Source organism: Azolla caroliniana, unplaced genomic scaffold (genome assembly GCF_043228905.1).
Source record: "Azolla caroliniana isolate FFs.n. ecotype wild unplaced genomic scaffold, voAzoCaro1.0.p SCAF_14, whole genome shotgun sequence".
Taxonomy (NCBI): Eukaryota; Viridiplantae; Streptophyta; class Polypodiopsida; order Salviniales; family Salviniaceae; genus Azolla; species Azolla caroliniana.
The window spans coordinates 15,847,376-15,990,161 of NW_028230449.1; the positions used below are offsets into that span (position 1 = coordinate 15,847,376).

The following is a 142,786-nucleotide window of genomic DNA, read 5'->3' on the forward strand; positions in this document are numbered from 1 at the left end:
GCTACTAAGATATGAACACTCAATTTACTAAATTAAGAAATAAAATGCCTATAAAAAGATTGAAGAAATCTTAATTAAAGGTAATGTATACACCTATAAACACAAAAACCATTGAATTGTTATGATGCCTTTGTGTGTGGCAAAAGTATCTTGAAATATCTATTAAGATAAAATTACTGAAGCTAGTTAAACAAGTGAGCAAGAGGGAAAACTAGTTTTAGGTTACAAATATCTTTAAGATAAAATTACCGAAGCTACCGAAGCTAGTTAAAGAAGTTATAGGTTACATGGCAATCCAAATTTAGGCCATAACACATAACATGGTTGGAATTTGGTCATCTAATCATTTTTAAGCACTTTCTAATTGTAACTTATTTCATTTTACAAACCCACCATCATGCCTTGTGGGAAGGCATGATGTATAGTAGAATCATGTAGTTTTGTTAAGTGTTGTTACACATATGGTGGTACTTTCATTCGGCAACTACTCTTATTTCATCCCACACGAACAATTAGGTCTAATGCACAACAATAACTCATTTTTTGGAGCTTCTCATAAACAAGTGCAAATCTCCACGTTTGGATGGTATACATTCATTGCTGGCCTCCACACAATGCATTGGTTGGAAAAACAACTGTTTTTTGTCAATTTCCCCCGTAGCTTGAACTAATTTAAGAATATACTTAAAAACTATTCGCCTTCCGAATTTTCGTAACATGGCATGCTCTCCACATATCGAGTTCACCGTATGTAAGGAAGTTGCGTTCTCTTAACAAACACACTAAATAACCGCCTGTTTCTGAATTCATATGTCAAAAAGAAAGAAAGAAAAATCTCACATAACAATGTAATACAATATCAGGGAAAGAGAGAAGTAAGAGAGAGATAGAATGAATTCAATTGCATGACAATCTTTCCCTTTTAATTAATAAGATCCATCCACAAACTTGTAGAACACTATTATGGCATTGGTTTCAGTCCCGAGGACAAATAGGTATGGTCGTACAAGGCGGCAAATCTTTATCCTCGTTATCGTCTTCCCGGCTGAAAGGTGGCAATGAGAATACATTATAAGTAGAGCTTCCCTTCCTGAGTTCTTTAATGGTCCTCAATGCCGCCAAGGTACTCCTATAGATGCTATCCACATCCTCCCCTTCGCGATTAGTTTGTTCTGCGGGTAGAGCAAGTTCTTCACCATTCAATGAAGGTGCATTCCCGGCTTCTTTCTGCGATCCATCCTCGTTATTAGCTGACACCGATGGCTCTAACTCGCCTTTGCTGTTATTAGTAGTCTTTTCGACACTTTCTTTCGGTGATCCGTCATTAGTAGCCGCTGCAGGCAATGGCTCTTCCTGGTTTGCTCGTGAAGCCGAGAACGCGGATGGAGATGGAAAAAGGGACTGCAAATTCATCTCACATTCTCTTACAAGCTTCGACAAAAGCTCTGTCGTGAAAAATGGCTGTTGAAGCACATTCCTAATGAAAGGCATACGAAGAAGTGCCCCTGTTCTCTTATCATGCTTCTTCAATATTTTCACCAAACCTACACACGCAATTCATGTGATAGATGTCAGTAATAATACCCCCATAGATTTCTTCGCTTTATTTATTCCGTCCAGGTCATTCAGACAACAAATACCTGTGTAGTTTAATGAGCTGTAATTTTCTAGCAGAACCATTTCCCCATGAAAATTGACTATCTCCTTCCTTATGATGATCATTTCCTCCGAGTCTGGTGACATTCCTGTATGCCTTTTGTCTTTCATCCGTTCACATCGTTCCTTCAACTCCTATCATCACAAACAAAGCATTGAAAACCAGCACATCAAAGAGAAAACTAAATCCCTCGCCATTGTGACTAGATCCATTTAATGCTTTTAAACCAGGCTGATTTTCCTGAATGTCTTAGAGTACTAAAAGTGAAAGATTATCAGGTTACCAAGTGGCACCAATGGGCCAACTCAACGATTCTAATGATGAAAGGTTTTGATCCAAGGGGGAGGTACAGTCTTCCTTTTGTCACAAGGATAAGTGATTCCCAAGGTGAGAAATGGAATATAGTTTCTCGATAGCTATGGGCTTCAACAGTGATTTATACACTTAACACCGACTTTGCCGAGATATAGCCCCTACTAAGGCTATGTGGTCAGATGAGATGGTGAAGCTCAAATATTCAAATGTAGAGCTCTGCAGTTTTCCTGAAATCATCATACTCAACAAACTTTGAGGGAAGGCAAGGTGGAAATTAGCAAACTCCTATTCATGCAGGGCAGAGAACCATTAGGATTAGTATATTAAATCCAGATGATTCATTTTCACAAGCAAAAGAAAGAAAGAATGTTCTGATATACAGCCTTCCTGAAGGCAAATCTTCCTGGCAAAAAACTAAAAGCTTTTCTCGGATAAGGATGCAATAGTTTGGAAAATTCAGCCCTGTCCTTGTCCTAAAGCTTCACGTTAAGTTCAATCAATGCACAGGATAACAGTCCCATGATACCAAGTCTTCCAGAGTCAATTCTTTTAAGGAAAAAAAGCAGAGCTTCTCTAGCATGAGGATGCATTGATAATAATGTGTTTGTTAATTTCCTGGGGGGCATGAGGTGAAGAAGCCATGTCCCATTTGAGCAACAGATTGAAAGCAAAAAGGATAGAGAAGAGAGGGAGAGCTATACCTGTAGGCGAATCACATATTCCTCCTCCTTTTCCATGAAGAAAGTGTTGAATTTCTCGAGCTCAGCATTGAGGAGATGGATGAAATCGGCCTCTTCTGCAGTTAGGAGGCCTTGGTGGCAGTCATCAGGGACGCTCCCAGAGCTACTCTTCGATCCCGTGAGAGCAGATCCGCCATCAGGAGAGTCAAGGGAGGAATTAGGGCCCTGGTAAGGAGGAGGAAGGGCAGGGTTCTCTTCTTCAGAGGCGGGAGCATTTCCATGGGGTAGGGCATTCCGATTCATGGCAGGAGGAGGAGGGAGATCGTGCTCAGGGCTAGAGAAAGCTGCGTCTGTGAAGCAATCAGGGGCGGAGATGGATTTGAGCCTCTTCTTGAGCTGCTTGTAGGAGAGATACTTGTCTCTCCACTCGGGCAGCGTTTCATCGATCTGGCTCTGAAGCCGTTTCCCAAACTTCATGGCGCAGAGGAGACAGTAGGGATCGAAGCTTTTGTGGGAGAGAGAGAGAGAGAGAGAGAGGAGGAGGAGGATGAAGAGGGAGAAGGAAGAGCTTCTGTATCTGTATCTGTATCTGTGTCTGTGTCTGGACTCTGAGCCTGTTCTGTTCTGCGCCTGCGTCAGAGAGAAGAAGAAGAAGAAGAAGAAGAAGAAGGGGAGGGTGGGGGTGTGAAGGAGGCATATTCTGGGAGGAATCCAAGAAGATTCTTAAGGCACATGCACAGAGCATATTCCTCAAAAGGCCTACTCTCTCTCTCTCTCTCTCTCTCTCTCTCTTAATCTGCTTCTCTCTTGCTATGCTTCTTCTCTCTCTCTCTCTCTCTTGCTATGCTTCTCTCTCTCTCTCTCTCTCTCTTACTGTCTCTCTCTCTCTCTTACTTTCTCTCTCTTCTCTCTCACTCTGCTTCTCTCTTGCTCTGCTTCTCTCTCTTCTCTCTTGCTCTGTTTCTCTCTCTCTTTACTCTGCTCCTCTCTTCTCTCTCTCTCTCTCTGCTTCTCTCTCTTTCTCTCTCTCTCTCAGAAGCCGTTAATACATATATGATATATATATATATATCTGTCTTTCTCTCTCTTACTCTGTTCTCTCTTTTTCTCTCTCTTACTCTGTTCTCTCTTTTTCTCTTCTCTCTTACTCTGTCCCTCTCTCTCTCTCTCTCTCTTACTCTGTTCCTCTCTCTCTCTCTCTTTCTCTCTCTCTTACTCTGTTCCTCTCTCTCTCTCTCTCTCTCTCTCTCTCTTACTCTGTTCCTCTCTCTCTCTCTCTTTCTCTCTCTCTTACTCTGTTCCTCTCTCTCTCTCTCTCTCTCTATCTCTTACTCTGTCCTCTCTTTTTCTCTCTTTCTCTCTCTCTTACTCTGTTCCTCTCTCTCTCTCTCTCTCTCTATCTCTTACTCTGTCCTCTCTTTTTCTCTCTTTCTCTCTCTCTCTTACTCTGTTCCTCTCTCTCTCTCTCTCTCTTACTCTGTCCTCTCTTTTTTCTCTCTTTCTCTCTCTCTCTTACTCTGTTTCTCTCTCATTTTACTTTATATTCTTCTCGGAGTGACTTCATGCACTTCTCTAAGTTATGTTTTATTATACGACCAAAATATCTAGATGCATTCTTACCAAATGCACTAATGGTTGTTGCCATTAGACAACTTAGAATATCATCTCACCAACTTGGGATTGAGAATGGCCGTACTAATGGAGTCCCTAGAGAGGAAAGGATATGTAGATTATGTCACATAGATATAGAGGATGAGTACCACTTTATATGCAAGTGTCCAACTTACGCCGAGATAAGGGCAAAATACCGAGACATACTCGGTTCCTCTCCCACCCTCCCCAAACTATTAGATACTCTAGATATAAAGAAATTAGGCAAATATATCCTAGAGCTAAAACAACACAGAGAGATATAAGCTGCAAAATGTTGACAATAATGTTTCTAATATTCACCAACATGTAACAAATGAAGTTTTTCAGGGACAGGGGGAGACAACGAATGTCGACACACCTGCACCACTCGGCCTCTTCCTTGATGAAGCAGAAAACCAAAGAAGAACCAAACGCCCTCGGATGTTGGGTTTCAAAGCAACTGGACGTGGTGTAGAAGCAATTAAGAAAATAAGGGAACATGAGCTACACCGCCTAGAAGCCATGGCTAACACAGGGACCACAGGTCACACCCACACCGAAACCCTTTGACCTCCCACTTCTTTTCGAGAGGCTTGGGTGGAAATGAAAATAGACTTACTGCAAAGTCATTTCCTTTATCGAATATGTTACACCATACCATGTTTTGTACAATACTAGAACTCTTTTAGCTTAAGTTTTTTTTTTTTTTTTGATGATTGGATAAATACCCCGTTTTGTTGTACACCAATAGTCTCATGGGCCAATTTTTGGCCTTCGAACACGTTAATATTTCTTTCTTTCTCACACAAGAAGGACACTATGGAAATGAGATGGACACAATATATGGCTTGTAGTGTAACAACTTACCAATAGGGTAAGCTAATTATGAAAAGAGAGAGAGAGAGAGAGAGAGGGAGAGAGAGAGAGAGAGAGAGAGAGTGTGTGTGTGTGTGTGTCACTCTGCCCTAGTACGTGTTGATATGTCATGTGGTGTCCATCTCATACATGTCAGTAAGGAGAGAGAGAGAGAGAGAGAGAGAGAGAGAGAGAGAGATAAAGAATGTATGTGTCTTAGTCTCTAACCTGCCACGCATTGATATGCCATGTGGTGTCCATCTCATACATCTTGAAAAACTCATTGCCAATAATGGATATGAGCCTCCCAGTGAGCCTTGCTATAAGAATCCAAATTAATATGAAGCAAATTTAAAGGATATAATATGGAAGAAAGGGTGTTGGACCACCCCTTAGCAAAGGTGAGAGATGGATTTGAGTTCCCCGTCGGCATCTGACATCGTGAAGTTCAGACATGGATTGTACCTTGGGCTTGAAGAAGGATGAACATGTGTACAATGCTAGAACTTTGTTGCATTGCCATGGTCTCTATCACAAACAATAAAGACAAACTCATTAATGATGGTAGCTAACCTTGTTACATTGGATCAAACATTAGCCCTTGGTTTGTTTCACACTTCACTGCATATTGTACGCAATCAAGTGTTGAAACTCACGAAAGTTATCGTCCATTGTAGAATTGAGAATAATCCAATATTCACCCTTCATTCCTTACGAGTTAGCCCACACCTAACCCTAAGGTTAGAGACTACAATTATGGTTATCCTCATAGCACTCACTTCTTCGAGTAAGCATATGTTTGTTTTCTTCTATCTGGATCTCCACGCTCAACTCTATTTGTAATCATTGGCTACACATGTTTTTTCTCTATATTTCTTCATCGAGCAAGAGGCGTCATTCTTACATGGCTTGAAAAAACTCTTTGCCAATGGGAATCAAGTCCCTTATCGAGCCTCGCTTCCCAAGTGAATAAATGTTTGTTTCTTCTACGCGGAGCTCAAGTTGCAACTCTTCACACTCATTTCTATTTGTAATCGTTGGCAACACATTGTGTTTTTTTTTCTAATCTAGTAAGTGGTCTCAATCTTATATGAATAGAAAAAACTCATTGCGAATGGATATAAGTCTTTTATCGAGCCTCACTTTTTCGAGTGAACATGCTCATTTCTACGTGGAGCTCAAGTTGTTGGTTTCCATTATCTTGTAATTATGGTTCCATATAGTCTTTTTCATTTTTGCCATGCTATTGATGTGGGACATGATGGGAAGCCGCCTTCAATAAAGGCCTTTTTGTTTTTGTTTAGAGTATTAATTTGGAACAACATGGGACTTTCACATGTGGAAGCCACTAACATCCTATCATTACTAAATTGAGCATATGAAGGAAAATATTTCCCTACGTGTTAGCATTTGCACGTTGTACCATCCATTTTCTAGCTCGTCATAATTATTGATAAACTTGATTAATTTAGTCACATGTTTTGTTGCATTTGAGATATGATCAGAAAATCTTCAAGTCACTCTCACAAGAAAAGTGCTCACATTTGGACGTTTTTACTGTTCGTAGAGTACAAATTATCCTCCATTCACCCATCGATATGTAAATTGAGGCATGCCATTGTTCATAAAATGGAACATAAACCTTAGAAACCTTTTGTTGTGTGAAAAAGGCAATTGTCAATAGAAATTAGATGCCTGTCTAATTTAGATGTCATTAGATTGCTTGTATATTTTTACACTTCTAAAGACACATTATTCCTTATAATTTCAACATTGATTATGTCATCCCTATGTCCAATCCATTTAGAGTAACAAATCTCATTGAGGCATCATAAGGGGGAAAGCTCCGCTAATTAAGCTCTCACTTGTAAAGATCACACAGAGGCTTAGTATGCATTCAAAGTATCATCATATTACAAGGGTGAAGTGGTCACCATAGAGTTTAGGACCCATCGATGTCTATTGGACCATTAGCTAGATCAAATCATAATGGAGACGAGAGTTCTGTTGTCAATGCATTTCCAATTATAAGTGAGCTCGTACAAACATTCAAGAGATATGTCAAGATCCATGAACCCAAAAAATTGGAGATATGTTGCACAGCCGAGGAAACTTTTGTTAGTCTTCGCCGAGTGAGCTTTTTGTCTTTTGTGGTTTTCTTTATGAGCATTGTTTTCAAAGAGGCCAATTTTGGGGCAAATAGGTTAAAATGTCCTTTTAGAGTATATGGGAGAATATATCATACCACCAAAAGGGCCAAGAAAAGTAAAAGAAACTTTTAAATTTTTACATTCAATGTGCACCTAGAAGGGATAAAAGTGCTCAGAGTTCTCCTTATCAGTCAAAGTTTCATCGGCGGAGCGATTATTTTACTTCATCGATGTTGCACAAAAAGTACATTAAGCTCCTGGGAACATGTAAAACTCAGTAATTCTCATAAGAGGTAAAACTATTTCAAAACAAAACCATAAAAACTAATCTTCCTATGTAATTTATACAATAGCATGAATGGTGTCTTAATATTAGCCATACAAGGATGTATATGTCTTGTGAATATTGCCTTACATTTTCCTTTCAAGCTCATTAAAGGAAGCATATAGGTGGATGTGTGTGTTGCAAGGTTAAGTCACAACAAGAATTAAGATATCTTCAACTCAAGGTCAAATTTAGGGGGTCCCACAAACAAAGGTGACACGGTGCCAATTCAATTCTTTGAGATAATTGATACTTATTCATACCTCTAAAAAAGTGAGAAGCATCACAAATTTGGTGAGAAGTTCCATTCCATTTTTCAAAACTTCTACATAGAAAAATTTCCACATATTGAGGACACGAGTTCCACAATTTTAAAAGAAACGAATATTTAAATCTACACATCAAGCACTTTCCAATGATGTGTTAGATGAGGGCTTTTGACAAAGTCGTCATAAGGTTCATTCAGGTTTGGAAGGATCAACGAGGAAAGAAGACCCTGTTGAGCTTGACTCTAGTTCGACTCTGTGAAATGACTTGAGAGTGTAGAATAAGTGGGAGCCTTTGACACAAGTGAAATATCACTACTTTTAATGTTATTTTACTTACTCCATAGGTGGAGGCGGGGCTCAACCTTTGCTTCTGGTCTTAAGGCGCGCTTCCTATTTTTCTTGCAAAGAGTTTGTCATATCACGACACTATGTAAGCCATGCCATACTCCAATTTGAAACGTATCTATTATGTGCAAGAAAAGGACGAAAAACAATAATTAGGAAGAGGAAAGAGGAAGTACGGAATTATATCATTTTATCATTTGCTCCATATTTAGTAATATATGTCGGCATCGTACCAACATGTGGATTGAAGAGAAGGCTCTTGTAAAAAAGAGACGTTGACATTGGGAGAAAGATGCATTGTTCTAATGGAGCATGATGAGCAAGTTTTCAAATGGCATCGTAGGTCTTATGATGAATCTCACAAGTATATTACACAATGATGTAATCTTTTGATTTAACCCTAGAAGGAATGCATGCTTTATTGCTAAACTTTTCGTTATTGTTCCAATAGCAATTAGGCCATTAGCCCTTTGCTAGGGCATATGTTTCCTATTACCATAATCTTCTTTAATCTCTCACATTTGAAAAATGCATATAATGCTATAGAAGTGGAATGAGCAGCCTTATTTTACATGAGAATGAAAGTATTTGTGCCACATAATAATTGCTTTGCCTCGATACTATATCAATAACATGGTTAGTCATTGGTTTTACCATCGGCTAGAGTATATGTCCACATTTTGCGAACATGAAAAAACATGCACTCTCTTAATTAGGACATCCATGGAGAAACAACAAAACTTGACAACACATTCCTATGCAAAATTATGACATATTGGAACTATCATTTTGTGTATATATAATTTTTATCATGTGCAAAGTGCAGAGCATACTTGTTATGCCTACATATTTTAATAATACAACATAGTTTCTTTTCCTCACATTTTGAGCTCCATTAACACTGCTTATGCTCATATTACTTATGCACCTTTACAGCATCAGAATTTACTCAATCATAAGAAGCAAGACCTGTCATCACCTGATGTTTTCCGAAGCACTCTTTGCCAATTCATTGTTATGTATCCATCTAGGAATCAAGGTCATATATGACTTCATGTTTTCTATAAGCTATAAATTGCCTTTCTTATTAAATGCGTTATTTTACGCCAATCTTCTATTGATAACTTGATTTCTTGGCAAGTCACAATACCAAGAAGACATCTGACTTGTTTTCTGCTGTTACTTTCATTCCCAGATTCTTTGAAAAACAAATTTAATACTGATTTCTTGCAGGAGACTTTCAAGATGCCATTGAAACTTTGCATTACTGAAAACAATCTTTGTCCTTTAACTTATAATAAGGGTTGAATAACACTCGGTGCTAAGCTTGACCTTGACACACATCTTTTTTGAGTGTGGTGTCCTACGATGTGAAAGTTCCCAAATAAGTTGTTTTGGCCCATTTGCAGACACTTGTTCTTACCCATGAATATCATAGGCGACTCCCAAATTACAATGAGAAGAGTCCAAATAAGTTTCTGTAGATTTTTTTGGCCCATTTGCAGTCACTTGCTCTGGCCCAAATTACAATTGAAGAAGTATTAGCTTCTCCAAATTTTGGGGACTTCCCATCTCAGTTTTGTTTAGAAAACATGCGTCAACTTCCAAACGATTTTATTGACCCATTTCCCGCTACGTCACTAGTAGATCAAGCTTGTATTACTTTTGTTATTCGTGAGCTTCTTGTCAGCACCGTCTTTCTTTACATACTCATCCATGAGTGTATTGTAGAGCAAATTACACACCACCAATTCTCCCTCAATCTATCCAAAATATGCAATGTACATTTGGATGACACACCATTCCTACAATGGAACATGCTTGGGTGCCACATGTGACATCATAGAACCTTGAAAGTTTCCATCTGAATAAACAGAACAATCCTGACTAGTTGATAATCACACAGTATCTTGAACATTTGCAAGGAGGTTCGACATTAAAACAAACGTTCCAGCACCTTTCACATCTGACTTAACTAAACAATCAAAGGCAGATCTACCAATTTCTATACTGCCCCATCTCCTACAAGCACCCAGTAAGGTATTCCATGTGACATCATCAGGTTCAACTTGCATAGTATTCAGCATTTCTGATATTGCTTCCAGTTGTCCTGCTCGTCCAAGGAGATCAACCATGCAATTATAGTGTTCAAGAATGGGAATGATTCCATGCTCTCTAGTCATTGAATCAAAATATTTCCTACCCTTATCCACAAGGCCATCATGACTACAAGCACTAAGCACATGAAGATATGTGATTGCATCTGGCTGTACACCTGCTTCTTTCATTCTTTTGAAAGTCAGGAAAACAGATTCACTCTCTCCTTGTTGAGCATATGCAGTAATTAAGGCAGTCCACATTATATGGTCACCAGCCTGAATGGTATCAAAGACGATCTCTGCATTATGCACACTTCCACATCTGCCATACATATCAATGATAGCAGTTGCTAATACCATGTCACTTGCCAGAAATCCACCTGTTCTATGATTTTGAGCATGGACTCTTTTACCTATTTCTAGATCTGTTGTGTTGCTGCATGCTCTAAGCATACTGACAAAAGTTACTGCGTCAGGCAGCAGAGCTTGCTCTTGCATCCTTGCATAAGATCTAAGAGCTTCCTCACTCTCTTGCAGCATTGCAAATCCGGATAACAGAGTATTCCATACAACATGGTCTCCAGAATGTAATTTACTAAAAACACTTTGTGCTTCTAGAACACTGCCACATCTGAAATACATGTCTAATAAACTGCTACAGACAAAACAATCATTGTCCAACCCCGCTTTAATAATTTGTGAATGTAGCTCTTGACCCTTATCTAAAGCTTCAAAACCATTGCAAGCTTTCAAGCTGTAGATATAAGTGATAGGAACTGGCGAAAACCCATCACATTGCATCTGCTTGAGACAATCCAGTGCTTTCTCACCGAAATTGTGATCCACATACCCTACAAGGAGTGCATTCCAGGAGACAGTATCCTTTATTTGCAATGTTTCAAACACTTCTTCTGCTTCTAGAAGGGCATCACAATTGCAGTAGAAATCTACTAAGGTATTTCCAATGAGGTAATCAGTTTCCAATCCCCTTTTAACTATCTCCGCATGTAATGCATCACCCCGGACCCGGCTCCCTAGGCTACTGCACGCTTGCAAACCACGAACATACGTTACTGGATCTGGAGAGAAATTTTCCCTCGTCATTTCAGTCAAACAACTTAAGGCCTCCTCCTCATGGCCGTGTTCAACATATCCTCCAATCAGTGCACTCCATGACACAACATCTTGGACTGGCATCTTGTCGAACACCTCTTGGGCTTCAATGAGTAAACCATAATTAGAATACATGTCAATCAAGCTGTTGCTAGTATAAGTATCAATTTCAAAACCTCGTTTCATAATCTCTATGTGCACCTTTTGACCAAGTGTAACAGGGCCTGCACCACACCCTTTTAAAATGCACATCAGCGTCACAACATCAGGAGAGATGCCTTCTATGGTCATCTTCTCAAGACAATCTAATGCCTCCTCAATATGTCCATATTCACAACAACCAGCAATAAGTGAGGTCCACATAACCACATCTTGACTAGAAAATTGTTCAAGGATTCTGTGAGCTTCAGGAAAGGAGGCACACTTAGCATACATATCCACAAGGGCACTGCAAACAAAGGAATCATTTCCATAACCTCTCCTCACAATGTCACTATGCAAGTCCCTTCCTTTCCTCAAACGTAGTGTATTGCCACATAGCTTGAGGCCACTAACATAAGTGATAATGTCAGGAGTAATGGCTTGCGATTGCATCTCTTCCAAGAAATTGAGAGCCTCTTCATAAAGGCTTTGTTCAGAGAAGCCTGTGATGAGAGCATTCCAAGAGATAGAGTCACGACACTCAAGGTTATCAAACACATCGAATGCTTCTAAAAGCATACCAGATTTTGAATACATATCAATCAACGTATTTCCGAGGAAAAGATCAGTTTCGTAGCCTTCTTCAACAATCATAGCATGGATTTGTAAGCCTTTATGCAATGCATGCTTCAATCTTGCACAAGCTTTGGCTATCGCAAGAAAAGTGAATCTGCTCGGATCCACACGTGAGTCTTCTCGTTGCATCATGTGAAACAAGGTAATGGCGTGTTGAGATTCTCCACATTCTACATAGCCTTGGATCATTGAAGTCCAAGAGAACTCATTCGGAGAGACTAACCTGGAGAAGACTTGAAGAGCATCGGGGATGTTACCACATTCAACAAACATAGGAACAAGATAGTTGCCGAAATGGTTTTCGAGGCCGATGCCATGGATACGGAGATTGACCCGTTGAGCAGCAGAGAGGTCTTTGTTGTCTCTGCACGATTGGAGATTCAAGATGATATCCATCATAGGCGGCAGCTCTACAGAAGTCACAGAGTGGCCTACTGTACAGGATATGGGCACAGGCACAGCCATGTCTTTATCTTGCTTGCTCTGTGGTAACAGGCTGATATATACATACATATATCACATCTCTACATGTTTGATCTTCAGAATTGAGTTATCCAGTAACACGACGATGAGGTGTGCTGCTGATCAAACATAGCACATTGATCATCAGACTCCTCCTGGATAATCCATGGCAGGGAACAGAGCATTTGGACCTCCAAATTGTTGTGTGTATCATAGGTGTTTCTCGAAATCCAATGGGCATTCTTGAAGGATGGATTGGATTGGATTGGATTGGATCGGATCGGATCAGGTCAATCCAACGGAGGGAACAGGGCATGGACCTCGAAACCCCGACTTGCTTCTCGAAAGACAAGACAAATGTGCACCATTCTTTGAAGGACCGATCCACCGATCGGACGGGCGATCCACAAACCCATTTGGGCAACCGCAAGTAACCGACATAACTACCTTCTCCAGTGGTTTTCATGCATAGTCGCCTACCATGCCATTTATTTGGGAAATGGTCCGGCCGCAAATTTGTACGAAGTTCAATATCGCCGATCATTACCTTTGTTGTGAGAATTCTAACGTGTTCCCTCAACCGGAAACTCTCTCCAATCAAGACCCAAATATGTAATTGTGTAGGTATGCTCTAATGGATTTCGAGGCCTTTATGAGAAATTAGATTGAATAAATATTGATAGTATATGGACACCTTGTAAAGGCCAAATAGCTATATGATATGTTGTGATTAGTTTTGGGCATCAATTAAAAAAGAATGATTATTGTTCTTATGTGAACGAAATTGAACATGAAAGTATGGTTGCTAATATTTCACTGTTATGAGTAATGCAATACCAGAAATCATTTGAAGCATCTGAGAAATATTTCTACATTAATGTGAAGATGAATGTTTCACATTGTCATCAAACAAACTCCTACTTACCTTATAAGTGTTACCAGTATATCTATCAATCAATCAACATTTAGTGTTGCATTAGTCTTTTGTAATTTCATGTTGTGAAGTTTCAATTCATCCCAACATACATAGCAAACTAGAATTCTATTTTTTCCAATCTCAAGAGATAATATTTTTTCATGAAACTCATAACAAAGTTATCAATTATTGCATTTGGTTATATTTGTTTATGCCACTTATACAACGCATGAACTATTCCAAGTGTTGAACATCAAACCCATGTTGGCTTGTTACTAAAATACAGTCCAAATAAGGTGAACATGTGAAGCCCACACTAAGAATTAAAACTAAATGATGATCAATATATATTAATATCCATGGATTGCCACCATGACACATGTCATTCCTCTTTAACCTTACCATTTCCAATTTCGAGACGCCCTATGAAACCATAAGCTATCAATCTGAAAACAATAGAACCCTATCCTTCACCTATCTTCAAGCAGTTCAAGGGTTTCATCAGATTATGCTATTCATACTAGTATTCTCTTTTCTTGCATTTTCTTGGAGTGTTTCAAGGTTACCTCTTTGAATCGATATTTGTTTGCAATGCATTTGCAAACACACCTGCCTGTAAACATTGTGAATGGAAAGATAAAAACACGTAAAATAAGCACTTCGATAAAAATCTAGGGGATGAAAGGAAAGAAACCAATTTCAACTTTGCCCATCTACTATTGTTGATTCAAGAGTAATATAAAATATAAGAAGGATATATCACTTCAAGAAAATTTCCAAAAGGACCTCAGGTAATTGAGAAAAAATGAATTGGCATCACATTGTCTAAAGAGCATTTCGAGTTCTAATAAAGTCGAAACAAGGATGAGCATTGAATGAATCCATTTGACAACACATGCAACAAAAATCTATTACCTTTAAGCATTAAGACAGGTTGACATAATTAGTGTCAAGATTGCTGACTGTAATTGTTCATTTCATGTAGGCTAATTTTCCACTGAGCAACAATACATGCTTGCCATGAGATAATAATCACCACATGCAATGAGATGAAATAGAGCAATTTTTCATCTCTTTCAATTAAAATCTCAAGTATACAAAATCTTTTATAATATTTGTATATGGCATGATTAATCTAACATGACCGCTTGTAAACTAATTGCCCTAAACCTCAAAACAAGGATTGAGGTGGAAAATTAGTATCCCAATTTATGAAGAAAACCCATCAGAACTGCACTGAAAGAGGTTAATAATGGGAGCAGTAGACCAACAATCCACCTGCTTTCAGTAATATCTAGGACCTTGAAGGTCATAAGTAGAATCCATGTGACCACCATGATAAGATGGATACATAGATGTATCCCTCTGCAAAAACATCAGATCAATAAATCCACCTTAGCAAGCACATAATCATTACACGTAAATTATAAAACAAAACCTCAGGGACATAGGTTGCTGTATCTAGAAGCATTGTGTTATAATCGTCATAAGCTGATGTAGTCCCAACCTTCCCAACTCCACCTGAATTCTCAATCAGTTCCATTTTTACTATATGTATGAGAGAGATATGTAAGAAACACATATAACACACTTACTTCCACCACCATAGTAAGGTTCTGCTAAGCCTGTCCTCCCTTGCCTAACACTGGGCCCACTCGGAGACCTAAGACAATACAAAAGAAAACAAAATGACTAGATTTAAATTGGCGTCCAAAACTTAGGAATATGCTCTTCGAGAAAGCAAATGAACAACATATCACACCTTACAAAGCCTGAATATTGGAAAAGTGTCTCTGGCAAGGGACCAGAAGCTGCATAGTCAACTCTAGCCCTAGGATATGCTCTTCGGTTAGAACTGTAATAGCTAGAATCCTCATCCTAGAGAGGGAAACACAAAAATGATTCAAATATGACCAGTTTAGACTTTTAAAATGATTCAGAAGGAGCAATATATACTTGAAAGACATGAAATATTATCATTGTCAAATGCCCCTACATACCCAAACTGAAGCTGGTCTCCTCATTCCAAGGGCTGACTCACCATAATCGTGGACATTACCAGCACCTTCTCGTCCATATATGTGAGGCCCCGCATCATCATATGGAGAAACATAATGGTCTATGCGAACAGATCTACTGCTAGGAGATGGATCTCGCTGATGAAAATGCTGAGATTTGTAATCATCCCTGGCAGCACCGGGCCCTGGCATCCTTCCTCTCAATGCACCACTATCAGAAAAATGGTTACTGTGCACGCGAGTAACATCTTGTTCCCTATGTCTGAAGGGTTTAGCACTGCCACTTCGTCTATCATTATATGATTTACTCTCCCTGTTCCTAGAGTGAGCACCTCTTGTAGGGCCTTTCCCATATTGAGACCCTATATGCATCAACTATAATGGTTAGATGTCTAAAATCTGGCAGCACCCCTCACTAGTTAGTGGCAGTATGAATAATATTATCACCTCTGCCTCTTGCATTTGAAGCCCAAGAGCCTTGTTCTTCCCTCAAAGTTCTGACTAGCATGAGAACGTCTTCCTCATCATCTAAACGTTTCCCTCCGTATCCTGGTCTACCATTATTCCAATCAAACCCTCTACCACCTCTTTTTGAGCCAAAACGTGGGGCCCTCGACCAACCTTATAAAGGGTTAGAGACACATCTTAGCATAAATCATTTATTCATTTATTACTTATTACTTTTTGGTCAACGGCCAACCTTCAACCCTGGTCAACTGTCCTCTACTCTGACCAGCATAATCTCTATGTGTACTCCATTGTTCACCTCTATTTTTATGCATGCGCCTTGTGAAAGACACTTTTACCTTTACCTGAAACAAAAATTGGAAATACATCCCAAGTCGCACTGGTAGTCTTTAGAAACTATGTTCATTTCAAATTACCTTCCTATCTTCATCCAGAAGCTCTAATTCTTGGCAGGCTTCAACACACGCCGATGCACTCTCTGGATTCACAAAATTAACAAAGGCAAAGTCTTTCCTTTTGGCAGATGCAATATCACGCGCGAAAATAGTGCGCTCAATTTCACCAAATCTGCCAAAGTTTTGCTTTACATTATCATCTGTCCAATTTGATGGGATACCATCCACAAAGACAGATTTCACCTTCACAAAAAGCAGAAAGGCAAAGAGATTTTACACTTGCTTCCTGAGAAGTTTTCCGGAAAATAGTTTATAATAGAGCAAATTAGACCTCTGAGTTGACAGAGATAGGCTCATTTAAGGGCTGGGCCCATGATATCCTAGAAGGCCTGTCATGGCCAAACTGAACGCCTGGCTTTTGCAAGCGTTGAAAGGCATTTACAGCATCATAGTGTGTAGCCAACTCCAAAAATGCATACCCTCGGTTCAATGCTTCATTATGAGGATCAGCTATTAAAGTTAAGTCTTCGATACCATCAATTCCATACTCCTGGAGTTTTTGAAACACCTGAAATCAAAGAGATGACAATGATTCTTTTAGGGAAATCAACAATCATCATTGTTCACCATCAAGAAGACGTGAGTTTTTTTAACCTCTGAAGATTTCCAATCTCTTGATATGTTACCGATAAACAAGGTGTCATTATCTTGATTCGGAAGCACACCACATTCTTTACCACGTATCTGAACACATGAGAAGGGACATGATGAAAAGTTTAAGCATAAGTTGACTTTACCAAGGAATGTACAAATTTGAGAAGGCTGGAGCTGGACAAAAATCTTTAATGTAACTGTGCATGTATTCATCTAAAATAAGAAAAAAATCAATGTACAAGCCACGTTTAAGGTTGAGCATTCATCTACCTTTGTCACAGCAAATTCAGTCAAGGCTCTAGCAGCCTGATCAGCACTACCGAACCGAACAAATGCATATCCTTTGTTTTTCCCAGTTACTGGATTTATCATCAATCGCACTTCAACAACATCCCCCAATGATTTGAATGCATGCCTCACATCAGCTTCTGTTGCATCTTTGTCAAGTCCACCAACAAAAACCTCTAACCTTTTTCTCTTCTGCCTTTCTGCAATAGGCCTTGTTTGGGCAGTGTATTCTTCTCTACCCCGCCCATCCTCTTCCTGCTCCTCTTCTTCTTCATCGTTTTCATCCGGATCAAACTCATCAACTTCACATTGGAATCCCTCAGCAGCAACATCTATCATTAGTGCCTCTTCAGACTCACCTTCAACAAACTTTTCCTCTTGCTTCTTATGATCAATTTCATGATGTGGCTTTTCATGCTCAGCCTCTATACCCTTACTTGTAAGGATACTACTTCCCGCTCTTCCGTCTGAATTCGGCTCGTTCCTTTGTATAGAGGATTTGCCGTCTTCGATGCCACCTCTATCCTTGGCAGGTGATTTATTTTTTTTGCTTTCTTGAGGTGAGCTAATCAACGTGGTAGTTCCCTTATCAAGAGTTTTCTCAGTGGTTGAATCCAAAGCAACAGCTTCCTTTGAGACATTATTCTCAGTGATGGAATCAGTGCGAGTTGATTGCTTTGTAGCATTCTCGATGATCACATCAGACTGATTTTCAACACTGGAAATCCCAACAGATGCAGAAAGGGCAACAGCTTTAGCTTTTTTCCGAACAACTATTGTTTTCTTTACTATTATAATTTTCTTCTTCCGCTTGGGCGCATCTGCTTGTATACTATCAAAATTGCTTCTTTCATCTTCATTCTTCCAATCCATGTTTAAGGTTTCCGGGTGCTTCAACAGACAAGTTTGAGCATGTATAACATCTTTTGCAGGTGCTATTGCAGTCGATAAGGTTTTGGATGGAGAATTTGTTTTAGCAACAGATTCTTTCTTAACTATTTTCTTCACAGCTGGGGCCTTCATAATCTGTGAATAAAAAGGGGTTCCTACATCAGTGTTTTCATTCTACACCAATGGGTATGTTCTGATCTCATAACTCCATAGGTATTCCGGAATCCTTTCAAGTCAAGGTAAGATGTTATCCCTGTGATGGAGATGCAAACAACCCTGACAGAGTCTAAACAGCCTGAGGATGCAACACACACACACACACACACATACCCTTTATTATATCCACCAAGGAGAAGATGAGAGCTTGGCTGCCTCCTTCCAACAGCATCAGAAAGAGAAGTTATTTTCAAAGAATTAGGGCTCTTTCCATCTCCTCCTCTGTACCTCTAGGCTCTGAAAGAAAAAAACAGGGCACCTCAGTAAGCTGGGGCAAAGCTAAATTAGTTAGCTACACATGAGGGAGGGGAGGCAGAGGATTCATGGTTTATATTTTTTGTGTCTAAAGTGTCTGTGTGTGTAGTATGTACATATTGTTTCATGGTGTTGTGTCACGGATCGGTCATTTGATGAGTGTGCTCGAGGTAATCTTGTGCTCGGCATTTTGTATGTGATTGAGGCTCCGTGTGAACTTTGGTGTGTTTGTGTGTGTGTGTGTGTGTGTGTGTGTGTGTGTGTGTGTGTGTCTTGGAATCTCATTAATTTCTGTGAGATGGTGCTTGAACTACATACATTGTCACAATCGCGTCGTGTAGTTGTAGATCCCTTCATTGTGGGGTTTCCCAATGTTGCTCTAGGTCACATGTCTTGTCCTCCAAATAAACGTAAAGTCCAAACTCTCATGAAGGATATGTGGTTGTGGTTGTGGTTGTGGTTGTGTATGTGTATGTATGGATGTATGTATGTATGCATCTCTATGAGCCCAAAGCAACACATCATTCTAATCTTTGAAGTTTGGCCCATGACTCGATCGTTCTATGAGCCCACTTGTCTTATTACTAAAGGTTACCATTGAGACTTTGAGTGCACATTGTGAGTGATAGAGATTGGATCGAGTTGACGATGTGGGGAAAGCAATTTTGCTCACAACCAAAGGTGAAGCATTGCGATAGAGTGTGATCCTTAAATTATGTTTTTAGAATAAAATATCCACAAACAACAAGTCCCCTCACGTGCGTTCTAATATCTCACCTCAATGAAGGAGAGTGCAGTGATGGATGTAATTGTGTGTATGGTGAATAAAGGGGATGAGCTCTATGTGCGCCAATATGATTTGCCCATTCAAAGATGGAAATGGTTTTATGGTTTGGTGTTGTGTGCGTAATATCAAGTGTAAAATGTAAGCCTTCTTATTTCTTCTAAATCGTGTGCATCAACATTGCAAAGAAGCCTCATTCATTAAGGAATCTATTAAGGCACCATAAGTGCAAGTTTCAAGTCCAGAATCTCTCTTTTTAAAAGAAATTATACATATACCACTAGAAATAATTATCATAGCCATTCAATAAAAAATTTCTTATAGATGTATACAACTGGATCATTGTGTGCAAGTTAAAGCACGAGCAATACGTGGTGAAATGCTCTTAGCACTTAGTGCATGTGAGACTGTTACGAGCATGACCATATAATATCCCGTGGTGAGAATTTACCGTAGTATTCTATACACGTGGATAAGTGTGAGGGTTAAACGAGAGTGTAAAGAAGGGGAGGATTACTTTTAAATCCTCGGGATTGAGACAACCCATTAGGCCAAGTGTGAACATGGCTGGGGGCCTTGGGTATCGCTATAAATAGAGGCCTAGCTACCCTCATTTCATCATCTTGTTGACTACGTCGAGACTCTGTCTTGTGGTGGGTCAACTCTTGTAGCGAGCGCGCTAGCACCAGGTACGACTCGACGCCACGGTGATGGTATGGGACACCGATCGAGGCTCGAGTCCGTCTCGATCCCTTCACTTGGGAGTGGTCAGGTGGATCGGCACCCTTCTTTCTCTCTCTCCTTTCTATCTATTTTCTATCCTTATCTCATGCTTACATTAGTCTATGTCTCTAATAGAGACCCTAAATAAAGGGTACATCATCTTATGTGTGTTTGGGGAGGGAGAGAGAAAAACATTGAGTATCTTATGAGTGGGGAAGAATAAAAGAGCAACATGGCTCACAAATTCTTGAGAGGGTTTAAGTCCAATCACACTTTTTCCCATTTGAGTATGTTCTATGTGGTGTATTGGGTTTGTTTAATCTAATCTAATGTAAATGTTATAACTTAATGCTTTAGTATATATGTATGTATATGTATATATAGAAAATCATAAGTCGTTCAAAATTTTCTCATGGTCCTTTGGTGGAGGTTATACAATTGATCCTAAAGTTTGCAAGCTTGAGACCTCGCTCAACAAGAATATTTTTTATAAATTATCTTTATGTTGCTTGATCAAAACTTGCATATACATGCTCAATGCTTGTTTATACGTGTGCGATGCATACTTCATGACAATGTGTTGTGTGTTCCAAACCATTTCTTAATTTGCATCAATCCAAAATGTGATATATTATTGTTGTGTGCCTCTCAAACTTGTTTACTAGGTTCCTATGCGATATAGGATGTCCATGTAAGGGTTTTTATTTTTAACCTTTGAGCATGTACTCCACTACCCACTCTGTGATCTCAATGGGAAGTGATATACTCTCGATAAGCACGAGAATGTATGACATTTGTATGTTGAATTACAAAAATTTAATAAACGTGTTGTGTGCCTCTCAAACTTGTTTACTAGGTTCCTATGCGATATAGGATGTCTGTGTAAGGGTTTTTATTTTTAACCTTTGAGCATGTACTCCACTACCCACTCCGTGATCTCAATGGGAAGTGATATACTCTCGATAAGCACGAGAATGTATGACATTTGTATGTTGAATTACAAAAATTTAATAAACGTGTTCAGACATTTCCAAGACACCTTCCAAGTGAGTTTAGAGATGTTGTCGACCCACATTTAACCACATTGGGAAACACTAGTGTCACTGAAGTGTCAATGACGAATTTCTTGAGCACCCAACAATTGATTTCTTCTACATTGCATGTGACCTCCAATACGTAGTAAACTTTCTTTCTTGATTAGAGATTAGGTAACGATGCCCTCACAACGTAAAGTTTTAGAGCTATTAACATTCAACCTACTACACATTCAAAAGGTTTTGGCCAAAAACTTTACACTGTAGTTATATTCATTGGAGTAACTTTTTTCATGCCTTATTTTTTTAACATAGTGGTTTTCTTCTGATACATCTACACATAAACCATCCTTGTTTAACACAGAGTTGTGTATGGGATTCCACCTCCCAAGTCATACATCATACCACATTCTCATAGATGCAAGAAATTACAAACATATATCCATAATTCTCTTTAGTTTTGCGTCCATTTCTAATCTAAATAACTTAGCATTAACTAGAGAATCAAACATGGTTGTTTCACAACTATTTATATTATTTTCAATTCCACCTTATGAAAATATTTGATATAATTTGTAATCTAGTAGTGAGGCGTGCATGCTAATAACTATTATGCATCTTGCTCGATATTGTTAGAGATCCCCACGAATCAATTCGAACTCTAGCCTCTATCCTTCTGTTGGTCGTGGGAGTTACAATAAAGGTTTTAATGATCATATGGCTTGAACGAAAGGTGTCTATGGGGGTACAACAACATATTGAACCGTAATAACATATCTCCTATCCAAATAGTCTCATTCTCCCATCCATTGGAGTAACTTCGATATTGATACTTAAAAGATATATTGCCTTAATAGTGTACGATTTCTCAAACCCATTGCATGTACAACCTATATGGTAAAAGAAGCGACTCTTTGCGAAGAAAACTTTAATTATAGAAGCAACTTTCCATATTGCTTCATCTCTGTTTCATCCATAGAAGTTCAACCATACATGTGTGTATCCTCTTGTAACTTTGAGATATGTGGCAAGTTTGTATACGTATGTTGATACTTTGAAGATATATTGCATCGACGTTAGATGATTTCTCAAACCCAATGCATGTATATTGTCTATAGTAAAAGAACACAACTATTTGTGATGAACACTTTGCACTTTAATGATAGAAGAAACTTTCCATATTGCTCCATCTCATTTTCATCCATAGAAGTTCAACCACACATGTGTGTATCCCCCTTGCAACTTCGAGATATGTGGCAAGTTTGTATACTTGCTTTTAAGGCAATAACCTCTCCTTTGGCTTTGCATTGGGCAATCCATCCTATAGAGAGAGGGGAAAAGTTAATCATTATTCAAACCAACAAAAGAAATTTGAAATTTGATTTAGTGTAAGTACCAACCCTTATCTCATAGTACTTATTATGCTCCATGTCATTGAGAAGAGACACATACTCTCTTGGTAATTTCTTCTTAATTACACATTTTAGCCATCCTTATCCTCTTTATAGCCTTCAAATCATTTCCCATACGATCCAATAGTTTGCATTATAATGATCTAAACCTTGAATCCTTCGAGTACCATTCTCCGAAGCTTTAACAAGAAGCATCTATATGATGTATATCCATTAGCTCAGCCAAACCAATTCCATTTACGATTCAAAAAACATGATCGTAGAAGTCACAAGTTAGTAGTTCCATAGGTTTGTCCCTAAACCAATCCTAATAAACAAAGTGAAAATAAATAAATAAGTAATAGATAGAAAAATAGACAAAGAAATAATTAGATAAAAAAATCTTAAACAAAGCGAAAAAGGATAAATAAATAAACAGTACTTAAATAAATAAATAAATACACAATAAATAGATAAATAGACAAAGAAATAATTAGATAAAGAGAATAGATAAACAAATAGCTTAATAGTACTAAATAAATAAATAAATAAATACACAAAGAAATTATTAGATAAAGAGAATAGTTAAACAAATAGCTAAATAGTACTTAAATAAATAAATAAATAAATAATAGATAAATAGACAAAGAAATAATTAGATAACGAGAATAGATAAACAAATAGCTAAACAGTACTTAAATAAATAAATAAATAAATAAAAGATAAATAGACAAAGAGAATAGATAAACAAATAGCTAAATAGTACTTAAATAAATAAATAAATAAATAGACAAAGAAATAATTAGATAAAGAGAATAGATAAACAAATAGCTAAATAGTACTTAAATAAATAAATAAATAGACGAAGAAATAGATAAACAAATAGCTAAATAGTACTTAAATAAATAAATAAATAGACAAAGAAATAATTATGTAGATAAAGAGAATAGATAAACAAATAGCTAAATAGTACTTAAATAAACAAACTCATAAATAAATAAATAAATAAATAAATAAATAAATAAATAAATAAATAAATAAATAAATAAAATGCAGAGAGAAGAAAGTGAAACAGAGTGTAGGAAAAATGAAGACTCAGGAAATCTCTTCTTCTTCTTCTTCTTCTCCTTCTTCTTCTTCAGCGCCACAGAGAAGGAAGAAGAGGAAGGATGCAGGTCGGAGGAGCAGGGGTAGCTGTGTCTACGACTCCACCGTTGGGATTACCTGCCACTTCTGCCGTCAGAAAACCGTTGACAAGAAGGTGTGGTGCAACAAATGTGTTTCAGCCTTTTGCAGAAGATGTCTCAGGACTCGGCATGGAGAAGACCTCGATGTCGAGCTCCTCTATGGCCGCTGGATTTGCCCTAAATGCAGGGGAGGATGTGGCCCTGCCTGCAAGAACTGGTTCTCTGTTTCTTGTTATGATAATTTTCTCCCTTTAAAAAGTAACCTCGTGAATAAGTTCTGTGACTTGCTTGTGTTAAACAAACTGTAGTGAATATTTGCTTCGTTTATGTGTTATGAATTACTTTACCAGTGGATTCATCCTATCGCTGTTCATATTTATTTATTCATATTTTTCTATTTTGCTATCAATGCTGTACCAGTGGTCATATCCTGTACTGCTTTATGTATTTATTCATATTTTTCTATCAATACAGTTGCAACTGTGGACCCTGTCGTGCAAAAGATGGGTTATTGCCACCAAAAATATTGGTTTCCGAGTTAAGTGCTTCAGGCTTCGACAATGTGCATGACTACTTGATCCATTTGAAAACAAAGGAATCTCCACAAGACATAAGTGCAAGAAAATCAGGAAGAGGATGGTGTAAGTCACATTTCAAAGGAATAGACCAGACAAAGAGTTCACCAGCATGCCATGATCAAGACATAGGCAATGAACCTGGCATGCATAGTAGTCTCAATATAAGCAATCCAATGGGTTTAAAAGATTTAAATGTGACAAATAGTCTGTTGTTTTCCCACAATGAAGTCATTGGCAGTGGACTTTGCATGAATAATAGTGCCACCAAAAGCAGTCCAATGGGTTTGAAAGATATAAGTGCGTCAAGGAGTAGGATGCCTTCTCACAATCAAGACATTAGCAGTGGATTTTGCATGAATAATAGTGCCACCAAAAACACCCCAATTGTCTTGAAAGATATAAGTATGACAAAGAGTCACTTTTCTTTTCACAATCGAGACATTGGTGGCGATTTTACCAAGAGTAATTTAAGGGATTTGAAAGGAATAGATGCTGGTGTGCATAATAAGGCTACCAAAAGCAATCCAATGGGGTTGAATGCAATGGATGTGGCAAAGAGTTTGATGAAAGATAACAATAATGACAATGCCACCACAAGCAGTCAAATGGTATTGAAAGGACTAGATATGACTGAGAGTTTGATGGCATTCCATGATCAAGCCACAGGTAACAACTGTAGCATGTATAATAGTCTCACCAAAGATGTTGGTGTGCATAATAAAGCCACCAAAAGCAATACAGTATGTTTAAAAGCAATAGATTTGGCAAATAGTTTGATGAAATATGAGCACCAAGACAAGGGTTACAACTCTGAAATGTGTAGCAATGCTAACAAAAGCAGTCAAATAGGCTTGAAAGGACTAGATAAGGCCGACAGTTTGATGGAATTCCATGATCGAGCCAGGGATGATGACTCTAGCATGTATAGTAGTTCCACCAAAGATGTTGGCGTGTATAATAATGCCAGCAAAAGCAATCCAATGGTTTTGAAAGCAATAGAAGTAGCAAGGAGTTCGATGAAATATCACAATCAAGAGAAGGGCTACAACACTGAAATATATAGCAATGCTAGAAAAAGCAGTGAAATGAGCTTGAAAGGACTAGATATAATCGAGAGTTTGATGGCATTCCATGATCGAGCCAAGGGTAATGACTCTAACATGTATAGTTGTACCAAAAGCATTAACCTAATGTGTGATCATAAAAGTAAAGTAAAAACAGAGGTGTTGATGGAGTCTGAAGTAGAACATGATGCGTGCCATGTGTCTTGTGCAAGACAAAAAATTTCCAAAGTTAACGGTGAAATGCACATTGTAACAGCTGAAGCGAAAAGATCAAAGGTTCAACCTGATTTTGATGACACAAGAAGTTTAGAACCCTTACAGAATGATGATCATGGTTATGACTCTAGGACATGTGGTGCTACCATGGAAAGCAGTCTGAGTGATAGAGGTATAGATAAAATAAGAACAGGCAGAAAAGAATCAGTCTTAAGGGTGCCGATATGTTTTCATTCAAGGAAAGCTTTTGAATATAATCTTAAAGCCATTCTTTCAGCTCCATTCAATGCCATTGAGCTAAGAGATAAATGGGAAAATGTAAGATGCCGCAGAATGGTCTGCAAGAGTGTGGAGACAGGAGTAGGGACATCTGATTTGCCAACAAAAAGACTGGGTCTCTCTTACATTGACTACTATCCAGGTGTGCAAATTATTAAAAGCACTTGACTTGGTTTTCTGTAGGTAAGTTTCTCTTTATTACTAAGTCAAACAAACTTACATCGATCCTGAAGAGTCTGATATGTATTTTAAAGGTTGTCTGGTAATAGATTACATTTTTAAGGGCTAATGTCCAAAGCAAATCTCGAAGTTTGAACATTTGTATTTTGCATAGTGTGATTCCATTTTTAAAGCTAATGTCGAATATAAATAGATGAATAGTTTCCTTATATGTTCATATGTATAAGATCTTCTAATCTCCAAAGGAGAGACTTGTTTTACAAGAAGCTTAGGGATTGTTTTTTGAATCTTAGAATAGCATTTCTCATGATTTGAATCAAAGAATCAGGAAAACAGAAAGCGATTAGGATAGGTGTGATCGGCTGAAGTGAATAATAAACATATGCGCTTATAGAAAGGAATTTCAAAATTTGAAGGCAGACTTGTTTGTATGGAATTTAGAACATTTATTGTCATGATTTTTGCAGACTTTGCATCTAGGCTCACAGCAAACACCTCTCCAGAAGAGAAGCTTAGACTTTTGCGTGGTTTCTTCTTTTGGCTCGAGGTAATCCATTTTTCTAGAGCTTCAGCATGTTCTCTTTCTCTCTTTTTTTCTTTTGGATTTGTAATCATGTGCAACTTATGAAGGACTCACCATACCCAAAAACGGAAAACGTTGAATAGAAGATAATTTGAGTAAGGGTACCTCTGCTATAATGATCTTACAATCAATAACAGTTTTGTTTTCGTGAGGTCTGGACATTAAAACTGAGAAGAGGATGAATAAGGAAGTAAAAATAAAAGTTAACTTCTTCATAAGAAAACATGGACTTATCTTATAGACCATATGAAAGAAAATTGTACATTCTTTGATGGAATACATAATTGAATCCTTTATTATGTGCTCAGCATGCTGGCACTTCTGGTGCATTCAAACCATGGGTAGAGAAGGAAAAAGAAGATCCAGAATGTATCGAGCTTGATGGTCCTGATTGTGAGGTATATATATCCTGACTCTTTGTTGCGTCGAACGAACAATTAGAGCTACATAATAATTTTAAAAACAAGCAAACTGGGCGTGCATGGAAAACCTCTACTTGTAACAAGAAATTTTTATCATTGAAAATAAAATATTATTCTGATCATGTTCATGTTGGTACACTGTGCACCTTTGTAACAGTTTCCTGTCAATTTTGATTTGGAAAATTAGCAGTAAAAATAACTGTTTTGTCTTAAAGTGTTTCGGTTTTTTTTTCTATCATAGAGGCATTACATGAATGGATTCTTTTCAACTTCAAATATCTTGATATTTTATTAATCTTCAAAGACATAGTTCTTGCTTGATCTACATTGAGCCGTTCCTTCCTACCATGGTGTTTAATAATCACCAAAACCTTTTACGGATGTAATGTTTATTGTGCCATGCTAACTGCAATCAATTTTATACTTAAAATCATTTGCCAGATCCTTGGAGAGGTGATATCTGTGGATGATGATGACCAGGGTGGATCCGAAACCATGATTTGTATGGGAAATGAAAATGCTACAAGGCCAAACATGGATTTTGGACGACATTTTGTGCTTGACTGGGATTCTGAGGATATGAAACCAACAGTGAAAAGATGCCTTCGTATGCCGGTTTCCTCGCAATCGCTAAAGCAAGCGAAGGAAGAGTGTGACTATTGATGGAGAGCATTTTTGGCTGTGGATCATTATTAACATATTTTGCTTCCCCTATCTATGTACATATATTGAAGAAGGGGATAACTTTTAACTTAATGTGGGATTAGCAAGTGTAAATATAGATAATCCAAACAGTATACACACATATGTATGAATGTACAGTTTTTGTGCCATATATATCGAAGTTTTGACTTACAATTTCATGATCATCTTACATGAAGTCGAGCTTTTCGATATTTACTAGTGGAAGCTGACACTGTGTTGAGTTTCTAGATATTGGTGTTTAGTACTAAAATAGATGATTTAATGCAAAAACACTTTTTGTAGCATTGATATCATAATACTTGTATGATCCGCCATCATATCCTATTAATAATCTTCTTGACATTTAAAGTTGGAAATGTTTCGCTTACACCCTATGAGTATTTTTTGTTGCATGAAATCATATAGTTTTGATGTGGTTTAAGTTTTTTCTGATGTTGTGGAAATAACAAGAATAAGTTTTTTTGACATTTAATAAGATTCTTGAAGTATGCAATAAAAAGGTATCAATGTTTTTATAGGATTAGGAAGAACTAATTAGGAAATTGCTATGTATATACAAAAGAAATGTGAGATGACTATAGAGAGGATGGTTGCTTGTTCAAACATGTTGAATATGAAAGGGAGTGAGCTAGGGTGGGATTCAACTAGACATGTGTACCTTGTAGTGTCAACTTTTGTAACCTATATACGCACAAGTAGTTGGTTGTTGATTGTATAAGGAAATCATTAGAATTAAACAAAAATACATTGTCTATTATTGTGTAGGAGTATATGAGCATGTGGTAATTATTTCAAACTATATGAGCAAATGTCATGCTTAGTTGTGTACATTTGACCTATAAGGAAAGCACTAGGCCCAATGCATGTCTTTGATGGTCCAACACAAGTTAAAAATAATATATTAGGTGATGATGAAAATCGATCTTCATGGGTATAGATTTCTCTCCTCTAGAGGAAGCCAAATTAGTAATACTCTCCTCAAAGAAATCAAGGACGTGTTTGTATGGAGCTATGAGGACATGAAGATGTACCACCAGAGGTAGTTATGCACACTATCCCGATGCAAGACAATACACTTCTAGTCTTCCTGATGTTGCAAGGGGTATCATAGAAGGCGAATCCTTTGTATGGTTTACTCGACAAATTTAAATAGCCAAAGGAGTGCACTAATTTGGCTATTTTAAGAAAGTCTAGCAAGGGCATTGATCTTGAAGCCACTCAATTAAGAGAAAGCCACTCAATTGAGAGATTGAGACAAAGATTTCCTTGACCAAACAAATGCTTTGTGTTTGCGATTGGTATTGTCCTAGCCAAACTAGGCAAAGATAAAATAGACTTACACATAACTTTCTCTAGCCATTAACCCAACCAAGAACAAAACAATAAGTATGATTCACTATATCAAAAACTTTGGACACTACCTTTAGCTTGCCACTTTTCTATTTGGATCATCAATCACTATCAAACTTGATGAATAAGACATGCTCATTACGGTGGATGTCCCATTGAATTATGTCTCTCTTCAAATTTGACTTTAGGTTCATACCTAGGAAAGGGAAGATCACATCCTTTTGTACCATTTCTCCTAGCTAGTTAGCAAAGAAGAACATAAGGGATTGATTGTTGACGAAAGGCCAAATGCTTCCTTCTTTTCTATAAATGTTTTGCTTGAGTAAGTGCCTAACATTGTTTGAGTCTTGACATGGGGGCTCCTATTCTTGTAGTAACTCCCAAAAGACATAACACGGGTGTTGTTGAAGATGTGATTCGTTTACAATGGTTAGAGGGAACTTGTACTAGAAAGGCCATGATGATGTCCTATGTAGGTTCTTGTTGGACCACATAGAAATTGAGAAAGGTCATTGTACAAGTGGTGATGAACATTTCAATGATGACATTGCATCTTGAAAGATATTGCAAGCAAGTTAGTGGTGGTTGATACTTTTTATGGATATTCATGTCTATGTAAAGAGATGTGATGAGTGTTAAAAGCACATATACTTTGTCAAAGTTGATTACTATACCTTGCATTAGTAGACCTAAGCACTCATTTTGAAAACAGGGGACTAACTTCACTAATTGTTGTGACCGTAGCGTCGTGACAAGGAGTGCGAGCGAACTAGCCCAACTATTGAGATGATATGGGAAGAGTAAGAAAAGAAATAAAGCAATGATGCAAGTGAAACTAAGGTGAGTAGGATTAGAGGTGAACAAGAGTAAAAGAGAATGAGAGAATGAGATGAAAGAAGAAGAGAAGAGTGAGTGAGAAAAAAAGAAAAGCTTAAGAAATTTTCATTAGAAAGACCTTGTGCAAACTAATTTTGCTCTAGGTAGAGCTCATTAGTGCCAAGGTCATTTACAACAAGAGGGAAGGTTTATATATATATATATATAGAGACAGAGAGAGACAGAGAGAGAGAGAGAGAGAGAGAGAGAGAGAATAGGAATTGAATGATGGGAGAGAGGGAAACGGGGATTTGTGATATGCAAAGGATTGATAAGTGAAAGTGGGTTAGAGGGGGGTTATATGTATGTATATGATAAGTGATAGGTGGGGGTGGGCTCTAAGAAGAGGGGGATTATAGGGATGGGATATAAAAGGAATATAGTATTAAGTGGGAGTATTTATGGATTTATATTTAGTTTTGACGAGAAGGGAATGAATGGACTTAGACTTAGTCCAACATATGAAGGGTCGCGGTAGTTCGGATAGTTGGGGATGTGTGGCTAAATCCGCGTGGAGGTTTTCTAGCATGTCGTGAATTCCTAATCTAGGGGTATCTTTCGTATACCTAAGTTTGAAGATGACAGGTATAAGGGTACTTTTAGGTTTTCTACTAAATACTAGTGATTTCCTAGCGCTAAATGGGACCTTTTTATAATTCTCTAATATAAAAGAAAGGGGATATCCTCTCTTAACTAATCTACTAAAAAATAGTTTTTTCATTCGAAGGAAACCTAAGGGGGTACTTTCTCTAATTAGGTATCGTTTTAGTTCATTAATAATAAAATGACGTTTTAAGTGAAGGGGGTGAACTGACGAGAATGAGAGATACTTGTAGGCATTTTGGGGCTTTTGGTAGCAATTAAAGGAGAAATGTGAATTCTTTAGGTTAATCCATAAATATAAGAACAGTAATCTAAAGGGAGAAGTGGTGATGGTAATTTTGATGCAATTATTAGTGGAGGTGTTATAGAACTGGAGGTAATTTTCTAATTCGGGTTTAGTACCCGTCCATATCCTGAATGCATCATCTATATATCTAGTGAAATAAAAAAGATTAGGGTGTGATGGTTGGGAGTTCTCTAAGTGAGCTAAGAATAGGCATGCATAAACTATAGAAAAATTACTACCCATGGTTGTACCCTTGACTTGTTGATAGATCATGTCATCAAAGGATAGAAAGTGATATTCTAACGTGAGTGCACTAAGTGTATTGATAAGGTTAGTTTTAGAAGATGAAAAATGTGGGGCAATCATTTTTCGTAAAGCCTGAAGTCCTAACCTAGGGGGTATGCTGGGATATAAAGATTCAACATCAAAGGTTTAGGGTTTAGGGTTTAGGGTTGAGATGTTCTAAAGTTTGGACAAGGGAATGTGAGTCTTTCAAATATTGCTTCTGAAGGAGAAGGATAGGCATGAGTTGGTGGTGAAGCCATTTTGATGTTTGTTCAAAAAGGGAGTTATTGTATGAGCAAATAGGTCTAAAACCTATTGGGTTTTTATGGAGTTTTGGGAGGAAATAGACATTGCATACTTGGTACCCTTTTGAGGGTTTATGTAGTATGTAGTTGGTTTCTATGTTGGATAGGGTACCAAGATGGTTATTAACAATGCTTTTCAATCTATAGGATAATTCCTCAAGTGGATAGTGGGAGACTTTTTTATATGTATTAGTATCGGAAAGGTGTTCTATAGCTTTGTTATAGTACGTGCCCTTATCAAGAACACACACTCCAACATTCTTGTCAGCAGTTAGGATTATGATTTTATTGTTTTTCTTAAGAGATTGTAAGGCTAGTGATAAGTGAGGTGCAATCCTAGTGGGTTTTAATTTGAGTGTATGAAGTGTGTCCCTAAAGATAGTTTGGTGTTTAGATATAATGTTTTCTAGGGGAGTGTACTTAGTAGGAGGTTGCCAACTAGGGTTAGGTAGCTTAAAGGGATTTTGGGGCAAATTATCCACATCTTTAAAAAAATGTTTAAGTCGAAGGGTCCTACTTAGGCTATCAAATTCTTTAAGTAGGGTAGGGGATGATGGTGGAGAAGATGGGAGGATGTGTTTCAAACCTAGGCTAAGGAGTTATGTCTCATGTTTAGAGAGGGAATAATTAGAGTGGTTGTGGATTCTACTAATTCTAGGTTTATTAAGGAGAGGTGTCCAAAATTTATTAATAGACATGCAATCGTGTGGACATAACCACATGAAGAGGCACCCGAAGGGATTCCTTTGTGGAAATTCCCATGAAAGTTGCTTAATTCCACATAGTCTCGGTTCGTGGAAATTTCTATGAACATTTAAACTGACACACTAGGGAAGGCATCTATAATAACATGGTTAATATGCTTGCCAAATAATCAATCAACATCAAGCTTCAATAAACTTATTCCATGAGCATACATACATATACACATACATACATACATCAGGATGGGCTTGACTAGTTGGAATCTATAATGTAACTGAGTTCTCCAAAACAAACTTATTTCTAGTGGATACTTGATATATAGCCAATTGGCAGTTGTTACCCGGTGGGACAAGTGTGAAACGAATCAAATGGAGCCGAGCACTAGTAGCCGAATATCAAGGAAAGAACGTGTGGAAAACGCCAAGTAGAAGGGAACTATATATATTGGGGATTAGTGAACACAAAAAGAGGCAGAACAGAGAGGACTAGGAAAGGAATAGACAAGTAGAAAGTGAGTGAGGGATTACAGGGAATATTTGGTACTTGTATTTGTGTGTTACTTTTTAATCGAATATATATTTGTGGGTAACTTCAGTGTTATGTTTCATCTATATGCTTATATAAGTTCGGTATGTGTAAAGGACGTATCTAACAATCGGTTATAGCCGATCCCGCAATATACCCCATCCAAGAGTAATAGTCTGAATTACAATCCCAAGTATTGGGAAGTCATATACCCTGTAAACGACTTCGGCTAACGATCTTGGTATGGCACCGTGACCTCAACTCTCCTTCGCACCACAATACCTTGACCCGAGTACTTAGGCGGGGTAATCGAAGGTGTTTTCTCTAGGAGGGAGTAACAATAGTCACTCGTGAGTTGCATGTAGAAGGCGTGGATGAACTTCTCTCGACGATGGCTCGTAGGCAATTCGAAGCCACGATTGCTCAAAACTCGCAGAGCCTTTTTTGTTTTGTTTTGTTTTACATAATAAGATAAATGATCGTAGAGGAGCTTAAATTCAATTCAAACGGGAAGGCGAATCGGTTTAGGTTTAGGGTTTAGATTCTGGTGGTAAGTAAGGGAGAGTGTCGAGGTTTAGGTTTAGGGTTTAAGGGATTGATTAGGTTGTGTGGCTAAAAAGAGAGTTTAAGGTGGTGTGGTGTAGTTAATAGTGAGTGAGTGAGAGTGAAAGAGAAACTTTCTTTGGTTGTAGCCCCCCCCCCAAAGAAAGATTACTTTTGGAAGAAGAAAGAGAATAAAATGCTAAGAATATGTATGTATGAATAATGAGAGTGTGATTGGATAGATAGATAGGTAGATTTATGTCTGTCTGTATGTAGAGTAGATAAACCATGGGTTTATGCAGCCTCATGGAATGCTGCTGCACTTGTTCCCCTACCCTGCACATTCAGCCCCGTGCTGAGTCAGGGTCAGGGTCAGGGTCAGGGTTAGGGTTAGGGTTAGGGTTAGGCTCATGGACAGGCACAGGTAAAGGTATAGGTCCAGGACTAGGACTAGGACTAGGATTAGGATTAGGATTAGGGTTTAGCTGTCGGATTCCTTCCTCATTGCACACCACAGGATTAAGCACATCAAGGACGCTTGCTGCAGCTGCGCCACTTTGGGGAAACAGCCAATCCTCGCTCTCCGCTCCTCTAACTGAAACCCTTCAGACATTCGGGCAGACGAAGCCGCGGAGCCGCGATGAATGGGCCTTAGTAAAGGCAGCGGATGACGACTTTGAGGTTGAAGAGGAGATCGAGTTCGATGACGATAATGACAAGGGTGAAGATGATGAAGAAGACCTTCAGGATTTTGAGACAGATTATGACGTTATTGGAGGGAGGCTGAGTAGTGACTCAGAAAGATACCTTGAGAGCGACTCATTTATCTCTACTAGAGGTGAACCCGCGGAGTCCATTGTTGATTACAAGATCAATGAAGACGAGTTCCACAAACTCTCGCTTCAGCATTGTGACTTCTTTATCCGTAAAGTCCCCGATGCTGATGAAGATATGTATGATTTCCGAGAGGTATCTACTTCTTGTATGCATGCTATTTACATATGTATGTAAAACGTTCATACCTTTGACGACCTTTTTATTTATTTATTTCTGAGAAACGTCTACTTCCCACCTATATGTTATCTACAAATGTGATACTTCTGATTCCTGTTGTTTTTTTGGTAGCCTGACCTTTGTTTTTGAAAAGCATGAAAAGTTAATTATTATACCTACCTGATGTACAATTAACCACACAAGACCTATAAGCGATACACCATCTGTCTGAATTTTAAGGAGGCTTAAAGCTTCCTTTAATTGTCATTTGAGGTGCTAGTGTGGATGTTGTCAGATAGCCTCTTCATAATGAAATCCATTCCTTTTTCCATGAGCAAAGCATTATTCATTTTCTAAAAATTTGTTGAGGGTTACAAAACTTCGATTTTTGGATTTTGATCTTCCAGACACCTCATCACAGTCATGATAGTCTAGATGATACAATCAATATTTCATGCAGATGTATGTAACAGCCCCTGACACAGATATTTATGCAATTCCAAGGACAGATGGAAGGTTGCCAAAGAAAGTGAGTGCATTTATCCAAATTTCTCTTTTAAAATGAAATGCTAATGTGCACCGTTTTTGAGGTGCTCCGTAGTGTTTCACCAGTGGAGCATCAGGCAAATCACTGAATGCTGTATTGACTTGTCATGTAAGATAATTCATTTTTTATCTTAATGTGTGCAGCCTGTACGTTTGACTAAAAGCAACTTTGAGCACTTATGTGTTACAGAGCTACCAGTTGAAACACTTAGATCACCTATGGTCAAGGATGAAAGACAAGTTATGAAGGTTAGCAATTTGGGTCTACCAACAGGGAATTATGCCTGTAGGCTTGATGTTTCTTGAATTGTGTGCTTTCTTGGAACATTCATTGGAATATCTTGTAGTTAATTCACATTGCTTTCAAGGGGGAACTTAATATAGCAAGAATTTGAATATGTTAATTGGTGCAATTTGAAGTATGATAAAGAAAGTTTGCTTAAAAGCGGCATTTGTCCAACGGTGGGCTATTAACTGATCAACTTAAGAAACTGTAAAATCTATACTGCACAGCTAACAAAACTTAAGTTGCAAAAGAGCGTATACACGAATTGGTAGGAAATTGTCGTATCAAATATATACAATACAATGCTCCATCCACTGATGTGATTCTGTACTGTAGCTCAGATGGCGATGAAGAGCTCTATCTTCCTAGGGTATTGGATGCTTAAAGGAGTCAAATGGGTTCCTTCTGCTGTATTTTAAGATGTCTTTAGACAGACTAATACTGAGCTAGACAGTACTTTCTTGGCCAGAGGGAAATATCCTAATTAAAGTTGGCATTAACTACCCCAGGTTTCGACCTGGATAAATTAAAATACAAAATTTAGAAATAAATTCTCATTTTTCTCTATCTTCTTTTGTCAAATGCTATAGTCACAGTCATTATCACTATGTGGACAGTGGAAATCAATGATTGAATAAATTATGTAGAGATATTGGCTATAGGCCACGTTAAATGTTAAATCATCACATTGGGCTTGGTATAATGGATCAAGTACAGTTTTTTGTAGAAATTTTTTCATAGTAGGTTGGAGATGGGGTAGTTCTGATGTATTAGAATGAGATTTTCATTTAATGGACTATTCTATGACTAACTAGAGACTACTGCCGTTTGAGATTTTCTTCATTTTGCAATTTCTTGAGTATTTTGTTGATTCTTAAAAGAACAGTTCTCTTATTGATATGAATATACTATTATTGCAGATTTTTCTAATGAAGCACTTAAAGAATAGGAGAGCAGATGCTTGGAACTTTGTACTAGATTTTGAGCAGATCTATGTTATTGATTCCAAGTCACGATCTATATCAAGGGCAAAGGTTACGGTTAGTGTTTAAACTTACATCCCATGTTAAAACATAATAGGAATGGGTTAAACAATTTGTATGTTAACATTGACTCTTCTGATGATCATTTCTATACTCTGAGATCTCGCTCCTGTCAAAGTCCTACTTGTGATAAAAACATTTACGCAGGCCCTACATGGCCTACTATTATCACTAGTAAATATATAAAGGCTCCTATACATTCTTCAGCAAGGTTAGAAAATTATGTTTACTGATGTGAAGGCTTCCCTATATCTAGAATACGTCAAAATGGGCTTGTTACAAGATTAAACCCCTTGCATTTTGTTGATGGAACATGATGCTTTGTTTTAACTCGACTTATTTTTTTATATCAATACCTATTGGAGGGTGCCAGCTCCAGACCTGCACTCTCTTTCATCTTTATTATCTCTCTTCCTAGATTCTTTTCTTTTCATGTTATTTACTTTTATATTTACTGTGTAATATATTTTTTATTTTGATTTGTTCTCAAAGACGAGACAACACTTAAGATGTAATCTCTTATTTGGTCTTATAGGCCATTTTGGCCTCTTAAAAGACGTTAATATATCTTTCTTTCTTTCTTTCTTTCTCTAGAATCTGCAACTCTTTAAATGCCTTCTTTCTCTAGAATCTGCAATGGTTTAAATGCCTTCTCTCTCTTTCACTTTTTCCAAGATATTCCTTCTTATTCCTAGTTTATTGTACCTGTTTGGTAGTACAAGAGTCACTTAACTACCAAACAACCATTTCACCCACATTCCAAAATTTTGTATAAATAGGCTATACCAGCCTCTCTTTTAAGTACTTTACTTTTGCTGCTACTTGAAAACAAGCTCTACTCTTTGCAACCATTTTTGCTACTACTGTCTAACAGTCTTCTCACAGCTTGGCTGTGTCTATTTTGTTCTAACAACTGTTCCGCTGCTGTTATTAACAGCTTTTTCACAATATCAACGGTAATCTCCTAAACAATGCAGCACCAGCATTAACTATGCTATGCTGGTGATTAATCCATTAAATTAAATAATCATCAAGATTATATGGATACTTGCTTAATTGGTGACATTCTCCATGAAATCAGAATTTAGAATGGTATTTTACATGGGATAGAGTTTTAGAGTAAAGGCAGTTGTGTCCTCTCCACTTGAGTGCGCAGGTCCTGTATTTAGACAGCAACGCATGTTGAGGTTAAAGGCTATTGTGCCTTGTCCATTGGTATTGTACCCATTGTATAGTGAATAACGTGCTGCTCATGTTGCACCCCTACTTGGGGTGATTACGCATCTGCTTCTTTTGAATCCCAAATGAGCTTCATAGCGTCATCATGTGACCTGTGTATTCGTAGTGTCACACTTTCTTCTTCTTTGATAGTGACTTGCTCAGCTCAACTGGAGCCTCATGAATATGTACCATCAAAGCATGATTGATGAACACAATACTCTTATTGCTTTGGCATTTGGTGGGAATCTTGACGACCCCCGAGGAAGATTCCGTAAAGATACTCACAAATTTGAGATTCTATAGGGGATCATTATAGTGTTTCACATCAAGCAGAGAGAGAAAGCACCACCATCTATGTGGGGCGTTTAGATGGAGGAGAGTTGGAGCAGTATTAACAATAAATAAGAGAGGCAAGGGAAGTGGACTGGAGAGCATTCTCTTCATCCGGGGGGTGTTGGGTTTATTATAGAGATGTATATACTGGGCACATTAGTGGTATTAGAAATTTTTTCATCTAAAGAATATCGTGGCTTAATACAATGGACCAAGCATCATGATTATAAATGTAAAATCAATTCTTCTGGAATATTCAAAAAGTTGTTTCGTCGATGAGGTATGTGTGTTTCATCTTTCTTGATAGGCAGAGATTCCTACATTTCCTCCATGCCTCATTTGTAGGTATTTTAGTGTAAATAATCTAGGTTAATGAAGTCCTGAATGCCAGTCTATGTTTTTCATTGTTTTTCTAGCTTATGTTTGTACCAACCAGTAACATTTGTTTCCCTGGTTTTCTAGTTAAATGTTCCTGGTGGAGTGAATCGCGATAGGAGTCAAGAGGTTTTGCTTGTTCATGATGATGGTACTGTGTTCACGGTTATACATCAGGTATGCTTGATTGCATTATATAGGTTGTAGTTGTGTGTGAATATTATAATGTTGAATGTGGTTTTACTATATCCTCGATCCAATATTTCCCAACCAAATTTCTCTAGACAATGGATGCTAGCTTTTTTCAGTGCGCATGCTTAGTTTTGCCTCTTCAATATTCCTGCTGTTGCTGTTTCTAAATGGAAGGACCGGTGTGTAATGATAGACTTGGAGCAAAAGTGACAAGAAAGGGAAAAGGGCTGAGGTGCAGATAGATAGATTCTATATCGTCTTCAGAGGTCAAATATGACCTATGAGGTGCAGAGAAAACACAAGAGAGGAAGAAGGTTCATGGAGGTTTTTGGAGCCCTCTAATAATCTATTTTGTGGGGGGGCATAACTATATTGTTTTACTAGAATGTGACTTGAACCAGCTCACATTGGCCAAGTGACTCAAATATGTCCTGGAAGCTCTTAAGAGAGCATATTGAAGGGCCTTTATAAATATACAAATGGAGAATTCTTGGACCTTTATACCAAGCAACCTCCTATTTACAAGGCTAAGTAAGCTCCTTGAAGCTATGCAACTTCCACCAGCCGCCGCCGATGTTAATGGTGTGCCTTGAGAGGTCACTTAATGAGAGCATCCATAGGATTTTGTTCCGTGCTGATTTTATTCAATAATATAAGACTATCATCTATTGCAGCCCTGATGATGTGATACATTACAGCATTGTGCTTAGTGTGTGCATGAACCATGGATTTGTAGCCAAACATATAACGTGCTGGCTATCACAAACAATGTAGGATTTGTTTCCTCTCCGATTGACCAAGTTCATTGTAGAGACGTGCTGCCCATATGAATTCTTTGGAATCCTTAGTCCTAGATAATGCAACAATCCTCTGCAACTAGAACCCTACGAAATTGTATCATCTCCAAGTACAAATACATGTGAGTGGACTTCCGTGTATCCATGTCACCTGCCATATCAGAGTCACAGAAATCAATTTATTTCCAATGGAACCTTCCCATAACCTAGATATTTACTTTTTGTCCCCTTCAAATATCCCAAAATTGTTTTATTTATTTATCTTGGGATACACAAAATAATAATTGTTGCCTATCCCTCTTTATCTGCATACCCAATACATATTCAGCTAAATCTAAATTTTTCATGGCAAAAGCTGATTTTCTATCCTCAGTCGTAAATTTACCCACCTATTCGGGATGCCACTCTTACCACCCTTGAGCGAGTCAACCAAGTCTCAAGTATCATTTGCATGCAAAGCTTTTATTTCTGCTTGCATTACCAGCTCCAACTCACTCTTTTGCTCACATGACCTAGTTTCATTTAATGTAAGAGCTTCACCCTCATCAATCAAAATATTGTATTGCTAGGAGAGATCATATCTTTTAAAGGCCTTCTTAATGTATTAGACCTGCTAGTGGACATGGGATCTACATCAAGAGGGACCTCAGAACCTAAACATTAGGCCGCTATCCATCATTTACAGCCTTATTTTCAGCATTATTCAGCATTATGCATGTAATGGCTGTCCAATTTTTGACAGCAGTTCTGGAAGAAAGAAACTATGCCTGCCTCTCCTTAGATGCTCTAGCTATGTGAGCAATCTCAATTTATATATAATGTGAAGAAACTGCAAGCTGTCTAATCACTACAAAATATTAAATGGAATGTCAAATCATGTTCTTGCATGGTATGATGTCCATATAATTGCTGAATAAAGCACTGAAATGTAGTACTAATGACATAAAAGTGGCTATAGTTGTTATATGCTTATCTATGCATGGGTCTGTACATACTAACATTCATTGTCTTCAGCATTAGCTAAATCTTGGGATCTTAGGAAAGTCTGTATTATAACAGCAACTAAAATCGGCAAGTCTTTTTATGCTTTATAGGAAACTCAAGGATAATATAGTCTGCATAGAGCATTAAATGAACAATTATACCTCCTCATGTGATGTAGTTGATAGTCTCATTGTCCACCAACAGTCTGATTGGCACCATACTCTACCAATCATCTCATAGAGATTAAATTCCCCGAATCATAGGGATTCTCAAATATCTTAGGTACATGAAAAGCCATTGTAGTAGGAAAATGAAGTATCTTAATTTCAAATTTGACATTCTATCATCCTGCCACTTCATCCTTAGTGCTCTAGTAATCTATCCTTGATGATCACATACTTCATAGCTTCACCTGAGAGCTCCAATAGATTTTTGATTCCCCATCTTTAAACCATTCATATTGTCAAGCAACTGTTCTGGCAATTATTCTGCATGCTTAGGACTTGTTTCTAATAGCATGACGTGATACTAGTTGGGATTTCCCCCCCAATTGTCTACGTGGGATTTTCTCTATCTTATATTAAGTGAGATAGTGCCATCCCACACTTGAACTCTGGAAAGCAACACTCGAACCCACCATAGCATGGAATAACATCAATCTCACTTCCCATTCTCAAGTATCACTTTGGTTGTGTTGATTGTCAAACATATAATAACTAATTCAACTTGCTTGAAGTTTAGACTCATACTCTCCACATATTTGTTGATGTTACATTAATACAAAGATATTTGAAGCTTTGCACCTCTTGTATGTAAAAGTGGGGTAGTGCCTTGGTTTTATTAGCCTTCTGATTTTGACAGAATGTTTCCAATGCATTAAGTGTTTGGGCCATCATATCCTCTCGTCTTTTGCATCCTTGTTTACTATTTCTTCAAGTTTATCAATGCATAGATCAAAGAGTGTGGGCTCAAGCAAACTTTGAGAAACCACAATTTATTTTCAATTAGCAACTAACTCGCTCGTATTAGAATTAGAATTAGAATTTTTATCGTCCATAAAGAGGCCAATTTTGACCTATGGGACCAGAGTATACATATGTTCTTGATATGTGTCTCCTTCCTAAGGAGGGGTATTCATACATTGAAGCACAAAGTCTCTATGTGTGAATAAAGCATGCACATATGAGCTCAACCTTCTCGGTGGTGTCTTAAGTATGGCACTTAAGTTATCACTCCCTCTTAGTATGGCAACATATCTTGAACGAATTGCACTATATGTTGAGCATGTGAAGAGCAAGTGACATTCATCCTCTACCATGCCTTCGTTGCATACTTTGCATGTCTTCAAATTAGTTACATTTTGATACCATGATGCATCTTCAATACCGAACTTGTGAGATCGAGTGCGAAGTAGTGTAAGGGCTCTATGAGCATTACTACTCATATTGGTAATGAGATAAGGTTGGATACGATCAATAGACATTCTTGCTTTATATTGAGACCAACATTGAGGGTTGACATTTGCAATGTAGTATTCTAGCTTTGTCCTCTTAGCATCATCCCATTTCATTCTTAATGATTCCACCAACCTTTCCTCAATCATTACATATTGCATAACATTGCCCGAAAGCTCTAAAAGATCATCCAAACCCCATCTTCTAAACCATTTCTTTATGTCAACAACCCAACCTGATGAGAGAATCTTACTTTTATAATTCTTTTGTAGCTTACATCCAACATTCCAAGCAAGATGTGCTAATCGATGATTCGGCATATTCTTGACTTTTATAACGTATTTATATACTTTTTGGAGTGCCAATAGTTCTATCACTATGGGTCGAACACTTGTTTCCAAGAGCATAACCTGGTAAGAGGTAGTGCATTTAACTCCTAATTGTCTCCTTAAAAACATCTTTTGAATTTTCTCAATCTCATTCCATGCATTAAGAGTGATGGTGCCACCCCATACTTCTACTCCATAAAGCAATACTTGAGTTACCATGGCATTAAACAACATTAGTTTTACTTCCCATCCACAAGTATCACTTTGGTTGCATTGGTTCTCTAGAAGGTAATATGATTTCCAACTGGCTTGGAGCCTAGAATCAAAGCATGCACTCCATTTATTTGTGGCAGGTACATCAATACCAAGATATTTAAAGCTTTGAACAAATTTTATGTGTTCACCTCTATATGTGAGCATAGGGTAATGATGAGGTTGGATGGTTTGCACTACCATCATTTTTGTTTTCTCCACATTCACTACTAGTCCATTACAATGGTGAACTTCTTCTAATACCACAAGTAAATTTTGCATACTATCAACATCATATGAGAAGAGTACCACATCATCAACATATAGAAGCAATAAGATAACATGTTGCATCAATTTGGGAGCATTCAATCCTTCTTCTCTTGCAACCTTATTTACCACATCTAATTTATCAATACATAAGCCAAAAAGTGTGGGTGATAGTGGACATCCTTGCTTGACCCCCATGTTACTTAAAAAGTGCTTTGAGAATCCATTATCCATTTTTAGTTGGCATTTTACTTGTTCATATAGGCGTGCAACAACAACTTGGTACTCTAATGGCATGTCTTAATCCATTTGAGATATATCTTACATTCATCGTCAAACCAAGAATTACATGGAAAACTACACGTCTTATGCCCACCCACATCCCTCTTAAAGTATTGATACCCAGCCTTAAGGATGATATCCTTCAAATGTTGCCAATTTTCTTTAACATTGTTGCTTAGAGAAAAATTTAATAGATGGTTCTCCACTTCATTTCAATACATCTTAGCTTTTTCGTAGCAAGGTCAGATGATACATCTTTTTTCATCTTTCACTCCATGGCATCTATTGGTGAAATGTGGAATTGCAAGCTCTAGGTATAATGGCTTGTGCTCCGAGTCTGGAGATAGAGAACCAACTTTAAACACATTCACCAATGATAGATCACATGCCAACATTAATGCATAATCAACCACACTTCCTCCACTCGAGGATGGTAAACATGTGAGCACATTTGTCAATGGGAATGCCTTTATACCATTTAGGATAATCAAGTTTGTGCAATTTAACATATGTATCAAAAGTTTTCCATAATCAGACATGACACAATCCTTTGAGTCACGCAATAGACAATGTTCTACTACATTTTCTTCAAATGTCTCCATGTTTTGGAAATTTCCAATTCTTGCATTCAAGTCTCCCATAATTAAAACTTTACCAAGCTTCTCAAATGAAAGTATATCATGACATAATTCTGTAAAAGGATCATCACAATCTAACCCAAACCTACTATAGTAGTTTGAGTCTTTGTGAGGAATGTAACATGCAACTATATACAACTTCTCTTTCCCCAAATTAACCTCTATCCATATGTATCTCTTATAGTCATCATATTTGCATACTTTGATAGAATTATCTAAGCTCTCATGGTAGATACATGCTATCTTGGCACGCCGAATATTCCCTTTGGAGTGAGGCGATATCGATTTTATGAGGTAATCGTCTATCTTAGGTATACATTTTGCCTCATGCTCCCATGTTTCAGCCAAAAATATAATATCCATACCTTGACCTGCATCATTGAGTCCTAAACCCTTATTCTATGGATATCCTCTACAATTCCAAAACATTACTTTCAATCGTGAAGCACTTATAGTCCCATAGGTCGTTGTTTGCTATGCCTTTTGATTTGCTTTCCTAGATGCATATGCTTGCCTTCTACGTTCTTGCTCTTGTGGAGTTCTATCCTCCGTTACAAAAAAACTTGTCCCTTTTAAGTACACCTTACTACTATCTAGAATCATTGCCCTTTTACGTTCAACAAGGATTGTACAAACAATAGCTCGAGATGACTTTCCCTCTAATTGCTTTTTGCCAACCCTATGTGCGGCATATATAATAACATCTTGCATAGCAAAGTGATCTTCATAAAATTCCATAATATTCTCTCCAAGACATAATGCATTCTCTGTTTCATTCTCTTACATACCTCTAATGACAATATTATTCTTTCTTCTTTAGATTTCATATTGCTCCCTTGCATCTAACACATCCATGATATTAGAATGCCTTTGCGTGATTTTCGGTGTTTCTTTCAAGGGAACATCTTTCCACCTTGTCATGATCACATCTTCCTTCCCTTCAATTGTAGATTTTATTTCGACATTTTCCTTCACCAAAATATCTTTTTCTGCTTCAAGACTCAACATTTTTCTTTCTGTTTTAGGCATTCGATTAACTTGCATTTGAATAATCATGTTCTTCATTGCATGTCGTTCTTCACGCAAAGCTTTAATCTCCAACTTTTGCATTTCCATTGTATGTTGAAGAGTTAATTCTCTCTCCTTACAACTATACATTTCGCTTTGCATATGCATCACTATCTCTTGCAATGAGATATACATAGCTGCTATCTTTTCTATTGACAAAGTATGCATTTGATTGTTTGGGCTTTCAATCACATCATCATTGATTTTTACTCCTCTTGGCATATTTACTATTAATAAAGTAAAAGAAGAAGTAGAATGTACCTTTCAATCGATTTAGAGTTTCAAAATTTACCTTGAGTTTGAGGAACCGCGGGGCAAAGAAGGCTGCGGTAAAAAATGGTCATAACTTCTCACAACTATAACGGAATTCAGCAAATAAACATTCCTTAGAAAGCTCTCTAAAGGAGCTTTCTAACAAGCTATAGAATGCAAAAAACGATGGAGGGGGAGAAACGGGCACACAGAAGAAAGAAAGAGGAGGAGAAAGAAGGATATATTAACGTCTTTTAAGAGGCCAAAATGGCCTATATGACCAAATAAGAGATTACATCTTAAGTGTAGAGAGAGAGGGAGGGAGAGAGAGAGAGATAGGGAAGACTAGGAAATTGTAACAATGGGTTTTACATGCAATTAATATAAATGTGTGCTTTTACTAGAGAGATAGATAGATAGATTATATTATCATCTTACGAGGTCAAATATGACCTATGAGACCAAAAATATTATATTTCACGTGAGACATGTGAAAGTGAGTAGCGACTCTTGATGTTCAAGAACTTTACCAATGAATGTTGCAATCGAGAGTGCACATTGTGGTTGTGAGAGAAGTTTGTGCAAGGATTGGACTTGGTCGAAGATGTGTGGAAAGCATGGTCGAATATGATCAAAGGTAGAGCATTGTATCAAAGTGTGATACTCAGACTCTCGAACTTGCTTAGTGCAAAGTGTGTATAGTCGACCACTCTCATCACTTGTGCCCTAACGCCTTGTCTCATATTGCAATGCATGTGAGCTAAATCGCATGGAAGCAATGGCTTGAATGAGCTCTTACGTGTATTGATATGTATGGTTTCCCCGTTCCGTGAAGAATATGGTTTTGTAGTTAGGTACAACATGTGTAGTATAGTGTGTGAAGCGCGAGCCTTCACATTTTTCCCATGTCATGATATATTGGCTTTGCAAAAAGGCCTCATTTATAGAGGAATCTAGTGATGCATCATGAAGCAAATGTGCTGCATCCCATATACCAAACCACTTTTTCATATCTTGCATCCAACTGGAACACAAAATTTTGCTTTTATGTGTCTTTTGAATATTTTTGCTTGCTTCCCATGTGATTCTAGGAAGTCGATGTGAGGGACATTTTTGAATCTTAAGCATTTATTCAACAACCCTTTCCATGGCCATGATCTCAGCTTCCCTTGCAATTTTAGGAAGTTGATGTGAACATATAACCTTCTTATATATTCGGAAGATTGCAAGCATATATTCACTTGGCACCTTGAGTTTTTCCATTTGTCTCCAAAGATGCTCATGAGGTACCATATCAAAAGCTTTCTTAAAGTCTATAAAGCAACAATATCAACCTTTACCTCTAATGCGACTTTCATCCATTAATACTCGAAGGGTTACAAGGTGATCAATGGTGCTCTAGTGTTTTCGAAAGCCAGTCTGTTCATAAGATCTTTTACCAGTTCTTTTAGCCCATGCACGTATCTTTGATTCCATTATACATCCAAATAGTTTTGCCATTAGTGAGCAAACCATGATGGTTTGATAATTGTTTATGTTATTACATCTCTACCTTGATGGAAAGGTTTGATCCAATTTGTAATCCAATCGTATGTCATATCATCTTGCAATCTATGATTAAACATATCATCTATCCATGCATGTGCTTCCTTTCCTGTTTATTTGAGCATTCCAACCTTTATACATTGAAGATCGCTTGCCTTTTGAGAGGCCAATTTCATAAGTCCTATGCATATATCTCTGATTGTAAAGAAGGGAGACATATGTGAAATAGAACCATAACACATTATTTTTCCGGCAATAGATAGCTCATATAGATTCTTACAATACATGGACAAGTGAAGAAGAGTTAAGTTACCATAACTCTCAACACGTTTCCCCGTTAGATTTCCCCAAAAGCACATGCATGTTCTTTCTCTTGCGTTTGGAGAAATTGTTGAGTAACTTCCTATATTCTTCTTTCTTTGAATAAGCCTTTTGTACTCATGCAAATGCTTTTGGTAATTTTCTTTATCTTTAACTGCATCTAAAATCATAAGGCGCTTTCGAGCTTCATGTCATTCTTTATGAAACCATATTTTCTTTGAACTACGTTTCTTTATGCATTTCCAAGATGTGTGCGTGGTCGAAAAACATTCGTTTGTGCATGAGAGAATGACTTTCTTAAAAGCTTCCCATTTGCATTCTAGTGTGGCACCATGTTGTATCTTTTTCATTTGCATCCTAAACTGTCTTGGAATATATGGGCACTCGCTCAAGGTTCATCCTCAAGTGGGGTTGTTTATTATCTTTAATGGCCTTCTCACAATCAAACCTATGCATACACTTGAGGTCAATACATAAAGCCCTATGATCAGATTCCAGTGTCCATTCACCAATTGAGAACTTGTGTATACAATCCAAAATATCTTTGGAAAGTAGCACATAATCAATTACACTATTTCCATTGTATTTTCTACATGTAAAACCATTAGTGTTGGGCCATAAGGAGACACGCAATTCGGTACTATTGCTCATTTGTAGGAGTAACTTCCCAAATTGGTCCGGATCTTTTTCATCACTAAAAGAGAGGCTATACATTTGTATATCCTCTTGCATCCTTGGAAACTTCTTGTATAGGCATTCATGTCACCAAAGACAATAACTTCCCCTTTGGATTTGAAATAAGCAATATCATCTTCTACATTGGCAACATGTTGATCTTTATACAAAGAATCTCGAGGAGGAATGTAATATCCAACTACAAAAGTGGGCAAATCATTAGGTGGATATTATAGCCATATGCATTTATATTCATCATTTTTTATGATTGACATATATTTCTCTATTTCGTTCTTAATCAAACATGTTACCCCTCCTAGTCCTCTTCTTTGCCATCCCTCCTTCTCCAATATCAAAGAGTGTACACTATAGTTTCTTAAACCTTGAATCCTTTGAGTATCATGCTCCCATGTTTTAACAAGAAGTGTGATATCCGAGTCATCGGTGAACTCCTCTATGCCAAATCACGCATTCCATGGGTATTCATTGCAATTCCAAAAGCAGAGAGAGAGAGAGAGAGAAAAAGAAATAAAGATATATTAATGTCTTCTAAGGCCAAAATTGGCCCATGAGACAAATGGTTTACAACAAAAAATGGGATATTTACCCATTCATCGAAAGTAAAAAACAAAAATAGAGCTTTAAGCTAAATAGTTCTAGTAAAATAACAAACATGTTCTACAACGAAAATGATGTTATACTTTCGAAGAGAAGCGAGAGGTCAAAGGGTTTCGATGTGGATGTGGCCTGTGGCCCCAATGTAAAAGGTACCCCAACCATAGCTTCTAGTCGACATAGCTCACGTTCCCTTATCTTCTTAATCCTTTCTACTCCGTGTCGACTTGTTTTGAAGCCCAACATCCAAGGGTGTTTGGTTGTTCTTTGCGTTTCGGCTTCCTCAAGAGAGAGGCCGAGCGGCGTAAGTGTATTCACATTCATCGTCTCCCCTTGTTCCTGAAATATTACACTAGTTACAAGTTGATGAATAGTAAAAGGGTTATGGGTAACACTTTGTAATTTATTCTCCCTATGTTGTTTTAGCTCTGAGAGAGAGAGAGAGAGAGAGAGGACTAGGAAGTTGTAAAAGTGGGTTTTATATGCAATTAATATAAATGCGTATTTTTACTGGAGAGAGAAAACTTGGAAGTTGTAATAGTGGGTTGTACATGCAATTAATATTAATGTGTTTTTTCAGTCTAAAAGGAAGACACCTGATCAGCTTGTGCATGAAAGACATTGGAACAAAACTAAAACAGATTTAGACAACTATCTTCGGAGTTTTCGGGACTATCCTATTTCAAATTGGTTCTAGAGATATCACCTTCTCAAGTATTCATAATGTATTGTACATGGTTAGAGTATTGGAAATGCAGTGTTGAATTTTATTAATGTCATTGTTTTTATGTGCAGTCTGTTGAAAATACTTCTTTGTGTGCAGTCTGATTTCACCTTCGTTGCATCTAATCAAAACATATCTCCTTCAATGTGATCATAATTGAAATATATGTGCTATTAGAGATAGATGTGCTAATAGAGCAGCTACAAGTTTTGATTTGGAACTTCTGAGAATAAATTGTATGATTGAATTTGGGGAGATTTTACATGATTTAAGGGGAAAGGCCAATTCTTATTTATGGTGGTGCCAATCATGTGACATTTGTAGCTACTGTCAATTCAGAAATGCCTCGTAAATTTGCTAAATTAAAATACCCATATAGGATTAGTGCATTTTGAGCAAAAACAATGTGTTAAGGGTTACATGTTTTTAGATGGGTTTCTTCAATTATTGATATAATGAGAGTCTGGATGTGTCTTCAAGACATTGAGGCTGAAGGATCATGGCCTAGATTCTACTAGGGAAAGGATCCAGTTTGAGCATTAGGTGATATCCAATACCTTTTCCACACTTTAGTGACCCCATTGGCTTCTCTATGGGGTGCCAGGTGGTAGCAACCCTATCTTCAATTGATAAGAGTTTGAAAATGTCAGCATTTTCTTACAAAGTTCCTTTTAGTCCAAACAAATGTCAATAGCTGCTTTTCTATAACTGGCCTTCTCTATTAACTTTTTAACCTACATAGGTTGATGGATATTCTATAAAGCCATCAGAAAACATAAATACGTAATCTCAGAAAGTCTGTACACAAGAATGCTTTAGAACTTCAACATAGCCTTTCAATCCATGTCTACTAAAAATATAAAAGTGTTAAGCACACTCTAATTGTACTGCAACCCTCAATATCACAAAATTTAGAACAAGATTTGTAACTCATCATTTGGACCATTTTGAGCATATTAAAAAAAAACATTGTTGAGGCATCAAGTAATCAATGTTTTTATATATTACAAACTTTCAAATTTTAAGGTCTTCTATTGGTAAAGTTCTTGAACATCAACAGTAATAAAGGTGACCAAAAAGGTGGTTTCCATAGCTAGCTAGCTATAACCTACTAGCATTATACTCTTTATACTAATAAGTTTACACAGAAAGACAGCTTGTGGGAGGACCATAGTTTCTACACATATATTGTATACAAGGCTAAGCTACATCAAGGTTAATAATTATTAGTTTTTACCCTTGAGACATTATTGAAGAAGTAAAAAACAAATATTGAAGAAGAAAAGGATCAGATGCGACACAAATATCGCAGACCAAACATTGAAGTGGGGGTGTATCTTTCAGGGTTCTCTTTGTAAGGTCAAGTTTGCAAAGGTGGTTTCCATAGCTAGCTAGCTATAACCTACTAGCATTATACTCTTTATACTAATAAGTTTACACAGAAGACAGCTTGTGGGAGGACCATAGTTTCTACACATATATTGTATACAAGGCTAAGCTACATCAAGGTTAATAATTATTAGTTTTTACCCTTGAGACATTATTGAAGAAGTAAAAAACAAATATTGAAGAAGAAAAGGATCAGATGCGACACAAATATCGCAGACCAAACATTGAAGTGGGGGTGTATCCTTCAGGGTTCTCTTTGTAAGGTCAAGTTTGCAAAGAGATATCTACTAGCAATTAAGTTGGTTTGATGCAAACATGGTTTGTATCAAGTTCCATAAGGCTTCCATTCTCCAATGATTATTTGGAATATGTATTAGATCAAGAATCTAAAATGACTAAAAAACAAGAATGTAAATTAGAATGCTACAACTGTGCATTTCATTCCAAAAAATATGCCAGTGTAAAAGAATTTTCATAATAAAATAATAGCATTACACAGGCTCGCTACAAGAAATGACCCCCATATACTCTGAATTACCCATACAAAGACAATGAACCGCAGGACCTGACATTAATATCTATACACAGGGCCACCTGAAGAAGATGGTGGGACAGGAGGCAAACGAGAAGGTATTCTTCTATTGGAATATATATCACCATTTTGTTCCGAGTCACTAAACCTTTGACTATGTCCTCCATTTGCAAATCCATTATTTACTGAGTTTTGATCTAAAGATCCCCGATAGTTAGCATTTCCAGCATCTTCAAATGCAACCCGCCAATCCTCACCCCTAGTGGAAACATCACTCTGTGATGGTGCTGGAAGCCCAATTGTTTTAGAAATTTTTAAGCCAAAAAAATAGCAAAATCAATGGTTCTGCAACTTTAGCTTACCTCCACTAGACCACCCAGTTGTTGAAGCGTGAGACTCACGCACACTTAATTGCCTTGTTAGACGAGAAAGCAAGGAAGATTGACGTCTAACTCGCTCACGGCGTCTCTTAACATCTTGATCCTCTTGCAAAAGCTCCTGAATAACTTCATTTGTTTTCGCACTGCATTACACAAAAAAGGGAGTCAATAACATATCATAATAAATTAAGCTACATATGTTGCCCACATTGCAACCCCACCAAGATTTACCTGATAGAGCTATAGAGTTGGTTGAGCATTGCATCTTTAGCTCTCTCAACTTGACACAGAACAACCGCCTGTGACAAAATTCAACATTAACCATGATGTAAACAAAATAATATCCTGAACAAATGAAAGAACAAAAAACTCACTTTAGGGATATTTGCTGCTAAACTGTTTAAAACAGCTTCGACATAATCCCGTACTTCTTGAGCCATCAGCTTCAAGTCTTCATCTGGATCAAGCGGCCTTCTCACAGCAGTATCCTGTAGAATTGTCAGTGAAATCTTATGGCCAAACTGAAGACACCCTCAAATTTCAGATTAAAACATTTGGGACACCAGAGTTATAGGTTTTATGTCTTCAGTTCATATATAGACAAAATTCACATACATAATTCATTGACATGTTTGGAATAACTTTAGTAACCCATTAGAAACAGAGATGAGCACACATACAAGTGAACCATCTGATAAACTTGTTCTCATTGTAGGGGTTGTGCCATTTGAGGAGCCTTTCACAGGGGAATTCCCTTTACCTCCCTGAGCTTTAATCAACAGTTTAGCCATCCATTCCTTTCTGTCTATGGCAGTCTCAGCCTTAAGTATTACTGCATGGTGTGCTGCAGATATCACTGTTGCCTTAGAATCATAAACTAACAGTAAAGCTTCGACACCCTAAAGCAAGTTAAACAAGCATACCTTTTACAACAGTCTTATATGACACTTTATTGCTAATTTTGAAGAAGAATCCTTCACTGGTGTCTTGTGCATTTCCTTTGTCCTTCTTAGAGCTCTTAGATTTTGATGGTGGCTGCGCCTCATCAGCACCTGTATCCTTATCGGACCACTCTTCAACAATACATTCCTGTACGTTATGTCATCATATCAACATAAATGAGTGTAAATCCTAGATAAACAAGAAGATAACGCATGGTTTAACCGAACTACCTCCAAGTTTATGACTCCTCTGAAAAGCTTCTCATCGGAACTTTTCGTATACCCAAGCTGTTGATAATAGAATCAAGATATCAGAGAGTTTATTTTGCTTTCCAAAACTAAAAAGCACGATTTTTTAGTGTAAATTACCTTTCCATTTTTCTCATTGAGAACAAACCAGCGTTTCTTCCAAGCAGTTGACTTCGTACTTTTTTTAAACAGATATCCTATATAAGATGTCAGCATGCAGAATATTAATATAAATCTGGATGATATTAAAACTAAAAGTTTCTACCTGGGCACAGTAAGTATTGGTCCATCTTCCATACAATTAAGTAAATAGACTTAAATTGTTAACAAAAGTAAATCACCGATGTCTGAGATTGATTACCTGCTGTCAGCTCCCCAGCAGCTCCAGCGGTTTGCAGTGATGATGTTTCTTTTGTATCCTTTTCTGTTGCTCCTTTGTCTTTCAACGATTTTAAACTCCCACCTGTTTGTGGGGGCGGTGTGGATGACTAGAAAGATATAAAACGTGCATCAAATCACCCATTTGTCAATTCAAACATACATGAAAGCATAGAAAACAATTCCAAAGCATGAAACAACCTTGATATAAGTGTTGTTAATATAGGGAAGGCATACCCTGTTCACGAGAGATTGCTCCATTTCTTGACCTTTTTTTGATGATCTTTGTTTTAGTTCATCTTCACGTCGTTGTCTGTCAATTCTGTGCAAAAAAATGAGCATGGACCTCAGAGTAATTATAGAAAAACTGCTTCTATTGTGGGCCCAAAGTACAGGGTGATTTCATTCCAGTGCCAATAAGGAGGTTTATTGCAAAGATATTCACCCAAACTATATAAATAATTTTTTATGAATCCGAAATTTCTATCTTTTGACCCAACATATCCAATCTTATACATCATGCAGAGTCAAATACAGGACTCAAGCTGATCAAATACAGGTTTCTCAACTGAGTGAGATCAAATCCAAGATCAAACTCAGTTTCCTAGTGGTGCAGCCAAAACTGCAGGTGGAACAATAGTTGCTAGATAACAATGGCAGCAAGTAATATGAAAGGAATGCCAGGAACTTAATACATGCGGTCCATATATAGATATATACAAGCATATGTAATGTACATATACATAAATAGGCAATCATTTCATATACATTCTAAATTTTATTTAAAATCAAGTCAAAAGAATTAGATAACTATACAAATATACATACATGCATATATTGTACTGAGTATGCAAATATACACATGATATATAAATATTATTATGAATATGAAAATAGAAAGAGATTAAAGAAAATTGATTTGTAAACCACAAACAGGTCCGACAATATTTGCAAATCTTCTATTTGATTCCTAATTCATGAGGAAAAACCTCAAATTAGTGCATTAATACCTCCGTTGAACTAATCGAATGAAGTGTTGCGGTGGTATAAAAGCTCTTTCCATATCGACTAGAGCGACAACCATCTTTTTTGACTCAGAACGGAAGTCATCAAGTGCTGCACTTGCTATTGCCACAACCTATATCAAACATTAATAGCTAAACGAATCTATGTGTTTAATTATACTCATACTAGAGATGATAGACATTGTTTTAATTTTACCTCTCTCTTGAAAGGAGGATATCTCCCCAAACCTGAAGTTGATGATGCAGCCGACGCAACAATATCAACTAGGATATGATGAACCTACACACAGGTATACCTAAAAGCATTTAGCAGATTTATAGTTTCTCAAAACTTTATACGTTATGCAATTTGCATACAGTCCACCTGGCTTCTTTGTGGGAGGGGATTTACCACCCTTAACATAGGACCAGAAGAGAGTCCATCGAGTACGCAGTTTGGGGGGTATAGAACATCAAGTAACATAGATGAGTGTCGAGACATTGCATGCAATCCAAAAGACAGGAACAGAGAACATTGATGATAACGGGAAGAACAGAAACGGGAAGTTCAAATGGAAGGAACCAGTCCAGAAGGATGAATTAAGAAAACTAAGGCATTTTAAATCATCTCAGGTCAGCAATAAAGTGGATTATGAAGAAAAATGAGAAAATACTAACAAATTAACATGTTTATGATATCCCCCTAAGTCGTCTGCATTATGGTCATCATTGGGAACAAAAGAAAAATATTCTTTATGACAAAGAAAAGATTAATACCAAAAACAGCATCCATGAGTAATGAATCCATTGAATACACACTCTGGATTCCTTGCAGGAGCAAGAATGTACATTTGGCAATATGTAAAAAGCTGTTTGACAATCCCATCCAAACTCCTCCAAGATATATTATGTTGGAACATAATCTAGTACAGTGGAAATGTGGAGACAGAGACAATCAAGAAGAGTTCATGGGTTTCCTCCAATCTCAGAAACAGAAAATGTAGAGAATCATTTGTACAGGTTAAAAACATGTGAAATTACATATTAAATAACAAATATGCACATTAAAATGAGATACCAGATATAATCTTCCACATGATGAGTTGGACACAATGGAAAACAACTGGAAATGGATATGCTGTGACATGGAACAAAATGATTTGATTCTGCTAATGTACCAGTATTAAATTTCCATATCGACTGGAGACCATACGATAAAGCATATGAAGATAAGGGAGATGCAGCACAGAGCACAGATTGCTTTAATATTTGCATCAAATATAGGATAAATAATGGCACTCACCTCATCAACACATTGGCGTCCAGGATCTTTGGCCAATTCCAAAACCTTGCGAACAAGTGCCCTAAGACCTTTCTCCGGAGATATGAGGTAAGGCTGATATCCATCTGCTTCCAAAACCACCTGATTTAAGGATGAAAAACAGGAGTTAAGTTATACCGAAGGCATGTCAACCTACAAGCCATAGAGTTGAAGTACATCCGGAAATGACAATTCTATAAATTATATTTTTGTGCAAGTTTGATGTTACCTTCTTGACATTGTTCAGGTCAAATAGGTCATTCAGAGGAAGCTGTTTTATCCTGCTGGGAAGGGCTCCTTCAAAACTTGTGACAACTTTCCAACTTCCACCCTGTAACAAAGCACCAAGTTTCACCTACCAATCCAAATGCAAACATAGATAATGATATAGCATACACGCAAGGCCCAAGCTATGTCCCTAATCAGAACTAATGGATTATAACAGAATATTGACAAAGCCAGGCACAATTCACAAATCAGAAATATCATGTACGTGTCATTTAAAAAACATCATTTGCTTAATTATCAATAATTGGTTGTTAGGCATTTCAGAAACATGGAAGTTTACTCTGCTTAGATGAAATGGAAATATACGAGTTATCTTAAGAAGACAAGAAGAATTCAGAATGTTGATTAGTCATGCTCTTCCTTGTACAATGTAAGACAGTTTCACATCAAAGCTAAGGTATGATAGATGGCCAGCAAATGTACTACCTCCACCAGCAGGATTCAATGGCTCTAGCCAACAATCTACTAATTCTACAAGCAGGATTCATTGACACATTGCGTATAAAATAGGTTATAGTATCTATCACACATAAAAAGAACCAGTTATGTTATACTGCCTTCCTGACAAAAGACAGCTAAACTCTAAATGAAAAGTTGGTAGTTTTCATCATTTCTCATAAAAGGAAGAGAACAGAATACAAAAGAATATATCATCAACGTATAATATTAGAATACCTCTCCTGTATTTATATGCTGAAGGAATTTGTCCTCAAACTCTCTGCACAACTCTAATGCTATAGCACGAGTACCTTCCGAAGTTTCCACCAATGATTCTCCTAATCGAACCAACTCCTCTTCCACTTCTTGGGTTCGTCCTTCAAGCCTGAAGATAAAGAGAAAATCATATAAACCCAAAAGCAAACATATAAAAGGCTCTATTGCCTTCTATTTTTCTTTCATGCTTCTTACACCATGGGGCTCATTACATGTAATAGATTGAATCTGCAAGAAAACTTTTCTACTCAGGCATGGTATATACTAATTTATCTCCTTGGTTTTAGACCAAATCTGTCACGGATTTCATCACAACTAAAGATGTGATAAATAGAAAAATACAGACATGAGAAATAATATATCCCTCTCAACTCCTGGCCAAACCACATTACAACATATTCCCGTACATACTCCTAAACTGGAGTCCATGGCCTGTTCCATATTTCACCATGTTATCTCTAAATTGAGACCACCAAATTAATTCACTATTGCACACCAACAAACAACTTCTGCATTATCACAAAATACAAGAACTTCAAGAACACACCCTGAAAGAATGCTTGGCAGGCGCAACTTCAGCCGTTTCTGTATCTGCTTTGCAAGTGTATCCATTAATGCATTTCTTCCTAGCTTAGATTGAGGGGCATTGGTAAGTATGGACTTCAAGTTTTCCATCTCTGCTCTCCATGCAGTCTCTAATGAGTTATCAGCACCAAGCGAACCGGAATGAGCAGCTGCAATAGACACAGATTGACCGATCAAGGCTACCCATGGAACATCAGATGTGATTGCTGGCCCTTGGCCTACTAGAAGTGCTTGAACAGCTGCAAGACTCCTGGAGTCAGAAGCTGCTTGATCAACTTTACTGATAACTCCAACTGTCCTTGACCCTATAGAGGAAACAACTCTTTCAGAATGACATTTTTTGTCAGATTTTAGAAATGTATTATTATCCTAACTAAAATTAGCTACCATCAGGATCCAAATCGTGTGCCAGCCGAAGACCTCGAGAGCTGGAAATTTCTGGAGCCTGGGATGCAGGAACAACTACAAGAAGAATTGAATCACTGTTCGCCGTGTACTGGTTCACCTATAGAAGCCAAACATTTAAGCAGCAGAATATTTTCTGAACATGCAATTTAGAGAGAGCTATGAGTATTCAATCACATATACTTGTAATAATCCGATGGAGAGAGCATAGCATCTTCAATCATATATACTTGTAAAAATCAGCATGAAGATTTTAAATTAAGGTTAAACACTACACACCATGGAGTCATCAGCTGCCCGTTGATCAAGACCAGGAAGATCAATCAACTTCAATGGAGGTGCTGTAAAACCCAGTCACAGAAAATATGAAGCATTTCAATATAAATTTTTAATAGATACATTCACAAGTTGCAGGAATTTTTCAGTTTTCAAGCTACAGCAAGTCACTGATTAAAAGTTAACCATATCAATGTAGTATATTAATGTGAAAAAGAAACATATGTAATTTTATAAAGAAAACAAATGGATGCACATCATATACATAACTTTGATTGGCTAAAATATATTTGAATAAAATTTAATAGAGAATGTAGAAAGTTTTGATTTCGGAATATAGTCTACATTCACATATACATCCTAATAAATATGTCACCTGTGCTTGAACGAAGCTTCAGCTGAATTTCTTCAGGCTGTCTTTTCCCAGAAGAGGACATCTGGATAGCTTTACTGAGTTTATCTTGCAAAGAATGACGAATCGTGCCTGGAATATTGCATCACAAATAATGGCTTGTCAGAGGGAAATCTTTACAAAACAAACATAGCTTCGGTACCTCATGGTACACATAAATGTGTAACCAGAAACACAAATACTAGGTTCATTCATGCATATGTATGTACAATGAGGTACACAAACAAATTCATATGGCATACACACATGTTCGTTATATATACAAGGATAAATAGATATTACCTATATATGCACATATATTTGGCCTCTACATACTAGCGGCACAAGAAAATCAAATCATCAACCCTCTGACTATAGAGTCAAAGAAGATAAGTGGGACACATGCAATGAGAATTCTGAGAATAGTCTACATTTCCAGCAAATGAGACCAAAAACGAATGTCATGTTTGTGTGCAAATACAAACATGTACAATGTCCATGCAAAGCTATACAGACACATTTGTACAGTATTCATTTGAGTGCCGATCTAGGTTCTACACAAATGTTTCTAATAAACTTGTATGTTGGAGAAGGCATCCTAGGGTTTCATATTAACCTCTGCCTCAACTGTAACTATTGTTGCTTAAGATTTTAATGATTTCAATAATGTTCACACACCAAATTACATCCCCAAGAAAATTTCAACGATTGTAATGTATCAGTTTTTGCATCATCATTTATTTATGTTTGGCATTCTCAGGTTTCTCATTAACATCTTATGTTTCAGGGTTGCCACTAATGTTTCTTATAGTGAGTTTCTTAAATATATTCACACTTTCATTGATGATTGGACATGACAAACTGCATCCTGAATGGATTATTATTATTGTCATGTATCAACTTTTAGTATCATATGCCTACAAGGCATTTCTGGATGTTATGTTTTTCCTTCTTGATAGTGTTTGAATCACCGATTATTGTTACCATCCTAGGGTTTTTCATCACCCTCTGGTTCAAACTGTAACAATTGTTGCTTTCATTAATATTGGCACACATTTGCGGTGCATCAGCATTTGGTTCCATATGCTTTCGAGGCAGTCTGTGAACATTGACCGTAAAAACGTTTTTGTTTCATCCGTTCAAATTTTCTTTCTTTCATGCATAGGTAGGAGTGTCACTAATATCACTATTATGAATTTGCAGCTATGATGCTTACTTGCGGAGACTTGTTGAGTCTTGTTTTCAATCTGTACAAGTAGCCCTTTACTAGTTAATGAGTCATCACGCTCCATATCAATAACAATAGGGGCTCTTGTTGCACCATTTTCTCCTGTTGGCTGCAAAAAGAAAAATAGTAATGCAGCTTTAACGATTAAAAATAACAAGCAAAATCCAAATGTGAGATATAGATGTCACAATCATTTAGGTATTTACTATTCATCAGTACAGAAAAATGACAATCAAAAGCATAAAGTGAATGTGACAATAATGACATCCCAAACATCTAAATGTTTACAATCCATCAAACCGTAATATTGGACATACCAGGACAGGATGCCCTATCAAACTATTGAGCACTGCTGACTTCCCAGCACCCTACAAAAAGAATACCACCCAGAAATTAGAATGAAGGCAAACAATTCAAATTTTCTAAGAAAGAAATTACACTCAACTGATAAATGGAAAATATATGACGTATAGATAATGTATGTTGTAAAATGTACACAATAAGCCACTAAAAGATGGTGACAAATTCATGTTACATGCAATCATCAGCTCATACAAAGAGATAACAAGTTATTACAGTATTGACACTGTACAATTGGCAAAAGATATTAACTTCTCGTTGCGGTGTTATAAGATGATGACACGGGCATGCTACATGACTTTTCCTCTTCAAAAGTGATTTAGACTGACCGAGTATGAGAATTACAATGTTCATATCGCGAATGAATCAAGCTGAATTTTCCTACTTGTCTGATTCCAAAAGAAATCAGACAATAGATCAAGCAGTTGCATCGGGAACATACCATGTTGCCTAGGGCCACAACACCAAGAAAACCAGATGCTTGCTTGGTCGAATCCTCGGGATCTTCATCTGAAAGAAGTGCTGAAGCTTGTCTCATTGAGTCAGCCAATTGTATCAGGCTCTCCATCTCGACAAGACAAAGTGTAAAAGCAAACACAGCTCTATGAAGAGCGAGCTGCTCTGCGTAAAGTTAAACCGACAAAAGAGCGAGAAAAAGATAAATCCACAGATTCTTATGTATACAACAGTTGTTGCAACGATTTTACACACTCTTTTCCTGTAGATTGTTTTTACCTGCAGAGGAAAATATATCGAGAAGGAGCTGATCGCATTAAGCATACATAACAGAAAACAATGGATGAAGAAATGGAAGGAGTAGGGATCTTTTACCAGAAAATGTCAAATTTGCTGCCTTGTCGCGATCATAAACTAGAGTGAGAGAGAGAGAAGATCGAGCGTTGCCTGTGAAGAGGAGAATGCGGAGAGGGGGTAGGGGAAGGAGGAGGAGGAGAAACGTTAGATCTGCGATCCGAAGTGGAGGATCTGAGAGATCGAAAAGGAAGAAGGAGACGGCGATGGCGATGGAGATGGAGATGGAGATGGAGACGGAGACGAAGGAGAGGATGCAGTGGGGCGATGACTGACTGACTCTCTCTCTCTCTCTCTCTCTCTCTGGACTGTCTGTGTCCCTCGGTGCTCAAACAAATAAAAAGGAAGAAGAAGACGAAGAAAGGATGAATGGATTCCTCAGTGTGTTAAAAAAGAAGAAGAGAAAAAACAAAGTTTTAACAAAAAAAACAATTCCTCTTCTTCTTCTTTTCCTCGGCTTTTTGAAAAACAAAAACACAAAGTAGGGAAAAAACAAACAAAGAGATGAAAAAAGAAGAAGCTTTGGCATCTTCTTCGGACAGGAGTAATTCCGGTGGCACGTCCGCGAGCTGAGCCGAGCTGAAACCCTGAAGAAATTTCATTGCGTATCAAGAAGCGCCACCCGAGACTTTGGACTCGACTGAAAAGGCCAGACAAAGAGACTGACAAACTGACAAAGACCTGACACATTGACCAAGACTAACGAACTGACAGACAAATAGACTCACAAATTTTGTGTGTGGGAGAGAGAGAGAGAGCGGTCGATCTGCTGACGAAAGATTGAGATTGCCAGCCTTCCCTTGTCTACTATAAGGTGGTTCTTTCTAGCATAAAGTCGTGCGTGTCAAAAGGAACAATTCAAGCTTGTTGTTGCCTCAGGGCCCCAGGAAGAGGTTGGCAAAAAAGATTGTCGATGTAGTCACTTGTCTTGTATACAACGTAGTTTCTCTAGTATGTGGTCATGCAAGGAACGATTCCAAAGTTTTGCCCAACGAGAAAGGTGAGATCAATTGATCTACCTATTCACGTAGATGAACATTCTCTAGGTTCAAAAGTATTGTGTCTCAAGTGACTTTACTTAGGCTCAAGTCCAACATGGTGTCTGTGTGTGTCTGTGTGTAGCAACATAGGTTCTTCTTTTGTAAACCTTCCCAATCATATCCTCCCAAATACATTTGTTCAAGTATGCATCTTAGTGGTGGATACTCGAGAAAAATGAGAGAGACACTTAACCTTTAATTGCAAATATTCTCAAAAAACAATATGTTTTCTCTTCAATGTATGTATATGTGTTCATGACTTAAATTTGAAAATTTCAATCCTTTGACAATAATGAATTTGTACATTCAATTGAAGATGAAAGAGTGGGGCTCTATCAAGGGGAGGAGGCAAATAGTCCATAAGCCTGAAGTGTGGACACATAGGAAGACATGTTGCTCCCATATAACAAAGTTTGTTGTCATATAATGAGTCAATGAAGTTGGTTTCGGGACTTAGGAACATTGATAGTTTGTTTGCCACAACATTGGGGAACAAACATAAATGTTTGATGAAGGGAAATGGGTGAGTGTTAAAAATCAAGGGAGTGAAATGAAGTACATCAACGATGCACTTCTAGCTTGATATTGTCTATGTCAAGGTTGGGGAGGATGTCTATTATCAATGGTGAAAGTCCACAACAATATGGGATGAGTAGTGTGGCAAGTGGAAAGAAACCACAATTCATTCATGTCAACAAATGTACAACATTAGATGCGGAAGAGGGTAATAGCATATTATATGCAAATTTACAACATCAATATTATGGATGTTGCATATGTATGATGTTATGCACGAGTTTTGTGACAAAGGTCCCCATGATGGGCAAGTCATGCTAGAAGTATTTCTCGCATGAGACTCAAAGCAATGTTCTTCTAGAATTGGTTCATGATTACCTTTGCAAAATACAACAAGTGGAATGTATTGCTTCTGCCTCATCACTAGTGATCATAATATGATGATGTGGATATATGTTTTTGAAGAGAAAGTTGTGTCATGGTTTTGGGAAGATTATTGGACAAGATTATATATAGATATGTATCATAAATGAGATGGTGTCCAAGAAGGGTTCACGTTATTGGGAACTAAAAGATGGGAATTGAGTAGTGGAGAAGTGATCAGATATAAAGTTGAAAGGTGTAATGAGTTTGCGGAATAAATAGTGTCGAATGGAATTCATGGGCATTGAAGGCTCTATATAATACACAAGAAAACAAAGTGGACAATGTTTAAAAACTGTCCATTGTCAAGATGGTTTAATGATACTCAAAGAAGTAAGGTTATGTGATTTCTATTCATTAATCCTTTTTCCGTTCTTTAACATTGCTTAATCTCTCCTTCAACTTCATTATCATTCTCTTTTTTATGCTCATCCTCTTGGCATCAAGACTAAAGATATGACTTATTGGATTAAGAAAATAAATTCCTATCACTCTAGTCTATTACCTTTCTTTTGTACACAGTCAATTAGAGAGCCAACATGTGATTGTTCTTGCTATATTCCATCCATCCATTGTAATTTTGCACAACAATATTTCTTATCTAATAATGGATGTCAAAAAGGCCATCCATCATGCGTAAGTATTTAAAGCCTCCAAAGTAGAGCCTTCTAGGGAAGTGGACAACCCAAAAAAAGAGTTATCTTGGAGGTATCTGAGACTGAGTTTGATCACTAGAAAGTGCATTTTCATAGGAAAAATTTGACTTCCAATCTAGGGACATGCCAAAATCCAAGCATCACATGTATGATCCAATGACTTCAAATGAACAAGCTATAAAGGGGCAAAGAAAGAACAAATTCATGGCAATGTGTGAATGCAAGGGAGTACAAGAGAGAAGGATTGATTAGAACCCACCAAAATGACAAGGAGGGGCGTGGGGGTCATGAGAACATTCATATACACGTGTTTTTGGACAAGTCTCAAAATTATGTTCAACGTCTCAAATGAAGAGAGAGTGGCGGAAGTAGAGCAAGGACTATCCACACGCCATTCAAGGGTCACAATGTTGAAGAGAAGGTATGTGGGTTTGATAATTGAAAGTGGTCTCCTCACCATCACATAATCATGGAAAGCCTCCAATGAACGTGGCGAGATCCCCCGTAAAAGTAAAAATAAATAAATCTATAAATCAAGTTTCAAAAGTTTCATAGGAATGTTTCGTTGGACAATGCGTAAGCATGCAGACTTAGTATATAAAGAGATCTCAGTTGATTGGGGCACCCTTCCCAATTGGTCCCGATGGAACGCGAGCTTGGATTGAAAATATATTTGGATTCAACGAAAGACATGCTTCTTCTGCCACCCTATCTCCCAAATCTACTCGATGTTCAAATCCAATTCAGAAGTCTAGGATTGATATTCAGCCCCAACTTAGTACAAATTCATGCATTTGGGGAATTAGTGGGGATGTGTTCATATTAGGGACCCTATACAGGAAAGTTGTGGGTCCCATTAGCTATATATGTTAGAATTATAAATCAATGATGTGGCATGTTCAAAGGGAGAAATTTGCGAAAATGTAAAGTTGAAACGACATGGTTTTTGGAAACCATAGCTCAAATAGTAAGAGCTAACGATTGGAGCACAAGGTTTAAGGGTTCAAAACCCCTTGAATGGAATGGATGGGAGGGTTTATCTCCAACGCATAGGGATGACAATGAAACATGCCACATATATGAACCTGTTGATGTACATTTTGCCAAAATGAAGGACCTATGCAAGGATAAGGACAATAAATGGATCGGTGCCTATTAAAAGAGACAATACCATTTTTAGTTTTCTAGAGCGATATCCAAAATGCTATATGATGAAGAAGAGAGTAAATATTGTCAAGTTCACAAGTTTTGGGAAATCAATGCCCAAGCTTTGTCTGCCAACCAAATCATGAGGTAGCAAATCACACGGGTGTGCTGTGTGTGGGAGGCCTACTACGATAGCATGGGCAATGTGGACATCGATCACACACTTGACACACTAAAACTCAAGGTACCAATATTTTTTAGTCTTAGTTCATTTTCTCTTAATTTTCCCACCCTAAATAAAAGGGTTTTCCAAATAATGTAATCCGGATAAAATCACATAACCAAAACTATTATAAGGGAGAAAACTAAAATTGCAATTCTCTTGAATGCCTTTAAATTTATATATTCAAATTGATTTAATGGTCTCTCTTATTATCTTACATGACATTGTTTTAGGGAATACGCGCCAAAGGAGAAAGCAAATGACTAATTTCCTTATTTTGCCGATGAGTTGATCATGTAGGTATGGCACATAAGACGTCTTGGCATGACTCTCCATGACAGAAAAATTGTTTTCCTTGAAACCTACAAAGACATACTCTAGTTCTTGGCTAAGGGGCTAATCGATGTATGCAACAGTTTTTATTGTAAAAGTGCTCGGTAAGGCTCTCCTTGAGAAGAACACGACTCTCCATGACAGAAAAATTGTTTTCCTTGAAACCTACAAAGACATACTCTAGTTATTGGCTAAGGGGCTAATCGATGTCTGCAACAGTTTTTATTGCAAAAGTGCTCGGTAAGGCTCTCCTTGAGAAGAACATGTTGGGGAACTATATGTTCCCACTAGCATCATTCCTTTAGCCAATGCTTAATCTTGGGAACGTGATTGACCATTGGGGTTTAATTTTTTCCATCATGTGGGATTTGTCCATATATGAATCTCTTTCACACACACACACAAGCTCAATTGTGTACACAAAACAGGAATCCCACGCACGTGTTCATGTGTTCGCTCCAGTGCACAGTGCATGTAACATTTTTACACATCCAAGCCGTGCGCATATTTGTGGAATCCAAGCACGCCACACATAGAGGGGGCACAACACGTTAAACGTGCTAGATCAAAACGTCACCCGCACACATGCACTCATGCATACGCACACACAGTGCTCATGCTCTCGTACACACGCGCACACACACGCACATGCGTATGGACGCACACACAAAGTGCACACGCTTACGAGGGGACGTGTTGAGAAAGGGAATCGTTTGTCGGAAGCACGGCCACATACCACGATCCTTAGTGGCAAATGCCACCGAATAATATCCATCTTCCCGAGGGGGTCCGGCTCGCTTTTCTCACACCCTAGCCACTGACTCTCTCTCTCTCTCTCTCTCTTTCGAGAGTGAGCGTGGGGTTTCCCGAGCGGCTAGCTTCTTTCACACTCTACTTACCTAGGATTTTCTTCTAGAGGCACACTTGCGGGGGCTGGCCGGCCGTGCGGCCTTTACGAAGTGTCCGGCCGGGGCCGCAGCCCGGACGCCCGCCCGCCCGCCCGCCAGCCCAATGGTGGCAACCTGAGCCGCTGCCATGGAAGTGCTCTCTCTCTCTCTCTCTCTCTGCTACGTTTCCTTCCTCGCCCCTCTGCTAACTAAGATCACGTTCCTCATACCCATATGGTTCTTCTTCTGTTCACCATCCTCCAAATCTAATTAGCTCAAGAAAGATCCCGTCTCGGTAATTCATGTAAATCCATTAAGCGATGCAGTTTTTCTTTTTCTTGTTTTTTTTCTGCTTGTTTTTGCTTGCAATGTTTGATAGGTCTTCTTTGATTTGCTCAAATTTCTTCCCCCCCCCCCCGTCGGTCCGATCACATTAGATGTGCTGGTTCTTTTCTTAATTCTTTACGGAAGTATTCTGTGATGAAATTCTACTAAAACCATGGCGTTTCCTTTCCCAGATCCATCGTCAAGGAATATTATCTTCAGTAAAGATAATATGGCCCGGCAGAAAACTAGCGAGAAAATCAGTTTTGGTGCGTTTAGATCCTTATTTGGCATCATCTAAAAGAATCAATGCGGCGAATCAGTTTGCAGAGTTCAAATCGTGATATATATACTAATTATGGACTCAGAAAAGCTGTCGTTTTCATGCTCAGATGATGATCTTGGGGATGATTTCATGTCTTCATGGAAGCCTGGGGAACCGTTATCTGCATATTTGAACTTTGACGATGATGAAGCAGCTCAAAAGAATAGTAAGAAATCGTTTTCCCTGGCCAAAATGTAAGTATGCCCGATCAATCCGTTCGGTTCGTTTTCTTCTCCCTATCCCTCTCTCTCTCTATATATACATATATTCTGGAAACTTGACTTTGAATCTTCGTTTAAAATTTCCTGCGTGATGCAGGGACATGGATTTCGATTTCGATCGCAGTTTGAATGCTCTATCAAGCTTTAATATTGATATGCCCGACCTTGACTTTCCCATCCGATCAGTTTCTAAAACAAGAGACAGTGCCAAAGCGGAGCAGAAGACGCGCGACACCAGCAAGAAAGGAAATTCGAAATTCTGTTTCGAGTTCAACGGGTATGGCTAATCTCTAGGCGTTTCTCTGAGTTGTAAAGCTAAGGAGTTCCTTTCTATGGATGGGGTGTCAGTCGAAGAGGAAACTCTGAGAACTTAGCAAAACGTGACTGTATAATTAATTGCAAATCTGTTCGATCACGTTTTCTTACGCGCGCAGGCTTGATGATTTTGATTTGGACGACACACTGAAGACAAATAAAGATCCAAAAAGCAAAACGTCTCTGCAGAACGAAAAGGAAGATTTTGGCCCACCTGATGCAGGTGGTAAATATGGCGGCAAAAAGGCGGAGTCACTCAATAATCTGTTTGAATATGACGAAAAAGAAACAAGTATAGGCAAGCATCTTAACCTTCAAAATCAGAAACAAGATCCAATAGCTGATGAACTAATGGCTGCTACAAGCATAGATCACAATGGAAGTGGTAGAATTCAGAGAGGAGATCCAACATCTGACAGAAGAAGATCCCTTACCTTCTCTAGTGATAAAATATCCCAAACTAAACGTACTCTAAGTATCCATGACTCTCACGAACAAACGTCCATGGAATCTGACGATTGTCCATCAGCAAAAAGGAGGACTAGCAGTTATGCAACGTCTTCAGCCAATGCAGCTACTGCAGAGATAGTTAGTGCTGATGAGAAAGAAATTTTAGGTGATCACTGCGTATATATATAGTGTTTTTTTTGCTGTATTCCTTAAATTGGTTTTTGGAACCTCAGTAACTGCAATCATTTCCGATTGTCATCATTTAGAATTGCGTCTTCTTTCTGCACATTTCTTTGGTTTCTTCAAGGTTCATACTTTGATACTGTTTATATGACATCGAGCACAAAGAGAGAACACCTATTGAGCTGGATAGTGGATGCATACAATTGCTCCCAAAGCAGCCGGAATCTCCAAAACTTAGTCCAAAGCAAGAAAATAGAAAGCAGCACATAGAGAAGTTAAGTGAAAACAACCATGAAGCTGAAGCCACCTCGGACACGTTACCACCTTCTGAGGTGGAAGCAGTAAAACTGAATGAAATCAAATCAGAAATCAGGTTTAATACTTTTGTTATATGATGACGATCTTATTTATTTAGAAACACTCTTGTTAAAAGGTTCTTATTAACACTGAAGAGAAATAGCTTCTTGTGCCACTCATATTGAAAGTCCTCTTTTGCATTTCAATAGTAGGTCATTATAGATCTGAACAGAAATAAAAATAACACTGAGTCCGATTATTGCTTTAGTAAAAGATCAGGGACACCTCAAGAAGAAACGCCATCACCACACAGAATAACCACAAAGGGTTTGCAAGAGAGTGTTGGAATCAGGACATTGAAAACGCTAGCACAATCAGGCATCTGTACAAAATCCAGATTTAATAGGTACCAATTTGTTTTCTCCAGATAATGTGTCAATAGTTATGATACTTTAACAAGTAAATATCTGTCTTGGGCCTTTCCAGCCAACAAGTAAAAATTTCCAATGGTAGTTGTCATCCCCAACAGAAGTACAACTTGGAAAACGCTGAAATTGTGGAGAAATTACCCCAGAATATGCAAGCAAAACGGTAAGCATTCTCTATTGATAATGGTGCAAAGTATGCCATGAAATTATAACGATTTCTGTATTCTTATTTGTCCTCACTACCTTTGAAATTATTGAAAATGTTTGGGTATTCACAAATCTGTTCTTCACGTGATCTGCAACCGTTGTAATTTACACAGTTAATGATATGGGGAAATGTCTTCTCAGATATTCAATGCATTGAAACATAATACATAACTATATGAGTGGATTTTCTCAATTAATTGTTCTCTGTGGAATTTCTATTTAAATGTAAGCTCTGGTACTTGAAGTTGGCATCGGAAGAACTTTCTACCAGGTACTTAGATTCATACATAATGTTCTATGGTTAGTAGTTTTTTTCGAAACGTTTATCGTCTTTCCCTATTCTAGACAATCATCCGTTGCTTGACGCATATAGTGTTTGCAGGTAAATTTCAAAAGCATTATTTAAATGTCCAAAGTACACTTGAAATTGTCTTGTTCAGGATTGACACATTCCTTTTTATATTTTCTATTTCTTTTACAAGACAACAAAATCAATATTGAGATAAAAGCTACATAGCAAATCTATGCTGGAAAAATGAGGGGTTGTTCCAAGAATAGAGTTTTTTTGTACTATCAAACGTTCTCTCTATAATAAAATGCCTTACTTGTTTAGAGAGGAGGAGATTGATTGATTATAAGGCATGGTAATTAAACAGGAAGTTCGATGCAAATATACAGACATCAGATTCTCTTGCACACTCAGATGCAATCAACAAATTGATTGCAGACGCAGAAGCAGAATCATCCGATTCATTGAGCTCAAAGAAACAATGCAGGGAACCATGCACTAACCTACCTAAAAACAACATTCAATCTAGGAACAACCTCGTCTTGAAATCTTCCCTAAATCTGGCTCCTAAGAGGCTTCTCCAAGGTGGCCAGACTCCGAGTAAGATAGAGAAGACGTTGACACTTCAATCTTCAAGGTTTGCGAACGCTCATTGTCTTCTGACCTTAAGGTTAATAATTGTGTAAGGTTAAATAGCTATTCAGAGGCAAACCTTGGTGATTCCTATTGATTACAGATCAGATATGGCTATTGATCCAAAGAGAATCACTGTCAAATCTCCTACTGTACCTACACAAAATGACGCTGCTCAGATGGGGGTCAATGCTTTAGCTGGATCGCTCCAGAAATCTTCATTTCCATCTGCATCACTTCAACCAAACAAAAGACACATAGACCAGGTCGATTGCTACTGATACAGAAAAAATGCTTAATCTATCCCAATGCTGATTCGAAAATATGTAATGAAATGTGAAATCAAGCAATATGACATCTTCCCAGGAAAATTCTCTCCTTGGAAAGAGCAAGTCTAATGCAGGAAATGGACTAATTGGCAGCACTAAGACTAGCTCAGCGGGTCATTCTCTTTTGGGCAGGACAAAGTCTACTGGACTTCTGCGGTAAAATCACTGGAAACAAAATAAGAAGCTTACTGCTTTAATCCAATCAATATAAGTCTATAATTGTCTTTATAATCTCAATCGAGTGGCATTATTCTGAGTACAGAGAGGCTTCTGAAAAAGCATTTAAATTCAATTTCGAAGGCAAGAAAGATATAGTTGCACGGATCAATGCTAATTCTGAAGCAAGAACAGAAGAAGATAATAAGATGGAAATTAAGGTGCGAAGTCTAGGTCAAAGGGATCATTTAAATATGGATTTGATCGGAGCTGGAATTTTACTGACAGAATAGTTCACATGATGCAAAGGTGCAAGTTCCTGTAACAGATAAGTTCTCCACGGATCAAGTACAGGCTGGCATCAAATTAGAAGAACAGCTAGTAGATGCGGAAACTCTGAAAGGTCGCTTCATCAATACGGTTCCAGATAAACTCTCTGGTGATCATGATGAGGCTTACATGAAATCAGTAATTGAGAAAGACAGAGGAGGATCGGCATTAAAAGTAATCAAAGAAGATGGCAATCGCCACCATTCTCGGCCAGCTGTGGCTACAGATTCATATGCTTTGAAGGATTTATATGGTTATGGAATAGCCGAGGAGAAGGCTGAAAGTTATGCAAATCGCCTTGATCATGTACTTCCCATTTTGTTTTTCAAACTTCACATTTGGGTTTCCAATTTCATTTAATTGACTGAAAGAGGTTGATTGGCAACAGCTTCTGAAGCTGTTGAAGGAGAAGCAGGAAGAGGCCATGGATTTACACGTAAGAGCGCTGGTCATCAACAACACCTTCCTGGTCCTCAATAATCCAGCCGACCAAGACAAGATATCCATCCTTTTTCTCCATTAAAAACAAACATAAACAAATCTGTGTGAGCTTGAGTCCCTATCTGTCTATAAAGCTTTTTTCTTTGGTAATTTGGTGCATACGGTGTCTACCTACGTATGGATATAAAGTTTTTTTTCTTTAGGTAATTTGGTGCATACAGTGTCTATCTAAGATTTTATTCTTTAGTAAATTGCTGCATTTAAGTGTCTTATCTATGCATGTATATAAAGCTTTTTTCTTTATAGTAAATTAGTGCATAAAGTGAGATTTTAGCTTGAGTGCCTGATATAAAACTTTTCCCTTTTTCCTTTAATTAATTAGTGCATAACTACATAGAGTCACATTTGAACGTGAGTGCAATGTATGTATGAATGTATACGAAGTATTTTTCTTGTTGTTGTTAACCTTATATCTGTAAATTGGATGGAATGAATACATCGAGAAGATTGTGAAGCACATCCAAGAGAAGCTACATGGGGCAACCACTCTATATCGCGGAGGCGAGCTGACCATTTCCGTTGGAGATAATAATAGATAGTAGATATCATTGGAATACAAAGGATTCTGAAGGATAGAGGGAAAGGTTATCGGGTTTCTCCCCATACTTCATCCATACCGATAATCTCCCCATACTTCATTCATACCGATAAGGATGTCGATTATTAGTACACTTTGACTCAATAATGTAGCACATATATTTGGTCAATTTTATGCATCCATATTTTTGCTTTGTTTATGTGTATGTAATGTTTTACTTTGATAATTGCACCTCCAAATGCAATATCTTTTGTCAATGTATCTTTTTGACGTTGTATTTGTCGCATAAGAAACACTAACATTTAAGGATAGAATGATTAAAAAAACAGGCAAGCATGTAACTTATATACTTTTGAGTAACCTAGATGGTAATATATGGCAAACCACAAATCTAAATGTTGTTAAATGTTGCATTGAGATATATATACAACTATACCTCTAGTGAGGACATTTTATCTACGAAACAGAATAGATGGATGTGAGAGATATCTATAGAATAATGGAGAGGTGAGAAATTGGATTTCGAACCCAAGACATAGTGCTAATAATGTAATGACTTACCACTAGTGTAAGCCAATTACAACAAGAAAAAAAGAGTGACCATATATGTTGTGTGGAATCATCTAGCAACCCCTAAGTGCCTAGGCGAGTTGGAATATTGGACTTATCTAGGCATATGATGGCTCATAGATTTCATTATTACAAGACGTGTTTAGACTCACAACCACAAATACCTATTGTTCAATATTCATTGAGAATAAAGGTTTAACATATGGGAGGATAACGATTAAGGCTTCATGATGGCAATTATTGAATGGATGTATTTCACTTAAGATTCATGGCTCTTCATGTGTTCAATACTTGGTTATCTCATGGCAAAAAACACTCTTTTTATGTGTATGGAATCCATCATCTAGTAGAGAGCATTGTAATTCTTTGCAAAAACAGTTAGTACTTGTCTTCTAAGTTATTATGTTGGCGTGGAAAGGAGAGATCGCACTCTTAGTTTAATCGTTTGTTTCGTTTTGGGGTCAAAGAGATGGGAGATGTAGTTGAAGCCCCATCTCAAAGAATTTTGGAGTTTGTTGAAGCGCGACAATTATTACACATCGTACATAATTATGGGTTTATTTGGCAACAATTACAAAATATTGCATGGATGCAAGGTCCTTTACCTTTACAAACAGGAGAACACACACGGATTGATTGGTGTTTACGGGGTCATACGTCATTTTTACAAGTGATTGCTAATCTTTTCTATCATTGCTTTGTCAAGTCACTTGGATTGCTATCATCTAAGGTTGAAGAAGAATGGAAAATACACAAATCTGATCATGGGTAGTGGCAGATCGTAAAATGTTGTTGGCAGTCTAAATTGCCACTTGTAGCAAAGGTCTTCATTTGGGGAGTTTTGATTGGAGGATTTGCCTTTGGGATTAGCTCTAAAGCGTCGTGGACTGGACTAGCAACGAGTAATTGCTTCGTTTGCATTGTTGAAATGGAAGATAATACTCATCATTTTATACGATGTCCGATTGCTTGTAAGATTTGGAGTTACATTTCTAAAAATTGACAAGTTTTATCACGGTGTTATTTGACTTGAGACAATGGGTGTTTGCACAATTTACGCAGGTTGACCCAAAATCAATGTTATTTAACTTGAGACAGTGGGTGTTAGCACAATTTACACATGTTGATCCAAAATCAGAGATGGCAATCGTTTTCCAATTTCTGAGGTATTGGGGATTGTGTCATAATTAATAGTCAGGATAGTTCGGTTTGAACCGAACCGAACCGCGAAACCATGGCTTAATGGTTTAAACGCTTCGGTTTAAGGTCATGTTTTTTTAAACGGTTCGGTTTGGTTTCAACAATTAGAAACCATGGTTTAAACGATTTAACAGTTTTATATTTTTAATTTTTAAAAATTTTTAAAAACTTGTTTTTAAAGAATCTTTTCATTTTCAGGCCTTATTCTCACATTTTAGGAAAATCTTTAAAATTTTGAAAATGTAAAATTTAAATTAATGAAATGTTTTAAATTTGAATTTTGACCTAAGTTGAAAACCAAAACCGAACCACGAAACCACGGTTTTAACAGTTTCGTGGTTTGGTTTGGTTCAGTTCAAGTTTCAAAAAATTTAAATGGTTCGATTTTGACACTCTCAAACCGAACCAAACTATTGCCGATTGTTAGTCATAATTGGGATATGCGGAATGCTTTTGTATTTGATGGTAGGCATGGAGTCAAAGCATATCTGGGAAAGTTAAAGGGAGTACGAATGTGACAATTTTCTTTATTGGAGCAAGTGGGAAATTCAATTCTTTCCTCACTGGAGTGTTCTTCTTTTGCCAATTGTACTCTATTGTGATGCCCATTGTAAGTATTGTAAGTATGTAGTGTTTTTCACACACATTTATTAATATAATTGTGTTTGTCTTGCCTATTGTAGTCTATTGTGACGCCCACATTGTAATATGTATTGTAACTTGTACATATGTAGTGTTTTTCACACACATATATTAACACACACATTTATTAATATAATTGTGTGTTTTTGCCAAAAACACAAAAAGAGAGAGTAAGAGAGAGAAAGAAAGAAAGAAAGAAAGAAAGATATATTAACGTCTTGTAAGGCCAAAAATTGGCCCATGAGACAAATGGTTACAACAAAAGATGGGATACTTTTTTTGGAAAAAAAAAGAAAAGAAAAATTGGCCCATGACACAAATGGTTTAAAAAAAAGGGATATTTTTTTTTGGAAAAAAAAGAAAAAAAGAAAAGAAAAGAAAAGAAAAAAAAGGGATATTTACCTATTCATCGAAAATACAAAATAAAAATAGAGTTTTAAGCTAAATAGTGAGAAACATACTAAGAGAGAGACAGAAAGAGTAAGAGAGAGATAGAAACAGAGTGAGAGAGAGACAGAAAGAGTGAGAGAGAGAAAGAGAGATAGATAGAAACAGAGAGAGAGAGAGAGAGAGAGAGAGAGAGATGTCCCTGAATCATACATATATTTGTGTGAGCATGATATAGTGTTTCGCTGCAGTAATGGATATGAAATGAGACGTCAAAATTGGCATTGGAATTCTATGAGATGTATGTGTATCGCAGTTGCAGAGCATGGCTGCTGCTTGTCTCCTACCTTCAACACATTTCGATCACAGCAGCAGGAGCTCGGTACAACAACCATCACCACCGTCTTTGTTGTCATCCTCCTCCTCATTTTCTTTGCCTTCATGGACCCAAAAGTTGAAAGGAAAGGCATCCCAGGAGAGGTCAAATCCTGGAATTCTCCATGGACTGGTACGTCTAGATCGGAACTCTCTTTTAGACCTTATCAAATCCTGTGGGAAACGAAAAGACCTGTACACGGCCAAATTGATCCATGCCCATGTCCTAAACAATGACGTGTTATCAAAGGACACTTGTATTAGCAATGCCTTGCTTACCATGTATACCAAATGTGGGGCTTTCTGTGAAGCACTAGATGTGTTTCAACATACTCCTTCTCGGAATATTGTGTCGTGGAATTCACTCATATCTGGATATGCTCAGCTAGGGTTTGGTCATGAAGCTCTCCATTGTTTCAAACAGATGAAACATGAGACTAATTTGACCCCAAATGCAGTTACCTTTATTTGTGTTTTGAAAGCTTGCAGCAGCATACGGTGTGCTGAGATGGGAGAAGAGATATATGCAGAGGTGAGAAAGAAGGGACTATTAGAGGAAAACATTATATTAGGGAATGCAGTGTTGGATATGTATTCCAAATGTAACATGCTCACAAAAGCACAACGAGTTTTTGATGAGCTCCTGACTCGGGATGTCGTATCGTGGAATTCAATGATCACTGCATATAACCAACATGGGCTTAGTAATGAAGCTCTCAAATGCTTCAGAAAAATGCAAGAGGAGGCCCTTTCTCCTGATTTGATCACATACATTTGCGTTTTGAAAGCTTGTGGTAGCATAAAATCTCTCAGAATGGGAGAAGAGATATATGTAACAGCTACAAAGCAGAGCATATTGAAAGATAATATCTTGTTTGGTACTGCATTAGTGGATATGTACGGAAAATGTGGAAGGGTTAGAAATGCACAAGAAGTATTCGATGAGCTTCCAATGTGGAATGTTGCTTCTTGGACTGCATTGATGGCTGGTTATGTTCAAGAAGGGCTTGCTGATGAAGCTCTAACCTGCTTTGTGAAGATGCAGAAAGAGGGCTTCTCTCCAGATGCCATCACTTTTGTGTCTGTTTTGAAAGCTTGTGGAAGTGCCGGATTCCTGGAAATGGGAGAAGACATACACACTGAAATCAGCAAGCAAGGTTTGTTAGAAAAAGATATTTTCCTTGGTACTGCGCTGGTAGATATGTATGCCAAATGTGGTGTGCTCCAAAAGGCACGAGAAGTCTTCCATGAGCTTTCTATGCAAAATGTCACATCCTGCACAGCGTTAATGGCTGGGTATGCCCTCTTGGGCAAGGAGAAAAAGGTTTTTGACTTGTTCAGGGAAATGGTAGCAGAAGGTATGACTCCAGATCTGGTTATTTTTGTGGTTTTGTTGAGTGCATGCAGTCATGGAGGTCGAGTGGAAGAGGGCCGAACAATCTTTTATGGTACACACACTTTCTACTGTTCAGTACCAGCTATCGAACTGAACAACTGTATGGTTGACCTTCTTAGTGGTGCTGGGCATTTTGATCAAGCATTAGAACTGATTGAAAAAGTTCCATCTTCTGATCGTCTTGAATTGTGGCTTTCTCTGTTAGGTGCTTGTCAGAAGTGGGCAAATATAGAACTCGGGGAGTGGACCTTTCGGCAAATACTACAACTGGATGAGAGATGTGCTGCTGCATATGTCTGCATGGGAAACATATTTGCAGCTGCTGGCATGCACAAGGAAGCAAAACATGTGCTTCTCCGAGAAACAAAAGTGCAGTTGTGAAAGGTGTGTGGACTGACAACAAATGTGAAGCCCAGGGGTTGGACCTTCAAACATTAAGAATTATCAAGCAAATGAGTTATTTCTTTTGAATGAAAATTTAATGTTGAAGATGTTATCCAGAGCCATGTGGAAGAAGCAGTATGCAAGATAGAATGCACTAGAAATATGATTCTGATATTTGGAGTGGATGACAATAATCATTTAAAATCTATTAAATGCGGATGTCGTAAATGTAAACCTTGCTGTTCTGTTGTCGTTTTGATTAGAGGTGAAAGGGCTTGCAAGAGTGACAACATGAGTCACCATCTGCATCACATTGCATTGTTGGATGTAAGTGAAATTGTAGTTTTTATCCACATTCTTGTGAGGGGGTGATTGAAGCATTGCGCGAAGAAGGTTTCGAAATCAATGGAATCACGAGAACACACATGGAAGTAAGGATGACTTAATGGTCATTCAACTTCATGCATATTAGGATTGAGATATCGTTGATATTTTGCACATAAGGAGAATGTGGCCTAGTAAATTTCAGCATCGATGCCTACAAGGACATGACCAAGAATGCCAGTTTAAAATCTTTGGTATGTTGAACTTTAATATTCTTCTCTCTTGTTCTCCCTTCATGCAAAGTAAAGAGAATTCAAGTGTTGCATGCTGTTTTTTTGGTGAGCATTCACCTTGCTTGACAAAACTGTCAACTGAAGCATATCCTCAATCAAGTCCAGCTTGCAACACAGCAATAACAAAAGTGTCTGCCTAAGGTAGAGAGTGTTTAGTCCTGGGTTGGTAAGTATTTATTAGAGTTCGCTCTTATAAAAAAGGTTTAGGATTTATTAGATGACTGGGCTCTGCCATCCCATGGAGCCCCAAGCAGCAGTATAAGTGGATGCAATAACTGAAGGATTGACTAATAGCAGGGTCCAGGGTCCATGTGCCAACCTACTATAGAGTTGCCAATGGATTAAACTCCTATCAGAGGAAGGGGTAACACTCACTTATTAGTTCTTTGCAACCGGCAGTCACTATTGACCACACTCCTATCCAAGGAAGGGGTATCAGTCATTTACCAGTTCTTTACAACAGGCTGCCACTATTCACCACTCCTACCCAAGGAAGGGGTATCAGTCATTTATCAGATGGTTATCTAATTCATGCAAAGCTTCTTTATAAACAATAGCTCCGTAAACTCACATTCCTATCCAAGGAAGGGGTATCAGTCATTTATCAGTTGATTATCTAATTCATGCAAAGCTTCTTTATAAACAATAGCTCTGTAAACTCACATTCCATTTGAGGTGTATTTATATTGCATATGTGAATTTTCCTATACATCTCATAATGCAATCTGCAAGCAAGAAAAACACATTCTTGTTGGGCACATAGATCACTTTGATGGGATTCTTGCGTAAGTTATCCTAGAAACATGCCAAAGTGTACAATGTACAATGCAATGAGTATCATATTTGTGGCAAACTCTTCCATGACTTGGATATGGGTTTTTTTGGCCACTTTTTCTACATTGTTTTTTCATTTCGATTGCCCTTTGATGCCAATGGATTAATAATTAGTTAGAATATATCTTGCATCGCATAAGGCACATTTCTTAGTTTCTTTCAAACCTCACTATAATGCTTAATTCTAGTTACTTGCAATTTTCTCGTTATATATGCCAACTGTAATCAAGTGATTCTTTGGTTTGTTCCACACACAAAAAAATACTATTAGATGGAACCTATTATGCAATGATTATAAAATTTCACCCTTTTTTCTGCAATGAGCTCAATCCCTTAGATGCACATGATAATTCCATCACTGCCCTTTGGCAAGAAAGCAAAATGAGGCAATTCTGAGTTTCCCATCATACACTGGTTCAAGCATTTCTCCTTGAACCTTTACTTTTCAGCACTTAACCCTGTATATTGCTCTTAGTACATCAGGATGTTTAAATGTGTATTTATTTTCTGGGCAATTAAATGTATAAGTTTAACATATTGTATGGTACAAGAGCTACAATGTGCCCTTGCTGTATTGACAACGATATGACTAAACATCACATCTACCCATGATCTTTCCCTGTTCTAGTAGGCTATCATGAAATTTAAATAACAAAGCACACATGAATTCAAGCTTGAGAATTATCACATTAGAGATTTTGATCACTGATAACTTCTACCTAAATGATCACAGCAGTTTGAACAAGAATTTGTTATGCTTACACTAACAAAAAAAGAGATGATAATGTCTCTACTTCCTTGAGGTTAAAAAAATGTTTTCATTTATTCCCCTTCATAATTTTACATCAATTTTAGAGACTAATCTCATAGAGTAATTGCATAGCTCTCAAATGGTACACAGTCGAAATGTCATCCATGGCTATATGTTCCCTACACAACTCAACGGGGGTCCAATCCCCAGGGCTTCACTTGTAGATATCGCAGATTAGAAGGAAAAAAAGTGAGTGCATAAAAAAGAGAAAATATCGAGTCAATATTAATGTGCACTAGATGGATTCCCAAATTTACTGTCATTCACATTAACTGTCCTTTTCTTATATATCAAATATAGCAGAATGTCTGCACCAGAAAGAAAATGTGCACCCTTAAATTAGATGTATGACATACAATAGACCTGTTTTCCATTACAACAGCCTGTGTCGTAGTTTTAAGCTTCTTTATCAGCATCTTGAAACTCATAAAGTTGACGGATATTTCCTGAAGCTGCAAATGTGCTTGTTAAGTACACATGTTTTAACAACTAACCATTTCTTTAATCTAGGATCAATACCCCTCTTTACTACTTTCCATAATGGATGGAACAGATCCAAATTGCAATCTACTTACTGTAAAGCCATTCTCGAAAATGAACATGGATAGCTTGTGATAAATCTTGCCTCTTGCTCTCATCAATTGGTACAGTCTTCAAGGTCTGTCTCAAGGTGTCCACAGCTCTGTTCTGTAAATGAACGAAGATTCAATAAAAATAACTCATAAATTGTAGTCTGTGATGTGCAGAGTCAATACAGGTGATAAGAACCATCAAGAGTTATGTGCCATATAAGAGGGTATTATTTATAAGCTCTAATAACCACCTGGGCCACACACCAAGACGATAATTTTAAGCCAAAACTCTGAAAGCTTATCACTCTCACTCAAACCAATGACTCGCCTTACGCAACAAAGTAACATATACCAAGCTAGACTGATACCTTCTGCTGCTGAGCAGCCAAGTAAGCTTTCGGTAATGGGAATGGATTGGCTTCTGTGATCGGCTGCTCAATAGGATCAGGATGATCCCATTTAGGAATCTGCAGTTACAAAACCTAAAGTAAGACAAATGAAATATCTTGAATTCATTGAAAAAAAGCATAAGAAATACATACCACAAAGTTTGTGTATTTATCAGGTGGCAGAAGTGATGCATCTTCTGCCTTTGCATCAGCAACACCTGCTGCATGTGGAAGAGAATCATGAGGGTCTAAAATTCCAAGTGTCAGGAACTTGTCCCACTTATTAACTGCTGGATTGATACCAACTTGAGCCAGATGTGCCTCCAATCTTGGATAGAAGGTATTATACGGTGCCAACTGTGAAAAACAGGTATAACATTAACTAAATATAAACATAATAAAGAGGCTTCCACAGCAATATTACAAGAAATTAAACCTACTTGTGGCCAAACTGGCGAAGAGATCGAAACATGTTACAATCAAATGACATGTGCTATCTCATTGATACAGAAAAAAACTAATTCAGTGACTATATTATGTCAATGAAATAGTTATCCAGGTACTGAGAAAGACTCAGAGGACCTTTATGACAATTGAAGTTCTTAATGACAGATTGCAACCTAAGCAAATTTAGAGTAAGACTGAACCAGCCCAGGTAGTCAACAGGTAGAGCATGGGATGCATAGGAAGAGGCCGAGGCAAGAAGTCCTAGTTAACTGAAATGTCACAAGCATCCCTTGTAGTCTAACAGCAAAATTGGTTTATAAAGCATTGTCCACGTATGGACAATCAGGAGCGTGACAGCAACCAATTGGGAATAGACCTACAGAACTTATGGCATTGACCTCAATGGGATCAATAATACATGGCGATCATGAGGGAGCTGCTTAGCACGTACTAACAGACCAGATCTAAAACTAACCATAGCGGTGTATGACTGACATGACTGCTAACAGTCGACAATGGAACCGCGGCTTAACGGTTTAAACAGTTCGGTTCGGTTTGGTTTCAACATTTAGAAACCATGGTTTAAACGGTTTTTAATTTTTTAATTTTAAAAATTTGTTTTTAAACAATCTTTTCATTTTCAGGCCTTATTCTCACATTTTAGGAAAATCTTAAAAACTTTGAAAATTTCAAATAATGAAATATTTAAAAATTTAAAAATTGAAAATTGACCTAAGTTGAAAACCAAAACCGAACCACGAAACCATGGTTTTAACGGTTCAGTTTAATGGTTTCGTAGTTCGGTTCAGGTTTCAAAATTTTTAAATGGTTCAGTTTCAAACCGGTTCGGTTTTGACACTCTCAAACCGAACCGTTGCCGATTGTTAATGACTGCAGTGTCTTCTGCAGCCACACACGCCAAATCTAGAACAAACCCAGAAACCACTAGTAGTTGGTTGAGGTTTCTAGACCATCTTTTCTCCTTGCCTACTGTACTTTCAAGAGCTCGACATGCTGTATCCATTTGATACAAGTTTTATGAGGGCACAAGAGCCAAGGAGCATATGGCCACATTCCCGTCCTACTCTAGATTTGGAATCACCTAGTACATCTCCTTGACAGCCAAGCTGCCAGCTGCTATAATTGACTACCATGGGCTGTCTCCCCAAAACCCCCAGCCTCACTTGAAGTGATCCTTGATGAACAATAGTGCCACCATAGATGCACCAAACTTGCCAACCCCACCGCAGTATTTCTGATGCAAACAACGTGGCACACTGCAATTACAAATGTTTGTCCCTCCTACCCAGCAACACAAGAAGAGGACCCACCACCAATTTCATTGGCACCAGTACTGCTGATATCCCACAAGTCTGGATATGGAATCAGACGATGGCCATGGATTCCTGGATCACCCAAGAAGCAATCTGCTAGAAAGGGAATTGATTCCATCTATAGGTGAAAATGGATACTCTTCATACCCTCCTTGATCTCACGGCAGCTCTTGATTTGGAGCTCCATCGGATGGATGTAAGACTATGTTCTTGCATGGTGATTTGTATGAAGACTGTAAATGAAGCTATTCAAGCATTAGGAGAGACATGTATGTTCGTGTATGTTCACACAAGTGACATTTAGTGTCAATGTGACATACCCTCATGGGACAGATGTTGAGCATCTTTCGATGACATTAGAACAACTATAGTGGCCAAACTACACAACCCATGTCCAAATATTGTAAACACACACATGTACATGCTCATAGCAATTAATGGTTATGTATCTCCCAAATGTATATCGCAGAGATCCTACCTCTACAGATACTGCCAAGCCTCTACAACGGAGAAATAAATACCTGTAAATTGTGATTTTCGCCGAGTATAAGTGGTTTTTGGTTCACTGCCATGTAAAGTACACATTCTCGACAATTTACAATGCATATACGAGTACTTGAGACAATCAGCTGCACCCGCTCGCAATGCTCAATCCGCACTACCTGCCAAAAACAATAATCGCAGAATTCAATGAGCAAAAATATAAATATATAAATGGAACATGGACTTGCCCACTGTTATAAGTATAGAATAGCTTTTACGGCACACGCAAACCATTGAAGGACAGAATGAATTTAGAAGTTTTGTGCAGGTTTTTTCCATATAGCTCCAAAAGTATCCTATATAAGCCATTTAATAATGAGAACAGGGTAATCAAGATCCCTCACTTCAAGAGTAGATTCTTGATGGTTTAGTTGGTCAGCGATAGATTCCAAGTGGCTCTAATCTCTGACAAACTCGGGAACATAAAGGTACATCTAGACACAGCTCATAATCTCAACTAGTTACTGTCACGTCTATAACAAACTTTTTCTAGTAAACGTATCTCACAAGAAAGTTTGTCAACCTTTCCACAACATCTCATGCTTCTGTTCTGGAATCTCCAATTTTTGAGAATATTTTGATCTAACCAACAGTCAGTTTTATAACACTCTACAAACTCATCCATAGGAATATGATAAGTTCATCTGTAACTCAAAAATGATTAATCTACTTGCAGGTTCTCATGGTTTAAATGATATTATGGGATACAGGTTCTCATGGTTTCTCAGATGAAAAGTCAAGAGATAATGCAATATTTGTATATTAAGGGATTGGGAGTAGAGGTTCTCATTCTGAGATGACAACTCAGCAGGTAACCAATGATACATCATTAAATGGCATATATGTGCGCTATTCAGGACAATGAAGCATGACAAACCAAATCGATCAGTATCGACTATATCTGGCACACTGCTGCACTGCTAGAGGCATATTTCCAGCCAAAACAAATATAAAGAAAACACAATCTTTTACGTGGACCACTTGTAAGGTCAAATAAAAACTACTGAATAAATGAATGAATAACACCACACATTTTTCTCACCTTTTCCACAGCCCCAAGAACAATGATAGAGTCAGAGCACCCATAAATAGAAGCATACTTAATTGGAGCCAAGACATAAACAGCAGAGTCGTGACAATTGACAACCTGCACAATAATTTGGCATTAAAGAAAAAATGCAATTTACACGCCTATTTCTAAAAGAAAATTTAGTTTCTTATCAAGGAAAATAAAGTTTCAGACAAAAATAACATCAAAGTATTTCACTACAGCTAACTATGTTTGAGACAGGTATTATCTTTGTAAAGTCTTTATCTAATGTACGCCTCAAAACCAACCTTATATCAATTGCATCTACCTACTCCTATTCCAATCAATCACTACCAATTGAATAAAATCACCATAAAAACAGACAACTTACTTGTCCTTAAAAACTAAATAATTTGAATAGAGAATTTCAAAATGATCCCACCTTGACTGAACCTCGGTTGATGTCTTTCTCATCCTTCAGAATTGAAGCTTTAGATACACCATCAACAAATGTCAAGTCTTCCTTTCCAACATAAAGACCACCTTCAGTTGATGACAATAATGGGATGCCAACACAAGCATCAACCATTGTTACATCATCCACTTCCCTCTCTGGTCCAAATTCTTTACACCTCTGTTGCGGTGCAGCTGACACATGTTCTAACACCCAATCAACAACTACTTGCAAAGTAACTGGAGCAGCAGGCATATCAGGATCAGAATTTGCAAAAAAAGGTGCGGATTGACTGAGAAGCACATTCTCTGTGTCCTTCCCTTCATATTTGAGAAGAAATCCAAGGTGATTGAATTGTTCAAGTGAGATTACCTACCATGCCAGCAAAACATGAGTTCAGTAAGAAATAATGACTAAATTGTTGATGTTTGTGAAGCCAAAAGTTTGAACCAATATGATAGTTATTTAACTGTTTGAAGTTACACAGCTTACTCTATTTGTAAGGGACAATACGGAAGAATAACCAAGAGTATCAGACTTACCTGATCCATCAGATAGGACAACAAGGGCTCAATCCACAAGCAGACTGTTAAAAAATGATGCTTACTACTACATACCTAGAGATAGAGATAAATACCATTATAGAACTTTCATTATCATTAAGATTCTAAATTTTTGCACGTTTCTGAAAATATGTTCCAGAACTAAATTTGACTCTCATATTGTTTTTGAAATGACATTTCAGTACAGTGATGCAGATTTGCATGACTGCACAGGTCAAGGTATTATTGTGAGAAAAGTTGTTAATAGCAGTAGCGGAACAGTTGTTAGAACAAAATAGACACAGCCAAGATGTGAGAAGGCTGTTAGACAGCAGTAGAAAAAATGGTTGCAAAGAGTAGAGACACAGCCAAAGAGTAGAGCTTGTTTGTAAGTAGCAGCAAAAATAAAAGTCTTTACAAAAGAGGCTAGTATAGCCTATTTATACAAAATTGGGGAAAGTGGGTGGAATGGTTGTTTGGTAGTTAAGTGACTCTTGCACTACCAAACAGGTACAATAAACTAGGAATAAGAGGGAATATCTTGAAAAAAGTGAAAGAGAGAGAAGGCATTTAAGGAGTTGCAGATTCTAGAGAGAAGAATATAGGAAGAGAGAGAATGTAAAAGAGAGATAATAAAGATGAAAGAGAGTGCAAGTCTGGGGCTGCCACCCTCTAACACCTCCTCAGTTCCAGAACGGTGGTCCAACATTGAGTCGACCGAGGAGTTGATCAATGGCTTGCCTTAGAAGTGGCTTAGTAAATAAATCAGCCACATTTTCTTGAGTAGGACAATATGCCAAGTGGATGACTTGTGATTTCACTAATTCATGAACAAAATTGTAGTGCACTTCAATATGTATTGTTCTACCATGAAATGTTGAGCTATGTGCCAAGGCACGAGCACTTTGGCTATCAATGAAAACTGCAATAGGGAGAGACTTGCAAAACATCAATGTGACAAAATAATTGCATTAACCATAGCAACTCACAAAAGTATCCAAGTAGGCTAGATATTTAGCTTCTATTGATGAAGTAGAAACTGATTTTTGCTTCTTTGATTTTCAAGAAATCAAGCCTAAACCTAACATAAAACAATAGCCAGATATGGACCTTCTAGAATCAACATCTGAGTAGATAACAAGCTCAATGTTGCGTCTAAAAGACAGACCATAGTCGAGTGTGTTGGCCAAGTACCTAAGAACTCGAATAGATGCTTGCCAATGACTTTGTCTCGGAGCACTTGAGAATTGGCTGAGAATACTCAAGCTATAGGACAAATCAAGACTGGTGTAAGTTAAGTGAAGAAGAGACCCAATTAACCGTCTATATTTGGTGATATCTTCAAATATCTTTGTCTCGGAGCACTTGAGAATTGGCTGAGAATACTCAAGCTATAGGACAAATCAAGACTGGTGTAAGTTAAGTGAAGAAGAGACCCAATTAACCGTCTATATTTGGTGATATCTTCAAATATGGGAGAATCATCTTCACGATATAGCTTTGAGTTAGGATCCATCGGACAAGAGAGTGGCCTGCAATTTGACATGCCATAAGTCTCAAGGAGCTGCCTATGATACCTATGTTGGCTGAGGAAGATACCACCATGTGATTGATAGACCTCCAAACCTATGAAGTAATGGAGAAGTCCTAGATCAATTATTTCGAATGTGGTTTTGAGGTCAACATGGAGCTCCTTGATTTAAGAAGCAAGGGAACTTGTAATTAGAAGGTCATCAACATATAATATGATCAAGCATAGCAGATTTTCTTGGGAAAAGACATAGAGATTGATGTCAACATAATAATGCTTAAACCTGAGTGAGAGAAAGAAGGTATCAATTTTGTCATGCCAAGCTTTGGGAGCTTGCTTTAAGCCATACAAGGCTTTGTGTAACCTGTAGATCATGTTTTTCTGCTCTGAAATCTCGAAACTTGGAGGTTGTTCAACATAAACTTCCTCTGGTCTTGAAAATCCATTTCAGTCCAATGACTTGTCGATGTTGAGGCTGTGGGACCAGCTCCCATGTATGATTCCGCTCAATGGAATCAAGTTCAACTTCCATTGCTGCTTTCCACTTTGGAAGAACAAGGGCCTCTTTTGTTGTTGTGGGTTCTTGTGATTGCACAACAATGCACAGTAAGGCAAAGTTGCATGAGTGAAGAGGCCGTTGTGACCTACGTGTTCTTTTCATGTTGGTCAGAGAACCAAATGTATACTCATGAAGTTCAGCATTGGAGAGATGAGCATCACGAATGGTGGCTTGAAGCCACTTGGGAAGTGGTGGAAGTTGGTGTGTAGAGGGAGGGGAAACAAGTGGAGTTGAGGGAGAGGTTTGAATTGTTGGCAAAGTAAGAGGTTGAGTAGAAGGAGATGGGGGGCTTGAAGGTGAGACATCTTCGTCTAAAATAGGAGATTCCAGAGGAGCTGGGATTTCTACCGTGACCTTAGGTGAAATCCTCGAGTCATCCAGCTTAAACTCCACAAAATGAACATCCCTAGAGATGACTAGGGACTTTGATTCTAAATCCCATAACCTGTAGACTTTAGATTGTGTGTTGTAACCAATAAATTTGCATTTCTTGGTTTTAGACTCAAATTTACTCCTTTTATGATCTGAAATGTGAACGTAAGCATCACAACCAAAGACTTTAAAATGAGATACTAAGGGTTTTACACCTGTAAATGCTTCTACAGGGGTCATTGCAACAACTGCTTTTGTTGGGCAACATTTGATGATGTAGACTGTTGTGTTGACAACTTCACCCCAAAATGAGAGAGGAAGATTAGATTGAGATAGTATTGTACGAGCCATCTCTTGGATTGTCCAGTTCTTCCTTTCCACAACTCCATTTTATTGAGGAGTATTGGGTGTAGAAAATTGGTGAGCAATGCCTCGTTGAGAACAGAAATGGTGGAAAGCTTGGGAGATAAACTCTCTACCATTGTCGGATTTGATCTTTCGAACTTTCTTTGATGTCTCGTTCTCCACAAGAGCTACCCATTCTTGAAATTTGGTGAAGGCTTGAGATTTTTCTACAAGAAAATAAACCCAAACCTTACAGGAGAAATCATCAATGATAAGCATGAAGTAGCGTGCACCACCAAGAGTAGTGGTTTTCATGGAACCACAATGTTGGGAATAAAGGGCCATCATGCCTTTTATTAGTGTACAGGTGTGAACACACTCATAGCAGATTTTGACTTGTATATATATATATATATATATAAACCAAAAAAAAGTGGTACACTCTTTGTACCCAAGACAACGTGCATCTCTCTCTCTCCCTTTGTCTCTCACTCGGATTCTCTCCCTCTTTGGTTGACCTAAACCCTAATCCTCGTGTTGCCCTTCAAACTAGTATCAGAGCAAAGCAGAGCAGGTTAGAGCAGGTCACGTTTTTTTCTTCTACGGAGCAAGTTTTTGTTTCTGCAGAGCACATCACATTTTTGTCCGTGTACAACAGGAACATCTTGTAGGCTCTGACAGTGTGGATCAAATTTCTTTTTGCCCATGGGTGTTGTACAATGCATGTACAACAAATATTGCCTCTGAAAATTTATCTGCAGATCTAAACTTTTTTGTTTTTCCAATGTGGCTATATATGGTTGGTTGGTACTTGTTTGTACCTTAGTTCACTTGTGTGAGAGTCTAGGTTTCCGTTTTTTTTTGCTTAAGTTTTGGTCCTCCTTTTGGGCTAAGAAATCACGATTGGCAATAGTGATAGTAGCCATCTTATGCACATCAAGAAGCTTGAGGGTGCACATAACTTAGCAGTATGGAAAAAGCAGTGTTACAACATCCTGCTGCAAAAGAAACATGCAAAGCCTATTAAAGTCAAAGGGGTAAAGCCTACAGATATAGACCATGATTGGCAAGAGATGAACAAGGTTGCATGCTCGACTATTGAGTTGTCAATTTCTGATGCCTTGCTGTTTAATATTGAAGGTTTGGACACTGCCTATTCTATATGGACTAGACTAGAGGAACTATATGCCCAAAAGACAGTAGCTTGCAAAGTTTATTGGCTTAAGAAACTTATGGATTTGCGCATGACAGAGGGCACACCCATGTCAACTCACCTGAGTGAGTTCAATTCCATTTTCAGCCAACTGGTTGCCTTGAAATTCATCATTGATGATGAGTTTAAGGCCACGTTTTAACTTTGCACCTTGCCAGAAAGTTGGGATACTTTCAAGACTGCTATGAGCAATTCAAATATGATGCTTCTTTATGCCGATGTAGAGAGTTTTGTACTCATGGAAGAGATGAGTCGGCAAAACAATGCATCCAATAAGTCCTCTAGTGCGTTGCATACTAGGGGTAGGTCACAACAGAGAGGCAAATTTGATAGTTATGGGCGTAGTAAATCATGTGGTAAAGATGTAGAATGCCATCATTGTGGCAAAAAGGGTTCAACATGGTTCAACATGGTTCTGCTTTCAGTTTCAGCATGGTTCTGCTTTCACACTTCAGCATGTACGGCATGTACCTCAGCTCAAGAAGAGCTTGATTAGCACCGGATAGCTAGATGACGATGGATTTCACACCACCTTTGGTGATGGGAAATGGAAGATTTGTAAGGGATCTAGAGTTATTGCCAAGGGTAGTAAAAGTGATACTTTATATCCTCTCCATGTATCTAGTGTCAGTGACCATGTTGTTACCATAACCGAGCAGCCAAGTGTTTCTTTGTGGCATGGCCGGTTGGGACACATGAGTGAAACTGGTATGAAAGTACTTTCTCGTTTGGGTTACTTGCCTTGTCTTCGTTATGCTGATTTTGAGCATTGTGATCATTGTAGTTATGGTAAACATGTACAAACATCTCATAAAAAGTCTCTTTCGCTGAAATCTTCACCTCGCCGCTCGAGTTAGTACATTCAGATTTATGTCAGATGCTAGGGCTATCATTAGGGGGAAAGAAATACTTAGTCACTTTTGTCGATGATGCTACACGAAAGGCATGGGTTTACCCTATTCGTAGCAAGGATAAAGTGCTTGACAAGTTTCGAACATTCTTGGCATTAGTTGAGAATCAAATTGATAAGACATTTAAGGGTCTTCGCTCTAACAATGGTGGGGAATATGTGTCCAAGGCCTTTCAAGCATTTTGTGATAGCAAAGGGATAAAGAGGGAACTCACTGCCCCTTATAATCCACCCCAGAATGGAGTTGCAGAGCGTATGAATCGGACTATTCAAGATAGGGTTCGTACTATGCTGTCTCATGCTACGTTACCCCATGGTTTTTGGGCAGAGGCTGTTATGACAGCTGCTCACTTGATTAATCGGTCACTTAACAGGTCTTTGGGAGGGGGAAAACCTCAAGAAGCTTGGTCAGGCAAGCCACCTTCATATGCTCACTTGAGAGTGTTTGGCTGCAAGGCTTTTGTGCACATTCGTAAAGAAGAACACAACAAACTTGAGCCAAAGTCCTGCAAATGTATTTTCCTAGGATACAGTGACGAGGGTGAAATGAGGTATAGATTGTGGGATCCCGAGAAAAGAAAAATAGTACGCAGCAATGATGTTATCTTCCGGGAAAATCGCATGCATAAACAACCCGAAAAGACCGAGGAAGTATGTAGGGTTGTATTCCGAGAAGAAATACCTTTTAGACAGAAAAATGTGCCAGCTGTACAGCAGCAAACACCTGCTGCAAACTTACCTGCAAATGCAGAAAATGAGGCTGGAAATGATCAGCCAACCTTTGCCCATAATGATGAGCCACCAAATGGGCAGGATCGGCTAGAACAGCAAGTTGAAAATGATGATTTGCAGGCTGAAATGCTGGACAGCAAGTTAAAAATGATGATTTGCAGGCTGAAATGCTGGACAGCAAGTTAAAAATGATGATTTGTAGGCTCAACAGCTACCAAACAATGAACATTGGGTTAGGAGATCGTCTAGAGTTATTAGACAGCCCAACAGATTTGTTCCTGATGCAAACAGTGTGGCTGATTATGTCATGGTGACTGATTGTGGTGAACCGTCTTGCTTCAAGGAAGCAATGGACAGACAGGACAACAAGAAATGGTATAAAGCCATGTTGTCAGAGATGGAATCTCTTGAGAAAAATGACACTTGGGATTTGGTGCAGTTGCCTAAAGGGCAGAAAACACTTCCATGCAAATGGGTTTATAAAATGAAGATCATTTCTGATTCCTCGCCAAAGTACAAAGCAAGATTGGTTGCAAAAGGATACAAGCAGGAATATGGAGTTGATTTTGATGAGATCTTCTCTCCTGTAGTCAAGATGACTGCATTAAGAACCATTTTGGGCTTAGTTGCAGCTGAAGATATGGAGCTCATACAGATGAATGTGAAGACAGCCTTTTTACATGGCGATCTGCATGAAGACATAATATGCAGTAGCCTGAAGGTTTTGTGGCTAAAGGCAAAGAGAATATGGTTTGTAAGCTCAAAAGGAGTTTGTATGGGTTGAAACAAGCATCAAGCGAATGGTATCATAAATTTGATACATTTATGCAGTCTCAAGGTTTTCGTAGAAGTCAAGTGGACCATTGCTTGTACACCAAGAAGGCAGGAGATGGCAGCTTGATTATCTTGGTTTTGTATGTTGATGATATGTTGATTGTTGGCAAGGATATTCATGCCTTGGATTCATCGAAGCATAGCCTTCATGGCAGCTTTGATATGAAGGATCTTGGTGATGTAAATGACATCCTTGGCATGCAAATACTCCGAAACCGGTTGAAAGGGGCACTCCTAGCTCAGCAAGAGTATATCGTTTTGCAGTGTTTCAATATGGAGGGGGGGAAAACAATTGGGTTTCCATTGCCTACATATTTGAGACTCAGTGCAGAAGACAGCCCTACATTTGATGATGAGAAGGCTGAAATGGATAAGGTTTCCATATGCCTCAGCCGTTGGCAGTTTGATATATGCGATGGTTGCTACACGCCTGATATTGCTTTTGCAATGGGAGTGTTTAGTAGGTACATGGCAAATCCTAGCAAAAAGCATTGGGAAGCAGTGAAAGGTATTATGAGATACCTCAAAGGCACAAAGGACTTGTGCATTTGCTTTGGAAAGTAGAAGGCATCTGTTGTTGGTTTTATGGATGCGGACTATGTTGGTCACGCGGACTGCAGAAAGTCTACTTCTGGGTATGTGGCTTACTTTCACAAGAGGAGCGGTCTCTTGGATCTCCAGGCTACAGAAGTGTGTTGCATTGTCTACTACAGAGGCAGAGTATGTTGCTGCCACTGAGGCATGCAAGGAGGCTTTATGGCTTTCACATCTAGTGAAAGATCTTGGCATTACAAAGTTACCTATTCTTCATTGTGACAATCAGAGTGTTATCATGCTAGCTCGGAATCCCATCTTTCATGCAAAGACAAAGCACATACAGGTGAAGTATCACTTCATCAGAGATGTACTTGACAGCAAGAACATTGAGCTTGTCAAAGTACATACAAATAATAATCCTGCAGATCTTCTCACGAAGGGTCTTCCAGCTGAGCGGTTTGCTCATTGTTGACAGATGATGGGAGTTGGACAGATGTATGTAGTTCAGCTTTGTACATACTTGGACTTAGGTGACTTTCTTTCTTTCTTTTTTCTCCTCACGGAACATTGCCTTTAGGTGGGACATTGTTGGGAATAAAGGGCCATTGTGCCCTTTATTAGTGCACAGGTGTGAACGCACTCGTAGCACATTTTGACTTGTATATATATATATCTAAAAACCAAAAAAAAGTGGTACACTCTTTGTACCCAAGACAACGTGCATCTCTCTCTCTCCTCCTTTGTCTCTCACTTAGACTCTCTCCCTCTCTGGTTGACCTAAACCCTAATCCTCATGCTACCCTTCACATAAAGATGGATGTGCACCAACTCCAAGATAGATGTTGCATAGTGAGTGGCTTCATGAGGGAAAGGCTTTGGATGTTGCTTGCCATGAAAACAAGCAACACATGGGGTATTGGGAGTTTTGAAAATAGGTAGACCCTCAACTAGTTGTGAAGAGGAGAGGTTTTGTAGAGAATAGTAGTTGAGGTGACCGAACCTAGCATGCCACAATGTGGGATCTTCTTATGCCACCAAGGCATGAGAGCTTTGAAGAAGATGAAGAAGATGAGATTTGGATTTTCCCAAGGGGCTATGGGAACTTTTCAGGTGATTAAACTCCCATCTTGGTGTCACTAGCTACAATTTGTAGGTTGTTGGTGTCAATGACTTCCAAAACTGAGCTATCAAAGTAGACTCCATAACCTTGCTTAGTGATTCGGTAGACCGAAATTAGGTTAGTAGAGATGCGAGGCACATGTAGCACATCTTGAAGAACGGTAGGTTTTGTCATTTGAAGAAGTGTTAAGAAACACATTACCAACACACGAAGCCTCGATGCTTAAGGCATCTCCTATGGAGATTTGGGAGGAGCTAGGCTTCACATCATGCAAAATGGATTTGTAATAAGTCATGTGTGTAGTGGCACCACTGTCTACTAACCACTCATCAAGGGTTGAGGTAGTTGTTCCAGCCAATGTGAAGAATATTCCTCAATGCCAAGGGAAACTGTTTCTTTGGCTGAGTGGACCAAGTTTGATTTTGGTGTAGGTTGACTTTCGGTAGAAGAAGATTTCTTGGCATTGTCCCTTTTCTTTTTCCGACAGTTGGATTGAATGTGACCTTTGTAGCCACAATAATGACAGGTGAGCTCCTTGTAGGTTGGGTTGTTTGGCGGTCTTGGATTGGGTTTGTTGTAGGAGTTGCCATTTTCCTTCCACTTGCCTTTACTTTTCGCATGTAGAAGCGTGTCATTGGAAGTTTGTGCACTTTTCTTCCTTGTTGCTCTATCTTGTAGCATGCCAAGAAATGTATTCATATCAAGTGTGTTGGGAAGAAGAGAAATTGTGTCACAAAAGGCTGAGAATGACTCAAGCAACTTTATCATTAGACGATGCATAAACTCAACTTCAGTTGACTTGCTTCCCAAAGAAACTAGTTCCTTTTGGAGAGTGACAAATTGCGTTATTTGATCCATGATGTTGGGAGTGTCATGAACCTTGAGATTTGCTAGTTGGCTCTCAATAGCTATCATTTGAGCATGATTAGCTCGATGATACCTCTTTTTGATGGCTGCCCATAGTTCATTGGCTGTCTCTTCATTTGTATCTTGAAATTGACGAGCGATGCTCGGTTTAATATTAAACATGAGGAAAGCATGGCCATGAGAATCCTTATCTAGCCAAGCTTCAATCTCAACATTAGATGAGCCAGCAACTGATTTGGTTGAAGAGGATGAAGTTACCGGTGGTTTCTTGTCACTACCATTGACTACATTCCATAGACGATGGTATTGTAACAAGGTCTTTATTTACAATTCCCAATCCAAGTAATTGTTCCCATCCAAAATGGACTCTTTGGGGAGTTGAGGAATGGTTGATGAAACAATGGTGGCATGTGAGGCCATGGATATCCTCCTCTTGAGCTACAACTGGACAATTTGCAGCAGCTGTAAGTAGATGCTCAGGGTCTTTCTATTCCTCCCTAGATGCTAAGCGAGGCTCAAAAAGAAAAAAGAAGAGCCTCCTTTGTAGGTTGGGAGGGTGGCTGCTAAGAGAACCTCCTCTATAGGGTTGGGAGGGAGGGATAAAAGAGGATAGGTCTGTGTGCTCTGTGGCGAAAAAAATCAGGTTGAGGATATGGAGACCTCATTGCTTTGATACCATGTGAGAAAAGTTATTAATAGCAGCAGCGGAACAGTTGCAGGAACAAAATAGACACAGCCAAGATGTGAGAAGGCTGTTAGACAGCAGTAGAAAAAATGGTTACAAAGAGTATAGACACAGCCAAAGACTAGAGCTTGTTTGTAAGTAGCAACAAAAATAGAAGTCTTTACAAAAGAGGCTGGTATAGCCTATTAAACTGGGAAAATGGGTGAAATGGTTGTTTGGCAATTAAGTGACTCTTGTACTACCAAACAGGTACAATAAACTAGGAATAAGAGGGAATATCTTGGAAAAAGTGGAAGAGAGAGAGAAGGCATTTAAAGCGTTGCAAATTCTAGAGAGAGAAGGCATATAAAGAGTTGCAGATTCTAGAGAGAGAAGAATCTACGAAGAGAGAGAATGTAAAAGAGCTAATAAAGATGAAAGAGAGTGCAGGTCTGGAGCTGCCACCCTCCAACATGATATGGATCCAATCTCAACACACAAAGACCCATCTATCACATTATTAGGACAATTGTTGCCATAGATAGTTTAAATCATACTTGTTATTCTATAACAAAGGGAAGGAGTTTTTTTTTTGAAAAAAAATAAATCATACTTGTTATAAAATTGTGAACTCTCCCAGCTATTTCTAAAGTTGACATTACTTTTATTATAACACCCTTACATTGAAACTTCCCTCTTTCATTAAGTTTTACTTTGATTGATAATGTCTCATTATTAATGAATAATACAATCTGTGTTCATTAATTATCTAAATTACTACAAGGTATCAAGGTTTGGATGATGTATGAATTCAACCCTACAAATTACCTAATGAAAATTTCTCTTACTCAAGAAGTTCGAAAATGGGCAATCTATCTTGAGGTAAGAGTAACAAATTGAATTCGTTAATCTCTTCATCATACTATAACTATAGTTGTTTAAAATTAAGTGTTTTAATTAATGAAGGCAATGATGAGTTTTAACAAAATTTACAATTTATAAACAATTTAAATCCCTGGTTCGAAGGATGAATGTTCCTTGGTTGACAGCCTGGTACTAAGTTTTAGCATTAAAATTTGAGACGAATGGAACGCAGGAACATAGCCAAAGAGAAGATTATGTTGGAATCAAATAAGTTTAAGGAATATTGCACGTGCATTATGCAGCTTTCAGTTTGACACACGTTAACAAAATGTAACAGATCTCCCAAGATACATAGAAACAGAATGAATCAAACATGAACTAAAATTCTTATGAGTCAATTCACATAGCACAATGGTGATCCTTCAAAAGAGATCATAGTTATCAATACATACGTGATGCCCCATTTGTAAAAGATCATTGGAGGATACTACAAGAGATGGAATGACTGAAAGCATGAAACGAAGGTTGCCAGTTACCAAAAAAGCCCATAACTAACAGCTCGTATAAAAGGAAGATTGTCAGTTAGCAAAAAGGCCATAACTATCGGCTCGTAAAAAATTAATAACAGGATAATAAAGAAATGTTCTAACGGAAGGCATTGGACACTTCTATGTTCTACGCCACCAGTTCATACACTTAATTTTGCTCCATATGTGCCTAGGTCAAGTAGAATTCACCTAGGTCATTTGGTTATTTCAGAGGGGCTTTTGTGTTCAAACCATTAATAAAGCACGAAGACATACAGCCTATGGCAACAAGGATTTACAACCAGATGTGTCAAGCAGTGATTTTGGAGAATCTCAGGTGGAAGATTCTACCAAAAACACAAATTCCAATAAAAAATTGGTGCGCAATCAAAGAAGCTCATAATGGCAGATCTACAGTGCGATTCATCACATTCAATAGACAAAATGATAAGCCTCAGCCACTCCCTTTATCCAAGATTAATGCAGCCTTTTCCCAATAGCAACTTCATAGAGGTATCCAAGATATGTAAAGCACCATCCTTTCTCACCATCAGCGCACTTCAATTGTTCGTTGCCACTCCAACTTCAAGGTATAGATCCTATGAATTTTCTTTTCTCTGAGCTAATTTTTGAATCTACTTTTTCTTTTAATCTGATTTAGCCATATCTTTTAACATTGTCATGACTGGATGGAATGGAGTACCAAGAATTACAGTAATATGGATAATTACAACCAGAATTTTTTGGACACTTCCATTACTTATCTTATTGCCAGCTCATTGGCCAAGCAAGTGAGAATAATCCAATATTGTTGCAGTTTATCAAAAGAAAAAGGGATTTCTTCAGTAAAACTAAGGTGACATGTATAAACAGATTATTAAACATACATCTATTATGCCTGTGCTTTGCAGGCAGAACAGATGAAAATTTTGAAAGAAACATAGGTTTTTGAAAATGAGTTTCTACCTTTGACAAAAGAATACTGGAAGAAAGAAAGAGTCATATCCCACAACAAACATTCTAGGTGTGAGGAGGAAGGGAAGATACTTGCAATGCCAACAACGATTTCCCACTTAAAATGCTTATTGCAAGGAACAACAAAAAACTTTGGATTGGGTTAGAGGATGTGGGCTTGAAATTTTGCACATGAAACTTTTAATTGGTATCTCTGTCAACTTTCCGGCTTGAGTATTCTGCATGTTTCATGTCAAACCCTTTGGGTGGTTCGTGATTTTTCATGTATTAATCCACTTCATGCTTGTGTCATTCTCTAAAATCATGAACTCTTGGAGGAAAGAAGTTAATAATATGGTAGTGGCAAAGCTAAAGACATATATGCCTTGAATGAAAGGGGAAATGCAAACACACTTTCAAACTGCAGTGAACATATGGAAGTTATAAACACTGGACTGCAAAATAGACACACATGGCCAAGAATTTATTACATAAAATATTATCTTGAAAAACATAATGGATACTCTAAATTTTTGTAGACACATGAAGAAAACCAGGAACAGAAGATCTGAAGAATATGAGCATTTAAGCTCTTTGCCACAAACTTCCCCTATATACAAGAGGTTTCATTTGATATGAATATATACCACCCTTTAGAAGATTATGAAGGACTCAGGATAAAGATGATGTTGATATTTAACTAACCTGTGTATCCGCATTTTCATCAATTGATGCATCTACCAAAAGAGAGAGAAGAGCATGAAGGTGTCTTTGTACATACGACAGCATGTGTGCTTCCTCATCACCTTGAGCAGGTACATTCTTCTTACCCGTCCTTACCTGTATTAAAACAGGATGCATTGATGATGAATACAATAAATAGTGGTGGGAAATTTGTGAGTTATCAGGTCACATAAATAATTATTGAAGCACAACACCTCTTTCCTTCTTTATCATTACCAAATCTATCAAAAATTTAAAACTTTAAATATTGAATAATAGTTTCATCATCAATTCAATAATTGAGGTTGTGATTCCCCAAAGGAGATCCAAATGACTCACTTGGAGGGGTGATAATGTAGAGATCAGTCTATCAAAAGCTGAAGTAGATGGCCACACTTCAGCCACTGATGCTGCTGCAGCTTTATGAGGCCGAATTGGGGGCTTCTTATAGCCCTGAATGTACAGGAACAGAATCAGATCATCCAAGCAGATTACTGGAGCAGGTTTTCCTACGGAAGAAGAAGTCGGGGTGCCTTTCTCAGAAAAAGGAGGAGTGTCAGGAAGCACGGAAGTTAGGGTTTCCAGAACGAGGAGAGCTTCCTCATCCGATAAGTCCAAGATGTGTGCTAATCCATCAGCATCTATGTGATGTGGAGAAAGAGGAAGGTGATGTCCTAATTCTTCTTCCTCTTCTTCTTCTTCTTCTTCTGCTGCTGCTGCTTCAGAGATATCCGAGGAGATGAACTTTGAGCGAATCTCTCTCAGTGCAGTGGTGGGATCGGGAAAGATAAGCATAGGGAGGGGAAGCAAACCATACTCGAACGGCTCTCGTCTCACACGAAGGAGGCTGCTGCTGCTGTTTCTGGTGCGGTTCAAAGGAGCAGGAGGAGGCGATGGCTGCTGCTGCTGCTGCTGCTGGAGATGGAGATGGAGATTAGTGCTACTGCTGCAGATGGTTTCTGCACTCATCTTCTTCTAGGGTCCTTCTGTCGTCATCCACTGAGTACTCCAGGCATGAATCAGAATCAGAATCAGAATCAGGCGGGGGAGAGGGAGGAGGAGGAGCAAGAAGAAGAAGCTCCAGTGGCATTCAAAAGGGTCATCTACAGTAGAAATGGTGGAGGCGGGAGGAGTGCAGACAGTGGCACGGCCTGATCTAAGGCGCGCGCTCAATCGATCAATCCAGAGGCAGAAGCAGAGACAGAGACAGAGACAGAGAGACAGACTCTGACGCGTTGCAGAGGAGGTCTTCTTCTTCTTCTTCTTCTTCTTCTTCTTCTTCAGTACATATTTGTATGTACACATACATACATACATACATACATACATACATACATACATACATACATACATACAACAAAAAACAAAATAGAGAGAACCCAGAGGAGACTTCTTCTTCTTCTTCTTCTTCAGTACATACATATCTCATATATGTACATTATGTACATAAGTAACAGAGTTTATTTCCTTGACAAGCTTTTTTAGGTTTAGGGTCTTTGATTCTGAATTCTTAGGTATGTACATATGTATGTACGTAAGTGATAGAGAATTTTCTTTGATTCTGATTCTCAATTCTTAGGTATGTACATAAGTGATAGAGAATTTCCTGAGAAGCTTTTTTGAGGTTTAGGGCCTTTGATTCTTATTCTGATTCTGATTCTTAGTATGTACATATGTATGTGTGATGGTCTCTCCGAACACACATACGTATATATGTATGTTATATATGGTCATGTCATTGGTCCTGACAAGTGCCCGCCTAAAAACCACCCATCGGCCTCGTGACGATAGGACCGATCACATTTGCCATCATTTGTTCCCTTCCCTCCCTGCTAGCTCCTCGCCTGCTAGCTCTTCCTAGCTCTCGATCTGGACATGACTTTTGGGTTCCTGGGTTAATGCCCATGAGTCATATTCTATTGAGAAACGGAATCTCAATTACTTGAAGTTTTTGGGGGGCCACGATCCCATAACTTTGTAAAACTTCAATTGACCCACTGTGAGTAGCACGTGTTCTTCTTCAAAAGCATTCATTCATTTGAGACTAGTGTTGAATGTTGAAGTTGATGTTGCACAATATTGAGGACCTATCAGTGAGTCTAGAAAACAATACAAGTTGCAAGCAAGATAGAGTTGTGCACTTACACAAGATTCAAGAAGATAAAACGATCAATGGCACACACACACACACACACACACACAGATGTTTAAGCTCAAAGAGAGTATGTTATATTAGTCGTCGTTGTTTCTTTACAAGGTCAGTTACCCACTTATATAGTTAGGTTAACAGTGTGTTCACGCTAGAGATACAAGGTGGGCGAAGTGGGACATTTATCCCAACAAACTCTCCTGTAAAAGGACTACTTTGTCTACATACAGTGATATGGGGTTATCTCCCCTATAAGCTTAAATTACAACTTAAATTTAAACTGTAGTGTATGTTACAAGCTAATCAGTTGGTGGCCGACTCAACAGAGGTAAAGTCGGCTCTAGCTGATCGGTTGCTTGCCGAGTCGGCTGATGTTCGAATTGGATAGTAGTCGATTCGACTTTTGGTCTCTAGGCAGTCAGCTCCCCATGTATGCTGGTTCTCGTGCTCTCCAATGGATTGTCGATTGGTTTTCAGTTCCATTCGTCCCTCAATCATCTCTTATCCTTTTGGTTTCCTCACACTCAGTTGTGTCTACAGCCTTCAAGTTGTTTGGCTCCTTCGACTTCACCTTTTTTACTTGTCCAGTTGTGTCATTCTTTGACTTACCTTCTGCTCCTCATTCGGCTCTTCTTTGCTCACTCGCTTGTTGCAGTCCCATATGTCCTCTTAGTGTGTCGAAGCATTTATCTAGGAGTGGCTTTGTTAGACCGTCGGTGATGTTCAACTCAGTATCCACCTTTCGAACTTCGAACTTCTTGTTAGTGACAAGCTTCCAAATATGATGCTACCTCACCTCGATGTGCTTCGTCTTAGCATGATATACCGGATTCCGGATGAGGTGTATTGCGCTTCAATAGTCACAATAGAGGATTTGCGCTTGATGGTCAATTCGGGTTTTTGCCGAAAAATCGATCGACAACCGGTGCAACCAGATTGCTTCCTTTGATGCCTCTGACACGGCTATGTACTTAGCCTCTGTGGTCGACATGCTCGTGCACTCTTGCAATTTTGACCTCCATGATATGGCGCCACTGCCATAAGTGAATATATGGCCTAATGTCAACTTCTTATTGTCAGGATTGCTGGAGTTGGTGAAGCCTTCGACTTCGGTCGGATTGTCCAATCCAAATGTCAATTGCAGATCTTCGGTTCCTCATAGGTACCTGAAGATGTTCTTCACAACTTCCCAATGCTTCCGTCGGGATTGGACATGTGAAGATTGACAAACCCTATGGCATATGCAAGGTTGGGTCGGGTCGCCACCATTGTGTATGTTAGACTTCCTATTGTCTTAATATAATTATTATAACATGTACGATGTATAGTTATAATAATTATATTATTGTTTGTTAGAAGATATTTAGCGTATTCTAGAACATTCTAGAATACTCCATAAGAACCTCTAAATAGGTGTTTACTCATTCATCAAAACTCATTTGGTTCAACACCAGTCTTTAGCCCCTTAGCCTACCTTTTGTAATTCTTCTTCTCTTATAATATAAACTCATTTCCATTTCTAGTCTCTCTCTCTCTCTCTCTCTCTCTCTCTCTCTCTCTCTTTGGTAAAATCACACAATTATATTAATTGCATGTAAAAAAATCCCCTATTACAATTTGTTAGTCATCTTTACATACATAGAGAGATACATATTCATAACATTACCATGAATATGGACCTCTCAACATCCCCTAATTGTTCTAATTAGTAAAAGCATATTCAATCATGAAGAGAAACAAGTATGTAAGTTAGTTGGACATCACATTCGTCATTTGGTCTCTCTCTACATCCTATCTTCACCTCTTTCTATTTTCTCTTTCTCTCATGCTCACAAGTCACGATAGTTTGAACCGAATCCTTTCTTCTCTTCCTCTTCCAGGAACCCTAGCAAACTTTCTTCTTTTTTCTTCATTCTTTTCCCCGATCCACATAAGTTATGGAGTCCATAAGCAAGCAAGAATATACGTGTGTCCTTTCTGAGCTCGACATGCTCACAACTAAGTTTGTGGCATTAGAGCAAGAAAATGAAAGGCTACTCGGGGACCTACAACAATTGAGTACCGAGAAAGCTCACCAATATGAAGAGTTATCAAATGGGTTCACCAACTTGAGGCTACTATATTGACATTACGAGAACAAGCGGTGGGGGTTCAGAACCCCCCTAGAGAACCAAAGATTAACCTCCCTACCAAATTTGATAGTACAAGATCTTTGTTTCAAGGCTTTTTGAATCAAGTATGCTTGGTGATTCAATTACATCCCAATCGGTACCCAACTGAAGTTGCTCGTGTAGGATTAGTCGGAACCTTGCTAAGTGGTACAACATTAGCATGGTTTGCACCACTTCTCGAGAAGAAATCACCGTTGTTGGAGGAATTTTGTTACTCCTCCTAGAGAAAACACCTTCAGTTACCCCTCTCGAGTAATCAGATCAAGGTATTGTGGTGCGAAGGAGAGTTGAGGTCACGACACCCTACCGAGACCGTTAGCCGAGCCATTATGGGGTATATGACTTCCTAGTGCTTGTGATTGTTATTCAGGTTGTCCCACTTGGATGGAATTATGACCGCCGAGATAAGAAGGATATGTTGCGGGATCGGCTACAATAAATCCTTAGATATGTATTTTACACAAATTGAACTTATATATACCTACATATATATATAAGAATAAAGAGACTGAACACTGAAGTTGCCCACAAAATATATTCGCTTAAAGTGTACACACACAGATACAAGTACCGAATACTCTCGGTAGACCACCCATAGTCTATCCCTGTATTTCTGGCCTAGTTCTCCATCTTCATGTTCTCTACTACTCGATATATATAATTCTTGTGCTCAGCGTTTTCCCATTGTTCTTCCTAAATGTTCGGCTCCCTTTGTTTGGTTGCTAGTGCTTGGACTTCCTTGATTCGTTTCACACATTGTCCCACTTGTCCCACCGATAACACCTGGCACATCCGTGGGACAGTGCCTTGCACGTTGAACCCAAACTCGATGTTAATCATGGGCTGGACTTAGCCACAAACACAGGGTGTCCGTACCGGAACACTTCTCCAAAGGGGTGGTTAGGATATGGATGTTAACCAGTGTTTATCCGATTCCAATCCGACTATTCCCGGATACCTTCCGGATTACTTAATGCGCAACCGATTACTTCTACCATGCGTAAGATTAATAGTAAAGGGCAGAACGACAAGTACACAGACACAATATAATTAAGAACAATCGCTAATCTTGTATTACTTCCGTTAATCATTTACATTGATTCCGGATCCTTTTATAGGCATCCGATAGGGATTACAAAACGGTGCTTACCGGTTATCAACTATCAATCGGTGCAGATCTGGATCGGTACAACTATCTGGATCCGTCTGTTCCTATAATATTACTTAACTAATAATTATGCTACTACTTATATTATTATACTCCGACTCGTGCCCATCCACATTACTCGTCCGGAACATACTCTAGACCAACACATGGCACGCCCGTGGGACAATGCATTGCATGTCGAACCAACGGGTTAGCTCCTTTAGTCTTCATCGAGTATGTCCAGTATACTCTGATCCAAGGGCTCGAGCGGTTCTTCTTCCATCATCTATTGTTGTTGCTCTGGTTGTTGCTGTTGAGACGGTTGTTGCTCCCGTTGTTGAGACAATTGTTGCTCTAGTCTGGCGCCCTCTGTCTTTTCTGTTCTAGCTCCTTCTGTCTGCTCCATCCCGGTGCTTTCCATCTACTGATCTGACTGCGACTCTGGCTGTTGGGGCCTTGCCTCCACCAGCTATTCCTCATCACTAATGTTGATTTGCTCCGCCCGCCGTGCAAATTCTTTCCTCCGACGCTCCCGCTCATATCCTTCCAACTACATTTGCACATCGAGTTGGTCATTTTCAAGTCCATTGACGAGCTTCCGAACCTCCTCTATCTATGTGTCGACCAAGGCATAAAAATCCTCTGCCAATTCCTCTTGGATGGTGACTATGCTTCCCTCATCCATCTTATAGAATTTGTCCTCGTCCTTCTTCCGGTTTGTCGCATCCGCTCGGAGCAGTTGGAGTTCCGCCACTTGTTTTGACCATTGATGTCAAACTAGCACTGAACTATGGACTATTCTTGTTTTAATCCGGTCTCTCCATGTTCCTACCAACATCCGGATTCTTCCAATGCCCATTTTGACTTTGTCTTCCATGGCCGCCTTTTCGTTCTTTAGCTGTTTGATGAGGTCTATCGGTGTTGTTGCTTGCACTTCTTACTCCATTATTTTGGTTTTGTAGGTTATCTGTACCCTGTCCAAAACCACCTTTGCTCATTCCACCTCCTCGTAGTGCTTTGACACAATCCCCGTGCATTCTTTCGCAGCTTCCTCAAGCACCCTTGTCATTGCCTCAGCCATCATCCGTCCCTGGTCCGTCAGCGCCTCCGTTTTCTCTTTCAACTCTGTCCCGACTACCTTGAGCTTCTCTTGCTACCGGTCATAATCCGACCCCGGCTTCTTATGTTCTGCCTCGAGCTGCTTATGGTCCCGTTACAACTTCTCGAAGTCCTTTGTTCTCCACTTTAGACTTTATCCTTCTGTTGTCAGACCTCCTCCTTCAGCCTTTCGATCTCTGTTTCCGCCATTCCCTGCAACTTATCCTTCTCTTGCAGTAGGCTATGCTTCTCATCCTTTAGCCGATCATAACTCCCTTGAATCTTCCGGAGACTCTCTTCGGTTCTCCCCTTCTCCTCCTCGGTTGTCTTCCTTAGTTCTCTCTCTTAATGCCTCCTGAGCGGCCAATTTGTCTTTGCGTTTGCATTTCTTTCTCCCACTCATGTTCTTTTACCGGGGTTGTGATCGCCTCTGACTCTGCTTCTTTTTCCGGAGCTTTCTTCTATATATTTTTCAGTTCTACTGGCTTTATTTATGTATTGGTGCCCTAGCCCATGTGTGCCATGATTTTAACCAATTCCTTGGTCCTAGCTAACTCCTCCTCTAAACTTCAGATTTGGTTCCAGGCCTTTTTTAATTCCTCGATTGCTGATAACAACCGTTCGGCCTGCTTTGGCTCCTGCCTTTGTTCTGCATCCATGCGGTCAGCCACACCGGAAACCTGCTTTTCGAGCCGCTCCAACCATTGCCCGCAGGTTTTGTGTTGTGTGAGTGTAGCGAATTGCTGCACTGGCTCCGACATCCATCCTTGCTCCTCTTCGAACCTCGGTGTAACCCATTCTTCTTGTTCTGGTGTTCGTTTTGGTCGGTGCTCTTCATTCTAGAGTTGCGTCTGAAGACCGGTGAAGTATGTCATTCCTTCTCCGGTTCATGTTGAACCGTGCTCACCACTTCTGGCCTTTCTGTTGTCTTTGCCTCTGGTCTTGGCTCCACTGTTGAGCGGGAAATCAGTGTACTTTCCTTTCACGGACTCGATCCTTCCCCATGTTGCTCATGTTCGCGTTGTTGCCTCAACCGACGTTGAAGGGTTTCTTCTTCTTCCTCCTCTTCCACAGTTTCCTGGTGGGCCTTTGGCACCGGTTCTAGATGTTCCCTAACATGTCAGTGCAACTTTATCTTAATTGGTTTTGTTGTTTTCTCCATAACTTTCTCCACCGTTGCTTCTCTCTGGGGCTCCGGAACTGCTTCTATCCGTTGGGAATCGGGATGCTTCCCTGACTGTCCATCTGGGGTTTATGTTTGGCCAGGAGCTACTGTCGTTTGGATGCTTGGTTTGGTGTTGTGACCTGCCGTGCCCGTTTCTTTGGTTTGATGGCACTTGTCGATGAAAATAGCATAGTAAGCCACTGTGCTAATCCGACCCTAGCTTTCTTGCCATCCATCACGGCCGCAATCGCCGTTCATAAGGAATCATCCACTATTACCGACCAATCCACTTTTAGGCCTTCAAATGTTGTGATAATGAATCCAGCCCTATTCTTGGGCATGGCGAGTGGCCGGGGATGAACAAATCTGTACTCGAGCAGCACCCGAGCCACTTCTCGGAATAGGGGGGTTTCACCGCCATGTGTCTGGTATGCCTTGCTTGCGATCAAGAACTCCCCAAAGTATTCTGTCAGTATTTGGGTGGAGGGGTTCTCGATGGAGTACAGGCCTCCAGAAGGTAGTTCTATGGCCGCCTGCATTGTGCCTTCGTAGAGTTCGTCCAATCTATTGTAGCTACGACCTTCTTCGGTTCTTCATGCCGTGGTGCTTCTGCTACTCGGAGAAGTCCTTGATGACCTAGTCCCTTGCTTCTTTTGAGAGCGCCATGGGTTATGTGCTTTCTTCATCGAGATCATTCTGGTGGTTGAGTGCCTGTGTTTTTTCGGAAGTCAGTGCGTTATGTGCTCATAAGATCTTTCTTTCACGAAATGAGACTCCCTCGTGTGTACATCGTATACCACCTCTTCTTAATTATCGCACATGCACGTCGTATACCATAATAACATGATCATGCCATGTGGCGCACTTAAAATAGGATGACGTCACTCCCTTCCACTCGCCTTTTCATTATGACCATTCAATATCTCGAATCTCTCTTCTTCTTCTTCTTTTTTCCCATTCCACTACAACTTAGATTCCTGTTGTTCCGAGTGTCATCCAACACTTTCCTATTTACCGGTGTCGTGGAGAAAACCGTCAATAGTGAGAAATCGGAGAATGTTGGAAGGATCGTCAAGGTGCACCGTGTGCACCCACCCTTGTACAGAATTAGCATAGGGGCTAGGGGTTACCTTTGTGGCGCCGAATAGGCAATAACGTTGGGACAGAGGATCCCTTGTAATATGGGATTTATCCCACATTGTAACGTCTCTCCCTCCTTGGGCTATAAAAGGAAGGGAGGGGTCTCTTATATGGGGTTGCCCATTTTGTGTTAGGGGGTATACCGTTAGATTAGGGTTAGGCGGTTTTAACTTGGAAGTTTCTTTTCTTCTCCTTCTTCCTCGTCGTGAGGGTTGAGAGTTCATTTTTGTTTAGGGTTTGCTTCTACTCGGTCTCCTGTGCAAGACCTTGCTCAGCGTGATGAGCCCACGAGTTCCCCGATTAGCGGCGTGGCAGCAGACTGCGGCTGTAACCTACCTTGGTCCGGCTCAAAGCCGGGTTGTAGCACTTCACTTGTAATATACATACTCATATCTATTTGTACATGTTGGCGTATTTGGTGGTGTCAGGAGCACAACCCCTTGCTTCTTGTGCATAAGAGTCAGTGTCGCACGCATGCTCTCTCTCTTCTCTCTCTTCTCTCTCTCTCTCTCTCTCTCTTGTGTTTAGTTGCATCCGGGTCATGCCCGGTGTCAGTTTTCTTGGCATCCCTTTTCTCCCTCATCCGAGACCCCCGTGGTCCCGCCCCTTCCACACGCACGCGCATAATAACGCGACACCGGCTCTAGTGTTGTCGGGGTTGCGCCGATAATTTCTTCTTCGGCTACCACTTCTCCGATTGCCTGGTCCTTGCGCTCCTCCGATTCCTTGAATGGTTGCCGGAATCTATTTACCCATTTCTCGAGGAGCTCCCTTGCCAACGTACCAAGCTGATAGGACCCTTTAAACTCCCGTGTGATCCAGAATGGTCCAGTCAATCGGAACCTCAGCTTCCTCGGCATGTTTCCCATCCGGGTCTGGAATACCAATACCGGTTTCCCGATTCAGAAGTCCTTCTCGTTGCCCTTCCGGTGTCGTGTCAACGAATGCCTTTTGTTGTTCCAGCTCTAGCTACATCAAGCCCAGTATCCGGTGTTCTTCCAATTCACATAATGTTTCTAACTGTATTTGTTCCGACTCTTTCTCACTCAACCGTTCCCGTACTTGTATCCATAGACTGGGAATCTGGAATTCCATCGGCATGACCGCTTCCAATCCGAAAGCCAGTTGGAACGGTGTCGACCTGATACTCATTTTGTATGTTGTCTGGTATGCCCACGATGCACTGTGCAATTTCGTATCCCAATCCGTCCGGTTTTTGTTTACAATCTTCCAAAGGATATTTTGAAGTGTTTTATTCATTCATTTGGCTAGTTCATTCGCTTGTGGGTAGTATGGTGTGCTTCTTTTTTGGACCACTACATAGAATGTCATCAAGATTTCCACCACTTGTGTTATGAAGTGCCCACCTTGGTCGCTGATAAGCTCAATCGGGCAACCATACTGGCACTAGATGTACTCATACAAGAACTTCGCCGTGGATGCCACGGTGTTATCCCGAAGTGCCTTTGTTTCGACCCACTTGGTACAATAATCCGTGGCTACGATAATGTTCCGGTTTCCGGTACGCATTGTCGGTGTCTTGAATGGTCCGACAAAATCCAGGCCCCACTTTTGGAATGGTTCCAACGGCATCACCGATTGATGTGGCATTCACGCCCGTTGTGTTGGTTGCCCCATCCTTTGGCATAGATCACATTCCTTGCATTACTTTATTGCATCTTTGAGGGTGATTGGCCACTATAATCCGCTCCCAATCCGCTACGTTATATCTTTCAGGTTGTTGCGTCTCCGACATAGTGTCCTCTGGAAATCTCGTAGTGTGCCTCACATAATACCGCGCCCTTATCGTCACTCCGGACCGCTTGTCGCCAAATCCCATCGGCTCCCTTGTGGTACAGGCTGTCCTACAACAAACAAAAATGTCAGCTCTACACTGCCAACCGTTTCCGCTCATCCCGATTCAACTCTTCCGATGGTAAGCCGATACTCAGAAATTGATGCATATTGGTCATCCACTTATCTTCGTCGGTCTTCGTTTGGGTTTACGTTGTCGTGATGTTTCTAACACATAGTATGAAACCACCCACGAAAAGAAGTAAAATAGTAGTTCAAATAAACTAGTATTGTGAAGTCAACTTTATTGGTAGAAAAAATACTTTTTCATTTTCCAAAGATAATTCCTTATAAATAAATGGTCAAAGGATTGAACCTTACAATAAATAATGATGAATATTAAGTTAGAGGCGGTTTTCAAAAGTAGACAAGAGTAGGGAAAAAGATGGAGAGAAAAAAAACACACGTGGATATGAGCACAGTAGAGACAAAAGCTCATAATTTCCTCATCAAATGTCCAAATTAGAAAAGAAAAGATGCATAAGAAAGCTAACCCAAAGAGCTCTCCAAGAATATCTTGCATGTGAAATTTGGGGCTAGAAAACAAAAATAGTGAGGAAAAGAAAAGTCGACTCATATAGACAAGCTGTTTTTTAGGGGAAAATGGCAAGCAATCCTAAACCTATAAATAAGAGCCTATTCTAGTGAAGAAGGGGAGGAGGGAGAAGGAACGTGGAAGCTCTACTCAATTGGAAAGTGGAAGAAGAAGGATCAACAACATCGAGAGGCATCATCAACAAAGAAACTCCTTCTATACGCCACTCTCTTCTTTCCTCTACCTCTCTTCCCCCATTAATTTATAAACAATCCTTCATATTCGCATCCAACCCATTGTAACATGATTCTTATATTATAAAAGAATCTATTATATTGATATAAACTAATGTTTTCTTTCATCTACTTGTCTTATGTGTAAATCTTGAATGTGCTTATTTGTTATCGTCATTTGTGCTTATTTGTTTGTGTGTCTTGTGACAAGGGAGCGTTTCGGGCTTGCCCATGCACATCTCCTTTCACAAAGGCATTCAAACGTAAATGTCTTATATGTTATCATTGTTTGTGCTTATTTGCTTGTGTGTCTTGTGACAAGGGAGTGTTTCGGGCTTGCCCATGCACCTCTCCTTTCACAAAGGCATTCAAACATACGTGCCTTGCGTGTTAGTGTAAATCTTGCTTGTGTGTTCGTGCGACTTGTGGCAAGGGAGCATTTGGGCTTGCCCATGCACCTCTCCTTTCACAAAGGCGTTCGAAATCGTGTCTCCCGTGTGTAAACCTTTCTTGTGTGTTCGTGCGACTTGTGGCAAGGGAGCGTTTGAGCTTGCCCATGCACCTCTCCTTTCACAAAGGCGTTCGAAATCGTGTCTCCCGTGTGTAAACCTTTCTTGTGTGTTCGTGCGACTTGTGGCAAAGGAGCGTTTGAGCTTGCCCATGCACCTCTCCTTTCACAAAGGCGTTCGAAATTGTGCCTCCCGTATGTAAACCTTTCTTGTGTGTTCGTGCGACTTGTGGCAAAGGAGCGTCCGGACTTGCCCATGCACCTCTCCTTTCACAAAGGCGTTCAAAATTGTTTCTCCCGTGTGTGAACCTTGCTTGTGTGTTCTTGCGACTTGTGGCAAGGGAGCGTTCGGGCTTGCCCATGCACCTCTCCTTTCACAAAGGCATTCGAAATTGTTTCTCCCGTGTGTAAACCTTGCTTGTGTGTTCATGCGACTTGTGGAAAGGGAGCGTTCGGGCTTGCCCATGCACCTCTCCTTTCACAAAGGCATTCGAAATTGTCTCTCGTGTATAAACCTTGCTTGTGTGTTCGCATGTTTTGTAACAAGGGAGCGTTCGGGCTTGCCCATGCACCTCTCTTTTCACAAAGGCATTCGAAACTCTGTCTCTCATGTGTGTAAGTAAGCCTTTTCCTTGCGTGTCCATGTGTAAGCCTTCCTCACGTGCCTTCGTTCGCCTTGTGACTAGGGGTTGATTCGGGCTTGCCCATGCACCTCTCCTTTTCACAAACACGTTTGAATACTCGTGCCTTGTTTGTGTAAGTCTTCCTTGTGTTGTGTGTGTAAGCCCTATTTCCTTCCCGTCCATAACCCTGGCAGTTCCGCCTCACGATCCACACATAGTGACGGATTTTCACAACATAATAAAGTGGTGAACCCGACGTGAAGAGGTGGTAGGAAGGATCAAGTGCTTGCAATAAAGATTAGAAGATGGCTTCTTCGTCAAACACCCAAGCTGATTAAGTGACAAAGTTGGTGGCTATTGTCGAGCATATGATGAGAGCTCAAGATAATGATGCAAGCTTAGACAAGGCTATCGACTGAACCGTTGAGATAGCGGGCCAATTTGGTGGAAGAAACATTACGGATTTTCTCGCTACATACAAGATGGAGATGCAACAATGTGATGTCATTGAAGAGACACAAATATCAAGCTTCAAGCGTGTCGTAGCTATTGGGTTACAAGGTCGTATAAGGAAGATTCATGTTAGGAAACAGGTCCCTTCGGATGGGAAGTGAGAAGAACAATGTTGATGAGCAACTCGGCCGAGGCCGAATCCGGATGTGGAGTACCCGACAACGGAAGACCCGGTGAGAACCGGATGTGGAGTACCCGGCAACAGAAGACCCGGTGAGAACCGGATGACGAGTACCCAGCAAGGAAGACCCGGTGAGAACCGGATGTTGCAAGCCCGGTGAGAACCTCTCATCGGATGGAAGGGACATATATGTAAATATGTTCCAGAGAGCCCATTGGGGCTATATTTGTAAATAGCCCGAAAGTCATATTAGTATAAATATGACCTAGGGCAAACTTAATAGTGAGGATGATAGAGTTATTGGTGTAACCTTTGTATAGTGCATAAGAGAGAGAGAGAGAGAGAGAGAGAGAGAGAGAGAGAGAGAGAGGGAGGGAGAGAGAGAGAGAGCGATATACAGAGATTGTGTCTCTGTTGTAACCGCCGCTAGGCGAAGATTGTGAGCAAGAGGTCGTTGCCTCTGTGCTCTCTGTTGTATTACTTTACAGAGTGATAGTTTGGAGTCTGTGGACTCCCGTGGTTTTTCCCTCTCAGGGTTTTCCACATTAATATCCTGTGTATTCTCTTTCTGTTTTGTGTACTTACCTCCATTCCCATTTCGTCTGTGTTTTGATTGTCATCAAGTGATCTACGCTTCGGTTGTGGTCGGAGATTAATCCACGTATTTCACGTCAATTCAAGCCGCCCAAACAACATGGGTGGGATTTGAAAGGGTGCTTTTGGCTGAATATATGCTTGAAGACGCGTCGAGGATGACTCGTCATACGTTGATGAAGTGGATCAAGAAGAAGGGGAAGAACATGAACACATCGGGAGTGTACACCGAATTTGACCAAATGTACAACCGTCTCACGAGAACCGACCAAACACTTCTCGAAGGAGATAAAGTTTTGTACTTCTTAAGGGCGGTGGATGCAAAAGATAGACAAGAACTAGGTAGTCTATTAGAGGATGAAGCACAACCCAATGGTCTCATAACGGATTGGGTTGCGGTAAGAAGAGCATGTGATCGATTTGACAAACGTCGTCGATGGCTAGATGATTCTGACATGGCGGGCCTGGTAGTCCAAAGAAGGAAGGCTCCAATAGCAACTAAGATGACAAAGCAAAGCGAGCCAACCGAAAGAGCGATGGAGAACTCTGTCATTGAAGAGTTGGCACGAAAATTCGAAGCGGTTTTGTTAGCTAATATGAGTCGTATAGGGCCGAAGGGGAAAGACCCATATAGATGTCTATGGTGTGATAGTGTTGATCATGCAAGGAAAGATTGTGCTAGCCTTCAAGAGGCAATTCGACAAAACCTTGTCTACATGGAAGGCAACATTATACACTCAAGTGAGACTCAAAAGCCCTTGCAAGTGAATTTCGGTAGGGGGGTCTAAAGAAAATCATGGATGAGGCTGATGCGAGCCATGTTGAAGCATTCTCCTGGTGGGCTTCTCTTTCCGGTTGTGTTGGCACTAGTTCCCTCTGTGTTACTTGTATTTGGAGTTTCTTTGTCAGTTCCTTCTCTATCATTGTTCGTCTGGTCGTGTTTATGTTGCATCTTGCACCACACTTTTGGAAACGCGCACATTGTCGCTAACCGCACCCTCGCACAAACGTCGTTGCCATTCTTGTTCGCTCGCACATACTTTTGCCATTTCTCTTTCGCTCACACATACTATCGCCGCATATCATTCCGTCATTAGTCGCTCACCGTTGATTAGATTTTTTGCTCTCTGTATAATTTCATCGCATCTATCCATCGACTACTTCCAAACATCGTCACTGTCATTTGTACATTTCCGCCATTTCTTGCACATCGTGCTACCACGTATTCTTCTTGGACTTTTTCTTCAAAGAGGGTTCACCGTTGTGGTCGCCAAAATAGTTTAGGGTTAGGGATAACGTTTATGATAATGATGATTGGTGATGGTGTTGACAATCATTGCGGGGTGGGGTGGGGTGCCTAGAATGGCTCTGCCCCCCTCCCAAGGGGCTTCAACGTGAGAGAGAAGGAAGAGAAAGAAAACGAGATGACAAGAGAGAAAGATTGAGAGAGAACTATTCCTTATTCATTCATTCCCCATAAGGGGTTAAATAGTTACAAAAGGGTAGATACACAGGGGTGCAAGCCCCCTTGCCCATTCTCACTAATCACTCAATCACACCTCTTCGTATATGTCCCCATGCACACACTTGTGCATGTGTTCACATACGTATTGACTCACACTCACAATTACACTTGTGCACATCACATACACATACACATACACATCAACAACATTATAACATTCCACCCTCACTCATCACACTTGACTCTCCGTACATCTTGTACGGTAACACTCAAAAAAGAATTGCAAAAGAGAAAAAACTAGAAAATCGAAAGAATCAGAGATGTATAATATACATTAGTCTTCTTCGTATACGTATTGACTCACACACATATAAAGAATCGAAGATGTGTTCACATACGTATTGACTCACACTCACTATTACACTTGTGCACATTTACACATACACATACACATCAACAACATTATAACATTCCACCCACACTCATCACACTTGACTCTCCATACATCTCGTACGGTAACACTCGAAAAAGAATTGAAAAAGAGAAAAAACTCGAAAATCGAAAGAATTGGATATGTATAATATACATTAGTCTTCTTCAAGAATGTGCAAGATGCTTGCCGACTGCTGCGAGTCATCTACTTTGGCAACTATTCCAGCTAGTTCGTGTGTCTTGCTCTTCGGTCCTTCGTTTCTTGGCTGACATTTCCTTAGACATGTTCTGCGGGGTTGGTTCGTTGAGTGCATCGTCCAGGGTGGTGTGTTGATTGATCGGGTCTCCTTGCTCCTGCTCCTTGCGTATCGGCTCCTCGTTTCTCAATGTTGCCACTTGCTCGGTCGAGCTTCCTCGTGGGGCTTCTTCTTCTCCTTTTGTTGGGGCATCGGTTACAATCTCAGCTTGGAGTCGCTCCCATTCGTAATGCTCTAAGTCGAGGGCGAGTTGCAGTTGCTTGTCCTCGAAGTCCTGGAGGAGTTTCTTGACTTCCTCGTTGTGTGTCTGGGCGAGGGAGGAGAATTCCTCGGTGAGGTCTTCTTAGAGCAGTTGGATGTTGTTCTTATCCATCTTGTAAAATCTTCAACCCTCCTTTTTGCGATTCTCGTGGTTTGTTCGGAATATTTGTAATTCGACCACTTATCCCAACCATGTGTTCCATCTGTGCGATAGAGCTTCCTTGATCTACGAGTACAAATGTTGTCAATGCTTGGTTAGCAAAGCCTTAATCCGAGTTCTACATATCTCACTTTGTGCTCAAAACTCCTGCATGTCCTTGGCCAAGTCAGCATGTTGGGCGTACATAGCTTCCATTTGAGTCCTCATTTCTTTAAGTCGGTCCTCATAGTGGTCATGTTCTTGTTCTAGTTGTCGCGCTAGTTGAAACTCAGCTGCCTTAATAGCGTTTCTAGAATAGGCGAGTTCGTGTTGATACGTCTCAATTTCCTCGCTTTGCAGCCGATCATGAATTTGGAGGTCGAGCAACTATTGGTGGTGTCGGTTGAAATCGACCAACATCGAGTTGTGTTGGTGGTTCGTGGTGGGTGGGTGCTTAGATACAAAGAGGGAAGAGGTGAAGAGCTTAGGTAGAGAGTATGTGTTTTCTTCTTTGCATGAAATGACTCTAGGCCTTTGCAAAAACGTTTTTTGTATCCCTTGTGATTTTCAAGGCGATGCGGTGTGCCCTAGATTTAGAATCCTTCTGGCCATGATGAGGGTTAATGTCATGCGTTGGGAACAAACCTGTACTTGCTTTTCTTGAACTTGGTGCATGCGCATGCACTTTAAATACTGACTTGGTGGGCTTTTTTTTTTCATAATTAAACCTAATATATATGTTAGGGTAGGTTGGGTTGTTATTGTGATTGTGGTAAGGCGGAGTCGGTAGCCACTCTTTGACCTACCACCGACGATTCTTGTTTCCGTGTCTCATCGGAAAAGGGGTCCGACGGTGTGTCCACCATTGACCCATTTTGGCATGACGTCACCCACTAAAGTGTCGAGTTGGTATGTCTCGTTGAATTCATCAATGATCCAGAAGGGTCCGATCCAGCAGACCCGTAGATTATCCCTAGATTGGCCTTGGGCAAAGCATCCAACTAAAGATTTACAACAATTGTTTGGGTGATGCATGACAAAAGTTTCCACCACTCTCAATATTGGGAGTCGGGGACATTATAGACATTCATGCATACTACATATCCCAATCATTTCTTAGTTTCTCATGTTGGCGTTGCACGTGGGGATGCAAGAATAAGCCATCCTCCTAGATCAATGGTGGGGTTGGGAATTTGGAGGCTTGATGCTCGTAGCCTTGTCACAAGCTTAGATGACATATTTACACTTTCTTATTATAAGGAAGTTGCATAAATTTTGGTCATCAATTTTAAATTTGGTATTCAATCTTCAAGTTCACACTAATGGTACAAGGTGTTAATTTGAAGGATGTAATCCCGTATAACTTATGTTTATTCTTTCCTAAAAGAGAAGAGTTGTTTTGTTGGGATTACGGTCCCTTCGGATGGGATGGTCGGATATCGGAGATGAATGCCGACAAGCCCGGTTTCGGTTTCGGAACCGGATGATGAAGACCCCGGCTTCGGAGCCGGATGACGAATGTACCCGGAGCGAGATCCGGATGCAGGGACATATCTGTGAATATGTTTGCCAAGGGCCCTTGAGGCTATAGTTGTAAATAGCCCCAAAGTCATATGTGTATAAATATGACTTAGGGCAAACAGTTTTGTTGTTGCTACTCATTTTTCTGTTTTTCCACTCAAGAGGAGTGAAGAGAGAGCAGCCGTGAGAGAGATAGAGCGTGAGAGAGGAGGAGGTCGACGCCTCTGTGTATTTCCGCCGCCTGTGGCGAGGACAACGAGCTCAAGGTCGTCGCCTTGCAGCTCGCCATTGTATATTTCTCTATGCATAGTTTTGGTTTGGAGTCTTGTACTCCCGTGGTTTTTCCCGTCTAGGGTTTTCCACGTTAATCCCTGTGTATTCGTGTTCTTTCTCTGTGGTTCCTATTTTCTGCTGCATTGATTCGTGCTTACTCGGTTGTGGCCGAGTGGTGAAGGTTAATCGGAGCGTCGATTTCTCTACAAACTGGTATCAGAGCGACTGCTGCAGAAAATGGAAGGCGGCGGCAGCGGGCAGCCGGGGATGATGGTGCTGAATGCGCAGAATTACGCCGACTGGAAGATCAAGATGGAGGATCTTCTGATTGTTCGGGACCTGTACGAACCGATCGACAGGTCGGAAATACCGAAGGGGGTACTTGAGTCGGAATGGAGGCTTCTGAACCGGAAAGTCGTAGCAACCATTCGGCAATACGTAGACGTGAGCGTTCTACAACATGTGGCGAACGACACCAACGCATATGAGATGTGGCGGAAGCTGTCGGGCCTCTACGAGAGGAAGAATGCGTTGAAGCGGACCTCCCTGATGAGGAAGATAGTGAACCTCAAGTACCGGGACGGCGAGAGTATGGTGGAACACGTAAGCACGTTCATGGGATTCGTGAACCAGCTTGCGGCGATCAAGTTCCCGCTGGAGGATGCAATGCAAGCCATCATTCTGATGTGTACATTGCCGGAAAGCTGGGAGAACTTGGTGGTGACTCTCAGCACCTCCTGCACCGAAGATAACTTGTCCCTACAAACGGTAAAGACAAGTATTTTGAACGAAGAAGCGCGTCGGAGAGATAAAGAACCGGCCTCCGATCCGAAGATGTTGTTTACCGAATCGGATCGGGGAAGACAACGGAACCGGAGTCCGCAAAGACGGGAGAAGTCGGGGACCCGGTCGCAGTCAAGAGGAAGACCCACATGCTTCCACTGTGGGAAGCCGGGGCACTTCCGAAAGAATTGTCAGCATTACCGAAAAGACAACGGAGCCGACGACACCGATTCGAAGAAGTCTTCGGAACGGAACGGTGCTTACCGGGGAGCCACGGACCGGAATGGTTCGGATCGGCGAGGGCAGGACAGGAAAGGAACGACGGCACTCGCGGCAAGTGAGGAAGAAATCATGCTCATCACCGAAGAAGGTGAGCTAAACATTGCCGGCGATGAGACGACCTGGGTGGTCGATTCCGGAGCGTCGTTCCACCTGACCCCGAAAAGAAGATACTTCTCATCCTACACAGCCGGTGAGCATGGCTGTGTTCGGATGGGAAATGAAGGTACGTGCCGGATCGCCGGCATAGGAGACGTGTGGTTGACAACCTCGACCGGATGTAAAATGCTGCTGAAGGATGTCCGACACGTTCCGGAGGTTCGATTGAACCTGATTTCGGCCGGGAGGCTAGACGATGAAGGCTACACAGGTAGCATCCGGAACGGCGTAATGAAGTTCAGCAAAGGGAGCCTGATAGTGGCTCGGGCCCGGAAGATCAACACACTGTACCTGATGAATGCCCGGTTATGTCCGGAAGAGCTGAATGTGGCAGTCGACACTGCCGGTGAGCTGTGGCACAAAAGACTGTGCCACATGAGTGAGAAGGGGATGAAGAGGCTTGCAGAAAACAACCTTATTCCAGTGAAGCATGTGCACCTGGAGAAGTGCACCGATTGCCTGGCCGGTAAACAGAACCGAACCTCCTTCCACTCAAGGCCACCGACGAGACGTAGCGCACCATTGGAGTTGGTGCACACCGATGTGTGTCAGGTAGAAACGAAGTCACATGGCGGAGCCCAGTACTTCGTAACATTCATAGATGATCATAGCCGAAGACTGTGGACGGCACCGATGAAGACAAAGGACCAAGTGTTGTCCGTCTTCAAAGAACTCCACGCGAGAGTGGAAAGAGAATCCGGCAAGAAGCTGAAAGCGATACGAGCGGATAACGGAGGGGAATACCGGGGACAGTTCCAGGAGTACTGTCGCTCGAAGGGAATCCGGCTCGAGTTTACTGTGCCGAAGACGCCGGAACTGAACGGGCTGGCCGAGAGGATGAATCGGACCATAATGGAGAGGGTCCGGAGTATGCTGGCGCATGCGGAATTACCCAAGGGGTTTTGGGCTGAGGCGATGTCGACGGCGACATACGTGATAAACAGATCACCCTCAGTACCTTTGGACGGAGACACGCCGCAGAGAGTGTGGACCGGTAGGGAAGTATCCTACCGGCATCTGAAGGTGTTCGGGTGTCTCGCATACGTGCATGTGGCAAAGGACCGGAGAGGAAAGCTAGATCCAAAGACCCGGCCATGCATATTCCTCGGTTACGGCGATGACGAGTTCGGCTACCGAGTATGGGACCCGGTCGACAAGAAGATATTCCGGAGTCGTGATATCATCTTCATGGAGAACAAGACACTCGCCGACTGGGAGTCGGAGAAGAAGATGAAGAGCTCCAAGTCGACCGGTGAGGATCAACTCTACGAGGAGCAGTCCCGACCGGCAAGGGACCGGTTAGCACTCGAGGATCCGGCCGAAGACGGTGAAGAAACAGAACCGGCCGAAGAAGATGAAAATGATACCGGAACCGGCCCCGATCCCGAAATAGATTCGGATGAAGAAGAATCGGAAGAACCGGTTACCGAAGCTCCGGAACGGAGATATCCTCTAAGAGAGAGAAGGGCCCCCCGGAGATTTCCGGAACCAGAGCACCTGTTGCTAACCGACGAGGGGGAGCCGGAGAGCTTTGAAGAAGCAAAGCATGACACCCAGAGCCGCAGGTGGTTGAGTGCCATGCAGGACGAGATGGATTCCCTGCATGAGAACCACACATATGAACTTGTGGAGTTGCCGAAAGGAAAGCGGGCACTTCGAAACAAGTGGGTGTTCAAGCTGAAACCGGGAGATGCCGGAAACCCCCCGAGATACAAAGCCAGGATCGTGGTGAAGGGGTTTCAGCAAAAGAAGGGCGTCGACTTCGACGAGATATTTACCCCGGTAGTGAAGATGACCTCCATCCGGACGGTGCTGAGCATAGCGGCAAGCATGGACCTCGAGGTAGAACAGATGGACGTGAAGACGGCATTCCTTTACGGTGACCTCGAAGAAGAAATCTACATGCAGCAACCGGAAGGATTCGAGAAGAAAGGGAAGGAGCACCTGGTATGCCGGTTGAAGAAGAGCCTTTACGGACTGAAGCAGGCTCCCCGGCAATGGTACCGGAAGTTCGACTCCTTCATGACCGACGAAGGGTACCTCAAAACGCAGTTCGACCACTGCGTGTTTGTGAAGAAGTTCGAAGGAGGAGACTTTCTAGTACTCCTCCTGTACGTGGACGACATGTTGATCGTCGGACGAGACCAGGTCAAGATACGGATGCTGAAGAAGGCTCTCCACCGAACCTTCTCAATGAAGGACCAGGGTCCGGCGAGACAAATACTAGGGATGCACATCATCCAGGACCGGAGCAAGAAGCAGTTGTGGCTGTCACAGGAAAAGTACGTGACAAAGGTGCTTAAACGGTTCAACATGTCGGAAGCAAGACCGGTCGGATCGACCCTCCCGGCAAACTGCAAGCTGTCCAGCAAGCAAAGTCCCAAGACAAAGGCTGAGAAGGAGGACATGATGAAAGTGCCATATGCCTCTGCCGTCGGAAGCTTGATGTACGCAATGGTGTGTACCCGACCGGACATAGGATATGTAGTCGGAGTGGTGAGCCGGTACATGAGCAATCCCGGCAAAGAGCATTGGAACGCGGCCAAGTGGATACTCCGATACCTGAAGGGCACGGCAAACGTGTGCCTCCGATTCGGCTCCGGTAAGCCCGAACTCGACGGCTTTACCGATTCGGATATGTCGGCTGATGCAGATACCAGCCGGTCCACATCAGGGTATGTGATGACGTATGCAGGGGGAGCTGTTTCATGGCAGTCGAGGCTGCAGAAGACGGTTGCGTTGTCAACCACGGAGGCGGAGTACATGGCAGCTGTTGAAGCCGGCAAGGAAATAATATGGATGAAGGACTTCATTAGAGAGCTCGGTATCCGGCAGGAGGAGTACCGACTCTACTACGACAGTCAGAGTGCAATCCACCTTGCAAAGAACGCGGCCTATCACTCCCGGACGAAGCACATCCAGCGAAGATATCACTGGATCCGGGAAAGGATAGAAGACAAGGAGTTCGTGCTGACGAAGGTCCACACGGACGAGAACGGATCGGATATGCTGACCAAGGTGCTCACGCCCGACAAGCTGGAAGCATGCCGGAAGAGGATCGGATTGGAGAGACATCCCATGCCGAAGTGAAGGGGGAGTTTGTTGGGATTACGGTCCCTTCGGATGGGATGGTTGGATATCGGAGATGAATGCCGACAAGCCCGGTTTCGGTTTCGGAACCGGATGATGAAGACCCCGGCTTCGGAGCCGGATGATGAATGTACCCGGAGCGAGATCCGGATGCAGGGACATATCTGTGAATATGTTTGCCAAGGGCCCTTGAGGCTATAGTTGTAAATAGCCCCAAAGTCATATGTGTATAAATATGACTTAGGGCAAACAGTTTTGTTGTTGCTACTCATTTTTCTGTTTTTCCACTCAAGAGGAGTGAAGAGAGAGCAGCCGTGAGAGAGATAGAGCGTGAGAGAGGAGGAGGTCGACGCCTCTGTGTATTTCCGCCGCCTGTGGCGAGGACAACGAGCTCAAGGTCGTCGCCTTGCAGCTCGCCATTGTATATTTCTCTATGCATAGTTTTGGTTTGGAGTCTTGTACTCCCGTGGTTTTTCCCGTCTAGGGTTTTCCACGTTAATCCCTGTGTATTCGTGTTCTTTCTCTGTGGTTCCTATTTTCTGCTGCATTGATTCGTGCTTACTCGGTTGTGGCCGAGTGGTGAAGGTTAATCGGAGCGTCGATTTCTCTACAGTTCCATAGGGTTGCACTTGGCCCTTTGTCAAGCTATTTGTTTTAGGAAATCCTCCTTTATTTCTCTAAAGCTCATTGGTACCTCCTTGGGAAGTGTGAAACCATTTATTGGCTTGGTCATCAATGGTCAACCTAAAAGTTGCCTCTCTTGTGACATTATAATTTTTTTCATAAGCATTTAGGACTTGTTTGAGCCATTTGATATTGTTTGTTGCATTGCCTTGCCCAATATATGTCGACACCATCTTGGTAATAAGGGCAACGTTATGTGGTTGCCAATGAGCTATTGTGGTTGTGGTATAGTTTGTTGTTGGCCTTCGATCATCAGTGTTGCGAACGAATGCATAACAAAGCAAAATGTTGACATCATGTCCAGCTTGGCACTTCGTGGGTATTGGAGTGTTATCTCTAATGGATGGTGGGTTTCGATAGAACCTTGTGGTTTGATCCATTTAGCAATTGGGGAATCTCCTTTTGGAATGGTCGAAATGCTTTGTTATCCTTATCATATGCTTACTTTAGAGCATACCTCTAACAATTGATATCCGAGCCATGTTTCTAATGTTTCATTTGTTGATTGTTTTCTTTTGATGGATGACGATCAATCGGTGTGCGGTTGACCGTGATTCAGAAAGGCATTAACAAGCAAACTTCGGTAACTCTTCTCCCAATCTAATCATGTGTAGTCAATATGTTTTTTGTTTATTGATTCAATGATGTTGTAGTGGTAATGGATTGGTTGTATAAAACATATACGTATGTGTATGAGATCAATACCTCATTTGGCATATATTTGATATGTGATTTGTGTCATATGCACATGAGGCTAATACCTCAATTGCGTGTGACGTTCACATACATATGTTACGTATGCGTATGAGGTCAATACCTCAATTTGTATATAAATGATATGTGATTGGTGTCGTATGTGTAAGAGGTCAATACCTCAATTTGTATATAAATGATATGTGATTGGTGTCATAGTGTAAGAGGTCAATACCTCAATTGCATATTATGTTCACCCTTATTTTAGGATGTTTTGGGTGCGTAGAGGCGAGACTATATGCCTCGATTACGTGTCTCGATTTCATCATTTTTTGGCTATTTTATGTTACGTTTTTTTTTTACTATACGCATGTGTGGTCACATGTATACGTATATTAGTTATTACATGATCTATATATCAAACATTGTCCTTTTCGAGGAAAGGATCTTGGTGGCCGTCATCACCATCCTTTTTTCAACAATTTTTTGTTGTCATCCCCGTTGGTCACTTTGATTTCGCTATGCGTTATAACAAAACGATCATAGCCACAATGATGTTGAGAGTGTAGGTCTTGACCCACTTCATGTGAGGTCGCTCCTATGACACACGTATCCAACATCCCTCCCTAGTTACATGGATACGATGCCACCATGAGATCATCATTACGGAAGGCATTCGTAATGACGTACAACCATGTGATGGGCCATGTGGGCCTACTACGAAAAGAGGGCTATTTGGCTTGACCATTAGGTTGCACTTTGGTTTATGGCATCGTAATTATGAGGCTTGAGGTTAGGTAACATACCAACATAGTTTTGTCGTAAACGAGGGGGAAATAAGAACTCTCAACATATATGTTTTCTTTTAAAAAAACCTATATGGGCAAATTCCTTTGCATATCTCTTATCACATAAAATACTAAACCTTCACTACGAGGAACCTATTTGGTTAGCTTAAGTGTTTAATGCATTTGTTCGCGAGGTCTTGAGTTCAAATATGACCAAGACCATACAACATTGTTGATGCATATGACTATAAAACATGGGTGGGCATAGAGACATAGTTGACAGTTAACATTTTTCGTGTTTAAACTATTCATGACCGAAACATACATGGTTGAGCCTTGGGGAGCCACCATGAAAAAATCAATATAGAGATCAGGTAAGGACATTCATTTGTCACTCCCATGGTTTTTAAAACACATTTGTGTTACCATAGTAACATGATCTTGAACCTCATCTCATACATCTAGAGGGTATTGACGTGAGATCATGATATTGATTAATGTTTTCCCCGGATATGTTTACATCACGACATAATGTTATGACTATTTTTCTAACCTTATCCTATTTCTTTGCCAGAAATTATCATTCAAAGGCTCATAATAACGACCCGATGGCATCTGCACAAGCGAAAGGAAATCAAGGAAATCCTCTTGGGCCAATCCAATCCCCATTGAGTCATATTTTTTACAAATACAAAATTTCCTTAATTCAACCTTGCATCAGATGACCGAACATCGGGAATCTCATAGTGCTCTCGAGGCACGTGTCATTAGTTTACAACGTGATACTAATAGACCCGATGAGCGTCAAGGTGAACCATCATTTGTCATAGAGCCATTTACATACTAATAGACCCGATGAGCGTTAGTACGAATATTGCATATGTTGGCCAAGAACTTGGGGGTAAGGCCGCCGCCTGGTGGCATGGGCTCCGAACTTTGGGGAAATTGCTTGATACCTGGACACATTTTGTCACAGTTTTCAAGGGCCAATTTCTGCAACCTCCATCTTGAACCGAGGCAACACAAGCTTTAATGAACCTCTCTAGCATGAAGTTTTCCTCTCTAGAAGACTATGTTCACCATGCTAGCTTGTTTTGTCAATGGAATCCCCAATTCGGACTATCATTGGATAATGCACGATAAGGATCTCAAATCCTTCGAAGAGGCCGTTGAAAAAGTTCTTCGCTATCAATGCACTTCGAAGAAGGACCATAACAAACCCAACAAAGCGCTAGGGACTAAGGAGTCGCAATTCGCTGGGAAACCCAAGACACCCAACAAATTCATGGATCACAATTGTAAGTGACAACATCCTTTTTGCGTATTCTGCAAAAACAAGGGTCATACAAAAGAGCAATGTCGAAACCTCCAACGGAAAGAGCACGATAGCAAAACAAAAGTTGCAGACCATAAATGTTAGATTCCTAATGTCCTTCAGGTCTATACACATCATTTAAGTAATTGTAAATGTTCTTTCCCTCACTATGTATTGGGATCCAATGCTTTACTACGTGCAAACGAGTATATCAATGGATCTCCCGTACAATTTGTATTTGATTCAGGAAGCTCACACAACTTTGTGAATGATTGTTTGGTTCAGATATGAGGAATCCAACCCACCATAAGTGATCACACCTATAAGGTGCACTTGGCTGATGGAAGAGTACAATACATCAACGGGACGATTCATTCATTAGGAATTTCTATTGATACTTATATAGAGGAAGTAGACTTCCATGAATCTTTGTACCACTGAGGTAATACTGGGTTATCCTTGGTTTTATAATAAACACTCTTCTTTGTCTATTGATTGGGTTCGCCATTCCATTTCCTTTGTACTGAATGATTGTACTCATTTTATTCAATGTGTAAATAAATAATCTCTTTTGATTGTTTCCTCTCCATCATTATCCGAGTTGTCTTGTTCTTCTTTATTTTTTTGTGTACTTGATCCGAACATTCACGTTTATAATATCGATAATGTCTCAGGTCAATTATCATAGTTTGAACAACAACAACTTGATGAAATCTTTAATGATCTTCGTGATGTTTTTCCAAGTGAACTACCACATGGGTTACTTCCTAAACATAATATAGACCATCGTATAGATATTGTACCTAGTGTTGCACCAATAAGTATACCTCCTTATCGCTTAAGTCAATCCGAAGAGGATGAGGTATCTCAGCAACTCAAGGACTATTTACGAATGGGTTATATAAGTTATAGTAAATCTCCATGGGGTGCACCTATTCTCTTGGTAAAAAAGAAAGAGAGCACATGGCGTATGTGTATTAATTACCGACGCTTGAATAAAGTGACGATCAAGAATTCATAGCCATTGCCCTGGGCTGACGATCTGATTTACTATCTCCAGGGAGCTCGATATTTTACGAAACTTGATCCTATACGGGCTAACATCAAATTCGTATAAGTGCGGAAGATGTTCCTAAAATGACATTTCGTACGCGCTATGGCCATTATGAGTTTTTGGTTATGCCTTTCGGTTTGACCAATGCTCTGGCCACATTTCAACAAGAAATGAATGACATTTTCCGAGAACAACTTGGAAAATTTGTCGTTATTTTCTTGGATGATATTCTAGTTTATAGTTGTACATTAGAAAAACATGCTAAACATGTCTACTTTGTTTTACAAACATTACGTGACAAACAATTTTACGTGATGTTGTGAAGATTTTCGGCAACGGTGTGAAAATCACGTGGAAAGGAGACACCCGAGAAGGGTTCACTTTCGCACTTCTCTTACTGTTTTTTCTCAGTGAGTTATCCCACATATATATGAAGCTAATACAACTCTCTCAATATATATACTAACTTATCACACACACACACACACACACACACACTCACTACACATATATATATGACTATGTATATATATGTATGTGTGTATTCGTCTGAACTTTTATTCGACCGAATCCCATTTCGGCTTTTTGGTCGATTTCGGCCAACCAACTCTCATTTTAGCTTTTTGGTCGATTTCAGCCAACCGACTCTCTTTTCGGCTTCCTGACCGATTTCGGCCAGCCGAACTCATTTCGGCTTTCCGGCCGACTCCCCAACAAGGAGGGACAATCTTATATAACACAATTGACTTACCACTAAGCCAAGTCATTTCTTTAAAAGTTATATTTTCTATTATATTCTTCACATGTAAAGACCCTAAAGGTCGTAAGGCACGATGGGCAAATCTCATCCAAGACTTTGATTTTTCCATAAGATATCGTAAAGGTTCCATGAACATTGTCGTTGATGCACTAAGTCGCATCCGTGAAGTTAACATGCTTACCTTCACTAAAATAACACAAGATCTTTATGATCACCTTCAAGGAAAGTATCCTGATGACAGTTATTTTGCGAAATACTGGGCAAGAGTTGAGTCTGGAACAGACATCACCACATCCTCGAAGGAATACTTCCACATTGCTAACAGTCTACTCTATCGTAATGGGAAGGTTTGTGTTCAAGATTTGCCTAAGGTAAAAAAGATAATTCTTTTTGAATGCCATGATGCACCCTTAGTAGGCACCTTGGAATACATCGTACACTCATTCTCATCTCCACTCAATTCTATTGGCCTAAGATGTGTCCTGGCATACATAGTTATGTGACTAAATGTCACCAGTGTCAAGTTAACAAAGTCAAGTGACTTAAAGCCGCAAGACTTTTACATCCCTTGGACATTCCCAATAATAAGTGGGAAAGTATATCAATGGATTTTATTGTTAGCCTTCCTTGCACCCAAAAAGGCTATGATGCCATCTGGGTTGTGGTTGATTGACTAACTAAAATGACCATATTTATTGCTACTAAAACCACGGTAACAGTTCATGAATGGGCTTACTAATTTGTTGATGAGTTATTTCAATTTTATGGGTTACCGATGGATATCATGAGTGATCAAGATCCAAAGTTTACTAGCGACTTCTGGACGTAAGTCTTTAAGAAGTTAGAAACTACATTGAGCATGAGCTCCACGGATCATCCTCAATCCAATGGAAAGGCAGAACGAGTAAATCAAATTATTGAGGACATGCTCCGTGCATATGTTAGTACAAAACCAACAAAATGAGAACATTATCTCCCAATTTTGGAGTTTGTTTATAACAGCTCCAAGCATACGTCGACGGGATATAGTCCTTTTATGTTGATGTATGGTTTTCAACCACGAGCCCCAGTTGATGTTAATATACATCATGATGAGTTGCGAAGTACGCAAAACTTTCTTCGGGATATACAAGATATGTTGCATATTGCACAAGATAATATAAAAACAGCTCAAGATAGAGCGCGTTTTTATGCCGATCATAATAGGCAACCTCGTGTATTCAACCCTAGACAAAAGGTATTTTCACGTGTACCTCACAATTCTAAGGCACTATCTACGAGTAAGTGCGCTAAGTTAGCCCCACGGTTTGTGGAACTTTTACAGTCCTCAAACACATTGGTTCATCAGCCTATCGTCTAACTCTTCCTGATGGCGTTGAAACTCATCTAGTTTTTCATGTAAGTCGTCTAAAAGAACTTCTAGGTTATGGTGACAATACAGTGACAACTGAAACTCTGGTTACTTCTGAAGAATTATCTTCTAAACCACATGTGCCAAAAAGAATTCTCGATGTTAAAACAAAAAAATTGCGTTCTAAAATAATCAGAGAATTTAAAATTAAATGGATGGATAAGTCTATAAAAGATGCCACATGGGAACACGAAAATACTCTTAGAACTAACTTCCCTAAGTTTTCATTACAAGAGTGTAATGTTTTGACTACGTCGAGACTCTGACATTGTGGTGGGCCAACTCTTGTAGCTAAATTCAAGTCTACTTGGGTAAACTATATGGAACCCCCTTACATGTCCCAATTGTTCGCACACTAGATTCTTTGAGTTATAGGCATAGTTTAGAGCCATCAATAGCCAAGTATTGTCACCAACAGGACTTTTATTTTCTTGGAGTACCAACCAAACATAACCATTTTAGACTACATATGTTATTGAACAAAGGTGGATGCAACATTATAACAAAAAGAAAACTTGTACATGCAATGGAATGTGGTACTTATAATTCATGAATGCTATCAAGATTGCATATCCCAAAATCATACAAATAATCATCCTTGATAATTGGCCAAGTCCGCTTTAAACCTTTAAAGTTTTGTTCCATAAAACAAGTTGAAAGAGTTGTCGTTGCTATTGTTCCATGCCGATTTCAAATTTCTTTTGTGCAATCTTTGGGCAATCCTTGTTATTTGTTTTGAGTGTGTAAATAAATGTACACTATTTGTTAGTTATAATCCTTTTTGCAGCATTTCATATCCGTTCCCTCTATGTTTTGTTTTAACCTTATTAACTTCATATTTAACCGGCATTATTGTTTACAGGATTGACTCATGAATTTGAAAGCTTTCCCACACTCGCAGACCATATAACTTCCCTTCAACCAATTCATAGAATCCCTTTTCATATCTTTACTTCTTTAGTTGCATCCTTCAATGAGTTTTGTTGTCCAAGGGGCTACTACAGCTTTGGTAAATTCACAATTCCCCGATCCTTATTTATTTGCAGCAGCATTGTCATCTAACCGTGGGTTTTGGACCGTACGCCATTGCGCTTTTCTTGTCTTATATAATTTTTCCCATTCTCGTAGCAACTAGGAATCAGCAACAGTTCGGTTTCGGCTTAACCGGTTTGGCCTTGTCCACACCAAACAGGTTAAGTCTTAACCTGTTTGGGAGTTTCCACATTTGAACCTAGTCGGGTCCTAAAGTGGATAAGGCTAACAGGTTAAGCCTAAACCGGGGGTTTGGCCCAAATCGGTTCAGTTCGGCATGAGCCATCCCAAACCGGTTAAGGAAGCTCATGCCTAAACCGAACCACCAAACCGTTTTTAAACGGTTCGGTTCAAGCTTGCGCCGAGCCATTGCCAATTCCTGGTGGCAACATCACCTAGCATCACCATCTCCATCTCCATCATTGTCATAATCATCTCAAAGGTATCCAGCTCTTCATGCACGACCACGCAAGCCTGCGTTTCTTGACATCATCTCCTGAGCTGCTGCATGATCTCAATGCCTCCAGCTCCCTTAAGCTCTTATGAAGCTTGCTCTGTGCACTCGAGCACGCAGCTCTAGCGTCTTTTGCTTCCGCCCGAGCCTCGAAAAGCTCTCTTCTCAGTTTCTCCAGTTCCTCCACCACAGCTTTGCCTACCTTCAATGACGATGATGATGATAGCGTTGTCGTGCAAAACATTCTAGTCTCTTTTTGCACTTCTAAATGGCCTTCCTCATCTCCATCTCCCTTCACTTCAATCTGAGCATCTTCCAGCTTGCCGTTAGTAGCTGCCATTGCAGCACTATAATGTCCAACTTTAGTTACATCAAGAGTCTTATTGGCATTGTGTCCTTGCCGATTATAAGTGGCCAGAGCTTTTAAAGCCTCACCGAGGACCTGCAATAGTTCAGAAACATCGGCAGCAAAACCTGTGAAATTAGCACATGAACCGTATACTTCCCTCGTCCTAAGCTCGATCAGATATCTTTCTTTCTTCGCAGAGAGCCCCAAAGTTAAGGCTCTAGCTTTCACCTCCATTTCTAACAATCTGCCATGGAGATCCACCAATTCAGCTTCCTTCTTTTCGAGTTCGCACATGAGAGTTGTTGTCGTCCTATTATTTCTACATACTTGGTCCTTGAGAGCTTGCAATTCCACTTGGTTTTCTTCGAGCTCCATAACCAGTGCAGCAAGCTTATGATCTGTACTTGATTGCTCTAGATTAAGCATACACCTACCACACTCTGTATCCCAATTAGCAGCCAATTTGCACTCAAGCGATGAAGAAGAAGAGCATTTGCTCGCTTGATCTTGCAACTCCCATCTGCTTTCTGTAACTTCAGCTTGTAGCAAATAAAGCTTCGCAACTGCAGAGGTTTCCCTTTCTTTGAGAGCCATTATTTCTGCTTGATTTCTCTCTGCCATTTCTACCAGGCTGGCAGTTAGCTCTGCTATTTTAGCCTTCGCATTCCATTCCCTGCGTTGTGATTCAAGGGCATCCACTAGGTTTTGCTCAAGCTGAACTTTGAGAAACTCGAGGGAGGAAGATAAAACACTCCCTTGTAAAGCCATGGCCAATGCGATTTCGTGTGCACCCTCAAGGTCTTTGGAGGCCTTGTCAAGCAAACCAAGGGCTACAATTTCGGCATTTCTCGCCTCTTCTCTTTCAAAGAGTGCTGCTTCCAGCTTGGCTTGAGTATCTACTACCACCACATCTAGAGCCTTCTTCCATTCGGCCTCAGCTTTCGCAGCTGCACTGAGTGAAGCTTCCAAAGAAGCTGTTCGATCTCTAAGAATATGTGCCTCTGAGGAGGCTTTCACCTCAGCAAGCTCCCTTGTGAGGATCTCAACTTCGGCCATTGCCCGAGCAGCTGACTCGGTTGCGTCTTTCAAACTGGCCTCTCGGTTAGCCAACTCGATTGCCGATTCCCGTGAAATCCTTTCGCAGGCCATGTTCGCCTCCATGAGGTTCTGCTTCGTAACCGCAAGTTCTTCCAGCAGCAGCTCTTCCATTGCTCCTGATCTACCAGAAGCATCACCAGCAGTAGTCCTAACCAGTTCCTTATCCATCTCAGTGGCAGCACTGGCAGTAGCAGATTCAATCTTGGTTCGGAAGAGCTCAATCGAGAGCTCCTCGACGCGTTTGGCTGTAGACTCGGCTGCATTCATCGCCTCTCCAGCAAGCCTCACCGCTTCATCTTTGGCTTCCACACAAACTAGAAGCTCATACTTCAAACTTCCTAAGGCTTGCTTGTTAAGCTGCAGCTCAAAAAGTGCAACATCATACTGCTCCTTCATGCTATCTAGCTTTGCCTTCCATTCCTCTGCGGCTGTGATCATCGTGCTAGTATAGCTTATAACATGGTCATGATTCACATCTAGCATCATCTCTCCATGTGCACAAGGAGATCGAAGGGCCTTATCTCGTAATTTGGAAGCTTCGTTCACCTCATTGTTAACTTTGATAGTGAGGTGATCCACATTCTTCTTTGCACGTGCGAGGTCGTGTGCCAAGCTTGACTTCGATTTCTCGAGTAATCCGAGTTGTTCCTTCGCTTTAGCGAGATCTTCCTGCACCTGCTGCAAGTCGAAATCCGAGACCTTCGCAGCTACTGTTGTTCTTTTCAGCAGCTGCTAAGAAAAAGAAAACCAGCCATGGTTTTTTAGCATTAGAACAACACCATGTGAAATTTGGTTCCTTCCCTTCCATCATATGAATAAAATGAAAACAAAATGAGCTAGTCTCAGCTTTCTTGCTATTTTTCCCAAGATTGCATAGAATAGAATGAACAGCAAATTATTGGAAAATCAGAACTCAATTTCGCTTCCAGATTCCTTCATGATTCTTACAGAACTCAATTTAGGTTTCCAGATTCCTTCATGATTCTCGCAGAACTCAATTTAGGTTCCAGATACCTTCATGATTCTTACAATGGGAGTATATACCTCTGCGCAGCTTGGAGTGCGGCCACCCGACCTGATTCTTGGAAAGCTCGCCATGAAAATGAATTTACAGATTTGCAGCTCTGTTACATAAATACATTTTCAACTCCAAATTTTCTACTGCTCTGTCGTATTCCCACAAAAGTTGATCTCATGCACTCATTGGCGTATAAGCTCTGCTGTGATATAACCCCAAAACCTAGACCTGAATTGGGCCCAAATCTATGTTATAGCCCTAAACCTAAACCTGAATTCGGTACGCAGGTGTGACATAACCCTAAACCTGAATTGGGCCCCGAGTTATATTGTAACCCTAACCATGTGTTGGGCCCAAAGAATCTTCCAACCTTAAACCTGGATTGAGCCCAGAGCTATGTTATAACCCTTAACCTGGATTCAAGGATTGAACCCAGAACTATGTTAGAACCCTAAACCTTGATTGGGAGGTATGTTAATAACCTAAAGCTGAATTAGGGCCAGAGCTATGTTATAACCCTAAACCTGGATTGGGCACCGAGTTATGTTATAACCTTCAAGCTCAGTTGGAGCAAGACCAATGGTACAATCCTAAACCCCAGTTATCTTAAACCCTTAAACCTTAAGCCTGGATTGGATTCAGCGCTATGTTGCAAACCCTAAAACCTTCAAGCTCAGTTGGAGCAAGACCAATGGTACAACCCTAAACCCCAGTTATCTTAAACCCTTAAACCTTAAGCCTGGATTGGATTCAGCGCTATGTTGCAAACCCTAAAACCTTCAAGCTCAGTTGGAGCAAGACCAATGGTACAACCCTAAACCCCAGTTATCTTAAACCCTTAAACCTTAAGCCTGGATTGGATGCAGCGCTATGTTGCAAACCCTAAAACCCGGGTTGGGGTGAGAGCCCTAAAACCCCTGAAATCCTATAAGACCCTAAAACTCTTGAAATCCTATAAGACCCTAAAGCCCCTGAATTCCTATAAGACCCTAAAACCCCTGAAATCCTATAGGACCCTAAAACCCCTGAAATCCTATAAAACCCTAAAATCCCTGAAATCCTATAAAACCTTAAAACCCCTGAAATCCTATTAAACCGTAAACCCCTGTAAAACATTAAAACCCCCTAAAATCCTGTAAAACCTTAAAACCCCCTGAAATCCTGTGAAACCCTAAAACCTCCTGAACTCCTGTGAAACCCTAAAACCCCCGAACTCCTGTGAAACCCTAAAACCCCCCTGAACTCCTGTAAAACCCTAAAACCCCCTGAACTCCTGCAAAACCCTAAAACCCAAAAAAAACCTGCACAGGAGTAAAAGCTCTTGAACCTAAGCAGGGGAAACTAAGGTCTTGCATGTAGAATAAGATTAAATGTGTGTGTGTGTGTGTGTGTGTGTGTGTGGAAATTGGAATGATATGATAGAGAGACAAGACATACCAACTGGACACAGCAAAAACACATATGTATACAGTATATGTATTCATAGCCAAATTGGACACACACAAACACACACATATGATGAGCTTTCTCTCGGCTTCTTTGATCGTTCTCTCGGTGTTCTTCCAAATGAATATCTCGCAAATTTCGTGTCTCATATTTTTGTGCTGGGTTGTTGTATGAGTTCGATCAAAATTATCATTTTTTGGGGTGCTTTGTCCGTGTCTTTGTTCGGTAATCCGAGAAGCATGTGGAACCAACCTCATGAGTCATTGTTTCTTTCTTTTCGCCTTCGCAAGGCCCTATGCTAGCGAGGTGTTGTTCTTATTGAACGGCGGTACTTCATTCTCTTTTTATTCTATGTCAAATGCGTGTGTTTGCAGTAAGGTGCGATTGAAGCTTCTCAATACTCTCACATTCTTGTAGCCTTGCAGTATACAACGTTATTGAAACAATGAAAACTAAAGGCTAGTAGCCCATTCACGTTGAAATTATAATCGTACCTTATAACAAGCATGAGCAAAGCTTTTTGCCAATTTACAAAAATGATATTAAGCACATTGAATCCAGCTTGCAATCTCTTTAAGCAATGACAGATTTATATATGAATGATCATGTGTTGATACGAACAATAATTTATACATTATCAAATACACAGATATACATCCTCAACATGCAAGACATAGGATCAACACTCGTGTAGAATTGTAAATTCCCATTCAGAGATGCAAATATAGCTGATATAAAAACTCAAAACACAAGGCTTTGTCCATTAAAATAAGCACCATTACGATCCTAATTTCTCAAATTGACGTGCAATTTTAGTTATGGTAATAACTTCTTGCAAGGGAAAATAATAGAATTTGGCAAAAAAATTGGTGTCCCACACACGCATACACACACACACACACACATATATTCTAGCAAGGATATGGAATTCAGTATTATACTCTAGTGAGCAAATAGAATTTATGAAATACAATGGTGGGATTAAGAAAGAAGGAAAAAAAAATTCAGAAGAATTTGAAGATGGATATTCCTTAGATGAAGAAAATGTAGCTAGATGGTTCTTGTTAAGGAAATGGTTAATCTCTGTGGTTTTGTGATTTTGTGGTGAGTTCAGAGTTGAGTACAATACGTCCTCACACAAGGAGTATGAGTGATAAAAGAATAAAAGTAATCTCGATCGATGCAAAAGGCCTTCATACAAAGAGTGTGAGTACGAGAGCACAAGGATTTTGACACCAAGAGCATGATTGCGAGAGCTTAAAGAATGTGAATGATTAGAAATTAAGAGCGGATGCTTTGAACATTATAACTACACTACACAAATATTTATGAACTTATATTATCGATGAGTAACTATGGAACTGAGTTAGCACGATTTTGCCACGGTTCTTGTAGTAAGTAAGTAGAACATTCGGAATCTACTCCAATTTCCCAAATTCGACACGCACACCCGCATGTGTGTTGATGGTTGTGACTACAAAAGCTCTTGATTACTCAACGAGAAGGACTAGTAGAGACACAACCTTGAAATCCAAATGTTCTTGGGAATAGCAATTTCTATGAAGCGCATTGTAATGCACATATGCATCTAGTCTAATGCACATATGCATCTAGTCATTTATTATTGGCATACTTACACCAACTCACTATATTCCCTCACTTGGACCATTCGTAAATAGGCTATGATGATATACCTTTTGGCGAAAGTATTATGACTGCAAATTATACAAAAATCATGATTTTGGCTTCTTAAGTAGCTTATAAAATTTGTTCCTATGGTTTCAATGATAGTATTTGTACATTTTACCTCCAATTCCCACTTTGTTTGACTAAAATGCGATAACCGTATGACTTGGCAAATCAACATTACAAGAATGCAACTTTTACTTGTCCAAGTAACTTATATATTTGACATGACACGGTCCATCATAACACCATACCCAATGTCAACTATCTTGCTAGTTTGTAGATGTAAACACCATACACTTCAAATGTCAAGGATACCTTCTAAGAAGCAACCTACAAATCCATGTTTATTGTTATTGTAATTATTTTGTGGTTGTATTCATTCATTGAAATGCTCAAGTTTCTTGGAGCATCTTTGGGCTTTGTGGCAATCCAAACTTACATTTATGATAGTCTCCATAGAAGGTCAAGGAACCTCAACTAATTTGAAATGCATGCATGGTTTTCAAACCCAAGCTTAGCCACTTCCATAAATCTCTTTATATGATCCTTGGGATTTTGCAACCAACAGTATGGGTCAATTGAAGCTTTGTTGTTTGATACTAAATCATAAGGGCCATATTTCAAGATTACACACAACCATTCATTAGTGAATTGGACCTTCCAAAAAATGTTGCATGAAGGCATCTTTGTTGGGATACATTTGTTTATGTTATAACTTTACAAGCTTGATGTTGTCACACATTCCATAATACAAAATGTGAAAACAATAGATATTATTGCCCTTTAAAATAAAACATGAAAATATAGTACTAAAGGTCCTTGAAGAAACCCTAGCGTGAACAAGTTGTACATATTTATTTGTTAGATTATGCACATACATCTAACAAGTGTGTATTGTTCTTAGCTCTAAAGCAAATTGGGAAGCATTGCCTTCATTTTGTACACAATAGGACATTAGATACTTTACCCATATCTACCTCCATCTCACAATTTAATAATTTATAACCCTACATTATTAAACTAAATGATGGTATGGTGGCAAAGATTGTGCTTAAAGCTTAAAGTTGAGTGTTCAATATCGCATTCATTTTAATGTTTCTTAATTTGACATCATGTACACTAATAGTTTCTCCTAAAAATGACTTTACACAACCAAGAGTTGAAAATGGTAATATTGCCTCTAAATGAAAATGTTAATAAATTCATATTCATGGCCTTACATGAACTAATTTAAATACATGAAGTGAGCATATAGAGACAAAATGGCACTTTGTGAATGAATCTCTCTAAAATAAGTGAGAAATTAAGAAAACAAAAAAAAACATTTTAGCTCAACAAAAAGGACTCCAACATGCACATAAAAATCTTTCTAGTATCATAGTATGCACAAATTTCTAGATTAAAATCTTGAGGTCTAATATTAAAAAGGACCACATGCTCAACTACAACTTACCCAAATTTCTTGAAACCCAAAACTAATAGAAACCCAAACAAGAATAGATCAAGGTTATGTCAACAAAATTCATCAAGCACAAATAACACCAATAAATACACTGCAGGAATACTTGATATCCTACACCCACTATCACAATCCTATTCCTCTACAATGGGGAGATCTACATCCGAGTTACAACAATGTACCAACAAGAAAGCGCTAGAATACTTGTTGTGTGTTATTCATGTTCATAAATCAACTAGGGAGTACAAATAATGTGATAACTATCACAACACTGCCACTAGGTTAAGGTGCACTTCCCCTATCCCTTAAAATGGACAGCACTACTTTAACAACAGAGGTCGGTCAGCAATACGTGTTCGAAAAACTTCCTAATATAAACCCCCATGTTTCATTGAGGATGCTAAAGATCAATAAGCAAGTCACAGTGAAGACTTGCCAATCTAGCAGCAAAATTCTAGAGTTCCTATGTGCTTTTCATTATTTCTCAGTTTCGTACAAAAGATAAATCGCTCACTTGCTAAACTGGAACCCATAGAAGTCAAAACATCAAGTAAACTATGTATTCTACACTTTACAAATTTATACAAGAGTGCGATGTGATCAAATAAATAAATCAAAGCCATTAAAAAATTTCAACCTAAGATGCTTAAAATTGCAGAGTTTCTATTTGGTAACAAAGGTGTCTAGATAAGAATGTCATGACAGCCCACAGCTCGAGTTCCACATAGGTTTTTTTCATCTATGCACATTAGCAAATCATGATGTCTCAAGCAACATCAGAGAATACAATTACATAAACCTTGCTATACATGCACAAATATGCATTGGCTTTCCGATAAAAAGACAAAAAAAAAACTATAAAATCCAGCCTGGCTTTTGGGAGACTCACATCGTAAATGTCCCGGGCTCCATAACCTTCTGCTGATTATGTTTCCAAATTGCTAAAAATTATAAAGCCGATGTATCCTCACTTAAGAGGCACAATGCAAAGCAAGGATAACCAAAACAAAAAACAAGTTCATCACATTGCATTGCACCCCAGCTCAACTGATAGTTTTGCTATTTATCCACCCATATGATTCACTGGGGCCAATGTTTTTGACTTCTGTAGAGTTCTGGCCTTGACATAGGAAGCATGCCCCTGTTAGATGCTAGATAAAACTGTGCTGCAGGAGTTGCTCCTGCATCCCCTCCTTCCAATGGTACTGGTGACGACAATAACAATGGTGCAGTCGGCGGCATACTTTGCCAGCTTCTATTGTTTCCCGGTGCCTGTGTACCAGGGTCAATGGATGGTGTTTCTGGACACCACTCTGGCATATCATCATCATTCCAAAGTCTGCTTGCCCGTCCCCTATGTCCAGCACTCATGGTGGTAGATTCATCAGAAGACATATGAGGTCGCCCATACAAAGATGTGCCTGATAGCAGTCCTGGATGTTGACTAGACCCTACATGTATGTGACTTGTTTGTGCATGTAATGATAGAGGTCTTGTTTGCTCCAGTTGACCAGATGCATGAGAAAAAATTAGTCTTGGAAATGATGGCTGCAAGCCAGATATATTTGATGTTTCATGCTGGGAATTGAACCTCCCAGCATGTTGCTGTGAAGGGTTCCCTACAGAATTCTGAATGTGAGGAGCTTGCATATGAAGGGGAAGAGTTCCAGGAGGAACTTCAGAATGTTGGGCACTACTATATGGCAAAATAGTCTGCGCAGAAAATTCATACTCTGGAAGATCGTCACTTTCGTCCATTGCAAACCTACGTTTCATAGCTTTTGGTCCAAATCCAGGCGGCAAATCATCGCCAATATTTAATTCTTGCTTCAAATCTTTCTCTAACCCTTCAGATTTGCCCCTGCCAGACCTAGAGCCTTGGAAGGATCTAGAAAACTCCAAGGGCTCACATGTGCGTTGCTCTCGTATGTTTGACGTGCACTTATTTGTCAGACTAATCATGCCACCTTCAACATTTTTATTAGGTATTGAAACATCTTTTTGCAAGTTTACAAAAGACACTGGAGCATGATGATTTTCATACTCTTTGGAAGTTGGTAATGGAAGAAGAGGGGCTTTAGATCTAGCAATAATATTTCCACTCCATTGGATTCCATTAGGGCGTGTTGGAGAATCCAGTTGTGCTGATAAAGCACTCTTGTTTGCATTGAAGTAGTGACCGGATGGTTTATGGGTAGTCGTCGATGGTATAAGGCTTCGTCTGCACACAACAAAACCAACTAGCAACCCTTCTTCCTCAACCAAAACCTGATCTACGGTAAGATATCCATGATCAACGAGCAGCCTTAAAGAGTTACCACTTCCGGGAAACAGGTAAAGTTCATATCCTGGAAGTGGCTCGGCATAGCCTACTCTTTCTCCTCGTTGATATTGGTTGGCAGCCTGCAGTGGTTCATTATCCCACTATCAGAATACTTATAATCCATATTAACTTTCCTGACTATAAAAACAACTGATTTAGACATAGAAAATTCTGCCTAATTTAATCACCAATAGCATGAGTTTCTGAGACTACATAATGCATCATCACTCATGATAAATGAAGCTAGACAATCTTCTCACTCTCACCTCTTTCAAAGCATTTATGGAAGCCACATGATCTGATTCTTTCCGATCTACTTGGCATGTTGTAACCTGAAAGAAAATAATGCATAAAGTTTATATCAAACAAGAAAATCATTTCATGAAATGCCTCATGCATCAGAGCAATAAATTAATGGAATTTCCAAAACGCATTTATCTTTTTGATGTGTTAGCTTACCATAACAGCTCGTGCCCGAGACAGTCGAAGCTCTTGCAGAAACCTCTCAAGAGCATCTAGCTTTACTCTACCCTTGATCTCAATCTGCTTTGGCCAATTTTGCAATTCTATTGCATCACCACTGATGCAAAATGGAAAGGAACAGAACATTTTATTGAATGAACAAAAAAATAAAATTATATCGCACCAAAATCAGCGTCATAACCAAAACAAATATAGCAGATTACATCTTTAAGACCTTTCGGACCAATCAAATCAAAGTTCAAACAGTTCAAATTCAGAGTCCATATTGTAAGTTATACATCCTCGCTTTTATAAGTCCATACTTACATTAGGGTTCATGCTGTGGTCATGCAGATGCAAGTCCATATACACATTTGTAATGTTAGTAGATTAGCATTATTTGAAAACATAATGTCCAACTATTTTTGTCAAATGTGCTTGGCTGTATCAAGCATAATTTTTCATCGTGATTATATTTTTTGCTCACATGCTGTGGCTAGAGATTGCTCACATAATGTATTGATACACTTTTAAACACAGGCATACGTGCACTCTGTTCTGTTAAATTCCTGTAAAAGCCTTTTGACTTCAACTCTCTTTAATTTAGAAAATTTAGATATCACTGACCACATCCTTGAATGTATGCCAAACACTCTCATTACTATTGCAGAAGTTCTTTTCGCGCTGCATATCTATGCATGCATACATGTATGCAGTATTTATTCGATGCATGTGTGTACACATGTCACACGCATCACTGATATAGATATATATGCATCCATATTGGTTGGTTGTGTTTTTCTTTACTGATTATCCAAGTTCCCTTTCGACATTTGAAAAATTGGCAACTATGAGAAAATACAGGAATACAGGAATTTAGTAAGTACTTCTGTCTGAATCCTGATATTGTTGCCTTCATAAATATTTCACACCAGCCAATGCAGATGTATTTTAGTAAATGAAGGGGGGGCTTCTAATTATCAGAGGCACCTTTTATTTCATTTATTAGGAAATATGAATGCATTTTGGCACTATATCAATGTGAGGAACATGAACCCTATTGCAATACAATCATAATGAAAAAAACCTCAAATCAGTTCCAAAACTGGAAAGTGTTCCAGGATGTCTTAGGCCATCAGATAGCATGTTCCATAACAGATAAACAGCCACTTTTCACTGTTATTAAAGATTCCATGATCACAGGCTTTCAATTTATTCTCTTATTTGTAAATGCCTAGGACACTTAGTCTGCCACCAGGTGCAATCCCTATATTTCCCAAAACCTGTAGATCGAAGAAAGCTACCACATTTATTTCTGTCCACAAAATCACATAGGAATTCTCCAGTCAGCATAAAGGGCAGGGTATCCCAACAGCACTTTCACAATCTTCTGTTTGCCTGGGTTGCAAAGCTTTAGTGGTAACTTGCCCCTCCATCTACTGCAACAATAGGTTTGCAACTTTATAGTAGAGCCCATATTGTGGCAGTCTGCTGTTGTGATTCACTCTTACTTCACCAAGGATACTGTAATGGAAACCCTAATTGCAATATTCCCACAACAAAATCACTGAGTAACATTACAGTACAGAATTTCTGATGCTAGAAATAATCACCACAGAGTTCATAGCTTTGAGAAAATTGAAGGTAATGATTTATACACATTGGACATAGTTGCACTAATGGAAATGAGCTGTAAGGAGACAAACTTAAGTGCAAAGATTACAGTAATCTAGATTTTTGTATTCAAGGGTGTAAAAGTAGGAGAAGAATGTGGTTACCAATGACCATCATTGAAGGCTATAAACAGAAAAGTGGAAATGAACTTCCTATTCAATTTGACTTCAAAGTTTGTCTCAGCATGGCTGTAAACATTACAGCACAGGCAATCAGTAGAAGACTTCTCTGCAGGAAGTTTTGGAAATCAAATACATATCACCGTGATAGAAAGTAAATATCAAGTCACAAGGTGATACCTGTGGAATGGGAAAAAAAGCCAATTGCAAGCACAGCTGTTATGTGAAGCAAATCTATTTAGATACACAAGAACACATCATTATTGAAGTTTATGAGCCTCAGAAATAAGGGTTTTCTCTAACGATACAAGTTTACGTATGCCCCTTATTCAACCTCATGTAAATGTTGGTTTGGGCTTGTAAATAAAATGATTCAGAAAAATCTGACAGCTACTATAAAAATTCGTTTATATGCAGAAGTGCTAGCATTTACAAAACCTGACATGCAGAATGTGCCAGAGTCAAAACAGAAACCAAATCCAGTTTTCAAATTCTAGCATGACTGCAAAAAAAGCACTCTTAACAATGTCATATTGAATCCTGGCTACAAATCGTGGCGTACATGTACACTATGTATATATGTGTGTGAGAACTTGAACCAACGTAGCAGAAAAGTTGGTTGGGTATGAAAAACCCAAATCCAGTTTTCAAATTCTAGCATGAGAGCAAGAAAAGCACTCTTAACATTTTCCTATTGAAACCTGGCTACAAATTGTGGCATACGTGTACACAACATATACAGGTATATCGTGTATATATGTGTGTGTGTGTGTGTGGTAATTTGAACCAGAGTAAGTAGCAGAGAAGTTGGGTATGTAGGCATCAAAGCCAAGATTTCTGACTGGCTGTGTTCTTGAATTATACCATGCATTTTTTACATCCAAGTTTCCTTTAGTTCCCCATCTTTGGAATTTTTTAACTATTTGTCAAACTGGACAATATCAATGTCAGTCTAATATACTGCAGGGACCCAAAAGGTCTGTTCATCTGATACCAAATCATTGGACTTTTTAACTGTTTGTCAAAATAGAAGAAATCGATGTGAACTAACATACTGTGAGAGCCTAAAAATCCACACGCATCTGATATCCGAAATTCCCATATACTTCTGCCTCACATAAAATAGGCATGAAGAAGTTATGGTTCATTAATAACACGCTTCCTTTTGCCACAACCAGCTAAGCTAAGAATGTCTATTAGAAAAGTAATCAATAGGTAGCAGTTAACTCAGAAGGAAAATAGCTAATTACTGACAGCACAGAGACTCGGTATCCTCCATCAAAGTCATCAAAAAGGAATCAGCACAAACAAAAAAGCAAGCACAAAACTCAGGTCAAACTTGCTCAAATATTGCATGAACAGAGTGATGGTGCCTTACCATGCAGGGTCAGGAAAATCCCACAAATTTCATTCTAGTAAAAGGCAACAGAAATTTACCTTTTATAAATGGCAAGGATCGGTGAAATTTCGCAACCTGACAGTTGGAAGCTCCCTTCCCAAAGCGTCTCATTGAAGTTATGCTCATTTTTTCTTTCCTTCAGAGACATTAACCCATTCTTGGTGACCCCAGACTCTTGAGAACTGTGATTTGGACTCTTAACAATCTTTTGAGGCGCCCTATCCTTTGAATTGCCAGAAACGATGTCCGAATCAGTATCACCAGAATCCACTGCAGACTCTTTCTTAATACCTAGGCATTCACCAAGGGCAATAATCACAGAAAGGTTAATACTCACTTCCCTTTGAAAATCATTTTTTATTTTAGCTCCCCTTTATAAAATACCTGCAAACATCTCAGAATTTAATTCTCTAATAGCCAATTTTGGTTGTTTCCCTCCATTTACATCAACTGTGGTATTGCCAGTTTCCTGAGTAACAGACGAAGACTCTGGCACATCTGCTGCTTCTTGTTTAATTGGCAATGCAACTCTCTGCTGTGAGCCAGCAGTAACCACTTCAGTAAGTACATCATCCTTTTCGACTGTCACTTCAAATTCACCCTTATGCGTCTTTTTCACCAATCTGGGTTGGCCTCCATCTGGCTCAGTAAGCACAATCATATGAGCAAATTCCTCAGCTTTGGCTATCCTCCATTCTGATAACTCTTTCGAAGCTAGTTGTTCGGCGTTCATGCTACACAAATTCTCAGGGGTTATCTCCCCAGAAAGAACACGTGCCCTGAGTTCTGGGTTAGAACGATCTTTCAAATTGAAAAGCAAGGAGCGAGCTTTCTCTTTATATTTCCTATTGACTCCGCCAAAATGCCTGTACATCTCTGATTCAACATCAAAGGCAACTCTCTCTGCAAGATCAGGTGCTTTCTTGAAACTCTTATCTTCTACTTCTACGCTCTCTACTTCCAACTTCATTTTCTTGGAAGGGTTCTCCTCTACTTCTAATGAATCTGGATTTTCCTCATTTACAAAGTTGCTTTCATCTTCAATCTTACTCTGACCTTCTTTACTGATCTTCTCCTCATCTAAGGCTACAGAACCTAGAGTTTCCTGTTCCTTATTTGTCGTTTCTTGCACAATTTCCCTGGGCTGGGAAACTGCATTTGTACGATTTTCTGTTTCTGAAATTAAATTTTGACCCTTATCATCGTCACCTACAGTAAGTGTGGAGGAAATAATTCGATCCTTGTCATCAATTAACCGAAGTGCTGCAGCTAAAGAATCCCGTAACTTACACCTTACAGTGTCATCACTCTCATTGATCTTGGGGGATGGCAATTGAGCAGTGTCTGCTGCCCTTCTGCTCTGTGTCCGCTTCATGCTCACTTCTGTCTTTGGATATTTCGGATTCAGCATGGGTCCCTTCATGTACTGGTGATTATCCATGGGAGGTTGCAGCAAGTGCACATTAAAAAAGCTTGGTGAAAACTAATCTGCATCTTCCCTCTCTTGAATTTGCTTGTTTCTTTGGTTTCCTTCTTCGTTCACCTGGAGTTTTTCAAAGACAACCGTAGGTCAATCTCTTCACTATTAAACATGCTGAAAATTTACAGACAGAAAGCACATACTGTACATATGCATACATAGAGTTTTTCACAGACAAGCGTAGGTCAATCTCTTCACTATTAAAAATGCTGAAATTTTACAGACAGAAAGCACATACCGTACATATGCATACATACACACACACACACACACATATGTAGAGAAAGCGAGAGAATGAGAATGAGGACAATTTCACGCTTTTATTCAATCTTGCCGCCACAAATCAAAAGCAGTCCTCTGGAAGAAAGGCCTAAGAGCACAAACACACAGGAATACAGGTAAAGAAGAAAGGGAGATACACAAAAACACATACGATAATACACTACAGACAAGCTCCACTACAAGAAGAAGAAGAAGAAGAAGAAGAAATAAAAGGGCAGGGAAGATCCCCCTCCACACACACACAAACACACACACAAGCACAAGCACACATACTCTCTCTCTCTATGTCTCTCTCTCTCTCTCACACACACATACACCGTGTTATGCTTACCTGTGCTGGCAAGAAAAAAGATCGGATATGTATGGTGGGTAGGAGCAGTAGACCCTCTCTGTCTTCCTGGCTGCTGATGCTTCTTCTTCTTCTTCTTCTTCTTGGAGGAGGAGGAGGAGGAGGAGGGGGGAGGGGGAGGAACTGATGATGGGTTATTTCCTGATTTCTTGCTTTCTTAGCGGCGATGGAAATCTGCAGCAGAGCAGAGATGATGGATGGATGGACGGATGGATGGGTCGAGGGAGAAGGAGGGAGGAGAAGAGAGGCGGTGGGGGCGGCAGAGTTCATTCAGATTGGGCGGACAAAAGAAAAACGAAAGAGCAGACAGAGCTTGGCCGCCCAAAGACATTATTATGTATTCCTTATGGACTCTGGGACTCTCTCTGCAAAGAGAGAGAGAGAGAGAGAGAAAGAAAGAGAGAACATTAGAGTTAGTAAGGGAGCTAGGCACTCTCTCGCGTATATGATGTGTTCTGCTCGCAATCCTGTGTGGTCCATGGACTTCCTATGTTGTAATTTCTTTATGACCTTCGTGACCCTAGAGGTCGTGAAGAGTGTCCCCACAGTAGGTCGGGGTGTGGAAGGCATTGGAATGGGTGGTTGGTTTGGGATGTGGTAAAGTCTCTCTGTATAAGTGTGCCAAGTTTTGGGATCTTCGATGGGTGTTTGTGGTCTTGGTTCCCGTAATCTCTTCCATGCAGATCTTCGTGAAAAACCCCTCATCAACAAGACTATCGCTCTCGAAGAAGAAGAAGAAGAAGAAGAAGAAGTCGAGAGAGTAGCAATAGGCATATACCATCGACAAATTCGAGACCAATATCCTCGACACAACAAACACAGAAGGACTTCCTCCGGATCACGCGGCCGTTAACAATCGGTAACGGTTCAGTTCGAGAGGGTCAAAACCGAACCGGTTTAGACCCGAACCATTTAAAATTTTTGAAACCTGAACCGAACCACGAAACCGTTAAACTATTAAACCGTTACCACCGTGGTTCGGTTTCGGTCTTCAACTTAGGTCAATTTTTAATTTTTTTAATTTTTTAGATTTATAATATTTCATTATTTTAAAATTTTAAA

The 142,786-nt window shown here is 39.5% G+C and overlaps 12 protein-coding genes across 16 annotated transcripts; 5 read left to right on the top strand and 7 right to left on the bottom strand.

Moving 5' to 3' along the window:
• Positions 1–813: 813 nt before the first annotated feature.
• Positions 814–3,228, bottom strand: LOC147855591 (SPX domain-containing protein 2-like). Its single transcript, XM_087330519.1, has 3 exons — positions 2,674–3,228; positions 1,641–1,791; positions 814–1,544 (listed from the first exon to the last, which is right to left on the bottom strand). The coding sequence occupies exons 1-3, from the start codon at positions 3,127–3,129 to the stop codon at positions 976–978; spliced, it is 1,176 nt and encodes a 391-aa protein (XP_087186645.1). The 5' UTR covers positions 3,130–3,228; the 3' UTR covers positions 814–975.
• Positions 3,229–9,815: 6,587 nt separating this feature from the next.
• Positions 9,816–12,721, bottom strand: LOC147855592 (pentatricopeptide repeat-containing protein At5g27110-like). The gene has a single exon (XM_087330438.1). The coding sequence runs from the start codon at positions 12,680–12,682 to the stop codon at positions 10,127–10,129; it is 2,556 nt and encodes an 851-aa protein (XP_087186564.1). The 5' UTR covers positions 12,683–12,721; the 3' UTR covers positions 9,816–10,126.
• Positions 12,722–14,640: 1,919 nt separating this feature from the next.
• On the bottom strand, positions 14,641–18,774 carry LOC147855593 (uncharacterized). 3 transcript variants are annotated; one of them, XM_087330252.1, is made up of 12 exons: positions 18,640–18,774; positions 17,401–18,444; positions 17,131–17,220; positions 16,808–17,044; positions 16,498–16,719; positions 16,314–16,425; positions 16,061–16,234; positions 15,596–15,975; positions 15,358–15,473; positions 15,191–15,258; positions 15,029–15,116; positions 14,641–14,958 (listed from the first exon to the last, which is right to left on the bottom strand). In XM_087330252.1, exons 2-12 carry the CDS (start codon positions 18,439–18,441, stop codon positions 14,880–14,882), a joined length of 2,607 nt encoding a protein of 868 aa, XP_087186378.1. In that variant the 5' UTR covers positions 18,442–18,444; positions 18,640–18,774; the 3' UTR covers positions 14,641–14,879. The 3 variants fall into 3 exon arrangements, with proteins under 3 accessions (XP_087186378.1, XP_087186376.1, XP_087186377.1); XM_087330250.1 differs by having other exon boundaries at positions 15,029–15,143; XM_087330251.1 differs by having other exon boundaries at positions 15,029–15,143; positions 17,401–18,772.
• A 4,987-nt stretch (positions 18,775–23,761) lies between these two features.
• On the top strand, positions 23,762–28,115 carry LOC147855594 (uncharacterized). Its single transcript, XM_087330467.1, has 5 exons — positions 23,762–23,790; positions 23,855–24,116; positions 24,374–26,178; positions 26,684–26,763; positions 27,108–28,115. Exons 1-5 carry the CDS (start codon positions 23,763–23,765, stop codon positions 27,210–27,212), a joined length of 2,280 nt encoding a protein of 759 aa, XP_087186593.1. The 5' UTR covers position 23,762; the 3' UTR covers positions 27,213–28,115.
• Positions 28,116–33,662: 5,547 nt separating this feature from the next.
• On the top strand, positions 33,663–48,666 carry LOC147855595 (PLASTID TRANSCRIPTIONALLY ACTIVE protein 6, chloroplastic-like). The gene is made up of 6 exons (XM_087330379.1): positions 33,663–34,373; positions 34,858–34,926; positions 35,088–35,192; positions 36,150–36,269; positions 38,289–38,378; positions 48,453–48,666. Exons 1-6 carry the CDS (start codon positions 33,693–33,695, stop codon positions 48,567–48,569), a joined length of 1,182 nt encoding a protein of 393 aa, XP_087186505.1. The 5' UTR covers positions 33,663–33,692; the 3' UTR covers positions 48,570–48,666.
• Positions 48,667–50,331: 1,665 nt separating this feature from the next.
• Positions 50,332–60,129, bottom strand: LOC147855596 (dynamin-2B-like). 2 transcript variants are annotated; one of them, XM_087330025.1, is made up of 23 exons: positions 59,869–60,128; positions 59,480–59,772; positions 58,995–59,045; positions 58,666–58,786; positions 57,435–57,542; positions 57,062–57,123; positions 56,765–56,882; positions 56,340–56,682; positions 55,754–55,901; positions 55,020–55,121; positions 54,773–54,892; positions 53,687–53,770; positions 53,476–53,603; positions 52,703–52,787; positions 52,449–52,575; positions 52,208–52,284; positions 52,070–52,126; positions 51,821–51,986; positions 51,578–51,741; positions 51,272–51,385; positions 51,129–51,196; positions 50,880–51,040; positions 50,332–50,804 (listed from the first exon to the last, which is right to left on the bottom strand). In XM_087330025.1, the coding sequence occupies exons 2-23, from the start codon at positions 59,603–59,605 to the stop codon at positions 50,557–50,559; spliced, it is 2,778 nt and encodes a 925-aa protein (XP_087186151.1). In that variant the 5' UTR covers positions 59,606–59,772; positions 59,869–60,128; the 3' UTR covers positions 50,332–50,556. The 2 variants fall into 2 exon arrangements, with proteins under 2 accessions (XP_087186151.1, XP_087186152.1); XM_087330026.1 differs by having other exon boundaries at positions 50,654–50,793; positions 59,869–60,129.
• Positions 60,130–65,570: 5,441 nt separating this feature from the next.
• Positions 65,571–68,556, top strand: LOC147855597 (uncharacterized). The gene is made up of 6 exons (XM_087330651.1): positions 65,571–65,664; positions 65,788–65,914; positions 66,039–66,218; positions 66,376–66,883; positions 67,048–67,777; positions 68,478–68,556. The coding sequence occupies exons 1-5, from the start codon at positions 65,571–65,573 to the stop codon at positions 67,282–67,284; spliced, it is 1,146 nt and encodes a 381-aa protein (XP_087186777.1). The 3' UTR covers positions 67,285–67,777; positions 68,478–68,556.
• Positions 68,557–68,632: 76 nt separating this feature from the next.
• Positions 68,633–70,676, top strand: LOC147855598 (uncharacterized). The gene is made up of 6 exons (XM_087330652.1): positions 68,633–68,747; positions 68,847–69,228; positions 69,335–69,449; positions 69,538–69,864; positions 69,947–70,057; positions 70,497–70,676. The coding sequence occupies exons 2-6, from the start codon at positions 69,095–69,097 to the stop codon at positions 70,596–70,598; spliced, it is 789 nt and encodes a 262-aa protein (XP_087186778.1). The 5' UTR covers positions 68,633–68,747; positions 68,847–69,094; the 3' UTR covers positions 70,599–70,676.
• Positions 70,677–73,569: 2,893 nt separating this feature from the next.
• On the top strand, positions 73,570–75,661 carry LOC147855599 (pentatricopeptide repeat-containing protein At2g13600-like). Of its 2 annotated transcripts, none has more exons than XM_087330502.1 (2): positions 73,570–75,267; positions 75,373–75,661. In XM_087330502.1, the coding sequence occupies exons 1-2, from the start codon at positions 73,722–73,724 to the stop codon at positions 75,546–75,548; spliced, it is 1,722 nt and encodes a 573-aa protein (XP_087186628.1). In that variant the 5' UTR covers positions 73,570–73,721; the 3' UTR covers positions 75,549–75,661. The 2 variants fall into 2 exon arrangements, with proteins under 2 accessions (XP_087186628.1, XP_087186629.1); XM_087330503.1 differs by having other exon boundaries at positions 73,570–75,129.
• Positions 75,662–78,017: 2,356 nt separating this feature from the next.
• On the bottom strand, positions 78,018–96,945 carry LOC147855600 (uncharacterized). The gene is made up of 9 exons (XM_087330028.1): positions 96,216–96,945; positions 95,859–95,993; positions 82,571–82,954; positions 82,141–82,245; positions 81,077–81,217; positions 78,928–79,131; positions 78,754–78,852; positions 78,389–78,500; positions 78,018–78,265 (listed from the first exon to the last, which is right to left on the bottom strand). Exons 1-9 carry the CDS (start codon positions 96,843–96,845, stop codon positions 78,210–78,212), a joined length of 1,866 nt encoding a protein of 621 aa, XP_087186154.1. The 5' UTR covers positions 96,846–96,945; the 3' UTR covers positions 78,018–78,209.
• Positions 96,946–126,528: 29,583 nt separating this feature from the next.
• LOC147855601 (uncharacterized) lies at positions 126,529–133,148 on the bottom strand. The gene is made up of 7 exons (XM_087330090.1): positions 133,145–133,148; positions 131,122–131,216; positions 130,983–131,059; positions 129,932–130,147; positions 129,349–129,419; positions 129,069–129,148; positions 126,529–128,753 (listed from the first exon to the last, which is right to left on the bottom strand). The coding sequence occupies exons 1-7, from the start codon at positions 133,146–133,148 to the stop codon at positions 126,555–126,557; spliced, it is 2,742 nt and encodes a 913-aa protein (XP_087186216.1). The 3' UTR covers positions 126,529–126,554.
• A 1,110-nt stretch (positions 133,149–134,258) lies between these two features.
• On the bottom strand, positions 134,259–141,823 carry LOC147855602 (uncharacterized). The gene is made up of 6 exons (XM_087330141.1): positions 141,707–141,823; positions 139,998–141,156; positions 139,652–139,904; positions 136,419–136,539; positions 136,226–136,291; positions 134,259–136,039 (listed from the first exon to the last, which is right to left on the bottom strand). Exons 2-6 carry the CDS (start codon positions 141,052–141,054, stop codon positions 134,717–134,719), a joined length of 2,820 nt encoding a protein of 939 aa, XP_087186267.1. The 5' UTR covers positions 141,055–141,156; positions 141,707–141,823; the 3' UTR covers positions 134,259–134,716.
• Between the last annotated feature and the right edge of the window lie 963 nt (positions 141,824–142,786).

Bases quoted from the DNA above. Each gene is read 5' to 3' on its own strand.
- LOC147855594 (XM_087330467.1), top strand. From the start codon at position 23,763: ATGCAGAGAGAAGAAAGTGAAACAGAGT. The intron at 24,117-24,373 runs GTTCTCTGTTTC...CTATCAATACAG, and splicing joins GGCCCTGCCTGCAAGAACTG to TTGCAACTGTGGACCCTGTC. The intron at 26,179-26,683 runs GTGTGCAAATTA...TGATTTTTGCAG, and splicing joins TTACATTGACTACTATCCAG to ACTTTGCATCTAGGCTCACA.
- LOC147855600 (XM_087330028.1), bottom strand. From the start codon at position 96,845: ATGAGTGCAGAAACCATCTGCAGCAGTAGCACTAATCTCCATCTCCAT. The intron at 79,132-81,076 runs GTATTTATTTCT...TGTTTTTCACAG, and splicing joins GCGAAAATCACAATTTACAG to TTGGCACCGTATAATACCTT. The intron at 78,266-78,388 runs GTAAGTAGATTG...GCACATTTGCAG, and splicing joins TTTTCGAGAATGGCTTTACA to CTTCAGGAAATATCCGTCAA.
- LOC147855595 (XM_087330379.1), top strand. From the start codon at position 33,693: ATGGGTTTATGCAGCCTCATGGAATGCTGCTGCACTTGTTCCCCTACC. The intron at 35,193-36,149 runs GTTAGCAATTTG...CTATTATTGCAG, and splicing joins ATGAAAGACAAGTTATGAAG to ATTTTTCTAATGAAGCACTT. The intron at 36,270-38,288 runs GTTAGTGTTTAA...CTGGTTTTCTAG, and splicing joins TATCAAGGGCAAAGGTTACG to TTAAATGTTCCTGGTGGAGT.
- LOC147855592 (XM_087330438.1), bottom strand. From the start codon at position 12,682: ATGGCTGTGCCTGTGCCCATATCCTGTACAGTAGGCCACTCTGTGACT.
- LOC147855602 (XM_087330141.1), bottom strand. From the start codon at position 141,054: ATGGATAATCACCAGTACATGAAGGGACCCATGCTGAATCCGAAATAT. The intron at 136,540-139,651 runs GTAAATTTCTGT...ATTTTGCATCAG, and splicing joins ATCCTTGCCATTTATAAAAG to TGGTGATGCAATAGAATTGC. The intron at 136,040-136,225 runs GTGAGAGTGAGA...GAACCACTGCAG, and splicing joins CCATAAATGCTTTGAAAGAG to GCTGCCAACCAATATCAACG.
- LOC147855601 (XM_087330090.1), bottom strand. The intron at 131,060-131,121 runs GTATAAATTATT...CATTGCTTAAAG, and splicing joins ATATCTGTGTATTTGATAAT to AGATTGCAAGCTGGATTCAA. The intron at 130,148-130,982 runs GTACGATTATAA...AATGTTTTACAG, and splicing joins TTGCTCATGCTTGTTATAAG to GGGTTTACGGTTTAATAGGA.
- LOC147855599 (XM_087330502.1), top strand. From the start codon at position 73,722: ATGGCTGCTGCTTGTCTCCTACCTTCAACACATTTCGATCACAGCAGC. The intron at 75,268-75,372 runs GTATGGTTGACC...TTTCTCTGTTAG, and splicing joins AGCTATCGAACTGAACAACT to GTGCTTGTCAGAAGTGGGCA.
- LOC147855593 (XM_087330250.1), bottom strand. From the start codon at position 18,441: ATGAAGGCCCCAGCTGTGAAGAAAATAGTTAAGAAAGAATCTGTTGCT. The intron at 17,045-17,130 runs GTTAAAAAAACT...CTTTGATTTCAG, and splicing joins GAGATTGGAAATCTTCAGAG to GTGTTTCAAAAACTCCAGGA. The intron at 16,720-16,807 runs GTCTAATTTGCT...CTTTTTGTGAAG, and splicing joins CTATCTCTGTCAACTCAGAG to GTGAAATCTGTCTTTGTGGA.
- LOC147855596 (XM_087330025.1), bottom strand. From the start codon at position 59,605: ATGGAGAGCCTGATACAATTGGCTGACTCAATGAGACAAGCTTCAGCA. The intron at 56,883-57,061 runs GTGTGTAGTGTT...TGGCTTCTATAG, and splicing joins GGGCAGCTGATGACTCCATG to GTGAACCAGTACACGGCGAA. The intron at 52,576-52,702 runs GTATGCCTTCCC...ATATCTTTCTAG, and splicing joins AGCAATCTCTCGTGAACAGG to TCATCCACACCGCCCCCACA.
- LOC147855597 (XM_087330651.1), top strand. From the start codon at position 65,571: ATGGCGTTTCCTTTCCCAGATCCATCGTCAAGGAATATTATCTTCAGT. The intron at 65,915-66,038 runs GTAAGTATGCCC...TGCGTGATGCAG, and splicing joins TCGTTTTCCCTGGCCAAAAT to GGACATGGATTTCGATTTCG. The intron at 66,219-66,375 runs GTATGGCTAATC...TTACGCGCGCAG, and splicing joins TTCTGTTTCGAGTTCAACGG to GCTTGATGATTTTGATTTGG.
- LOC147855598 (XM_087330652.1), top strand. From the start codon at position 69,095: ATGACATCTTCCCAGGAAAATTCTCTCCTTGGAAAGAGCAAGTCTAAT. The intron at 69,229-69,334 runs GTAAAATCACTG...TTCTGAGTACAG, and splicing joins AAGTCTACTGGACTTCTGCG to AGAGGCTTCTGAAAAAGCAT. The intron at 70,058-70,496 runs ATATCCATCCTT...TGGAATGAATAC, and splicing joins ATCCAGCCGACCAAGACAAG to ATCGAGAAGATTGTGAAGCA.
- LOC147855591 (XM_087330519.1), bottom strand. From the start codon at position 3,129: ATGAAGTTTGGGAAACGGCTTCAGAGCCAGATCGATGAAACGCTGCCC. The intron at 1,792-2,673 runs GTATAGCTCTCC...TTGTGATGATAG, and splicing joins AATATGTGATTCGCCTACAG to GAGTTGAAGGAACGATGTGA. The intron at 1,545-1,640 runs GTATTTGTTGTC...TTGCGTGTGTAG, and splicing joins CAGCTCATTAAACTACACAG to GTTTGGTGAAAATATTGAAG.